The 136,742-nt window shown below is 34.5% G+C and overlaps 22 protein-coding genes and 1 long non-coding RNA gene across 29 annotated transcripts; 14 read left to right on the top strand and 9 right to left on the bottom strand.

Annotated features, from left to right (window-relative positions):
- Positions 1-1,143: 1,143 nt before the first annotated feature.
- On the bottom strand, positions 1,144-4,698 carry LOC118058681 (uncharacterized). Its single transcript, XM_035071405.2, has 8 exons — positions 4,208-4,698; positions 3,826-4,113; positions 3,288-3,571; positions 2,973-3,101; positions 2,492-2,614; positions 2,303-2,410; positions 1,742-1,920; positions 1,144-1,569 (listed from the first exon to the last, which is right to left on the bottom strand). Exons 1-8 carry the CDS (start codon positions 4,458-4,460, stop codon positions 1,446-1,448), a joined length of 1,488 nt encoding a protein of 495 aa, XP_034927296.1. The 5' UTR covers positions 4,461-4,698; the 3' UTR covers positions 1,144-1,445.
- Positions 4,699-6,484: 1,786 nt separating this feature from the next.
- LOC118058680 (uncharacterized) lies at positions 6,485-7,507 on the bottom strand. The gene is made up of 2 exons (XM_035071403.2): positions 7,180-7,507; positions 6,485-6,924 (listed from the first exon to the last, which is right to left on the bottom strand). Exons 1-2 carry the CDS (start codon positions 7,427-7,429, stop codon positions 6,662-6,664), a joined length of 513 nt encoding a protein of 170 aa, XP_034927294.1. The 5' UTR covers positions 7,430-7,507; the 3' UTR covers positions 6,485-6,661.
- Positions 7,508-12,478: 4,971 nt separating this feature from the next.
- LOC118058679 (uncharacterized) lies at positions 12,479-14,921 on the top strand. The gene is made up of 3 exons (XM_035071402.2): positions 12,479-12,737; positions 13,892-14,344; positions 14,554-14,921. Exons 1-3 carry the CDS (start codon positions 12,561-12,563, stop codon positions 14,599-14,601), a joined length of 678 nt encoding a protein of 225 aa, XP_034927293.1. The 5' UTR covers positions 12,479-12,560; the 3' UTR covers positions 14,602-14,921.
- Positions 14,922-15,990: 1,069 nt separating this feature from the next.
- Positions 15,991-22,372, top strand: LOC118058678 (CDPK-related kinase 5). 2 transcript variants are annotated; one of them, XM_035071400.2, is made up of 11 exons: positions 15,991-16,826; positions 18,265-18,395; positions 18,705-18,746; positions 18,850-18,958; positions 19,800-19,878; positions 19,958-20,254; positions 20,335-20,447; positions 20,763-20,870; positions 20,953-21,015; positions 21,114-21,281; positions 21,859-22,372. In XM_035071400.2, exons 1-11 carry the CDS (start codon positions 16,302-16,304, stop codon positions 21,997-21,999), a joined length of 1,776 nt encoding a protein of 591 aa, XP_034927291.1. In that variant the 5' UTR covers positions 15,991-16,301; the 3' UTR covers positions 22,000-22,372. The 2 variants fall into 2 exon arrangements, with proteins under 2 accessions (XP_034927291.1, XP_034927292.1); XM_035071401.2 differs by having other exon boundaries at positions 16,685-16,826; positions 18,275-18,395.
- A 3,107-nt stretch (positions 22,373-25,479) lies between these two features.
- On the top strand, positions 25,480-27,974 carry LOC118058674 (uncharacterized). The gene is made up of 2 exons (XM_035071398.2): positions 25,480-25,934; positions 26,241-27,974. Exons 1-2 carry the CDS (start codon positions 25,595-25,597, stop codon positions 27,848-27,850), a joined length of 1,950 nt encoding a protein of 649 aa, XP_034927289.1. The 5' UTR covers positions 25,480-25,594; the 3' UTR covers positions 27,851-27,974.
- Positions 27,975-28,229: 255 nt separating this feature from the next.
- Positions 28,230-30,467, bottom strand: LOC118058675 (protein ANTAGONIST OF LIKE HETEROCHROMATIN PROTEIN 1). The gene is made up of 2 exons (XM_035071399.2): positions 28,802-30,467; positions 28,230-28,367 (listed from the first exon to the last, which is right to left on the bottom strand). The coding sequence occupies exon 1, from the start codon at positions 30,173-30,175 to the stop codon at positions 28,847-28,849; it is 1,329 nt and encodes a 442-aa protein (XP_034927290.1). The 5' UTR covers positions 30,176-30,467; the 3' UTR covers positions 28,230-28,367; positions 28,802-28,846.
- Positions 30,468-31,220: 753 nt separating this feature from the next.
- On the top strand, positions 31,221-35,637 carry LOC118058673 (zinc finger protein ZOP1). 2 transcript variants are annotated; one of them, XR_012170777.1, is made up of 7 exons: positions 31,221-31,393; positions 31,471-31,671; positions 31,793-31,883; positions 33,954-34,049; positions 34,164-34,564; positions 35,268-35,352; positions 35,540-35,637. XR_012170777.1 is itself a non-coding variant. In XM_035071397.2 (6 exons), exons 1-5 carry the CDS (start codon positions 31,385-31,387, stop codon positions 34,517-34,519), a joined length of 753 nt encoding a protein of 250 aa, XP_034927288.1. In that variant the 5' UTR covers positions 31,221-31,384; the 3' UTR covers positions 34,520-34,564; positions 35,268-35,637. The 2 variants fall into 2 exon arrangements, 1 of the variants encoding a protein (XP_034927288.1); XM_035071397.2 differs by having other exon boundaries at positions 35,268-35,637.
- A 4,110-nt stretch (positions 35,638-39,747) lies between these two features.
- On the bottom strand, positions 39,748-41,172 carry LOC118058672 (uncharacterized). The gene has a single exon (XM_035071396.2). It carries the CDS (start codon positions 41,030-41,032, stop codon positions 39,905-39,907), a length of 1,128 nt encoding a protein of 375 aa, XP_034927287.1. The 5' UTR covers positions 41,033-41,172; the 3' UTR covers positions 39,748-39,904.
- An 8,570-nt stretch (positions 41,173-49,742) lies between these two features.
- On the bottom strand, positions 49,743-54,575 carry LOC118058671 (polyadenylate-binding protein RBP47). The gene is made up of 6 exons (XM_035071395.2): positions 54,021-54,575; positions 52,480-52,957; positions 51,058-51,140; positions 50,854-50,984; positions 50,600-50,696; positions 49,743-50,179 (listed from the first exon to the last, which is right to left on the bottom strand). Exons 1-6 carry the CDS (start codon positions 54,417-54,419, stop codon positions 50,045-50,047), a joined length of 1,323 nt encoding a protein of 440 aa, XP_034927286.1. The 5' UTR covers positions 54,420-54,575; the 3' UTR covers positions 49,743-50,044.
- Positions 54,576-57,679: 3,104 nt separating this feature from the next.
- Positions 57,680-61,749, bottom strand: LOC118058670 (uncharacterized). The gene is made up of 6 exons (XM_035071394.2): positions 61,403-61,749; positions 60,684-60,919; positions 60,347-60,605; positions 58,946-59,125; positions 58,712-58,867; positions 57,680-58,575 (listed from the first exon to the last, which is right to left on the bottom strand). The coding sequence occupies exons 1-6, from the start codon at positions 61,436-61,438 to the stop codon at positions 58,402-58,404; spliced, it is 1,041 nt and encodes a 346-aa protein (XP_034927285.1). The 5' UTR covers positions 61,439-61,749; the 3' UTR covers positions 57,680-58,401.
- A 2,326-nt stretch (positions 61,750-64,075) lies between these two features.
- Positions 64,076-65,708, bottom strand: LOC118058669 (probable carboxylesterase 5). The gene has a single exon (XM_035071392.2). The coding sequence runs from the start codon at positions 65,516-65,518 to the stop codon at positions 64,586-64,588; it is 933 nt and encodes a 310-aa protein (XP_034927283.1). The 5' UTR covers positions 65,519-65,708; the 3' UTR covers positions 64,076-64,585.
- Positions 65,709-68,016: 2,308 nt separating this feature from the next.
- Positions 68,017-69,227, top strand: LOC118058668 (2-hydroxyisoflavanone dehydratase). The gene has a single exon (XM_035071391.2). It carries the CDS (start codon positions 68,133-68,135, stop codon positions 69,042-69,044), a length of 912 nt encoding a protein of 303 aa, XP_034927282.1. The 5' UTR covers positions 68,017-68,132; the 3' UTR covers positions 69,045-69,227.
- A 5,114-nt stretch (positions 69,228-74,341) lies between these two features.
- LOC118058667 (probable carboxylesterase 7) lies at positions 74,342-75,592 on the top strand. Its single transcript, XM_035071390.2, has one exon. The coding sequence runs from the start codon at positions 74,535-74,537 to the stop codon at positions 75,489-75,491; it is 957 nt and encodes a 318-aa protein (XP_034927281.1). The 5' UTR covers positions 74,342-74,534; the 3' UTR covers positions 75,492-75,592.
- Positions 75,593-76,387: 795 nt separating this feature from the next.
- On the top strand, positions 76,388-77,559 carry LOC118058665 (2-hydroxyisoflavanone dehydratase). The gene has a single exon (XM_035071389.2). The coding sequence runs from the start codon at positions 76,535-76,537 to the stop codon at positions 77,444-77,446; it is 912 nt and encodes a 303-aa protein (XP_034927280.1). The 5' UTR covers positions 76,388-76,534; the 3' UTR covers positions 77,447-77,559.
- Positions 77,560-78,532: 973 nt separating this feature from the next.
- Positions 78,533-79,681, top strand: LOC118058664 (2-hydroxyisoflavanone dehydratase). The gene has a single exon (XM_035071388.2). The coding sequence runs from the start codon at positions 78,573-78,575 to the stop codon at positions 79,467-79,469; it is 897 nt and encodes a 298-aa protein (XP_034927279.1). The 5' UTR covers positions 78,533-78,572; the 3' UTR covers positions 79,470-79,681.
- A 9,402-nt stretch (positions 79,682-89,083) lies between these two features.
- LOC118058662 (probable carboxylesterase 12) lies at positions 89,084-90,244 on the top strand. The gene has a single exon (XM_035071386.2). It carries the CDS (start codon positions 89,129-89,131, stop codon positions 90,107-90,109), a length of 981 nt encoding a protein of 326 aa, XP_034927277.1. The 5' UTR covers positions 89,084-89,128; the 3' UTR covers positions 90,110-90,244.
- A 700-nt stretch (positions 90,245-90,944) lies between these two features.
- LOC118058663 (probable carboxylesterase 12) lies at positions 90,945-92,721 on the bottom strand. Its single transcript, XM_035071387.2, has 2 exons — positions 91,649-92,721; positions 90,945-91,185 (listed from the first exon to the last, which is right to left on the bottom strand). Exon 1 carries the CDS (start codon positions 92,611-92,613, stop codon positions 91,672-91,674), a length of 942 nt encoding a protein of 313 aa, XP_034927278.1. The 5' UTR covers positions 92,614-92,721; the 3' UTR covers positions 90,945-91,185; positions 91,649-91,671.
- A 3,141-nt stretch (positions 92,722-95,862) lies between these two features.
- Positions 95,863-97,722, top strand: LOC118058661 (probable carboxylesterase 12). Its single transcript, XM_035071385.2, has one exon. It carries the CDS (start codon positions 96,103-96,105, stop codon positions 97,072-97,074), a length of 972 nt encoding a protein of 323 aa, XP_034927276.1. The 5' UTR covers positions 95,863-96,102; the 3' UTR covers positions 97,075-97,722.
- Positions 97,723-98,485: 763 nt separating this feature from the next.
- On the bottom strand, positions 98,486-100,047 carry LOC118058660 (probable carboxylesterase 7). The gene has a single exon (XM_035071384.2). It carries the CDS (start codon positions 99,863-99,865, stop codon positions 98,951-98,953), a length of 915 nt encoding a protein of 304 aa, XP_034927275.1. The 5' UTR covers positions 99,866-100,047; the 3' UTR covers positions 98,486-98,950.
- A 2,081-nt stretch (positions 100,048-102,128) lies between these two features.
- Positions 102,129-110,807, top strand: LOC118058659 (presequence protease 1, chloroplastic/mitochondrial). Its single transcript, XM_035071383.2, has 19 exons — positions 102,129-102,656; positions 102,738-102,921; positions 103,410-103,584; positions 103,696-103,828; positions 103,935-104,005; positions 104,241-104,324; positions 104,823-104,913; positions 105,509-106,029; positions 106,118-106,282; positions 106,367-106,585; positions 106,677-106,804; positions 107,039-107,228; positions 107,830-107,913; positions 108,008-108,105; positions 108,343-108,607; positions 108,690-108,852; positions 108,985-109,165; positions 109,954-110,025; positions 110,373-110,807. Exons 1-19 carry the CDS (start codon positions 102,359-102,361, stop codon positions 110,512-110,514), a joined length of 3,264 nt encoding a protein of 1,087 aa, XP_034927274.1. The 5' UTR covers positions 102,129-102,358; the 3' UTR covers positions 110,515-110,807.
- Positions 110,808-111,105: 298 nt separating this feature from the next.
- On the top strand, positions 111,106-114,552 carry LOC118058658 (uncharacterized). 2 transcript variants are annotated; one of them, XR_004689208.2, is made up of 3 exons: positions 111,106-112,100; positions 112,589-113,240; positions 113,399-114,552. It is a non-coding gene; the product is annotated as an uncharacterized lncRNA (long non-coding RNA). The 2 variants fall into 2 exon arrangements; XR_004689207.2 differs by having other exon boundaries at positions 112,574-113,240.
- A 6,402-nt stretch (positions 114,553-120,954) lies between these two features.
- On the top strand, positions 120,955-122,752 carry LOC118058657 (cyclin-dependent kinase inhibitor 7). The gene is made up of 4 exons (XM_035071380.2): positions 120,955-121,385; positions 121,991-122,040; positions 122,162-122,335; positions 122,476-122,752. Exons 1-4 carry the CDS (start codon positions 121,074-121,076, stop codon positions 122,561-122,563), a joined length of 624 nt encoding a protein of 207 aa, XP_034927271.1. The 5' UTR covers positions 120,955-121,073; the 3' UTR covers positions 122,564-122,752.
- Positions 122,753-127,526: 4,774 nt separating this feature from the next.
- Positions 127,527-131,707, top strand: LOC118058656 (uncharacterized). Of its 4 annotated transcripts, none has more exons than XM_073411520.1 (8): positions 127,527-127,873; positions 128,348-128,377; positions 128,463-128,520; positions 128,821-128,901; positions 129,005-129,040; positions 129,167-129,406; positions 129,488-129,629; positions 130,663-131,707. In XM_073411520.1, the coding sequence occupies exons 1-8, from the start codon at positions 127,704-127,706 to the stop codon at positions 131,184-131,186; spliced, it is 1,281 nt and encodes a 426-aa protein (XP_073267621.1). In that variant the 5' UTR covers positions 127,527-127,703; the 3' UTR covers positions 131,187-131,707. The 4 variants fall into 4 exon arrangements, with proteins under 4 accessions (XP_073267621.1, XP_073267622.1, XP_034927269.1 ...); XM_073411521.1 differs by having other exon boundaries at positions 127,528-127,873; positions 130,693-131,707; XM_035071378.2 differs by lacking the exon at positions 128,348-128,377 and having other exon boundaries at positions 127,528-127,873.
- The last annotated feature ends 5,035 nt before the right edge of the window (positions 131,708-136,742 follow it).

Below are 136,742 nucleotides of genomic sequence, written 5' to 3'. Positions count from 1 at the left end.
AGGATAAAGATACCGGTGAAAGTAAAATAAAGAAAGATGTTAGCTAGAGGAAAGGAAAGAAATGTGCATTAAATATAAATATTTCTACATCCTAGGTGCGAAATCTCTCCTTTCTTTGATTATTTCTAGTTTGCAGAAATGGATGGGAAAATATTATGGAATCTCAGTCTATATTTATTTTTGTTTGGACCGTTTGAGTAGAAAAAAACCATACATGAAATAGAAAAGAAAAGACTGCTGTCTTCTTTAGAAGCTGCACAACGGCAGAAAACATTGGATATTTTTCAGTGATTTCTCTACATCTTCACTCTCTAATCATTAAAGCCGGGTTGCCACTACAGCCAACTTTTTTTATTTAAAAATATAGTTATAGTTATTTTTCATGTTAAAATAATATTTTTTTATTTTTTAAAAATTATTTTAAATATTAATGCATCAAAACCATTCAAAATATAAAAAATTAATAATAATTTTTAACAAATTTTTTTTTTTTGAATTTTCTAAAAACACGAAACGTTTCCAAAACGCTCTCTAATCCTCCTCCACAACACTCAGCAGCAACTCCCTCAATCATGCTTTCAGCGATGATAATGTTAAAGCTTGCAGCATAATGTGAGCTTATGGTTGCATCCATCGTGACCATTGCACATATCTTGCTCTTGCTGGAGTTTTTTTTTTTTTCCAAGCAGTTCGATTGTTACTTTAAGACTGAACTATAATTTGAACTGTCATTTTCTTGTTCCAACAATTTGAACTGTATCTATTTGATTCCTAGACCTGGTTCTTGTAAGTTTATAGTTGTTTCTTACCTCTGAATTATAGTCCTTGCAACAATAAGAGCTCCTATGAAAACAAAATACAAATGGCCATGTAATAGAATTCCCATTTTGCTTCATTTTCAGATTTCCCCTTTTAATTGAAGCAGGGTTCGGCTCGAGGCAGTAGATGCTGCTACCATGATTAACGATCACCAGTTGCTATTTGTTACAGTCCAAACCAAACCAAGCCAAGTTTATTCTCCATTCCAAGCTGCGCGAGCCGTTAATGATGACATTGCAAGCAGTTTGTCTGTAAGCAAACACCATTTTAATTTTGAATTTATCAAATTACAAGTTCTAGGAGAGCAAAGCCAATAGGCAGCAATTTGTTGGCAAACAAATCATGGAAACTTGATTATCTGTGATGGGTTATACAAACAGCCCCCGGGAAAGTTTGTTGATTTTGGACATAAGGAGAAGAGGGAAAAGAACGACGAGGAATATCGGTATTTTGTCTCACAAAATTCTCCTTGAGCACAACACACAAAATTAAACCTCAAATATGATGGCGCTTCTTCACTCTTAAATCTGAGTATATTTTAGCAATATTCTGACCCACACAATCAAAATGGAGCCTCACGGAGTATAATCCAATATGCATCGAGTCATTAATTTTCTGAGCATGAGCTATGAATTGTAGTTATCAAGGCCCAAATCCCTCAGAGCATCGGTGGCAGCATCCTTGCATGTTTCGTGGTTTACCTTTGCCCTTCTTATAAATTTCTCGATGCCATGACTAAGAAGAGTAGTTCTGTAAAGTGGCAAAATTTAATCTAACATGAGAGAATGTGCCACAATTTAATATAGTAGTCCTACTTTTGGGGGGCTATGTCAGAGCAGCAGTATGAAAGAAGAAAAAGAAAATAAAGCCTGCCTGTTGATGTGCTACAAGACGAAAAGAAAGCGTGGTGAGAAAAACTTGCCTGTTCTCCGGGTTTCTCACAACAAGATTGCGGATCATTAGACAGGAATTCCTCTGTAATTGTTGCACAGTAGAAAACTTCTCCATGACTTGGATGGCAAGGTCTCCAGCTCCGGCTTCCATGGCACGGGCTGCATTGTCTGGAGATCTTAAACAGAGCACCGTAAAGACAGACATAACCTGAAACATGGTGGAAATTTAATTAAGGAATGCGGTAGACAGCTCATAAATGCATATTTCCAATCCTTACAAATGTCCAATCTTGCATAAAACAGTTATTGGACTTGAAGATAAAGAAAAATGACAACAGATGTCAACAGCTCCTATGTATCTAAAATCTAACTAATGATAAAATCAAAGGACAAACAGGATCCGTCAATTTAAACAGTGCCATAATCAAAATGGCAGGTAATTTTTTCCAAGTGCCAATCCTTGAAGTGCAACTTGCAGTGAGCATTTCTTGAAATTTGAACTAACACAAAATTCCATGTGAATAGAAAGATTATTCTGTTTCTAGAATAATGGTTATGCACATTCAATAGTAAACAAAATCACTTTTTACCTCTTGCAGAACAGGGGGGTCATCAGAAAATCTGGCTGAGAGTTGGATTAGCTTGTTCATACCCCCCTTCTCTACAATAGCACTTTTATTTGAATCACATCCTGCCAACTAATCAAACAAAATGTAGTAAGCACTCTGTTCATCCAAACAATTGAAAAACATAAACTCTGAGCCAGATATTCCTTGTACCTTGGATAACAAAGAACAGCAAGTTTTAGCAACAATTTTGTTGCCTTGTTCACCACTGTCATCTATACATTTCAGAATGGCATCGATGCCACCACTTTCAGCGATAGATTTGCATATTTCATCCTGCAGGTCAAAAGAAAAGGAAAAATAGGAAGAGGAAGAGCAACCTCAAAATTGAACAAAGAAACACCATATTTCATATCCAGCATGCAATAGCATAGTATTCTTTGAGTGTAAGACTCTACAAAATATGAAGTTCCTGAAAATCAAACAGAGAATATTGCTAGATAGATGGAATGGAGGAAATAGATTCCTGAAACCCAAACCTGACGTGCATGTGGTGCACAAATAAAGGTGATTTCCCCACAACTTAAGTTCATATAAGTTATAATCATGAGTGCAATGATATATTTAAACCCACAAAAATCTAATAATTAGTGCAACAGGATTTTGACATTTCATCAGATGTGAATGAACTTACATTAACAGCAACAGCCTTTAAAGCGATGCTTGCTGAGACTAAACTGGGTGAGGTAAGCCCTGCCCGTAGTGATTCCCCAAGAGCTCTTGCAATTCCAATTTTGGCAAATCTCCGTGCATAACCATAAACCTTAAGTTTAATGCAAGTCAGTTGCTTTGACGAAAACCTTTTCCATCAACATGAAGAAAATAAATATTTGGATGTGAAAACATACATCACTGACAACACAAGTTATTGCCCAGCCCGCAAGTCACTAAGCATAAAGTTGATCAATCATACTGAAGCGCGTAAATTTGTGTCAAAACATTTACTTATTTGGGATGCCACAACACGATTATCATCAGGTGTCAAGAGAACACGTATAGAATCATATAGACCTCGGATGTTGCCTTTACTCTGTCTATTCAATGCTTCCAAAATAAGCTCATCAATTTTCAATTCCATAAACAACTCTTTCACAACCTCGTTGCTAGTTGCTGCTGCAGCAACAACAGCAAACCCGCTATTCAGGATGTCTAAACTTTCACTCCCGTCCTTTAAAATATCAACCACCATTTTTGGTCCATCACTAGACCGAAAGGTTTCGGTACTATGAACATCTGCAAATTACAAGGACACAAACATTATAGAAACCAACCAATTACAATGAACTATGGCATCAAGCCTTGATCTTTTCTTTGGAAGCAAAGATTGAAACGTATATAAAACAAAGTAAAATCGCTAAAACATAATTAAAACTCCTTATCAGGAAAAAAGAAAAAAAGAAAAAACACCTTATAAATCACACTCCAAATTCTAAATCCACAATCTAAAAAAACAAAACGGCATTATCCTATCCGGATAAAACGCATACCATGAATCAACAATGCCAACGTTTCCAAAGCTGAAACAAGAACTTTCTCAGACCCAATAGGAATGTTAGAACAAATAGAACAAACCAATTCCACCCCACCATTTCTAACCCCAATTGCAACATTCCCAGATCCTTCAACAACACTAAACAATCCAGCCAATTGATCAAACAACCCCGCCATCTCATTCGAACCATTATTATCAAATCCCAACTCCTCCAATCTCTCCAAACACTTAATGACTGGATTCTCCCTCACATTACCCTCTCCCGGTACGCAGGTCACAATCCCTGCAACAAACCCATGATTCTTTTTGTTAAAAATCGTTTTTTGAAAGGATAAAAAGAGAAATGTAAAATATGGAGTTCTTGATCGAGTTGTTACCAGAGAGATCAACGCCTTGAAGAGTGAGAGTCTGGATTGCATCTTCAAGGGCTTCAGTGGGGTCCATACCTAGATCTTCTATGTTCTCTTTTACTAGTTCATCAAAAGCTTCTTGTGATATTGTACGGGCATTCTTGCTTGGTGGGCCCATTATTGTAACTTCAGGGTTTTTGAACTTGTGTGAGTGAAGGAGGGAAAGGAGAGAGAAAGAGGGAGGGAGCAGAAGGCAGTCTTGCAGGCTGGTTTTAAACATTTAACGACGTGTTGTTGTAATTAGGTTACATGTCGTTCATGTTTCTGTGACTTGTAGTCTTATGGATGATATAATTTGTCTACCAGTACGAGTATGCTGCATGTCGTTCAGTTTTTATCTGGTTTGGTACCATTAAGTATCTCCTGGTATTGACGATACAGGTTCATCAGTAGCATCCAATTCCCTAACAAATTATTTGAGTCGTCGTCTGCCATAGAAGCTTGAACAAACAAAGAATCAAGGTAGAAACTGAAGAATGTAGTTTAATTAATTAGATTTTAAATTTATTTTTAATAAGTTATTAATTCAAGTTTTATAAATTTAAAGTTATTAAAGGTTTATATATTTATTAACTTTAAAATAAATAAAAATAAGTAAATTAACATAAATAATAATAATAATAATAATAATAATAATAATAATAATAAAAAAGAAGTCGAGCAATCTGAAAACTTCATCACGTCCTGTAGAACAATCATCGTCAAAACTAAGGCAGGCGTCAAAGTCACACCTACAACGACTATTAATCCATTTGTTTTATAAAACGCAAGACGTTTTTATGCCTGAGGATCCATCATTAGCATATAGTTTTGGATAACATTTCTGCTTGAAAATGTTAGCTGTTGCACATTGCAAAGCATAATGCACTCTACAGAAGAAAAACAGTGCAAATTAAATCATCTTAACATATTAATTTTTATTTTTTTTTGTATTAAAATAGATATTTGGATTAATTTACGTGTATCATGATTAATCTCACCGGTTATAAAATTAACAATTATATAAGTTTTCAGTAACTATGATATTTGTAAAACTCAAATTAATAATTTTTAAAAAATAAATTTAAAAATTTAATTAATTAAACTATACAAGATTTAATATTTTCACGTTATCTATCGGAACATGTGACCCTTAATTCTAGCATCTGTGTATTTTACCGATAAAATTTACTTCAGGAAAATCATATCAGCACTAACAGTAGTGGCACAGGCAATAATGTTTTCGAAACGACTTACCTAGGAGAATGAAGTTGAAGAAAGAGGCGAGAGAGAGAGAGAGAGAAGCTAATATCATCTGCAAACATAAGAACACAATCAGAATCACCAGAAGAAAAGGGATTTTTTTTTAGTACTGCCGATTCGACTCGCTTAAACTTGCAGGGTCCTTAAACTGGAATAGGAAACCAATAAAAATTGTGGTCTTTTTGCAAGGAACATCTAAGGTGCCGGAGCAAATAGGGCAGCCATCATCAAGAGGAGGACCGTCCCGATTCAAATAGCTAGGTTTCTTTAAACAAACGCCACCATTTTCTCTGCTGCTTCTTCTTCTTGTTTGTTCAGAGGCACTGTTGTCGTTTTGGTGAGTTTGTTGTTGATCAGGAGAAATGGCAGGTGTTGCGTTTCGCGCATTCATGCTGATCTTGATACTGCAAACATTTTCACTCTGTTTCCATTCTAATAATCTTCTCTGCTGTTTAAAAAGGGATGATTTGTCCTTGTCACTTTCCTCTCTCTCTCGCATCCTCCGAGGAATTATTACCAGGAAGCTCAACTAAAAGGCGTGTTCCCGGCTTACCGGCTTATAACCAAACCTGCTGGTTTGGTTTGGTAGTTTTTTTAGTCAAAGCTTTGTCCGGGGGCCCGATAAGGTTGGGAGGAGATAATTTGGTGAGTTGCATACATTTTTATTTGACAAGTTAGGTGGAGATTTTGGAGTTAGGCAATGTGATTCGTAAAGTTGTGTTTTCAATTCTTAAGCATTAGGACCAATAACTGGTTAGATTCAGACATTAACGAAATATTACAAATAAAATTAATATTGGATTGTCAGCAATGGAGAACAGATTTAATTGAGTGAAAAAAGAACGTCCTCCCATAAACATGATTGTACGTAAATTTGGCTATGTATAAATTATGATCCCTTCCCTTTAGTATAAAAAGTAGGAACAATTTACTATAAACGAGAGAGAGAGAGAGAGAGAGAGAGAGAGAGAGAGAGAGAGAGAGAGAGGAGCGAGGACAAAGTAAACAAAACTATATCCTTTTCAATTCATCATCATACCAATGTATATCATCGTATTCACCACTGTCCTTATTTTATTTAGGTCTCACAAATCTCATATTAAAAATTAGAAAGGAAAAAAAGAAAAGAAAAAGACAACACGAGTGGTATAATGCATGCGATTAATGGATGATTTCCATTCAATACCGACGACGAAACATTGGCATGACAAAGAACTTCATGGTGCCGTTATTACAGTGGAAGCCAGCGCCTCCGCCGCAAGCAAAGTAATGAGGCTGCCAGCTCTTGAGCACGAACTCGAACCCATCACCACCTCCTTGTGTCTCGCTAGCAACCACCTTGGCTCTGCTCAGGTCACATTTTAAGAAGCTCCATAGGTTTGGTAGCAAGTAGACACTGTGAGGATGGGTGTTTGTGTCACTGGGTGGATCATACTTGAACACTGCACAAATAAATCATGTCAGTAAATACAGCATGCAAACAATACACTCGTATGAAAGAAATACAAATCAATCCCATCCACACAAACATGGGCTTAATCAAAAAATATATATACGACTATGTGCTGCTAATAGGATCTCTGCAAATGACCCGAATCTGAATGGCAGCGCGTCGTAGATGTTGGGTAATTTTTGGAAATCCTGACAAGATTAGGAGATAATATATAGCATTGTTTTATGTTAAGTGATGAACTAACCTAGAGTGTCATTGAAGTAGAATGGACCGTTTTTGAGAGCCCAATCAGCGTAGTTGATACCGAACGTCCAATTTTGAGATCCACCCACGACGATCTTGTTGGGTGTAGCTGTACTGTTTTGGGGACAAGGGCGACGCTTGTAACTCCAATCAGTTTTGTTGAAACCATATTGCCTGCTTGCCATGCTTATTGTCCACATGGAAGCACTAAGCAGAAGGATGAGTACCTGTGCATGTGTTAGACGAGCCATCTTCCCTTTCAAGTGCAACTTGACAAGGATGTGAATCTTTAGATAGAACTGAAACTTAGATGGTGTGGTGTACAATATGAGTTGATAGCATCTATATATAGGTGAGGGGGAGAGGGAAAGAGAAATAGTGCAGAACAGCCAAACTGGCCTTTTTTTTTTCTTCTGTTCGAGTAGGTGTAGATGGAGAAACGTGATGCTCACCGCTTTCAATGGCCGCCTAAATCCTCTACTCTTTTTTATTATTATTTTTTATGAATTAAGTCCTCCACTTATGCTATCAAATAAATTAGGCAAAGACATTAGTTGACATTCTGGGGTGTTTGGCGTTCAAAAGTACTTAATGCTAGCAAGGGGGGAAACCCAGCTTCCTGGATCCAAACGGAGCAGTATGAAAAGCTCGGTGCATTTTCTAGTGATGGTTGGCTGCGGGAGAGAAGGGGTCAACGAAATGGTACTGTCACATCCAATGATTTTCTTTGAGAGTTTGAAGAATTGATCAAAGCTAAGTCCACGCTAAATGGAAGCTGCAAAAGTGATCAATATTGCGGTTTTAACTAAAATTGGTTGACAAAATATGAACTTAAGGTCTTATTGGTCCATAAGTTCTTCAATGTTCCATGTCATTCAAAGATTATATCATGCGCTAGCTTGTATGATGTAAAGATGATGATTTATCTATAATAATATCTCTTGCGTGTGTTATATATTATGAAATGGTATTGGAAATTTGGAATCAAGCTATTTTCTGTACATTAATAAAATTATATACATTTATCTTTCTTTAAGAAATTCATGAATTTCTCCAATTTGATTGGAGTTATATCAGTCGTAAATAATAATTTATGAGAAAATATCTCACAACTATAACTATTTAAAAAAAAAAATAAGATTTAACTCATATTAATTATTTACCCAAGTATACGTAATTCCTGTCTGCTTAGCCAGCTCCTTGAATAATAGAAATGCATCCATGAGAGGAGTATACTTTTTTCTTGGCTTCATTCATCAACTTTTTTTTTTTTTCCAGCCAAGAATCTAACTCATTTATTAACATTAAATTCCGGAAAATTTTATAATTTTATCATGGATTACTCTCGAGCAAAGAAAGTATCAATGAGAACAACCCTACATTTTGTTTCTGCAGTGAAAAATATTTTTAAAAGTTTTTAAAATTTTATTTTTATTTTAAATTAAATTTTTGAATCGTTTTGATGTATACAGATAGAAAAAAAAAATATTTAAAAATATAAAAAATATTATTTTAATATATTTTTAAATAAAAATATTTTTAAAAAATAATTACTACTACAGTAATAAATATACTTACATGAGAGTTTTTTCCAAAATAAACATAAAAATAAAAGTTCAAGTGTTGGTGTGAGAAAATAAAAGACAAGTTCAAAGGTCTTGTTTGCCCTTACAACATGATCCTCGATTTCCTCTCTTAAGCCCCCACCCTCCACACCTTTTTCCAACTTCTTATTCCTTTGTATTTTTTTCTTCAACTATTTTAATCATCATTTGGTGACGACGTGTATTTTTATCATATACAAATTTACCATCTTCATTACATCATGCAAACGTATTAATGGCATAAAACAATTTATTTTCATGTGTTTTTAGCCGGCCATATGTAGAAATATACCGAGTGTTTATCAAATCTTATAATAAAATAAAATGGTTTATTCCTGTTCTTATTTCTCTCTCAATTTTTCAAACGCAAAAACACGCGCTGATACGTTGATTAATTTAGTATTTAACAGCAGAGAAGTGGACGACCTACTACTCCCACCCATATCAAGAAAAACCATTCGCACTTTAGGTCTTGGCCACAGCGGTTGAAGGGAACTTGTTCCATTCTCTGTTTTTTGCATCCTGGGTTCAAACCTTATTGTACACGTCTGTCACCCCCGCGGTGCCTTACATGCTCACTGGGTTTGCAGGATGTTCAGTGAGCCATGAGATTAGTCGTGGTGTGCGCAAACTGGCTCGGACACCCACGTAAATCAAAAAAAAAAAAACCATCTCTTTGGCTGTTCTACACCATTCTCTCCCCCTAACTTTTATACCTTTCTTTCCCTAATCAATTTCCAGCATAAAAATTCACATCTTTCTTGAGTTGGAGCAGGGAAGATGGCTCGTGTACCACATGCACGGGCTTCACTCTATTACATGGTATTTGGTTTTAAAGTATGATGGTTTTTTTTTTAAAATACAATATATTTTAAGCACAAACCACATCTTCAAAAGCTATAAAAACATATGTTTTACTTAAAAAAAAACACAAACTACCTTACATCAAAACATTTCCTTAGCAATTGGCATGGTCACCGATCAGTAGGAATGCGGGTTTTACAGCACCTATTTGGGTTACAAACGTGGCTTTTGTTGTCAAAATAATACAAATACTCCTAATAAGATCTGTTGGAGGGTCTCAAAATTACGTATTTGGTGTCAATTATACTTATTGGGCTCTCAAGAACAATCCATTTTACCTAAATGATACTATAGGCAAGTTTCCTACTCAACATCTAATATAATTTATTTATTTTTGTCACGAAGCCCGTTACGTCCGTTGTTTTATTTTCTTAATTAGTTCTTTCATGCATGCTGGCTTGAGTGGAATTAATTTTATTATCTTTAATTTGATTTCATTGAGGAGCTGGCTTCCATTGTAATAATATCACCATGGGAGATTAGACATTCCATTGAATTACACGCACTGCTACTAGTATTGCATCTTTTTCTTTTTGTTTGTTTTCACACTATTCTAAACGTATCATAATATATGTATTAGACAGAAACTGCAACTCAGGTCTACACTGTGAAGCTTGTGTAGAAAAGGAAATCTGAGGCCTCGATGCACCGGAAACTAGCCTATAATTCCTACTTCAAAGGTCGGTACAAATTCATCGATTCCCCAATCAAATAGGAAATAAATTATAAAATTTAATTTTAAATAAATTCATTGCTTGAAGAATAAAATAAAAAAAAAAATTAATTAAAAAAAAATTCAATTAACTCGAGTTAATCTACTAAATTTATGACTCAATTAAATTATAAAAATTGGGATAATTCAATAAAAAATAAATTAAAAAAAATTCACAAGCATAATTTTTAATCAACTTAGTATTAAATCATAAAATTAAAAAAAAAATCAACTAAAAAATTAATTAAAAAATAATTTGTGTTAACTCATTATAATTATTACTCTTAACCTAAAGTCTGCGGTAACATGCTTGTTTTATGCTAATTCTTTCGTTTCATATCTTTCCTTAATTCTTTCGGTGTAAGCAAAAGAAAATATATAAGCACTTTGGATCAAGAAATCTATAAGAAGAAATAAATTGATTCCAAAACACATAACAACAACAAGTGTAATTAATATATATATGTGCTCGACGTCGTCAAACCCTAATTAATATTGTCGTCGCAACATCAAAACGCATGCATATGCATGATTGAATAATTCTCTAGTAAAAATAAAAAACAAGAATCGATCAAGATCGCTTGCGAGGGATCTCCATTCTCGGATGCACGGAGCAATTGCAAGCCAGCCCTTCTAGTACTTCACGCCGCCGGCAGGCCTCCAAAGAATAACCTCACCCTCAACCTCGTCAACTCCATCATCATGGTGGACAACAGCACCACCATCCTTCTTTAGACGTTTCTCCAGTATTTGTAACTTAAGCTCCTCACATAATCCAGCCACGAACTCATTGAAATGAGTCCAGTCTATCTTTAATGGTTCGTAGACATCATCATAAAAAGAATCATCGTAATTGAAAGCATTACTATTGCTCACTACTGTCTCGCATGCTTCTTCACTGCCATGATGATCAGCAGTGTAGACGTCGTAAAAAGCATCATAGTTGAACACATGAAAGAGGGTGATAGATGGTATGATTTGTTTCCCTTGCGATATTTTATCAGCATATTCTTGATCGTACGAGAAATAGCTAAACCCCATGGCTATGATTACAAGGAAAACCTGCGCACCTCTCGGTAGAATAACGAAGAAATTAAGGTAAGAGAAAACCTGCTTGTCAACAATAAGGATATAATAAATTCTTGTGTAGACAATCCATGTGTGTGGCCGATTATATATATATGTTGGCTAAGGATTGAATCAATATCGTATTAGGATTTGTCTCCTTAACTACCTTCCGGTTTTTTTACCCGGTCTTGTATCAGTCTCCTAACTAAATACTAATTCTCACATTTATTTTTGAAATTGTTGGGCCTTCACCAGATTCAGCTTAGGTTTTAGGGCCAATCAGTCCAGCCCATAAACTAAGGGTATATTTATCTAACACCCCTTAAAATTTTTCTCTTAATTTTTAATTTGTATTTATTTTAATATTTAGCCAGAAAAACCTAATAAAAAAACAAAAACATTTTAAAAATAATGATTATATCTAGCCTTCTAAACATTAGAAACGGAGATTTGTTTTTTTTTTTGTTAGGAAATTATGGAGATGGAGTTAATCTTATTTTTTATTTGAATAAGTTTTTTTTATCTTTCTTTTAATTTTAATAAATTGATATTATTATTTTTTACTTGACTTGATAATGAATAGCCTATATAAGAATGTAAAGTAGATAGTTAACGCTTTTAAAATTAAAAGTATTCAATTTTTAAGTTTTAAAAAATACAAAAACTCAAATAATAAAACTAAAAATAATGTAGGCCCACAAAAACATAAATATATAAATATTTGATTATAAATTAGGTGATTATTTATGGATAATTAACTCGCATGCTAACATGTTAATTTATCAATTTATTATCGTATATTTAATAAAATCTATATTAAAAAATTAATTAAAAATTAAAAATTTAAATAATAAAGATAAAAGTATGAATACTTGAATAGGAAAAAAAAATATAAAAGTCAACATACAAAATCTATAATAATCTCCATTTATTTATTGTCTCAAATTCTTTTCTTTTCCCTCTCCTGTTTGGAGACTTGGGCTCCATAGCATACAGTTAAGGCCCGAGAAAGAAACAAACAAAAGGGAAGACTTGTGGCCGAAAGAGCTACAACAGGCCCAATCTTGTGCTCAAGGAAAAATTGGATTACGTAGAAAGAGTGAGTTTTAACAACAAAAGAAGGAACAAGAAGAGATGAGCGTTTTTGGTGGAGATAGCTGGGCAAGAGAAGCACAGTGCAGGAAAAGAAGAGTTGATGATCTTGTAATAGACGGACTTGATGGGTCTTCTCACAAGAAGCTATCAAGTGGAAAATACGCATGTCTTGTTTGCCCTCACAATCCCGTCCTCGAATCTCCCCTCGCGCTCTCTGTACGCACCAGATGCCCTCTTATCTTTTTCTTCAATTTTCAGATTTCTTGCTCTGTAGCATTCATTACCAGCAATCACTGAATCGAAATAAATTAAAAAGAGAGAAACCCCACTTGTGTTTTTATGTAAAAGAATCAAATGGGATACAAAAACTCACTATTACCAAACTCTAGAAAGACTAAATACAGAACTGAATTCTGATTTGTATCCATTTGAGGTTGTTTGAGAAGGGTTTTCTGTTATTGTAAATATTGATTATCTGATTGTAGTAGAATTAAGTAGGGGAGAAAGTAGGAAGGGAAGTATGGTGAAAACAAATCTGTTTTATACAACACATTACTCTACCAAGAGAGGAAGTCCTAGTGCATTTGAATTTAAATACAATACTTTGAACACGTATGTTTATACTAGAATAATTCAAGAGATTTATAAATAGATCTGTAATAGTTACATGCATATAGCTAGGAGAAGTTTTAAAATTTGGAATGTGTTGAGATGATAAAGTCAAGACTTGCTAATGGCATCTCATTGCTATCCCTTCAACCTTCCTCTCTTTAGCAATTTTATTTGCTTAAACATGGTTCATCTAAGTCATTTTTCTCCCCTTATGGCTGCTGTAATATTTTTTTGTCATGGCTCGTTGGCCATTTTCCATCTATTGTAAGAAGGGTTCTCTCGTCTCTTTGTCGTGTGTGTTAGTACCACATCATCTCTTGTGCAAGAAGTTATCAGCTTGCACTAAACCTCTTTCTTATGCTACGTCTATCTCGTAGTCCCAATTCTCTTGTTGTGTACTATTCTTGCACCTTTATTTTTTCTGCTTTGAATGTCACTTGTCCATCCACTCTCATTAGATCAAACTAGCTTTGATACTATTTTAGAAATAAGTAGGGGAGAAGGTAGGAAGGGAAGCATGGTGAAAAAAAATCTCTTTCATATAATATATTACTCTTCTAAGAGAGGAATTCCTATGTAATACTCTAAACATATATATTTATACTATTATAGGATAATTCAAGAGATTTAAAAGATATATACATTTTTAATTGTTAGATACATATATTCTAGGAGACACTAGTAGAACTAAAAGACACTTTAAATAAAGATTTCAAAATTATTTCCAACAGATTGTTCAAATGTGTTTTATATTGTAGATGCATTGTAAGGGATCCCGACATATTGCTGCGGAGTCCAAGCTGAAGGAAAAAGAATTGATGAGACAAAGTGAGATTAATAAAAGATTAGCGTTATCAGAATCTGATGTTAGGCCTGCTAATCCAAGTGCTTTGAACAAAAATACCAAGTTAGTGAGTAAGCCATTGATTGAAAAGACAAAGAAGGCTGCTACCAAGATACTTGGCAAAGGAACTGCCCAGTTGAGTTCCGAAAATCAAAACTGTGATCTGAAATTGAGCGTGGGATATGTAAATATTATGAATGTGGTGACCAAAATCTGCGAAAACAGCTCATGTCCGGAAGTAATAGCATCTGAGAAGATGCTTGTGCAACAGCACCTGGATTTTAGGGAGCGGCGAGAGAGAGAGCTGAAGTTCACTGAAGCGGGTTGGAAGCGTGATTGCCATGGAAGATGGTTTAGAGATGAAAATGTGAGTATACTTTTTTTGATGAAACACTTTGACATCTTATTGCTACGGTAGTGATTATTGGTTTCTGCTTCTGCATCATGTATGTTGGTGTAGAAATTTTGAGTCTGTTCATAAAAATTGCATCATCAGACAATCCAAATAACAAGGCCTTTTCCTTCCTATGTTGATTCATGTACAGCCAGTGTATTTATGCTTTTGATTTCTTGCAGGTGGAATTTGATTCTGACGAAGAAGATCCGAATGTCTGTCTTGGTTAAAAATTTAAACGAAGATCATCTGCAAAGAATTTTGATAGAATGCTAGTGTGATTATCGACAACATTACTAATGTTGGTTACTCGAGCTGCATGGGCGACAACTTTCTTTGGTTTTCAAGAAATGCAGAAAAATCTTTCTTCTATCTTGATACCTTGAGGAGCTAAAGATGGATGGCTTGATTCAGATTTTCAATCAATTGGCAGCTGGAATGTGCAGTAGATATCCATGTTGTAGTTAAATTCTTTGGGCCGTGGTCGGTGTTTATGCAGGCAGCAGCAACATGGCTTTATATGGATCTTTAGCGACGAGTTTTCTTTGTTTTTTTTTTTTTTTTTTTTTCCAGTAACGATGTATAGTGACTAGTTGAGCATCTTATATAATGCTAGTTTTTGTGGATTGTGCTTTAGAGCTGAATAATCCAATTACATTTTGTACTGTACAAATCATGGCCTTGTAGGGTGGTCAAGAGTGGTGAGATCAGTTCCCCCTTAATAGGTCGAAGAGCAAATCAAACATCTTCATTTGTCCATGTTAGATTTTGAGTAGCGTTCACATGATTCTGTTGTCCAATCAGTGAATACATAAACCAAATCAAAATCTGTCATACAGTAGTAAACAGTTCAGAGCTAGATGTATATGGTGAATTGGTCACTGCATTGCATGCAGAGAAGATAATAAAGTGTAGCCTTGTGCACTTGAGGTACTGGTTCAACGAGGGAAGGGATTTTTTCTTTGTTTTTTGGTACCTGAGTTATCTCTTAATGTTTTTTATTCATTGTTTGTATTTAGTGGGTTCAGAAATTAGTTATAATACGCGTAAGGACATCCTGGATTATATATAAAAAAAATGTAGCCTTGTGGGAAACCCCAGACCGTGCATTTAGCTTCTATGATGCATGAATTGCATTGTGCATCACATTTTTGGCTAACAGGTGTAGGGGTGGTCCAACCGACACATTCCATGGTTGATTATTAAATGGATGTTGATTGTACCTTGCTTGATCACCATGGTGGCCGGACAGATTTTTTAGTGTTTTGCCTCACCTATCTATCTATTTATCCTTTTGGATGGTCTTTTTCTGAAGTCACCTAGATACAAATCTCGCATTGCTTAATAATTGAAGATTTCCAACCACAAAAAAAAAATTATTGACCTGACAAAATTTTAATTAAATTTAGTATTAGTCATTTAATAATTTTAATTGACGGAACTCAACAAATAACTTTATAACTAACAAGTTGAATTCAATTTGAAAATAACATTTGTCAATATTAATTTCATTAATTAGATCATCAAAGCATAAATGTTATCTAAATAATAATTGAAAGGAAGCAAAAGGAGTTAAATAATGATAAATGTTGAGATTTAAAATATAGACTGGATTATAATGCATCTTCTCTATAAATATAACTAAAGTATATTCGATGGCTTTCCCATAGTGTTTCCCAGGTTTTCTGATTCAATCCACCACCATCACAATGCCTTAGCCCCGCCAAGAAGACTTTGCAACTCGCTAGCTCGCTCTACCTTTCCACACCCACCAAGAAGTCCCACCCTCACTTCCACCCAAACCCCAGGAAAAAAATCCATCAATTCTTCTTCTACTCTCTCTCCCTTACCTCCTCCAACCTCCACCACCATCACAATGCCTTAGCCCCCACCATACCACCTCAAACACCGCCGCTGCCACCTCCTCCAAATGGGAACTTGCACTTCAAAACCTCCCAAGCCCAACCTTCATGCCCCAAAAGACATCAATCCTCCACCCCAAACCCCATCACAAAATGAGCACCCTACCACCCAAACTCGAACTGCAAAATCCCCTCTCACACCCTTGCCCAACTCCAAAGCTTCCCCTTTCTTCCCTTTCTACACCCCCAGCCCTTTCAAAAAAACTCCTTTCAACCCCACCACTTCCACTCCTCTTCGCTTTTTTAAGAAATCCCTCGCTCCTCCCTCGCTCGCGAAGTACTTTAAAGCCGTGCTTCGTCGGCAAAACAAGAAGGAAAAAATTGGGGTGGAACCAAATTCCGAAGAGGGTGATAAAAATGAAGAAGCTGTGGAGTTGGATAAAAGGTTTGGTTTTTCAAAAGAGTTTACTAGTAGATTGGAAGTTGGAGAGGAAGTGGGGAGAGGGCATTGTGGCTATACTTGTTCTGCTAAGTTCAAGAAAGGTGCAAGAAAAGGCCAGCAAGTTGCTGTTAAAGTCATACCTAAACCAAAGGTTGTAAATTTAACTTAAATGCCTGAGTTTGTATTCATTTATGTGTATCTTCTCTTTTGCTAGCTAGCTTGTGTTTGTGGATTTGGTTATTTGTTATTATTATTTTTTTAAAAATAATTTTTGTCCAGTGTTGAAGTTGATTTGCAGGTGGCTTTAGATTTTGGGTTCATTTTTAAGTTATTTTGCTAGTTTTGAAATTCGAATCTTGTAACTTTGGGTACTACTGGTGATTGATTTTGTTATTTTGTCTGTTGTTTCTCTTTTTTATTTTCGGTGTGAGTTAAAACCTCGATTTGGACGGATTAAAGGAGGATAATGTGTAAGATACTGCTTGGGATTTTCTGAAGGGGGGATTTTAAATGGATACGAGTAGAGTGGTTGGAGTTTTGAGAGTGATGGGCATAACAAGTAACCAATTTGCTTATTTGTTGTTTTGGTCACTGGTACTGTATTTAGCACTTCTTATTTTGGGTATTTTAGGTTCATAAAATAACTATTCGAGGATTGAACATTTTTGGAGTGTTAATATCTCCTCTCGCAAATGCCTATAGATTATAAAGGAATGGAACAACTATTGAATTTTCTTGGATATGTGTTCAGATTATGCAGTTTTTCCATTTGATATTTGTCTATTGCTGCTATACTTGGGTAAAAAGTAAAAACAGTCAAATATCAAATCATGCAAATAATTCAAAGGTTGTGAGAGGATCTAATTGCTGAGAAGGATCATTATCTCAAATGGGGCCTTCATTTTTTATTTTTACTTTTGTATTGCTTTAGATTTCAGACCCTTTTTTTTTTGTCATGACATTGTGCTTGTTTTGCTTGAATAAATGGCCTCCAATAAAATTGATGACTTGCACAGGCGGTGAACTTCTGCTCACCACCTGCTTATGCTTTAAACATACTGGAATGGAAGAAGATTGTACTGATCATGCTCCACTATCAATGCTAAACACAGTGCTGGGATTACAAAATCTCCATTAAACATCTGACCCATCAATTTACAATAATTCTCTTCTAACAAAGAGAAATATAGTAATTTTCTATTGGACTTATTTTGTGACTTTTCAACTTTTGCCCAATCTACTAGGTTTTCTGCAGTACATTGTTTCCTGCATGTAAAGATGAAATTATGAAATCTGTTTGGCCATTGTAAACATAACTTGGAAAACCATTAGGATTTTATACATAAACCTGTTCGGTTTTTGTGGTTGTTACTATCCTGCTATTGGTTCAAAGTGAAGAAGACTGTATTTATTGATAGGTTCATTTAAACCTCTTAGAAATTAGTTGTATTTTTTAGAGAGAGAAAATAATTACAGTATGAGAGTTTAAAGTTTCTTAATTGACATGATGAAACTTTTTTTTATATTGCTTGTTTATGGTTTATTTCTTAAAGCATATTATCTCTCTTTGATCACTTCAATACTGCCAGATGACAACAGCTATTGCAGTTGAGGATGTCAGGAGGGAGGTCAGGATATTGAGGGGCTTGACAGGACATAACAATGTACTACACTTCTATGATGCATTTGAAGATCTTGACAATGTCTATATAGTGATGGAGTAAGTGCAATATGCAAAGCAACTTAGATATAAAAACTTGTCATTTTCTTCTTCAAACATATTGGTAACCAATTCTGGTTGAGTCTACATCTTCTTGACAATTTATACAAGGACCATTAGCATCATTTTTTGTTTCTCAGCCAAAATGTTCTGTAATCAACTGATGATATGTTTTATTGGTATGTATATATTGTCACAAACATGGATATTTATAAGAACAAATCAAGGAGAGAATTGCTTACTGCTTGCACGGATGCTTTATGAGATCTTTGACCTTCCAAAAGTTGATTATTGGATTTGAATATTCAGGCTATGCAAAGGAGGGGAGCTCCTAGATAGAATACTTTCAAGGTGATTCTCTTAGCAGAGGATATATCAAAATCTGAACTGTGGTTTGAGGTTTTCCTATATTCCTCACTGTAGCCTCTAACTAGGTACCTTGTTACCATTTTAGGGGTGGGAAATACTCAGAAGATGAAGCGAAAGCTGTTATGGTGCAGATACTAAATGTTATTGCTTTTTGTCATCTACAGGGTGTGGTGCACCGAGATCTAAATCTAGAGGTGGGACATATCTATACTCCTTTTTTTCTCTTTTCTTTTAGTGGGAGGATCATATGAACACTGAAAATACATTTACCCCCTCAAACACAATGGTTATAGGAAATTCAGATGCAGACTTCTCTTGATGTTGCTCTGAGTAAAGAATGCGCTGCGGTAATGGTGGGCGTGTAGAAAAACCTTTTGTCAAGTAGGTGAAAAAGCGCTTATCTTTGCTCTCGAAAGAGCAAAATTGACTCTTGGGAAAATATCCCGCCTCCTCTTTCTTTCACCCTTTTTCTTCTTTCTTTGCTAAGCTCTTCCATTTTTGGAGTCTAATAATCATTTTGTTTTTGGAAATGGTCCCTGTCTGCTTGTTTTTCTGTACGGCCATATGACAAGTCATTTGCGAACATTTCGGGAACCTTTGGTTGTCTTTTGGTTCCAAACACTTAACTTTTTGAGATTTTTGTGGAATGCAAAATGGCTTGATGAGGTGATGTTTGAAGAGGGAGAAATGGACTGGGTCTTGTCTCCTTTGAACCATCTAGTTCTGGAAAAGAATGACTTGAGACCGATTGCTCTGTTTTCCATGCATGCAAATGTTGCTTCTTCATGGTCGCCTTCATCACTTCACTCTCGTTGGGTAAATGTAAGGGGTATCTTCACAGGCTAGTTTTCAGGGTTCCCTGTTTGCCCTAATTTACTAAGTAAAAAAAGAAGAAGAGAAAACTAACATAACTGATGCATAGCATTTTTTATGTGAGATCATTTTGCCTGCCATATCATATCTTTTCTAAGAATTTGGGTTGTCTTTATTTATTTTCCTCGTTCTTGATCTAAATTCATCCATTCACTTGGCCAGAACTTTCTATATACTTCTAAGGAGGAGAACTCTCAGCTGAAAGTTATAGACTTTGGCTTATCAGATTTTGCCAGACCAGGTTTTTCTATTTGCCTGAATTTCATCCTACTTGACCTTGAGGGTTTGGGATGGGTGTTTGATGCCCTTGGTGTTTGCAGATGAAAGACTTGATGACATTGTGGGAAGTATATGCTACGTGGCACCTGAAGTTCTACATAGATCTTATAGCATCGAGGCTGATGTATGGAGCATAGGTGTGATAGCATATATTCTTTTGTGTGGTAGTCGTCCATTTTGGGCCCAGACCGAGACTGGATTGTTTCTAGAAATTTTGAAAGCTGATCCCAGTTTTGATGAAGCACCTTGGCTTGCTTTATCTCTAGAAGCAAAAGACTTTGTTAAACGCCTATTAAACAAGGATCCAAGGAAACGAATTACTGCTGCCCAGGCTTTGAGTTAGTGCTTCATTTTCTCTCTTGTAGTTAGGTCTTTAACACGTCAATGTGAATCACCCTTAATGAACTTTTGTTTGCAGGTCATCCTTGGATCCGGGATTTTAATGGTGTAAAAGTACCTCTTGATATTTTGATATTCAAGCATATGAAGGCATACATGCGGTCATCATCTCTGCGTAAGGCTGCTTTAAAGGTGTGTATTCATTTATAACCAAAGAAAGAAAACCTATAACACATACCCATTGTTAGTACTTGTATTCTTTAAGCCATATTATGTTCGTGATCCGTGTCTTAAACTTGCAGATGATCTAAGATCCGCCTTTTCTCAATATATTTTCTTCTGTATTGGTTCAATATTCAAATGGATCGAGGGCTTTTGTTTGAATGAAATTCCAGTAAAACCATAGCAGAATACCTTGATTTAAGTTCTCTAGCAATTATAAGCAGTAAGCTTTGTCACTTACCTGCTAATGAACTTTTAACTGTTTTGTTTTGGTATCCCTTGCAGGCATTATCTAAGACATTGACTGTGGATGAACTATTTTATCTGAAGGAACAATTTTCATCACTAGAACCAAACAAAAGTGGCAGCATCACCTTGAAAAACCTTAGGATGGTTGGTGTCCTCCTTTTCTTCATATTGAGATAGCGTGACTTTATAGTGAAAAGCTTTGCGCCACTCATTTTATTTATCGCAGGTCTTGATGAAAAATGCAACAAATGCAATGAAGGATTCTCACATCCCTGATTTTCTTTCCTCAGTATGTGCCAAAAGTTTATATAGTTGTTGCGTGCCTTTATATGATTATGCACTTGTATTTAGACATGTACCCTCATCTTAATTTCTATTTCATGACAGCTAAATCCATTTCAACACAGAAGAATCGATTTTGAAGAATTTTGTGCAGCTGCTCTGAACGTCCATCAGCTGGAGGCACATGATCAATGGAAACAGCTAGCCCGTTCTGCATATGAGCTTTTTGAGAAGGATGGAAACAGGGCAATTGTAATTGAGGAGCTTGCTTCAGTAAGTTGGAATTGTAACATGTTTGAGAATGCCTAACTATTCATGATTCTTTTTATTGCTACTGCTTGCTTAGGGCACAAAAGTAAAACCTCAACAAACTTGATTTTTCATGAGCTAATATACGGACATCTTAAACTGTACCTCATAAAATGTCTAAAATATGATTGGTAAAAGAGTAGTGATAGTCAGATTTGGATAACATATTTCCTACAGGCCTATCAATGAACAACTACTGTACTTGTGTAAGCAGTCTCTAGTAATTGATTATCAATGAGAAAAAATTATGGGTTAAGCCGGGTAGTTAACCAACACCCCCCCCCCTCTCTCTATGCAGCTCTTTTATAAATGCCCATCCTTTTCAATTTTCCTTATAGCTCCTATCAAAAGCATTTTAGCAGGACTCCATTGAATTTGTTGGTTGTCAAGGCGCTATCTGAACTAGTAAATTTATCCGGCTGGAATTGACAAGCCAACCGAGACAAGTAATCTAAGTTGCTTGTTAACTTTCTGACAAACATTTGCAATTTGCAGTTCGTTTTGGAATAGAAGCTAAGCTTTTCACAAACTGTTGTTTCAGGAACTTGGGCTTGGCCCCTCCATCCCGGTTCATGCTATTCTCAATGACTGGATAAGTCATGCTGATGGGAAGCTAAGCTTCCATGGGTTTGTCAAGTTGTTGCATGGTACATCCAGCCGAACCATTGCAAAGGCACGGTGAAGAGTTACCGTATCTCTTTTCTGTTGGATGTGCTTATTATTCTTTGCTTCCGGGACAAGAAAAAGGTGTGCTACAATAACTAAGGTGCACCTCAACTGCTCACATCAATAGCATATCTGGAGCTTTGTTGAGCATAACTTCTTGAGCACCATTCCCTGCATATTACAAACCTTAGCCCTCATTCCATTTCTGAGGAGTCTGAACCATTCAGAACGTGAATGACCGTGAAGTATCACTGTCATCATGGTGTAAAGATATAGTTTAGGTTTTGCCCGAATAGGCAAAGAATATTCCATGTCCCCGCAGTTGATGCTTTACACATTTCAAATCTTGCTCCTAATTATTGCAGTTAATACATGGTTGTGTTTATTTAGCCTTCGACTTTGCTTCATTCATGGAATATTCAATTATGATTTCATACTAGCACACCAGCGCATTAGTCTTCGTCTAGGGCTATCCAATTTCCATCATTTCTTTACATAGCGTAGTTAGTAGTGAATTAACACATGGATCCTCAGCTTCTTGTGAAGTTTTTTACCTTCTTAACATCCATAGGAGAAATAAAGCTTGGAAAGTGATTGCCTGTTCCAATTTAATTTGTCAACGAGTCGACGACGCAGTTAATCCTAAGCTTCTGGTGATGTTCCTTGCTCTGAATAAAATCTCAAAAGTTTTCTTGGTACACGCCATAAAGATTCTAATAGACCTTCTCTAAGCTTTGTTGATGCAGCAACTTCAAGTCCAAGCCTCATTACCGTTATAATCATGGTTGTTAAAAATGCGTTTTAACTCGTAAAATCGTATGATTTTACGAGTTAAAATCCATAAAACGTGTAGAAACGGAAGCAAAACTCGAAAATCATTAAAATCGTATAAAACCGGGTCAAACTCGCAAAAAAACAGGTCAACTCGCAAAAAACGTTAAAAACGTTATGTTTTTACGAGTTAACCAAAAAGTCACTGTCACCAAATGCAACATTAGAAATCCAAATTTTTTTGACTCAGGGACCCTCCCTCACTAATCTATTTTCTTTCCCAATTCCCACCCGAGTCCCCGACCACCCTCCTGTGACTTCGTCCCTGTCTCACTCTCACACTCTCCCTGGCTCCAGAGTCTAGACTTCGTCCAATCATCCCCTGACTCCCCTCCCTGTCTCACACTCTCCCTGTCCCTGACTCCCTTCCTCTTTTTCCTTTCCCCTTTCCCCAGCAAATTAAGAAATCACTTTCCCCCGATCCGGAGCGTTCTTGGCGAGACGAAGGTAAGAATTGATTTCCAATCCCAAGCTTTGTTTTTCTGTCTAATGGTGGTGATTAGAGACAAAAAATGATCTGGGTATGCTGTGAATCTATGTTTATCTTCTGGGTATTCTACAATTAAGTGGTTTGCTTCTGGCCTCTAGGTATTTTTTTCAGAGGGGGAGTGGTGCACTGGTGCTGCAAGTAATTTATGCTTTGTTTGATCTGGGTATGCTGTGAAGTGTGAATCTATGCTTTGTTTGATGATGATCTTGCTTGCTTTGGTGTTGCAGATTTCAACGAAGCAACAAAGCATTCCAATTTCCAGGATTGCAGATTTGCAGGTATTCCAAGCCTTTTGCATTTAATTTATCTAGGCTTTTTGTGTATTACTGGATAGGCAGTGATAATTGATAATGCAATTTAACTTTTGAGCTTGAATGCCCTGGTAGCTTATAATTGATAATACAATTGAAAAAAATGCTTACTTTCACAACGTTATCAACATTGGCATAGAAGCATGACAGGCTGCTCTCAGTCTCTTTTCCATGTTATGTATAGTGTTTGAAGTTTGAACATCTAAAGTCTGCCTCCATAAATGCATTCCTCTTGTCATCCTGTATCAGAAGCCATATTTAATCCACACGCACATGCAAAAGGATAAAAAGTCCAATAGCTATTTTTCTCTTTGATAAATGTTTGGAGTTCTCAACATGTAGAAAGTATTTCCGTGGTCTTTCTTGAGGAGTTTTGATTTTGAGACTTTGTTGGTTAAAGCACCACAGATTGGCTTTGGATTCCTAGTCACTTTACTGTTATGGTATTACTTCTTAATGCAGGTTTCACAACTTACTTATTGAAGATTCTTTGATGCGTTTCTAGGGAAAGTGAAGGGTAGCATGATTGCAGAAACTCTAGGCACACCATTTGAGAGGCTGAGTACATCAAAATTGGCACATGAGCTATAGTTGGGATGATGCTAAACTATTGAATTAATCCTTATTCTTTCAGGACTAGCTTGTACCATTTCTCAGGAATAGGTTCTACCTGAAAAAAGAACTAGGTTGTCATACAACACACGACTTTGCTTTGTTTCAAGTATGGATTAAGTTAAATGTTGATTCAATATTAAAATATTTTTAGTTATTGAAATATTATAAACATGTATGAATTTTTATTTGAATTATGTATTTTAATATGTTTGGATATTTGTATTGTTTAAAATATTTTACTTCCGATTTTACGATTTTTAGTTAAAAAATTTTACTTCCGATTTTACGATTTTACGATTCGAGTTTACGAGTCGAGTTTAGATTATATGTTCCGTGTCGTGTTAAAAAAGCGTTTTTAACAACCTTGGTTATAATCCTTCACTAACCATATGTTAAGATGTCCATCGTACGAGGACCCTAGATGGCATACAACCAGGCAATCTTGAACAACTCGCAAGGTCGATGGAGCAGTTCTGAAGTTACAAGTTGGGATGGTAGGAAATTTGTCGATTTTGCTGGTTACGGGTTCTAAAAGAACAAATCTGATAAAAAAGAATTTCGGTGTTTGCAACAAACCAATACGTAACTCCATTGAAAGTGACCAAGAATACATAATCATAGGACGAATATGGAACAAACCCTATTCTTCTCCATGATCTTGGCTTTTCCATAATACGTAAAACCTTGTGCTGGTTTGTCTCTGTGCAATATCCATATCCACAAACTTGTTCCTCGGCTTTGGGGAGAACAACAAACCCTCTTCGGATTGGATACCATAGATAAGTATCAGGACGGAGTTTTTCATAGAAACAAGGCAATCTATTGTACGAACCCACTGAAGGTAACAACCATTTGCGGAGGTTACTGTTGTCGTTCCAAATATCCATGTTGGTTTTATAGAGGCTTCAACGACAGGTATGGATAGTTTTGTTGTTCGTTAACTCTACCAGCAAGCTATAGCGATCTGCTGTGCAGGAATATTTACTTGAGAAATTGAGAAAAACAGGCGGAAAAGATATGTACTTGAAAAATATATATATATCTTAGTTAAGCCTCGTGAAAGCAGGGATAATTTTATAAAAAAAAATTATAGGAGTTGTTGGCATATTTTCGCTCAGATTTTATTTTTTGTACCAATTGATTCATATTTTTCGCTCATAATTACTATTAAGACTTAAAAAAAATACTAAAATCTAAACAAATTACAGCTTGAAGTCATTAATCAGACTACTCGTCGTTCGTAAAAAGGGAGAGGGTAACTCCTCTTAAACCCTTCAGTTAAAAATCAGAGCTCCATCAATCAACCTGTTCACTGGTTCTTCACTCCGCTCACTGCAAAACCCTAAATTCTCCAAATTCCCAAAATGTCCCTACCCAGACTCCAAATCTACCGTTCTTTGTCTACTCTCTCTTCACCCACAGATGCCCTTTTAGCAGAAAAAGCCCTAACCCTCCTCAAACGCTATCCATACCACTTAAATTCGATATCTTCCCAAATAACCCCTGAATTAGCTTCATATTTGCTTCTCCAAACCCAAAATGATCGAACCCTAACCCTAAAATTCATTAACTTTGCTAAACCCCACCAATTCTTTAACCCCCGCTGTAAATGCATTGCCCTTCACATTTTAACCAAATTCAAGCTCTATAAAACAGCCCAAAATCTAGCTCAGGACTTGGCTGAAAATTCTGTTGATGAGAAGGGTAATTATTTCTTTCAATGTCTTAAAGATACTTACTTTATGTGTAATTCAAGCTCTGCTGTTTTTGATTTAGTGGTAAAATCTTGTTCTTACTTAAATTTTATTGAAAAGGCTTTGAATATTGTTGATTTAGCCAAGCTTAATGGGTTTATGCCTGGTGTTTTGTCATATAATGCAATTTTGGATTCAATAGTTAGGTGTAGAAAACCAGTTAGATTTGCTGAGAAAGTGTACAGGGAAATGATTGCAAGTGGGGTTTCTTTGAATGTATTCAGTTATAATATTTTGATAAGGGGTTTCTGTGCAGCGGGGAATTTGGAAATGGGGTTGAGGTTTTTTGAAGAAATGGAGAGAAATAGATGTTTGCCGAATGTGGTTACATATAATACTGTAATTGGGGCATATTGTAAGTTGAAGAGGATAGATGAGGCGTTTAAATTGTTGAGGTCGATGGGGTTGGAAGGTTTGGAGCCAAACTTGCTTACGTATAATATGGTGATTAATGGATTGTGCAGAGTAGGGAGGATAGAGGAGACAAGTGGGGTTCTTGCGGAGATGGATCGGAAGGGTTTTGCTCCTGATGGGGTGACTTATAATACACTTGTAAATGGATATTGCAAAGGGGGTAATTTTCACCAAGCGCTTGTGTTGCATTCAGAGATGTCGAGGAATGGATTGTCCCCTGATGTTGTTACATATACTTCGTTGATTAATACTATGTGTAAGGCTGGGAATTTGAACCGGGCAATGGAGTTTTTTTATCAGATGCATGTTAGAGGTCTTCGTCCAAATGGAGTAACGTACACATCATTGATCAATGGGTTTTCACAAAAGGGATTCATGGATGAGGCTTACCGTATTCGGGATGAAATGATTAGAAGTGGTTTCCCGCCCACAATTGTAACTTATAATGCCCTTTTAAATGGACATTGTGTTTCGGGAAGGATGGAGGAGGCCATAAGATTGTTACGAGGTATGGAGGGTAAAGGTTTGTCCCCAGATGTTGTAAGTTACAGTACTATCATAGCTGGATTTTGTCGATACCAAGAGTTGGACAGGGCATTTCAAATGAATGCGGAGATGGTTGAGAAGGGTGTTTCACCTGATGCCATTACCTACTCATCGCTTATCCAAGGTCTCTGTGAGCAGAGAAGACTGAATGAAGCTTCTGATCTGTTCCAAGAGATGTTGAATAAGAGTCTGCTTCCTGATGAATTCACTTATACAAGCTTGATTAATGGTTATTGTAAAGAAGGAGATTTGAATGAGGCTCTTAATTTGCATGATGAAATGATAAAAAAGGGCTTTCTACCGGATACAGTCACCTACAATGTGCTTATAAATGGACTAAACAAGCAAGCTCGAACAAGGGAGGCAAAGAGGCTCCTGCTTAAGTTGTTTTACGACGAGTCTATCCCAAATGGCATAACATATGATACACTGATAGAAAGTTGTAGTGATATTGAATTTAAGAGTGTCGTGGCTCTCATAAAGGGATTCTGTATGAAGGGTTTGATGAACGAAGCAGATCAAGTTTTTGAATCCATGATTAAGAGAAACCAGAAGCCAAATGAAGCGGTTTATAATGTCATTATACATGGACATTGCAGAGATGGAAATGTTCATAAGGCACATAAACTCTACAAGGAAATGGTTGATTTTGGTTTCATTCCTCATACTGTGACCATCATTGCTCTGGTTAAAGCACTTTACAGTGAAGGGATGGACACGCAATTGAATCTAGTTATAAGGGACATATTGAGAAGCTGCAAGCTTTCAGATGCAGAGCTTTCCAAAGCACTTGTTCAAATCAACCATAAAGAAGGGAACATGGATGCAGTTTTTAATTTGCTTACTGAAATGGCCAAGGATGGCTTTCTTCCAAGCGGTGCAGCTCCTGCCAATGCTGGCCAGTAGACTTTATGATGGATAATTCATATTGTGTTGTTAACTACGGAAATGAATTTTTTCTCGAAAAAAAAAGAAAAGAAAAGAAAAAACCACGGAAGGGAATTTACTAGGATTTGGTGGATTTATGTAATTTCACAGTGGTCGCCATGTTAGCTTTATAGTTCCACATTAGCTATCCCGTACTGACAAGAGCATAATCAATATTTCATGGTCCGCGCCGTGAAGAATAAATTAAGAATGAGACTTGATAACTTTTAGGCGTCAAGAGAAACCAAACAATTGCTATGTTACCTGAATCATCATTCATATAATTCAACTTCCGGTTAAACAGTAGTTGCAGATTGGCAACGAAGCAGAAGGGCCACTTCTGCTGCTGCTGCAGACTCGCAGCATCTCCACCTGAAAACAGATGGCTGTTCTTGCTGGCAGAGCATTATTTAGCTTTTGGGCCAAGAACTCTGTTTGCCATTATCGGGTGATGGGATACCTTACCTGAAGGCTTTGGTTCCTTCAGCTAAAGAATCTGCAAAAAGAGATTCCCCAGGACAACATCAAGGATGTATAGCAAGGCAAACATCTAGGGTCAAGATATGGGACTGATGCATGAATAATTACTTCACCAATGCATCAGTACAGCAAGCACCATCTGTTCTAAAGAACCCAGGATATGAAAGGAAGTCACACTCGAGCAAAACAAACATTCATTTAATGAGCAACAATACAAGTAACAATCAAGTACTGATACCTCCAACAATGGTTATCTGACTTTTCTCTGATTATAGAATTCAATTTCCAAGTTAGCTCACCCAATGAAGTACAGAGAATTGATTGCATGTGGAGTTCAATGATGCAGAAATCCTACATCTAAAACTTTCCAAAAGAGGCCAAATAAGCAAGCAAAAGAAAACCCACATGTCATCTAAATTGGGTTAGAATTACTAAAGAATTTATCCTTACAGAGAAAGTAATGGCTGCAAAACAGTTTCTCATAAGAGCATAAATCTATCTTGAAGAAAGTCTCTGGTGCAAATCATCAGCCAGCGCCTGCCTCAGGCTATCTCCAAAATAATGAAAAGACTTCTCGTTCTCAAGCCCTCTTGCTGGAACACCACCCTCATCTGGATCCTTCCAAGTTTCTGGCTCTGGCTCCCTTGCAATTTGGCACAAGTTATGCAGAACACAGCAAGCAACAATGGTCTGTGGTGCATGATCAAGACCCACGTTCAAATCCTGCAAAATCTTCCACCTTCCCTTCAACAATGCAATAGCATCCACCACTACTGACCTCCCTTTCATCAACATCCCATCAAACAAATTCTGTGCAGGAGTCCCAGACCCATTCGGCGAAAAGGGTGTCATAAGAAATGACAGCAAGGGATAACACCAATCCCCAACTATATATGGCCTAACATGATGACCCCTAACATTAATCACCTTATCCCACACAACGTCACCCGAAACAAGCCTGTTATACAACACACTCCCCCTCAAATGACTAGCATCATCACTCCCACCTGGCGCCTTCACACACACATCCCAAAACACCTTCTTATGATCAGCCACAACTTGCAATAAAACCGATGAGTACCCATATCGGCATTTATACATATTACCCTCAATATCCCCACGTTTCACCTTAATTGGACTCCCATCAATAGCTCCACACATATTAGGCAAAGAAGTCAACTCCTCAAATGCCTGTGTAGTCTCAATCAGCCTACGTCTACTAACCGGAATCTTAATAAATTCAGGGTAAAGCTTAGTAGCCAACAATCTTGTAACCATATTAGTAATCTTAGAAACTAAATAAGGCTCTAAAGAATACCGCGAAGCAAGTGTTTTAGCAGAAAACCCGTGTGCTAATCTAGAGAGAACCATACTAACAGCATAATCAGAAGGTAAAGAAAGATTAGAAGCAGTAATATGGGGTTTTAATTTATCAACAACAGTAGTAAAAACAGGATAGGATAACCCGTACATTGACCTCCATTGGGAGTCACGAAGAGGAGCTTCTAATGACCAGATGTGTTCAGTGGAGAGTGCCCGGAAAGCGGAAACGGAGAAGGAGGGGGAAGATTCAGGGTTTGTAGTGGTGATAGAGGTGGAAGAGGGGGGTTTGGTGGAGGTGGGTTTTTTTTGGGAGGCGAGGTAAGAGAGGAGGGAAGCGAGGGTGAAGAAGAGGAGAGGGGTAGGAGGGGAGGAGGGGAGGAGGGAGGAAGGGGAGGAAGCGGAGGAGGATGAGGAAGGGGAGGATAGGAGGGAAGTTGACGAGTCTAGGGAGTTGTGGAGGTGGAGGAGGTTCGAGAGCATTAACATGAAGGACTCGTCCATGGGATTTAGGGTTTTTGCAGGTGGGGAGGGATCTGTTTCAGGTGGAAGAGGTGGAAAAACAGGGTGATAAAGGGTGGAAAGTAGGAGTAGTTTGGTTAAGAAGTGGGGTTTTCAGTTCCGGAATCATCATTTCCGCGAATGATTCCGGTGAAATCACCATTGATCTCATCACTTCCATGGGATGGCATTGGTTCGGACTTCGGTGTAACTGTTTTGTTAATGTGTGTGGGCCCACACACTTCGTTTTTCTTTTTCTTTTTTCGTTAACATTCAAGACATTTTCAGACCAGTTTCTGAATCACAATTTTTGCAATTGCTTCCTCTTCTCGGTTTATTGTTTATTATTTATCTTATCAAGACATTGCCATAAATTTTATCGGAAGTCTTAGCCTACAGTGCTGATTTTTTTATTTCTTGACTTGAAAGTAATTATTATTTTGATTAATTTTATGTTGTTTTGATGAAATTATTTTACTTCCTTTTTCAAAAGAAAGAAATAACCATTATTTTGTGAGTATTATTTAAATGTACAACAATATATCATTAGAGCAAAACTTTGGTTTTCTCAAATTAGATTGGATTTAATGAATAATTGAAAAAAACCAATTGACATGCAAACATGAATTAAGATTGATTTTTTTTATTAATTGATGTTTTCAGGACATCCTATACATGCCTAGGTATATATATATATTTCTTTTTTTTTTCAAAAAAAAACAATTTGAAATTTGAGGAGGAAAACCTAATGATTAATTAGGCTGATATTTTCCCTCTTAAATTATAATACTGTAAATACATTACTTGATCTTAATGTAAGCAAACATGATAAATGATCATTCAACAAGAAAATCAGCAGTATTCTCAGAAACCGAGCCGTTGTTCAAAAAACATGATGACATTTCAATTCCAACAAGATTTAGAATCAAACATTATTCCCAGCTGATACATGGACTAAATTGAACAGGAAAAAGAAAAGAAAAGAAAATGAGTCGGCACCGGTTCAACTCCTGCGGTAATTACAGTTATTTATTAAATCAAGACGAAATCAAACGACCCGTATTCCACAGCCGTGCTCGCTCGCCTCGAACTACAAAGACAAAAGAGATTTAGAACGACCTGGGTCAAAAAACCCCGAGAAAATATTAGGGTTCGAAACAGCAAATTTCTCCGTCTCCCCAATCAAAATCAAAATCAAATTCCCAAATCATCATGACGGAGGTAAGAAAAAAAAAAACCTTTTTTTTTTCAAAATTTAATTTGGATTTTTGAGCTATTTTTAATGGTTAAATTTGCAGTATTGGGTAAGCCAAGGCAACAAATGGTGCGATTTTTGCAAGATATTTATATCAAACAACCCTACGAGTATCCGAAACCATGAACTTGGCCAACGCCACAAAGATAATGTCGCTAAAAAGCTCGATTCTATGCGGAAAGATAACATCGCCAAGGAGAAACAACAGAAAGAAGCTGCCCGTGCTCTCGAGCAGATCGAAGCTGTAAGTGATTTTTTTTTATATATATAAAAAAAGTGATAATTACTATTTCTTGTTTCTTGTGTAACTCATGAATGATTTGATGAGACTGATTAATGTTTGTTTTGTTTTGAATGTTTGATAGAGAGCAAATCGGAGTTATCAAAAGGATGTGGCGAATCTTAAGGAGGCAAGTAGTCTTCGTGCATTGGATATACAAGAAGATGGTCAAGAGAGTGAGTAGCAAGAATCTTCTGAAACTTAAGAGACAATTCAATGATGGTTGTGATAGCATCGGTGTAGGTTTGGGTATTAGACATCATTATATTGTAGTTTAGTGAGTTGCATTAGCAAGTTTAGGGGCATTGGATTATTTTAGGAATGGACTGAGATAACGGAGACTTGAGTCTATCTGGCTTTGTTAGAGTGTTATAGAGCTTTGATTTGATATCACCAGCAGGTCCTTTATACTGCCAGAAAAGTTTGCATGTTGCATGGTAAATTTGTAGTTGTTAGTTGTTACCCCATGATTGAGCCCCGTATAATATTTTCATGTTTTGAAATCTTTCTCTTGGTGCTGATACTTTTCTTTCTAAATGAAGTTGGCCACCGGGTGTACTCATGGACTAGGTTGGCTTTATGCACTTTCATTGCCCATAATTTCACCAATATGAAAAATTGGACCACTCATCTTGCACATACCTGTAGCACAGACAAAATTAGCCATGCTTCCTTTTTATACTTCCATAGTTTGCTTACCAAGTGCCCATTCTTTAACGTTGGTTGCTAGCATGAGCTGGATATGAATAGTAGAAATTCCACTCTCAGTTGATGTTTATGTGGTTGATTGCAACTTTGGCTTCTTAGTTGACTTTGTTTACTATCATGGCTGGCTTATGCAGTATGAAAAATGTTTTCACAACTAGCTACATATAAGTTGAAATTGAATTTTGCATCTTTAGGCTTCGAGACAGTGTTGGCTCCCAATATTTTCCCTAGACGACAACTCTCTTGTTGGCAAACCGAGTTGCAATTGAAACTCTGCAAAATTGTTGTCCATCAAATCCGTTAGTGAATAATCAGTCACTGAGTCCTTCATGCTAATTTGTTGCTGTTCTAACTTTCCACGTGATATTTTCTCTGTCAAAAAGTGATAATGCACTTCCACGTGCATCTCACATGAAATACTGGATTCTTTGCCAAATGGATTGCTGCCCAATTCTGCAGTTTCTTGGATTTGTATAATCAACCAGCTGGTGAAGACCTTTCAACAATTGATTTAACCAGACTTCTTGTGCTGCCATTACTGCTTCTCTATATTCTGCTTTCATTTTTTGTTTGACAATGAAGCTATTGTTTTTTCTCTTACTACACCAATTAACTACTTCTGAACCAAATCCGGAGACATCCTGTAGTTGATTGGTGATGCCGTGATCAGTGACATAGTTAGCATCATTAGAGAACTGTAGTTCTCAACACCCAAGCAAAAACTAATTTGAATTATAATAAAGCTAGTTGTTGAGCCATTTTCTACTGCCAAGCCACCAATGATTGCATAATCAACCAGTTGGTAAAGACCTTGTGCTGCCATTACTGCTGCGCTAGATTCTGCTTTCATTGTTTGTTTGATAATGAAGCTATTGTTTGTCTCTTACTGCACCAAGTAACTACTTCTGAACCAAAGTCAGAGACATCCTGTAGTCGATTGGAGATGTCATGATCAGTGACATGGTTAGCATCAGTAGAGAATCATCATTGAGGGGGAGTGTTGAGAGTCAACACACAAGCAAAAAACTGATTTGAATTATAATAAAGCTAGTTGTTAAGCCATTTTCCACTGCTAAGCCAGCAATTATAGCATTAAAGCCACACCATGAGTCAGTTTCAACCAGAAGCATTAGCAGCCATCCATCTTTTAAACTTTTAATTTTCCACATCCAGCTGTTACTCACAAATGGACCTAAGAAAAGTGACTTCTGTGACCAACTATGCACAAGTATAAAAGGGACGTTGACTCATTTTTCTATACTACTTCAATGTGTGGTTAGAGGAGAGAGCCGTGTGAGCTGGTGAGAATTCTTTGCAACTGACAGTGAGTATTTTTCTTTATTTTATTGAGGATTCTCTCCTCGTTTGTTTGTGTGAGATACCTGTACGTTGTTATAGCATACTAGTTGTGTGCTTATTTTGTTTGTTCTTTACACCATTCTGATACTTCAATCAGCATTGTCCTATTAATGGCTTTTGAAATTTTAATGTCTTGATTGTTTTAGTGTTCAAACTGACACAGCTCTTAATGATGACAGAGTGGGATTATGACAGCACTTCAGGCTATTATTACAATCAAAGCAATGGTTTACACTATGATCCAAACTCAGGCTTTTACTATTCTGATGCTATAGGTACAGGGTCGTACAATGGAATTTTTACAGTCTTCTCTGGTTCTCCCTAATGTTCACAACAAGATTTTAAATTATAGATTAGTTATGCATGTTAACTCAGAATTTATGTGACAGGCAAGTGGGTGACGCAAGAAGAAGCGTATGCTGCGGTTCAGATTTCATCAGGCTCCAGGAATAAAGAATCCAGTTTTAAAAAGCCTTTGCCAGCATCAGCTGTCAGTTCGGTAAAAGAAAATAAAGTCGCTGCTCAAAGTGGCCCTCCACCTGGTCCAGTAGTTTCAGCTTCTTTAAATCCTAGAAGATCTGTTAAAGGCGCTCCTTCAAAATTTGCTGTTAACAAGAGGAAGAGGCCAGATGAAAAGCCAAAGGCTGTATCTGTAGAAGAAAAGGCGGCACTCAAAGCTAGGGAAGCTGCAAGGAAGAGGGTCGAGGAGAGGGAGAAATCATTGCTTGGCCTTTACCAACACTGATTTAGAGCTTCCAAGCAAGCACATTCTGTATCCTGAATATGAAGGGTATGTTTTCAGCATGTTATTTGCTATTGATTTTTTCCTGAGTTTAAATAAGGAAATATAAGTTGATTTAGTTTCAAATTTGAATATCACTCATGTAATTGTTTTTGCTAATCTATTTCTAGCTTTGAGGTATTCCACCTTTATATTTTCATACTTTTTACACCTTTTTCCCACACAATTGTTCTTGTCAATGGATGTTGTCAAGATTAAGATCTGATAATGCATTGTTAGCCTAGATGCATTTCTGCTCTCATGGATGTGGGTGCTGGACAACTCAAACTATAGAATATAACCTGCACTCTTTCTGTTTGTCATGAATCTAAACCAAATACCAGCACACATGTCCATTTCACTGTCCTCAAGTAACCCTTTGCGAGGCCCTGGTCCAAAACTGTACCTCACACTTCCCATTTTGCTACCTGGTTCATTACTATGTTTCTGCCAGGACATTATCGAAATTGTTTTGTTGGGTTTTTTTGTCAAAACAAATGTTCAGATGATATGGTCTTGTTAATGCTTCACCTGTTAAAATTTTATCCTAATTATGCAATCACAGTTGCACACTTCAAAATGTCTGTTTTACAAGTCATTCTTGGCATGGTCATACTAATACAACAGCATGTGAAACGATATGTTGTTGTAATTAGAACACCAAATGGTTCATGGACGTGGATTATTCTGTTTGAATTGGCTTTTTATGCAGATATGGAGTTTTACGCAACAGCAGATGGAACACAATGGAAACTTCTTTTGCAACCTGCATAAAGTGGCTGTCCATAGTGTTTCAGGTTATAAACTGGTCTTTTATTGCCATCTGCTCCTATACGAGGAATGCCAGGTTTCTAAAAATGTGGTGAATGAGGAAACACGGATATTATAATGTCTGTAACCTTGCAATCAAAATGTCAGCTCTGTATTCTTTTTGATAAGCAAATTGACAGCTCAGTTATGTAAGATCATTGTTTCCTTCTGTAAAACGGTGGGAGTGGAGGCATGTGACTCCTGTGCCATTTGGATGATAGCCCTATTGGAACTGGATGTTGCAATGAAGGAGTGAGTATTTTTTTTTCCAATTATGTTGATGAAATTTACTTCGTCTATGTTCCATGATCAATATGAAGCTTTTTAGGGGAAGTGGAATGACTGCTATCTCTCTGAAACCTGTATCATAAAGTTTCTTAGCATGCTCGTGCCTTGGTGATAATCCAAGAAAATGCCGTCTACCATGTATGCTCATGCCTTTGGATTTGGGAATGATACATGAAAATTTAAGCAACGTTCTGTAACCAAGGTAAAAACAGAAGCGGAATGGTAATTTTTCCATAACAAAAGCCATGTCTTTTTTTTGTTTTTCTTCCTTTTTCTAGAGTCGTGAACCAATGTGATACAAACTCTGCAATTGTTTGTGTGTGATTTCCTCAAGCATGATTGCCCCCAGCCGTACATGTTTCACATTTTCCGCCAAATTTCCATGGAATTGTATGCCCAGGCCATGGCAGTTGTCACGAATGAATATGAACGAGAAAGTACGATTCACCGTGTGTATTAAATGGTGCTCTTTAATGCAGAAACACGAATTAATTTTATATTCCGACACTTGTGCATAAAAAAAAAGGCCTAGCACGTGCGTTTTTCTCACACACTCTCTCTGTCGACCGTTGACTTGTCGGCTCTTTGATTTCTTCAAGTCATGGAAATCGGCTGTGCAGCATGAACAGAGAAGAGGAATAATAAATGGCCAGTCTTTATCGTGGGCTTGTGTCGTGGTTGACGATATGGGGCACCACTATAGGGCCTAACATGTTGGGTGTTGGACTTTTGCTGGACAATTCTAGTGAATGGAGATATTGGATGGTTAAAACTTAAGACACCAACCGATGTCGATTTCAAGGTTTATTAAATCTGATCCCTCTCCCTCTCCTTCCTGGGAAATCAGTCGTTGGTATAACCTTTGATTATTGATCACACAGCCTGCATTTGGTATTTTTGTGGACCATGCTTTATAATGTTTCTATTTTTTTAATTTTTTTTTTTGTTACCTGGACGTTATTTAGTGTGCAGTCAGGGTCGCGCAGTGAAGGACGGTCCTCCCTCGACCATAATCAATTCTATCATGAGTGAGACTCGATTTTAAGCTGTTTGGTATAACGTCAAGTGATTTCAGGGCTCGAGTTAAATAGCGTTTATGTAAATTTTCATTAGTTAAGCATCAAAGAAGGAATTTGTTGAACTACCACGATTCACGAATTACCAATTTACAGTTTGGAAAAGAAACAAAATGACATTCTATAATTGTTTTGTTGTTGCTAGTTGGCATCAAAAGGGAGAGATCGGGTGCCAAATCCTCATCAATTTCATTTATTGAAGATATGGTTCGGACTGCGAAAAGGACTGGAGGTTTTTTATATGTAAGTTTAAGGTTTTTACAGAACAACTTTGACTCGTCTTCTCAACTTTCAAAATCATTTGTTGGTTTGGAATGCTTTCAATTGAGCATAAGCTTTGGAATTCAAGTGAATTTCTACGAAGATGGTATCCTCCAAGGAAAGCTAGTCAAAAGTTTGGGATGAATTAGTATTAAAAAATGATTAAGAGAAAGGTAATCAAGTGAACTTACCTGAAACAACTTGAGTGTCCTTTGACAAACAAAGTGGATGCGTGCATGGAATACTAACTATGGTAATTGTATAAAAATATAAGAGGCCAAAAGGTCTGATAACTTTGGTCAAGACAAGTCATATTTTCTTCATTGCTAATTTGATATTGCAAAACCCACTTGAAGTCTCTCTCTCAAGAATAATTTTCATGAATTTGGACAATATTTTCATAGCAAAATGGCTATTCCTTGTATTCTGTTATGGGAATTCTCTCGGGAAAGATTTTTTAAAAAACTAGCAAAATATCAATGATTTCGTGAGAGTTAGACAGTCATCTGCACAAAGAGGAAAAAGTTTGTGTGCAATAAAATTTTCATAAAGCAAGGCAGTACATCAAGTGAAAATAGCAATTCTGTTGGTGATAGTGATGACAATAACTGTGAAAGAAAAATCAGAACAGTTGGGTAGAAATCGCTGCTTGAAACGATACAAATACATGCAAGGCTTGCAAGCTGGTGACAGGTCTTCCTCAGAGGCACGAGTCAGGAAAAAAGGCTGTAGCTTTTTTTTCAACGTGTGTTCTGGCCCTTGGTAGAAAGTCAACAAGGAGCTTTACAAATGTGCAAGAGGACAGTGGCGGAGGAATCAAGCAGCACCTAGGATAACAGGATTACGTCGGGCGTCCAAAAAAAAAAAAGCAGATATAAATCATATTGAATTGGGCATATGAGTTATTATAGAAGCAGTTTAATTGGACTTGACTGAGAGCACCTGGCACTCTGGATTAGTAGATAATACAATTTTTTAAGAGCCCTAGTCGTGTTATGATTCTATATATAATCAAGAGAGGCCATCATTTTCACCAACAACCATGATGAAGCTATTGAGAATAAAAATATATTGCCAAAAACCATTGATATACTCTCATCATTATCATTGCCATCGTTGTTGTTGTAAATGAGACAAGTTTTTTGCATTGGAAATTATTATTCTCTATGGTCGTAGGAGTATTTCATCCACTATTGCATAGATACAATGCGATGGCCATCTTATCCTCCCTCGTATGTTTTCCTCCCTGGCTAACAAATCCCAGAGAAGAGAGTGCAAAAAGGATAGTGCTCATAATTAAAGGGCATATTTCATGTGGGTCTCCTTTATGATAGACATTGAAGACCTTTTAGTAAAGCCAGGTTGCATGCATGCTCTCTTTTCCCTCAGGAGTGCCTTGCAAAAGCAAAACTCTGTATGCTAAAACAATCTCAAGTTCTTCCTTTCCTTTTCTTTTTAAAAAATATGCATCCCATCGATATAGTTAACAGTAAAATTTCTGAGGGAAAAAGAGAGTAATGGACCCTATTGGTGTAACCGAACTGACCAGTTCTAATTTGAAGTTTAGTGTATGTTTGGCCTTGCTGTAATAAAAAACAAAGCATTGATTTTAAAAATCATTATGAATGTTTAATTTAGAAATCAAACATGTCAGAATCACTGGGTATTGCAGCCAATATATGCTTCATAGTTAAGGGATTTTTTTAGCTGAATGCTTTAGTAATTAGCAACCTTGTTTCTTTTGTTTCAAACTCTTCAAAGACAACAGTACACACTAAGTTGCAGCACTTTAATTTTGCATTTTTTAAGACTATATTATATGCATGTTGAGAGCCTAAAACATTTTAAACAAAAGCTGCTTCCTCGACTGTTCATCATTACAGGTTGTAGTGATGAGCAAATCATGGTCGAAAAATGCAGGAAAGGACAAGTTTTGTTAGTTTTATTTTGTTTTTTGAGTGATTGATTCCTCCACCTTTCGTTTGACTATTGGTGCTAATATACCAATCACAGACCTTTACACTGTTTAACGTCATGAGCGTAATTATTCCACTAACATAATGATTATGTTAGGGAAATCCCTTTCCCACCCATGTGTAGTGCACTGCTGCCCTTTAGTTTTTCGGCTATTGCCATGTTGTGTTATCATTCTCCAACATTTCAACTTTCTAGCTGGTGATGCGTATTTTTAGATGGGAAACTTTTTAATCGATGAAAATGTTTAAATGGTTGGTGCAGTGAATCTCATTGTTACTGTTGAGTGCCCTTATAAATCTCTATGATATGATTCAATTGGTCCACATGTACTCAGCTCATGTAATGAAATTTATTATCAAATGGACCTCTTGATCCTTTCTAGAAATGGCTTGAAGATCTCATTCAGAAAACTATTCACTTTAATGCTACTTGTGTTTTCTTGTTTAGTTCATTGATCTGTGTTGCTTAAAACCCATTTCAGCTCATTTTAGTTCAGCGGGCTCTGTTTTCTTATGACTGGTAGAGATGAACTTTCCCTACAAGGCAAGTATCACCAAGGAATACAATGTGGTCCAAAATTGCAATGCCAGAATGTTTCTTACTGCAGAGAAAAGCGATGAAATAATTATTATGTTCAGTCAAATTTGTCCATATCGAACCTTTTACCAGAAGACATTACAAAACGTTGATGCCAAATTTAGAGATAAGCACAACAACCGCATTCTATTTTGAATCTTTTACTTGGTAAACCACATCTCAGACACGGCCAACCACAAGCAGTGTTCTGTTCACATTTATAATCTTGTAGATGTCTTCATTAATTATGTCGTATTTCCATACAAAGCACCATTATAATCATGTATAACAAATATATCAAGCTAACCATTAAAATTCAAATCACAAAAGAAGAAGAAAACCCAGATTGAGTTGATCTGAATCATCCACGTGTCAAAGACCTAACACCTCTAGAGATCTCATGCACACTTGCAGCCCGATTGAATCCCAAGCACCCCAATAAACCTTGCTTGTAAGGTAGGAACGTTTTCCTTTTCATTTCCTCTGAAACCGCCCTGTTCACTGTGTAATGCACCTCATGAGCTGATATAGGCCCTGATCTCCTCCTGGAACTTCCTATGCTATCTGTAGACCGAAAGCTAGAATTCTTGACATCCTCTGCCACTTCTTTTTTGGACAAGACTGAATATTTTGTTAACGGGTCATTGCAGCTTGTCGGCCTGCTTCCTTCTGATGCACTTCTGAACAGCAACAGGTCCTTCAGCTTCCATTTCTTGTACCTTTTCGATGTGAATGATATTGCGGATAAGATAGAAGACGTGTAAGATGATTTAGGGGTGCTTGCTGTAGAAGAAATATTATTTGAATTCTGGGAATTCTCTTCTTGATGAAACGTGATGTCTGAGACTCTTAAAGGAGATAAAGATCTGCTTCCTTTACGTATAGAACCTGAAAATGAGGAACCACTACCACAGCTTCTGCCTCTTCCACGTTGATGGGGAGCTTGGCCTTGTTGATTAACTTGTAGCTTAACTTCTCTTCTACATGTCTCTTCAATGGCAGCTTGAAAGGGGTCAAATTCCTTCTTTTTTGTGGCTCTTGATCTAGGTGATCTTGGAGACCTTGGAGAAGAAACTGAAGAGTCATAGCCAGGTGGTGGCTTCAAAGGCTTGATCTTTCCACCGTCAAATAGTTCTTCAGCTGATAAAGAAGTTCTTTCTAATTGACCACTAAAATCGAACTCAAAATCCTCATTATAATCATCAAGATCACCATCATTCTTGTTGTTGTCTTCACTTTGGTTCTTGGATTTGGGAGTTCCAGGCTTCTTTTCCCAGTCAAAAGGGATTGTAGATGATGAATTTGTAGAAAGAGTTATATCATTAAGCTCCCTATAGAAAGAGGACATACGAGTGGGGCTTGTTGGGGCACTAAAGAATAAGTTGCCAAATCTTTGAGGACTTGAAGGGGCAGTCATGTAAGGAGAAGAACAGGTGCTATCAAAGTTGAAGTCCACAGGTGGCACTGGCATCGCAATTTCCATTTCCATTGAAGAGGTTACTGGTTGTGAGCTTCAAGGTTGGGATTAGTTGAATTGCGTGGATTTATAGAGAGGGTGGGAAAGAGTAGAGAGAAAGGAAGGAGAAGGGAAGGAGAGGGAGATTGACTGGAGAGAAATTTGTCATAGTTCAGAGAGAGGCGGCTTTATAAAATCTATTAGCTCGCTTATGACGTGTAACAATTAGCCCAGGTTTTGATGGATTTGATTCGTTTAACGAGTTATCCAGGTAGATATAACTTTTGAATAAATTATTGATTCGGGCTTGAGTTTTTTTATATAAATTTCTAATAAAAAACCTAAATTTAGATTGAGGGATTCTCCAAATTTCACTCTAAAAACACTCAAAATTGCACTTGAATTTTAACCAGTATTTTAAGTTTTTTCCTTATCAGTTTTGGATTTAGTTGTTTTTTAGTTATTACAAATGTTTAGGGTATTTAAATTTATCATTTTAGATTTTATGAGATTTTTGCTGAGTAAAAAAAAATATAAACTTTAAAATTTATGTTAAACTCAAATTCATGATTTTTTTTAGCGTCAGCTTACATGTGTATTTAAGAGCGTGACGGGTCGTGGAGTAATTATTTTTCATCATTGATGTTGTGTTGGTTTTACTCTTCAGTTATCTACCTTTTTACTTCATTTTTCAATTAATGTAACTGATTTTTCTACAGCCTTGATAGCCATTCGTACAAGCTAAATCTTCTAATTAGGCAATAAAGAAAGAAATTAAGAAAAGTAGGGAGTTTGATGACATGGACAGAAATAACATAAAGTAGCCAGGAAGGCAAGGGTGGGCTTTGAATTATCATAATCTTTGCTTATCATAATTGTTTGAATACTGTTTTGAAATAAAAAGATAAAAATATTAAAAACAAAAAAAATTGATTAAGAAATATAAGAAAAACATGTCTTCATTCTTTTTTCAATCTTTTCATTTTGAGATACTAAAAGTCTGTTTGTTTAGATTTTTATTTTATGTTTATTGTGCGTTGCAATCCTTCATAGCACAAAACACAAAAACCAAAATAAAAGCATAAAAATCATTCTTTTAATAGTATGTTTTTTTGTTTTTAGTGATGAACCCATCATTAAAAGCTTAAACAAACATACTCTATCAAAATATTACATATAGAGAGCTCTTAATCTTCAAAGCTAATCTTTTTATACAAGGAATCCTAAAATATGAGATTATTTAAACTCGATTTATAGTAGGGATGACAAGCTAATCTATTATTAATTGGGTGAGAAATTTAAATATTTATAAATTATTTATTAGGTTTTGGGTATCTAACAAATATTTATTATCTATTATTATTTATTAATCAGTAAAAAATAAAATAGTTAATATATATATTTGAAGTATATGCATGTATATTAAATAATAAAATGATAACTATTATTTATTTATGTGTTTTATATCAATATTAAGGTGTGTGTGTCATATTGTAAAAAAAAAATATAAATATTCTATAAACATATTTATATAATTTAAATGTATGATTTCAGGTTAGGTTAAAATAAGTTTCAAATTAAATTTAATAATATTTATTTTCTATCTATTATTTATTAAATCCAAAAAAAATATTCCCGGATAAATATATCCGGATTAAATTGTAACCCTGAAATATGAAAGTGCACTGATGGCTGGTCTTGAAATCATGCCCGTTGCAGCTTGAGCCAGTTTCATGCGGACTCGATAAATAATTTGCTGTAGTGTCTTTTTCTGGCAAGAACTGTGGTTTGAAGTTTAAAAATGTGAGCCAACGACATTATCCTTCAAAAAAAGTAAAATTTGAATTTGAGTAAATTTGAACTGTAGATTCTTGTTAATTATTAAAAAAATCATTTGATTAGTAAATATTTTTTTTTTTATAGTGGACCTTGTATATAATTATGTTTCAAAAACTTGATTTTATAAAAATTAAAATAACTTATTTTTATTTATAAAAAATTATCTTGTATTTATTTTACATGAAAAAATTTATATCACAGCTATGTTAACCTAGCACATATCTTTTAAAAATATATTTTAGTATTGTGGTAATATTTAATTTTAAAAAAAAATTATCTAAAAATATATTAATTATTTTTTAGGAGTTTTTTCACTGTTTTAATATATTCGTGTTGAAAATAAATAAATATAATTTTACTATATCTTTAATTAATTTAAAAAAAAATTAACATGCATCACGACAAGATTGCTAAACACATTTAAAATAAACCAGAAATATATTTTAAATTTTTTCTCTTTACTAAACCATAAAAGCTGTCAGGATATCAAACACACGGCAGAGTGAAAGGTAAAACGAAGTTAAAGATGGTGGCATAACTGTCTTTACACCAAAAACTGATATCCCTTGCTGTCATCGGATGACAAAGGGCCACACCACACCTAGAATTCGTGTCCTCGTTGGCATTTCCAGGGCACTCCCTCACGAGTCACGATCTAGTGACTAGTCTGATATGATGTTAAGAAATTTTTGGTGCTGTATTTTAAAAATATTTTTTTGAAAAATGAAAATTATTTTATTATTTTTTTAATTAATATTTTTAAAATTTTCAAATTATTTTAATGTCAAAAAATATTTTTTAAAAAAATTATTTTAATATATTTCTAAATAAAAAATACTTTAAAAAATAATCACCTTTACATTACTTAAACATTAAATTAATTAGCTGGTAGGTCCACTCGTTATTATTCTGCGTACACTGCACTAAAATGTACCTCTCTCTTTTTACAACTAAATAATTTTGCGCGCGCGCACTCATAGCATTTTATTTGATTTGATTTCCAATTTCCTTTTTCAGATTTGTAACATGAGAAATGATTAATAGTTTGTTGACTGTGATGTTTGAAGTTAGAAAGTGGTCAAATTTATATGGCCCTGGCATCGAAATGCTGGCTGGCAAACAAAGTCTTGATTTTATTTTATTTTTACTGTTTGGATCATTATGCAGTGTATGTGTAGCACGAGAAACAACAAAACAGCATGTACTTTATCACTGTTACTGTCTTCTTCTTTTAGATTAATGTTTGCGTAAGCTAGACGGCTCATTTCATTTTTCATGTCTCTTCTGCCTTGTTCTAACATGTTTGGCTACTTACCCCTTCTATCCTCTCTTTTTTCTCAATCGCGACAACTTATTAATTTGACATAAGATTTAAGCTAGTTGTTCGATGTATCTCTATCAACTCTAGATAATTTGGGGCTGCAGTTTATTTATATTAAATTAAGTGTAGATCGTGACAGTAAGAGAGAGTTGTAATTGCAATTTACCCTGCTTCTTTGGAATATAACATTGCTTTATATTTCGTCAGATGATGTAAGATCCCCCCCCCTGAATACCATGCTTGTTCTAGCGGTTTATATGTGGTTTTTTTTTTTAAATTAATTTGATTTTTGCTATTTTTAGATTTTTTAATGTGCTGATATAAAAAATAAAATTTTTTTTTTAAAAATAAAAAGATATATATTATTTTGATCTATTTCTAAGTAAAAAAACTTTAATAAACAACCGATGTTGTCAAAGAACCATCTCAACCCAATAGCTTAAGCTGTTATGTAAGGTTCTAGGATATGATTTATATTATTCTATAAAACACCCTTTCAAGTGAAAGCCCTTTGGACTTGAAACTTGCACAGACCCACATTATCTTGTGCTTAATTTTTATCAAATAAATAAAGATGGTGAGATTCGAACTCGTGACCGTTTGGTCATTAAGACTCTAATATCATGTCAAAGAACCATCTCAACCCAATAATTTAAGCTGTTAGGTAAGGTTGCAGGATATAATTTATATTATTCTCTGCAAACTTTCATAATTTTAAAATACTATTGAATTGATAAATGATATTAAAAATAAAATTTTTGAAAAAAAAATTATTATTTTAATAAAAGAATTTTGGATTTTTATAATATTTACAAGGCACAATCATTCCTGTCCTTGATCAAGTGGCTGACATCTATCCCAGCTTCTTTCGTGGTAAGAGCTGTGAGAATGTAAGCACCAATGGATCATCATGTCATGTCGTAGCATGAAACTTTGAAAGCCAACAAACAAAAGCAATGTTGGAATCAAAATGAAGGAAAAGAGCTTTTAGCTTAAAAGACAAGTACATTTGTAAGCATAATTAATTACCATTACAACAGTTGTCGTGCTATGATGTGATATCCACTTTATTTTATTTTAATTAATTAATAGTTATTTAACTGGTGTTCCGTACCTGGTCATTTATTAAAAAAAATAAATAAATATACAAGTTTTTCTAATATATTTTTTTATATAAAAAAATAAAAGTAAAAATTAAAAAACTTATGTAAAAATAAAATAAATAATATATATGGATAAATAAATAAAAAATCATTAATAACAAATAAAAATAAAAAATTATAAATCAATTATATACTTAAATATTCAGCCTCGCAACTTGGATCCTTGACATGGCTGTGTTATAAAGAATTTTTTTCATAAAAATTAATTTTTTATTTAATTAAATGATAATAAAAATAGACATACATATAAAATTAATTAAATAAAATAAAAGGTACAAAAATTATACAATATTACACATATTATCTAAAAATAAATATTTTTATTTTTTAAAATAAAAATATTTATATAACACATAAAAAAATATAGATGAATTAGAACAATTTTTTTAAAAAAATTAAATGCATGTAAAATAACTAAAAAAACAATTATTATTTAAAATAGTTTAGAAAAAAAAAAACAGAGAAAGAAGAGTCATTAATCTACATATAAAATTCCTAGTTATTTTTTAAAATATATGTCAAAAAGTATTAATTAAAGAATAAATTTTTAAAAGAAAAGAAAAGATCAGGTTAGGTCAACATAACTAACCTGTCTTGTAAAGACTTGTGTACAAGCCTGTAAGAGCAGACCCTCGTGCGTGGAGCCTTTCAATTGTTTTTATTTTTGAGTTGTTTACCCCTTAATTTTTTTTTTAAAATAAATAAATCAAACACTTTGTTGATATTTGTCCAATTTCTGCCCACCATAATGGTTGGAAAAATAGGATAAAAGTTTTTTTGATCTAAAAATGATTTTTTAACCCATTCATTAGTGACAAAAAAAATATACCTAGAACCAGAGGTCAAAAATTTAAAAAAAAATTGAAATCAAAATTACTTTGCCTTTAAATTTTGGAAACTAAAAGAACCTAATAGTTATAATTTGAGAAGAATGAGAACAACAAGAAAAATTTTGTCTAAATTTTGTTAAAGCCACATGTTCCCTTTATGTTTTTCATTTTAATCCCTTATTTTTCAATTACATCATTTCTCAATAAATCAACTTATAATTCGGTTCAAAGTTGGCAAAATTAATAATAATAAAATAACATTAAAAAAAAAATATTGTGAAAAATCCATTGTTAAGTGAAAGGATTCACCATATATTTGACACAACAAATTCCCCCACGCATTTTAAATTTATTGTTAATAGCAACTCCTAGCTAGCATACCGTATGATATCATTAGTCGTATATCGCATAATCATTTCATATTTTTCTCATGAATGATTATTGCACTATTTAAATTTTAACGTATTTAAACAAATTAAACTGGCTGTCTATTTTTTTATGCATTAATTAGCAGCATGCATTCGAAGTATTAAAGGCGAGAAGAAAAACATCATATTTGTTGGATAAATTAATCTCTTGTTGAATGAAACATAGATTTGTCTAGAGACAAGAGCACTGATGATTCGGTTCGTTAAAAAACATTGAGCGATAGTGACATAGTTTTGCCAAGGAAGAACATACATGCAATTAGCATAATCAATCAAGCTGCCATTTGCCGGTTTATTTGATTTTATTGTGATTTATAGACACGTGGACTGCCCAATTTGGAGCTAAAAGTCTTAAATTGTGTCCTTTCAACTATTTTTTTATATATATACTCTTCTTTCCTTTTTTGCCTACTAATTAACGTCAAAATCTTAGCTTTTAAAAATATTTTTGGTCTAATTATCATAATTATTCTACACCACGACTATTTCCCTTTTCTTTCCTCCTCTAGAATGTATGATGTTGAGGTCATCTGAACGCCAATCAATAAAAGAAGTAGGTAATCATTTAATAAATAATCTAGTTGTAATACTTTAAAATTAAACGGATTTACTTTTTTTACGATTTTAAGTTTTAATCATGTAATTACTAATATAATAATTATTTTAAATTTAAATAATAGTTAATTTTAAAACTTGTAAAATTAGTTAAGATATGTGCAAACTAATTCATATTAATATAAATAAAAAAAATAAAAAATTTACTTAATTAAACCACCACCACCCACCCAGGGCCGCGGGGGCAGTGCATGCGCAGCCCCATTACATGACTTTTTAGCAAAGATAAACTTGCAAAGGCTTAATTTTTTGGCCTGTCAATCTTGTTCTCTCCACGCTATGCATTTGGCATTCAAGATTGTTGAAGAGGAATTTTTTTGTGGGACATTATATTTTAGGAATGGAAACTATACCTTCCCAAAATGGAAAAAAATCGAGGGGCCAATTAATGCATAATTATCCCAATATATAATTATGCGTGGCAGATTATTCTAAAGTAATGTTTTTCACGCAAACGTTATTCTATGCTTTTCTTTTTAATACAGTGTGTGGGTGTGTAGTAATTGATTTTGTAATAAAATAGTATATGCCATAGGCGGGCTGGGAGACGGGGGAAGGTGGGCTGCAAGTAAGGTGGGTGATATCTTATAGTTGTTGACATAAGATGACGTGACTAAAATTTGACCCACAAAAACTAAAAACAAATCAATACAATTTGCAACACGTGATGAAACTAGTTTTCGTTGTGTTTTTCCTTGAAATTTGCAATGTCAAAGTTGCTAGGCATGTTGCTTGTTCATGTATCTTCGATTTATAGTGTAAAATAAGGTGGTGATATCTTAAAGTAGTTGACAATTGATCGTTCCAATTTTTAAAATGCTAAACGCCAACCAAACCTTCTCTTAAAATATTTATGCCACTTGCTTATCTCTTAATTTTGTGTAGCTTGACGAGAATTGTCCCGTTCGGACTTAAATTTAATATACACTGAGATACTATATGTTAAACAGCTCTTCACACTTCAATAAAAAATACACATTTTAAGTTTATTTTTTAAAAATTATTAAGTTTAAGTCTCATAAATTTTATAGTTATTAAAATTTATATATTTATTAATTTTAAAGTCTATAAAATTAATTGAGATGTGCATAAACTGACTCAAATATTTATATTAATTAAAAATAAAAAAATATGTACGCATTTTTATACTTTTCTAGATGCTAGACTACATTTTTACTACAGGTCACTTTATTTCTTGAAAACAACAGAAGAGTTCTCCTAATAAAAGCTCTTTTATTCCCTACTTTTCATTTGCAAGGTAAAAAAAAAAAGCCATATTTACGTGCCGGTCTGGTGGAGTAATCGAGGCCTTAATATTTTAGATGAGATTATGGGGTTTTTAAGAGTATGTTAGTGGTTTTTGAAAAAAAAAATTTAATATCAATATATTAAAATAATTTTAAAATAAAAAAAAATAAATATTAATTTAAATAAAAAAAATAAAATTTAATTAATTCTGTTTGAGACACGGTACCAAACGAGATGTTAATCTAATATAAAAGAAGAAACTCATTACTCCTGCGTGAATGAACACAATAAGATTGAGAGGCCTGATCATATTTTGTTCCTCAATCGGCATTCCTTGATATATATCCATGTTAGCTTAGACAATCTTTCTTGATAGAGCAAATGAAAATAATGTCAATTTGGGTGTGCCATTTGATCAGTTTCGGTTATAACACTATCCAAGATATTTGAACCTGGAGAGCAAAGTCTAGGGAAGTCGAAGTTGTGGATCAGATTGATAATTCAAGCTCTATAATTCAAGTCAATATACATATATATATATGAATTAGACATCAAACAAGCTTCCTAACAAAAGCAATTATATTTCTTTATATAATTGTTGAATCAGATTGGAATTTTGCTCAGCGTCGTACAAACCATGTTTTTTCCTAGTTAATCTTGATTTAGTTTTATATACACATGCATATATATGGACAATTTGGTTGCTATGTAAGTTTAGTTTTTTATATATAAGAAATTAATGTGTTCTTTTTAAAATCAGTTCTATAGATTATTGAGTTTTAAGATACATTAGATTATACAAGCAATCTCACGCACGTGCCCCCAGGATTTCTTGCTACAGAACTTGGAAGCTCAACGGCAATCTTGCAACGTGAGTTACGATCTCGGATTTATCAATCCATTGCTAATCTTAGAAAGGAGAAAGAAAAGGAAAGATTGCAGACCCTTTTTAAGAATAAATGAAGGATTCTGAAGTCAACCTTAAGAGCGTGTTTTCCCCCCTTGATTTCGATCTTATGACTAACATTTGAGTATATATTTTAGCAGGAAATTTGATAAACATAATTTCGGAATCATTGTAATAGATTTTGTACATACAACTTCGTAGTCAAAAGAGAAACTACTTTGATTACAGGGGCAAATAAAAACTACGAACTACCTGATTACAGAGGCAAGAAAAATGACAAAGCTAGAGTGCTCCTCTAAATCTAAACGAATTTTCCAGGTAAGAAATTGGACACATGTGATAATGACTCCATGGTTTTAAGCTTTTAGCTTATTTATGGCAGGACTAACAAATATTCAAAAGCTTGATTTTGTCCTTGTCATCATTGTTTGTCTAGACTTGAAAGTCTAAACAAATAAATAACATCCCCGCCCATTAACTAGTCTTTTCAAGCAGATTTCAAAATTCTAGTAAATATTGTTACAAACCCTAATACATGTCCATGAAATGAAGATTCAATCACGCTACAAAACTCTCACGAAGTACAAATATATGGCCAGAGCCATCCTACTTTAATCATGGTTTTTTGATGACTATATTTAAAGCCTGTCCTGCTAATTCAGATTGCAAGCCGTTCATCATCGTCGTGCCCAGGTTAAGAAGCCCCAGAAGCTGCAGCTGCAACGTACATGCCTGGGTCCTGATTTGGTGGCATAGCATATCCATACCCGGCATAGCCTTGCCCTCCAAAATATGCCCCTTGCCATTGATTACCATGATCCCCTCTCCACTGTCAAACCCACAAATGAGATTCAGAAAATCAGATTGTAAAGGAAAAAACGGTTGGTGAATAACTCGGTAAATAATAAATAATATAACCGTCAAAAGCTATACTTGATTCACAACTCAAAGAACTAAAAGTAACAAAATGAAAAAATGAGAAGCTGGAGGTAGTTCAAATAAGAAATTGGTACGAGTCAGAGCATGCAGGTGTTTGGACGTGTGCATATGCCATGCAGGTGAAGGATGCTTATCTTATCAACAACCTCAACCATTTATTATGCAGCTCATTGCTTCATGCACAGCATATAGGTTAAGTCAGATAACCTTGACAAGAAGAAATGGAGGGGAAAGGGCCTGGCTACGACTAATAGTAAGAGCAGACAACCAGGTGTGGAATTCTATTGTGTAGCAAATCAAGTCTATTTACCTGCTTGTTTGCTGGAGTGCGACCCCAGGAAAGGCGAACTGTTTGCTTGCCAATTGTTGTTCCATTCAAACTCTGCAGTGCATCCTCCGCATTCTTTCTGTGATCAGAGAAAAGAAAGTGGATCATCGTAGCCAAAAAAATCACGATAATCTGATATTGTTTTCTACCATCACAAAGACTTGAAACATCATTCCGGTTGATGACAGCATGTAAAAAGACCCAGTCCAACATGGAAACTTGGAAAGCAAGGATACCTATTAGCAAATTGTACAAATGCACATCCTTTTCCAGTTGGCATTTTCACAGAAACAACTTCACCGAATTGGGAAAACGGCTGCCTGAGATCCTCATCAGTGACATCAGAGTCAATTCCTCCCACAAATATCTGCCACATTGCATGAATAAGGAAATTCACAGGATCGAATACAATGAATGCAGCACAGGAGAACTAAACTTACAGTTGTATTGTTAGAGTCCCCATCAGATTGCGATCCTTGTGCCATTGTACCATTTGATGCATGTCCACCAGCTAACACTAGAGCTAAAAAACAAAAATCTAGGTAAGTTCAGGTTAAAAAAAACCAATTTCAGAGTATAAAACATAGGCAAGCCATTGCATTCATCAATATTGTCAGCAAGTTATACTCAATAGCATGGTCCAACACTAAACAGCAAGGTCCAACTTAGAAGCTCGTATCTATGGAAAAGAGATGCATAAAGCTTCAAGGGGGAACAAAATTAAAAGGAAGGCCACACACATCAAAACATCCAATCTTTGCAATGGCCATCTTTCTTAAGACTTAAAACACTTCCATGCATGGTTCCGCCAATTTTTCAATAAAAGGAGAAAAGATTGACAACATTACAATTCAAAACATTCTGATATTTAGCAGATCACTAAAATGACAGCATCATGAAACCCAACAATTGTTCAAAAACCATAATGTCTAGTCATGTCCAAGAGATCAAATTTCAAGGCTATTATGAAGGGCCTCAAAAAAAAAACTATAAATAAAATAACAAACACAAATGGTATAAGATGGATTCTCAGGGTGCATTATGAGCATGGGTCATATACAAGGAACAGCTGTTGATTGATTGATTCAATAGTAAACATTGAACTCTAGACACAATAAATTAGTATAATGAGCAGGGCAAGGAAGAGATAAATCTTAAGATGCAATATATGTAGGGCCAAAAACCATACAAAACAAAAGGAAGGAAAGAAAGAAAGAAATGTCAGAATGAATATGGCATGTAAAAGTACTAGCAGAAGAAACACATCAGAAGTATCTAGCCATTTGACAAGAATGGAAATAAGAAAAGAGCAAGGAATACAGCCATCAAACTACCAGTGAAAGGAAAGGTTATGATAACGCATGGTGAATCTATTCAAATCTCCTTTTAACTCCAAACATTAATTGAATCAACCAGCCACAAATCTCACTTAACAAACAAATAAACGACCAAAGAGAAGGGTATGGGAGTCAAATTGTATAAAATAAGCGAACAGCGCATAAAAGGATTCTATTTCTAACCACAACAAGTATATGGCCCTTGAAGACTAATGATTCTACTAATAAACATTTAACACAAGCATGCACTCGTGCGTTTGGAATGGAGCATCTTTTAAGGGACAAAATTGCACTTATGAAAACAATTGAAACACAAGTTACACCATAATAATTAATTAAATAAAATTAGATGAACACCAAAATGAATTTAAAAAATCAAGTTAAAAACTAAATTAGAAAATTGCATAAGCACATGCATGAGCACATACAGTAATTTCTGACCAAGAATTTAGAAGAAATAAAAGCTGTCAGATTTGAGGTCCTCAAACTCTACTGCACTGCAAAGCCAGTGGCATCATTTCATACCTTGTGAAGAATACTGCTGTTGATATGCAGATGGCTTTTTAGGGGTGGCAACACCTATCCGCATAGGCCTACTTGAGCAGTAAGCACCATTCATCTCTGTTATGGCCCTTGTCTTCTCATTTTCATCCCCAAATCTAACAAAACCATAACCTTTTGAACGGCCAGTATTAGAATCAGCGACAACCTTTGCTCCCTTAACAGATGCATATTTGGTAGCAAAGGTTTCCTGTAACATTGCATCAGTCACGTCCGCAGCCAAATCTCCGACAAATATAGACAGATCAGAACCAGCATCAGCTCGCCTTTCACCTGCAAAACTTGCCCAGTTGAGACGAAAAGGTTGATCTGTATTTGGCATCATAGAGCCACTATAGCTCTGCAAGACTTTCTCAGCTGCTGCATGTGAATAAAACTCAACGAATCCATACCCTTCCAGCTGACCAGTTTGCTTATTGCGAATAATCTTTACTGAAGAAACCTGCCAATTTATTGACATCAGCATCAGAAAGTATGAGTATAATTATGGGTTATCAAAACAATTCACTCGGTAGGAAAACTTGAACAAAAAAAATAAAAGGCTCAATAATAGTCTTCCTGCACAAAACAACAGCTTATTAGATGAAAGCATCTCCAGTGATTGACATTGAGTTTTCATCTTGCAGTTAAAAAGACACATCAAAACACAAAAGAATATGCTGAGTGCTAGAGATTTTTTATTCAATGGCAATGGAAGTACTCAAACTGAGTTCTACCCCAACCCTTGCTTTGCGTGAGAGAACATAGGGTAAGACATTAAAATTGAGATTTTGGTCACTCGAGTGTTAAAGCAATGCCATTCTGAAGAAATGCTTGAGGCATATTGATAATAGCAAGAGATCCAGTGGTTGAATGCAAACTGGCATTGACAATATATCTCTAAAACTCAATTTTCTTTCACAAAAGAATACTCTTTCCACTGTAATAGCTTGGGAAATTTTAATCCCCCCCTCGAAAGTTCCTCGTCAAATCAGCATTGTGATAATTGGTGCAGCACAAATTTACAACTAGCATCTCCGATTCGAGTTTAAGCAATTTGAAGTGGGTTCCCTCCATTTCTAAATGTAGAAATTAGACATACTTTATGGCAACAAAGATCACAAGGCATTTTAATCATTTCAGCCACACCAACTAAAATAAAAGGCGTTTAATTTAATGTCAGGTCACAAAACTAAATCAGATCAAGAATCTGCAAACATACTTTAACAGCTTTTAATGAAGCTGGTCTTTAAGCTATGCTTATCAAGCCCACATCATTAATGACTTGATAATTTCAAAACAAAACAGGTTAGTCTTCAACCTAATTCACAAAAAACAAAAGAAGCCAGTCTTTTTATCCGCGTAATCCAGGGAAGTAACCAGCTTTAAACCCATAAAAGATCAAAAACCCAATATTTATTCAAAAACAAAAACAAAGCATAAATCCCACATAAACCCAATAGGCAAATATAAATAAAACCCAAAAAAAAAAAGACTCAAACAACCAAAAGTTTAAATCTTTATACCTCTCCAGTATGAGAGAAGCAATTATGCAAGTAGGTCTCGTCCATCCAATGAAGCAAGTCACCAACCCATATAGTTTTAGCCTCCTCATTAGATCCCTGTTGTTGTAGTTGTTTCTGCTGCTTTTGATGATACTGCTGCTGTTGTTTTTGATACTGTTGTTGTTGTTGATGATAGAAAGCCATGTAATGGTGATGTTGTTGTTGAGGATACATCATCATCTGCTGCTGCATCATCACCATAGCAGCAGCTGGATACTGCATAGCTGCCATCCACTGTTGCTGTTGCTGTTGCTGCTGCTGCTGTTGTTGCTGCATGTGTGGGACCCACTGTTGTTGATGGGGATGATGGGGTTGGTGTTGTGGAGATGGGTTTTGATCAGGACCGTTGCTTTGCTGCATCTTGATCTGAATAAATTAGACAATCTCCTCCTCTCCTTCCACTACTCTCCGAGTAAGTAACTTGTTTTTGGTTATTTTTAGAGAGAGAGCGAGAAAGAGAGAGAGGAGATTAGAGGAGTGGGAGGCTAAAAGAGGAGGTAAGAGGGTCGGTGAGTTTATATTTAAAGGGAAGCGCTCTGTCTGCGGATCTATATGTTGTGTAACAGTGCGCATTTGCATGCTGTTTTTTTTTTTTTTTTGCGATTTTTTGGGCAAACCTAATGGTACAGGTGTTGGCCCTTCAATTATATAGTGAATCTTGATTGAGTCATAAGAGATAATAATAATAATAATAAAAAGCTAACTACAAATCAACTTCTAAATAATATGTTTAAGAAAGGTAATTGCCATGATGAATAATAGTACTTATTTATTCAAACTTGTAAAAATATAATTTTAATAATTAACATTAATGGATGGTTGAATTGGTAAAATGGATATGAGCTGAGAAATATAGTATTTAATTAAACTTTTTTTATCCATTAATATTGATGGTCATGAATTGTAGGGTAGGGTGTAAGTCTTGTTTTGTAGGTTTTGTTTGGAGTATAGGGATTTAATTTGGTATGTACAAACTAGCTTGAGATACTTTATATAAATAAACAAATATTTTTTATTTTTTATTTTTCATGATTGTTTAAAAATATGAAAATACAATTCTCTAACTTTTATGGCTTCTAAGTTACTAATGTATGAGTAGGTGTGATGATATTTTGGAATTAAGTGCCGGAAAAAAAACACGAATTACCATATTTATTTATAATAGATAGTAAAAATCAAATTAACACGATATTACCATCATTTGCACACTCTCGTAAAGGATACATTTCCCATCATGATCAAGCTAATCCTATATCAGACACGGCATTGATAATAACAAACACAGAGGACAACAGGTTAATTAAATGTTCTGAAAAGAAAAGGATAAATACAAAATAATTCTGCAAGGATCCAAAAAATTCAATTAAATCTTTTCGCTTTGTACTACCACAAAACTATATAAATAATTAACATTCTTCAAACGACATGGGTTCGTTGAAGATGCACTTGATTTGAGTATATGGGAGTCAATCGAGAATAAAAACTATCGAGGGGCTCGATTGAGATTATGAGTTAGTTTAGGGATTAGTAAAGTGTGGTCTGCCCTTGTGTTCGGCGGGTCAGCGACTCAGCGGGATTATTATCGGGTGGAACGATTGATTGCCGTCCATGATGCGTGGGACCCATGTACTGGTGGGGTTTTTTTGCCAACGTGGATGGTTCAGATGCAAGTGGCTGGGTGGCTGGCTGATGGTCTGATGGTTGACGCGGCAAAACCCTTAGGATCAGAGTCCAGTCCATGCTCGGTGGTGTCAATATGGTCAAATGCCATGTGGTGTTATTACTGCTAGTTCAAGATGCGACGAGACATTGATTTAGTGTAATTAGAGATTTATTTATCCGTGGAAATGCACCCATTCCACGGTGGAAAACGAAAAGGATCTCACTAACAAGTTTAATTGGTAGGACATTAACAGGTGCTCTTTAATTACTCATCAGCAGCCTTTCTTAAATCTTGAGCGTTTAGGATGAGCCAATAATTTCATGTAATCCTGACCGTTGATCTACTTGAAGACGGTTGCTGGAGTTGGAGCTGGACACAGCAAGTTTACTGAAACAAGCAGACGAGTGAATTAATGCGCGCGCTTTCCCTTCCTGGATTGGAAACCTTTGACCTTCAGAGTTCAGACAAGACAGTCCGGTCAAAACCGGGCCGTGTGGGCTCTATGGATCTGTCTAGCTTAGTTTTTAGTATTTACTGATTTTTTAATATATTTTTTTTTAATTTATTTTTATATTAACAAAACATTAAAAAAAAATATATAAAACAACAAAAATTAAATTTCTAGAAAAACACAACCAGCAGCTAAAACAAATCAAATGGACTCTTTGTGAGTGAATAACATTTTAAACTTAAAAACAAGGTTATGGCAGTTCATTAAATAATTGATATATTTATACTAATTTAAAAATCAGAATAAACTAGAAAAAATAAATCTCAACCCATTTCAACCAAATAGTTTTTTTTTCTTTTTCTTATATATATATATATATATATATATATATATTCTTTAACACTTGATTTATTAAAAATTAAATTTTATAATTTATCGTGATTATTTCAATTTTTTGATCCATGTCACAATGGATTTGGAGGGTCATTGACTTGAGTAGTTTTATCTATTTTTTAATTTTTTTTAAAAAATTAAATGAACTCTAAAGGTTGTCAGTGAGTAACATTTTGAACTTAAAAACAAGGTTGTCGAGTTTACTAAATAGTTGATATATCCTGTACTAATTTAAAAATTAGAATAAACTAAAAAAAATCTCAACCCATTTCAACCAAATATTTTTTTTTCCTTTTCTTTTATATATATTAATCCTTAACACTTGATTTATTAAAAATTAAATTTTATAATATATCATGATTATTTCAATTTCATGATCCATGTCATAATGGATTTGGAGGGTCATTGACTCGAGTAGTTTTATTATTCAATAACTATATCTAGTTGAACATGAATCAAGTTTTGTTATTTGTTGCAATTTATTTTTTATAAAATTATCGTATCCTCATAACTCGGGTTACAAATTTTATGAATTAATTTGAATAGACTTAAATTGTTTTATGATCTCATAACCTGAATCGATCCAATATATTATTGCCCATTATTTTTAATCAAACTATATTTTTATTAATAATCTAAATTATATTTGAACTTGTTAAATCAATCGAATCATATTAAGCTAACTTATATATTTACTTATATTTAAAATTTAAATATTTAAATTGGATAATTTTAAGTTAATTTATCTCACTCAAAACAACACGATCAAATACTCTGAAATCAAAACAAACCATTCTAATAGAACAAAAAAAAAAAAAAAAACAGCCACCTGAACAGATTTTAAAACCTTGCTTTGAAGACTTCCCTGTTCATTCTTTGAACAAGAGAAATAAACAGAAACAAAGCACAGCCAATGCACCATGCAAATTTCATTTTCTTTGTCACCAATGTCACATCAATTGCCATGATCCAAGCAGGACAATTCGTGATGGCTTGGCATAAGTTATCATATCATGTGCATGCATGAACAAAAAGCAATTTTTGCTATCATATCCTACCCAAGGAGAGGTCTGGCCATGTCATGTCCCTCCTAATCTCGTCACATCCGACCTCTTTAACAGTCTAACTCACCAAACTCATTAGCAAATATCAGTCATCACATGAGGTTAACAAGAATAACTCGAAACAAAGTCATACTAAATTCCTCTCATCTGCTTTGAAATTAAGCACGAGGTGAAACATATAAATGAAACAAGTTATATAATCACCTTCAATGTCTCTACAGAAGTTCCCCGTGCTCCTCTGAATGAACTCAAAACAAACCACTCCACTGTACTAATCATACAAGCCATTAAAACAAAGGCAACAACAGATGAGGGTCTTGTGAGAATCTTCAACTCTTACCCATTTGGCGTTTGCCTTCAGAACTGGCATATATCATACCAACTTCTCAAACGAGAATAACGGTAGCCTTCCGTTTACTTCTGCTAAGAGATTCTACAAGACGACCTTCATGCAGGCCCATCTGCTATTCCAATGGTTATGTTATCTTTTTAGTTTGCATAAATACGTAGTACACACAGACAAGAAAGCAAGGTGAAACTGCAATTTCTTCTATTGCTAGACTTCAATGCAACGATTCTCTCAAAGAAGCCAAAAGAGAGAAGAATAAATGGAATATTAATTTCGTGGGAAAAATGATGAAACTAGTGATGCACATATTGCAGCAAAAATTTTAACAGGGTGAAATTCCGACAGGCCCTGGGGCCCCTGTGAGAAGTAAAGGGATAAGATGTTAGATGACAGAGCGTGCTATGTACACCATTACAGTGGCTTTACTTTCGGTAGTCTCCAGTTAGGAAGTTTTCATAGTGCGTTCCTTTCAGAGACTTTTGGACTTCATCCCAGTTCTCAACATAGTTAGATAGGGATCCTTTGTGTATCTTTACTTGACGACTCTTAAGTTCTCTTTGTGGAACCTTCAGAAAATCTTGAACATCTAATAATTTCTGAAAAATAAAAAAGAAACTGTTATTATTTCTGTTTTGAACCTTTTCTGGTCACAGTGTAGAGCTGAACCTGCATATATGGGCGTTGACCAATAGTAGGGAGTTCTAAACAAAAGGTTCAAAAACTTCAGTTTACCGTGTGGTTCTTGACTACATCCTCATAGTAAAGAATTATGTGCCTCGTACTCTTGAAGTACTCTAAGGCTTTGGCAGTTGTGTCTTCTACTTGCTTCAGATTGGATATCAGCAATGTTGTATTGATCAAAGGCTTGTATTTAGCTAGTATCTCCGCCTGAAACCATCACTTGCTATAAGATATCACAGACAGAAATCTGAAAGAGGGAGAGGTGGGGGGAAGAGTTGAAGTAACCTCACGAGGAGAATGAACATGAGACTTATGGGTGCCATTTAATGGCTTCACCTCTCGATCATAAGAATTTGCAAGTATCGAAATCATCCTGCGTAACAGATTTCTCCTGAAGAGAAATATAGCTGAAACGCCCCTGGTTTTGAAGTACTCCACTATTTCTTCATGATGTTGCATCACACCCTGCATTAATTGTTATGGAAAGGAATGTGAGACGTGAAAATGAGATAAACTAAATCTAAAAGTAGATACCATATGGGGTATGGAAAATACTAATATTTGTAAGATTGTACTGTCAAATGCCCATCTAGAAAAACTTGAATTTAGGTGTAAACGTTTGGTAATATTACAACAGCTAATAAATTTGCAAGACCCCAGTCTTCAAGAGGGAAAGAAACCTACGAACATTAATAAGAAATACCCATCGCCTCGAAAGAGCCTAGACTAAGAGAAATGCAACCTGAATTTGAATTTAGAAAGCATCATAACAACGGATTAATGTTGTTGTATCAGAGCTGCTTCAAAATGTGCTATAAATAGTATTGTTCATCCAGTGCTTTGATATTGAATTAGTAAACAGAACAACAAGAACTTGAATTTGGAATACAGCATGATAACAGATAACTCTTGTTCTGGCTGAACTGCCTCACAATGTGTTATAAATCATATTTTGATCCTGTGTTTTGATGTTGAATCAGTTGACAGATCAATAGAAACTTTCATTTCCCACATTGAGAAGTCTTTAAAGTTTTACAACGTAATACAAGCTTTCAACAAATCATCCCATGCTGCTCTTGGAAAAAGGCATTTCACCTCATAAAATTATAGTCAACAATGCTTAAAACAGCCTTCATACAGTAGAATCATATTTGCAAACGTCCAGCAGCATTTTCCAGCATTCAACAACATGGAGAGGAGAAGGGAAACTTGGAGGTGCCTCGTAAGTAGAAGTGGAAGGAAATTGTTGCATGTTCTCTATCAGCCCCACAAAAATTTTCCTTCCAAAATAGGTGATAATTTAAGGTAAAATCTTAAAACATGTTAAATGCAAAAATCCAAGCAAAGGGTGCAATGCCTAAACAACAATTTTATCAATAAGCTTTAGATTGAAACCAGGAAGACACTAGATTGCTATCAAAATGCCTTTTTTTAGGTTTAAATGTACAAGGAAGATAATTGATGAGTAATAGGAGAAAGTCACTGTCAATTTGCAAACCCATATATAAGCCTGAAGTTTGTGGTCGAGTGCTATCATAAGTTGATGCATGATATTACTAGTATACATAAGCGTCTGCTCAACCTATACATGTAATTACTGTTCTCCTCATTCGTGTGATAAAACAAATGCATATCTATAATGAAAGAACAGAAAAACAACAAACAATTTAAGGATGGCACTTTCACCTGATTAAGCATCCACTTCAATCCAACTGCAGCAGCACACTCGTTCTTAGAAGCACTACTTAACCAATCCAGATTATAAATTTTATCCAAAGTCTCTGTAATCGTCGAAACATTACTCCGCCTAACTTTGACAGAGAAAATCTCCCCATTTGAGCTTATGTTAGTATGATTATTTAACAGTGTCTCAAACCATCCACTCCCAGATCTCTGCATTGACAGAATAGCAAAATACCGCACAGGATTGCACTTGCATTCAACCCTATAATGCACCCAAAAAATCCCATCACTGACACAGCCCACGCGAATAAATTCAGTGGCAGCATATTTAATGTCTTACCTGCTATAAGTTATCGGTTTCGGGTAGTGCACATAAGGGATTTCCCAAGGTTCAATATTAGGTTCCGGACACGGCCTTGTAATCACTTCAACACTCAAAAATCCAGGATTCGTACGAATACCAATTTGCTTAAGACAAATTGAGCATATATACACGCCACACACCATTGCAAACACTAAAACAACCATCCTTAACGCCAACGGTGATTTCTTCGGAGCCTTTATAAGAAAAGAATCCTGTCATTCACAAATCACCCACACATTAAAGATTCACTAAGAAACCACAATTACATTACATCAAAAAATTAATAACCAACTGCAATTTAGTTCCATAACTAAGGCCAACATGGGTAAAACTGTAAATAGAGAAAAAACAAGAAATGAGTATTAATGGATACATCAAAGTAAAAGCTTGAGAGAGAGAATTTTATTTTATTTTTTGATCTAGTTGAGCTAAGAAAGCTATTATTACTGTTAAAAGACAATAACCCTTTTTTCCCATTCAACAAATTGATTAAAAAATTAAAGAAAGGCTGGGCCTTGCTTTGCTTCCATGTGAATGCAAATAAAAAAAGAAGCAAAACCCACAAAGATTGGAAGATTATAAAGATTATAATGTTATATAAATAAAACCCAGATTAAAAAAAATCACAAAGCACATGGTAAACTCATTACTTAAATAACATCAAGCGATGCAGAAGAAAATAACAAAGAACAAACCTTGGAGCAGAAGAAGAAGAAGGGATCGTCAGCCATGAGGGTTTTTCGGAGAGATCAAGAAGGAAAAACAGAGAGTAAGGGCATTTAGCAGCTGCTTAAAGCTTCACTCTTTCTTCATTATGTTTTCACAGTCCAGCTAAAGAAATAAATGGAAAAGAAAGGATTATGGGCTTTTTCTCGTGAAGAAAACAAATGATTATTATATGTTACCGTTGCACATTTCTTCTTCTTTTTTTCTCCAATTTTTGCTTTGGATTTAATTTAACAGAGATTTCCAGGTAATCTGATTTGTGTGTTTTCTTATTTTATTGTCAAAAAGGAAAAAATGGCAGTCTCGCAGAGGGAGAGTCTAAACGACTCGTTTTAAAGAATGACACGTCATTTTATGAACAATTTTTTAATAACGATGTTTTTTGGATGGTTAATTTAGGAAGACAGATATGGCCGTTCGTTCGGGGTTGAGGCTTTTTGACTGGTGTCGTGTAGGGCCGTGCGTGCACGACCTCCACCTTGACCTCGACCTCGCCTCTGCTTTGAAAATAATCTATTGTTTACAGGCTCGTTTGAGAACGCAGTGCAAACCGCGATTCAATAAATTAAAATTTAATATAATTTATATTTTTAAGATTATTTTGATGTATTAATGTTAAAAATAATTTTTTAAAAATAAAAAAATATTATTGACATATAAATTTCAACACAAAAATTATTTAAAAAACAACCACTATCACACTATAAAACACACGTTCTAAGCAACTCTCCTCCAAACGGTTGTTTTTAGGATATTTCTTTAATCATTCTTATTCTTCAGATTCCTGAGGAATAAAGGAAGAAAGGAGAAATTCACTCGGGGCAGACCCTGAGCTTATCCGAGCAATGCCTCGTATAGAACAGCTGGTCCAGGTTAGCAGCACCAGCCATGGTGGCTTGAACCTAAGGTATATCACGGAGCCTCCAAAATCCCAAATAATAAATTAATGTGTTCCGTGGCTGGAAAAACTTTTATGATTTTTTTCATTAAATGATATCAGCTAGTGTATATATAAAAACCATTCATGGATTTCTTCAATTTAGTAATTGTGAGTTATTTGGTATCTAGAAGGAGTTCATCATTTCAAACTCTGCTTTTAAAAGTGTGAGTTTAAAAATTATCTAAAAAAGAGGTTAAAAGGGTATTTCGTTTTATAAATTTGCAACCCGGCTATTACTATGATAACTTTTATATTCAATTAATGGTTAGATATTATTGGTAATCATTTGACTATTAATGATAGCCTGAAAATGAAAATTATGAGATTATTTTAAAATCTGAATCTTGAATTATAATTAGAAGTATAGTTGTAAATTTTAATCAAAAAATGAACATGGAACACGGTCAAGGTCACAGATCAACCAAGATTAATCTCTAAAAAAAAAACAACATCATTTTGACGAAAAACTTAAAAATAAATCAATGAGTTAAGGGATGGGTTTTGATCAACTCAAACCTAGATCGATCCATAAGCTAACTGGTATCGATGCAGATTAATTCTAAACCATTAATTCTAAATCTTAAATCTATAAAACGAGTCTTTATTTTACAACTACAATTTAAAAGTAAGTTTACTTATTAATAATGTCCTAAAAATTCGAAGTAGACCTAGTATAGACTCCTAGGTTGGATATTTAGTTAATCAATTGATTATAATAATCTTATCTATTCTCCTTAATCACGATGATTGGTAGCTTATACTCGATGTTTAGCAAGCCAAGGTGGTTTGTAGCCAGCACCCATAAAAGTTTTTTCTTTATAGAATTAAGGACTTTCTAATACATAAATAAAAATCTTTTTAGAAATAGAAAATATAATAATATTATACAAAAGATGTTTTGAAAATACATAAACAATAAAGAATGAAGATTGTAAACTTTTATTTTGAAAATCTCATGATATATTTATAGTTCATAAATCTTGTTTGATAAAAGCTGGAGTATGAATTTATCATTGTGGTATTTTGAATAATATTCAACTCAAAATAAAACATATTATATTGAAATAAAATACTAAGAGATACACGTGAGATCCAGAAAAAATTCAACTGTGAATGTTGGCCCGAGCCCATAAAAGTTGTCATCACCATGTTCCTACTGGCACAGACCCATAAACCTAGGTCACATCCAAGAGAACCGTGATCCCACCCGAGACTGGCATCAAAGCTCGTGTTTTTATCCCAGATATTGATGGCCCAGATCAAAAGTTGCCCCTTCTGATCCACTATCATGGTGGAGGCTTCTGTACCGGATCTCTATTTTGACACTGCAAGCCAAAAAATTCTCACTTCTCCGGTCAATCTTGCCAATACCATTGCCATTTCTCTTGATCATAGATTATCCCCAGAACATCCTTACCAGTTGCTTACATGATTCACGGCCTGGACTACAATGTGTTGTCGGTCATTCTAATGGGCAAGGATCCGAACCCTGACTCAACGACCGTGCGAGTCCTGGGCTGGTTTTCTTAAAGATCCTCAGTGGCACCCATTCTTTGGAGGTATAGAGGAAGAGGCGTGATGATGCCCAAAATTCTCTAGGACCGATCGAGGGCACCCATTCAAAGTTAAACCGAAGACAATTTCATACTAAAAAGCTTTTTTTTTTTTTTTTTTTGTTAGACAACGACACTTTTCTTAAAGTTAATTTAGGGATGATAATGTATGTGTGATAATCATGATAGATTTCAAGAGTGATCAACAAACAAGAGGAATTCAGTGGTGAATACCTTTACTCCATCCTCAAGAGACCACGGATTTAAATTTAAAACCCTCCATTCCCAGCGGGCCTCATAAACGAACGCTCTTTTATTACAGGGAAGTGATCGAAAGCCTACTTTTTCATGCAATGAATTATCACAATTATAATGGTATGTTATACATTATAATTTTGAAAATTATACAGCCAAACATAAAGGTGAATTATTACATCCCATATAATCCATTACATCCAACAAGAATTGCATCTAATGATCTCATGGACATGGCTTGGCTAAAGCTTTGCGGGAACCATGGATCTACAAACATGCGGATCTAACAGTCGGACGTGCTGTGAAAGTAAGAGGAACAGACTTATAAAACGAGTGAGCTATTTATTTCCAAAAGGCATGCATCTCTTGAAAATAAAATGATGTAAACATAAGAGTGAATGGACCTAAGGGACTGGATTTATGAAGGAAACAACCTGCTTCATCATGAACGCAGCCTTGTCACAATCGGGGTTAAACAAGTGAAAAACGTGATCTTCTCCTTCAGTCTCCTCAATCTCCACCACTCCACTCCACCCACTCTTCTTCAATGCGTCGTAATAACTGTATCCCCTTTCTCTCAAGCCATCATTCCCAGCAACAAAAATTAGCACCCTGCTGCACCCCAAGCTTGCCAGCTCCACCCCACCTGCACCGGCGGGATTAATCCTAGGATCATCGTAGATTTTAACGTCTGGAAAGATGTACTCTATCACCGGACTAAAAAAATCAGGCTCTTTGCCACCAAAAAATGGGTGCGCCAAAACCATACCAACGGTTTTGACTCCGAATAGCCCACTAACCCCAGCTCTAACAGTCATGTTGTGTGCAATGTTAGCACCAGCACTATCACCAGCCAAAAACGTTCTCTCAAAATCTGCATGCTTATTGAGCCAGGACTCAACCCCGTTACCATTTACATGTGAAGCAACCCACTGGATCGCAGACCATGAATCATCATATGCTACAGGGAGAGGGTGCTCTGGGGCTCTTCTGTATTGAACGGACACAGCAATAACATTAGCTTGGTGGGCTAAATTAGTGAGGTAGTTATGGTACAAGGAAGAGAAAGGAGACTCAATGCAAAAGGCACCACCATGGATGTATATCAGGAGAGGGAGTTTTTGTCTTGGATCTTTGATTTTGGGGATGAAGAGACGGACAGACAGGCTGTTTTCCGGTGAGACCACAGTGTCTTTGGATTGGACTCCTGTATGAGGGTCATTGGATGGTGGTACAGTCTCTGCGTCAGCCGTGATCCTCTCTACCTTGCCATTTCTGTAAACGCGAAAGAAGGGGGGGAAATCATGAAGTATTCCTGTGGAGTTTGATGAATCCATAGTTTCAGAGGAGAAACAAAAAGCGAGAATCTTTGAAGTGAGCAACGTGTTATTCCTTGTTTCACAGTTTAAGTGATGCGGGGTTGAGTGTGGAATGCTGATTTCACGGGGTCTTAATTCTTCACCTGCTTCTCTATGCCGACATTAATTCCTCTTTTTTATCGGTTCTTAACAAGATTTTTATTTAATTATTTGCTAGGCCAGGATAATTCATTATATACTTTGGCAGGCTGTAAGAAAGACAGAGTACAGAAGGAAAGGAAGGAAAGTCAAGAAATAATAACCAATCGGTTCATGTATCAGTGCATTTTTAGTTCCTAAGTTCATCCACCGACACAAACAAAAAGAGAGAAAAGGTAAATTGAGAGAATTGTTTATTTCTCCATGTCCAAATTGAAAAAGCTTGTATTTGCGTAATTTTTGTCATTCAACCTCGTTATTCCCTCCCGTATCAAATAGAGAACAACTAGATAGATTTGCCGCCTATGCCGTGGGCGCTGGTTGATTTTTTTACAGTATATAAAAAAATGGTTATGTATAGCAACGTTTTAAAATGATTAAAAAAATCTTAAGAATTTGATAAATAAATAAAATTGTACTTGTCATAAAAGTAATGGCATGTAGAGTAAACAAAACAAAATATTATAAGTGAGTATTTTACATTTATATTTATATAATTAATTTAATTTAATTTAATTAAAAAATAATTTTTGTTTTAAAAGGTTAGATTCAACAAAGGTTAAAAATAAAAAATTCGAGTTGATCCTTTTACTTTTAAAATGAAATAAAAATCTCATAGAAAACAGATAAAAAAAACAAAAGATTGGTGAATGAAATTAAAAAAAAATGAGAAAAAAAAATATCCAAAGTCAAATGAATCTCGTAAACCCAAGCTAATCTTTTAAATTTATAATCAGTTAAATTATATATATAAGCTAAACTAAAAAACTCAACATCATCCAATTAAATGCTTCTAAAAAATGTAAATATAACAAAGATTGAAAAAAAATTAAAGCAATTCTTATTATTTTAAAAAGACATGTAAATCTTATAGAAAGCAAAGATTATTTATTTATTTATATTGTTTTAAAAAAAATTTATTTATCAAATAACCTTATCGGTCCCAAATAATACTCAATAACTATTGACAATCAAATGTTAAGAGAGAAAATAGCACCTAAATCAAAGGTAATTTTTTTAAAAAAAATTGAAGGACAATGAATTAATTTAACTGTATAAAAATTAGATCAAAAACTAAAATGAACATTGACCAAGGTTTTTTTTGGTTTTTCAATGGTAATTAAATAATCAAACTATGCAATGAGGATGTAAAAACCTTATCTAAACCTGTTATTTCTCCTAATGATCAATGTATCTCATCATGTTTTTTTCTACCCGTAAAACCTAGATTGATGAAATTGACTTCGAAGAGAAAATCAGTAGTTTCACCGTGCAAAATGCACAATGAAAGACTAATCTCTTTTAATTATATATATAATAAATCATAATTCAGTTACTATATGTCTAATAAATAAACAATTTAGCTCATTACATTTTATCTTGACCCAGTCATATTTCTCATATAATTTTTTCTAAATCAATTCGGGGGGGAAAAAACCACCACACACGTTACAACACCTCTACAAGCAAACTTAGAAAAACTGAAATCTAATCGATCCAAACGAAATTCATTGTACTTTATACATTCTCATTGAGCCAACTCGGTTAAGCAGATAAAAAACTTTGATTATAGTCAGACCTCAATCTCCAATTTCAAATGTTCCAACTTTCTAGCCACCAAAAAACAAACAAGGCAGAATTCTTCATAAAAAGAGAAAAAAAGCGTTTGGTTATCAATCAAGCATGGTCGGTAAAGTTTTTGAAAGCCAGAACCATTTCATTGTCATGACTTAATTATGATTCATCCAATGAGCCTGATGCGCTGAGAAATAGAGAAATGAAGATAATTTAAGAATTTTTAAGAAAAAATGAGTCAAGGGATTGATTAATAATTTACAAAACAAGGACTATATTATTTGTTACTTAAAACTATAAAGACATGTGTGTTTATATTAAAGATGGAGGTTGAGGTTTGGTTGTGGAACTCACTAAAACATATATAAAAAACAAAAAAAATTAACTTTTTATGGTTGAGTTTTATACATAAATAGATTTTATCTAACCACAACCTCAACCATAAAAACTAAAACAAACACATAAAGTGGTATAAATTGCTCTTAACTTAATTTTAACATTTTTTTATTTCTATTTTTGGCGTAAGAAAAGGTCAAACTCATCACTACAGTGATTCATCATCACAAATTTTTTCTGCTATTTTTTTTATTTTTAAAATTAATTTAATATATTAATATTAAAAATAATAAATATTATTTTAATATATTTTAAATAAAAAATATTATAAAAAATAACGACAACGACCACCAGACAAATATATAAACAAATATATACGTTAGCTTCAGAGACTTCCACAAGATACAGTGACATTACACCTAAGCCTCGTGTTTCGTTGAGTTACCCTTTGATTTTCATCTTCGCTCTCATTATCTTTTAGATAGCCAAAACTCCTTCCGCACAAGGACCACTCAAACTTGCAATGGCTACTGACAACACGGAAATATCCCATGATTTTCCAAGCTTTTTCAAGGTATACAAAGACGGCCGCGTAGAGAGGTATTGGAATACTGACTTTGTTGAAGCAGGTGTTGATACACAAACCGGGGTCCAATCCAAAGATGTTGTGATCTCGCCGGAGGCCAACGCGAAGGCTCGTATTTTCCTCCCAAAAATCGACGGCCCAGCTAAAAAGCTCCCTCTTCTCGTCCACTATCACGGCGGTGGCTTTTGCTTAGGCTCACCATTTGCTTCTGCCTTCAAAACGTTTCTTTCAACTCTAGCCACGCAAGCCAATGTCATTGCTGTGTCTATTGACTACAGGTTAGCGCCAGAGCATAAATTGCCAGCTGCATATGATGATTCACTTGCCGGGCTTCGATGGATCGCTGAGCACTCTGATGGGAAAGGGCCTGAACCATGGATCAATGAACATGCAGATCTCGGGCGGGTTATCTTAGCCGGTGAGAGTGCTGGTGGCACCCTAGCGCATTACGTGGCAGTCCAAGCCGGCGCTGCCGGATTGGCTGGTGTGGCTATAAAAAGGCTACTAATAGTGCACCCGTATTTCGGGGCCAAGGAGCCAGATAAGTTCTATCAATATATGTGTCCAACAAGTTCCGGGACAGATGATGATCCAAAACTGAACCCGGCAGTAGATCCGGATCTGTTGAAATTGAAGTGCGATGCGGTGTTGGTTTGCGTGGCAGAGAAAGATGGGCTTAAAGGCAGAGGGCTGGCTTATTACGGAGCAATGAAGAAAAGTGGGTGGGGTGGCACTGTGGATCTTCATGAAACTAAAGGGGAGGACCACTGCTTTCATTTTTTCAACCCTAAGAGTGAGAATATCGGGCCCCTTATGAAGAAAATGGTTGATTTCATACAGCTGAATTGATTTTTTTCTTCTTCTGATTTTATTATGGAGGGTCAACTTGGTGAGTTTTCAATCTTCGCGTGAGAAGAGAATTAATGGTTGAATAAATGCCGTTTAGCTGTTTGGATTCTTTTACTCTTTTTCCTTTTCTTTTTTTAATAGTTGTACTTTTATAATAATAAATCGATGTGTCATTGAATTTAATGCATTTCTTTCTCTCTAAACTTTCATAATAATATATCTAAACTTTCATAATAATATTATTAGTATGGTTGAAAAGATGTTCGATGATAAGAATTTAATGACACCAAGTAAGCTCATGAACAAAAGTCAAAGTGGAGGTGTCCAAATATTTCAGGTTCATTTGCCTGGCTTGTAAAACATACTTTAATTATTATTTATAATTTTTTAAATATTATTAAATTGGTTTCGTTAATATTTTTTAAATAATATTAACAGTTTCGTCATTACGATTTTGATATGCTTTGATGGTTGTTTTTATGTTTTTTTATTTTTTTTTCTTTTTCTAAATTATAGGGAGAGGAGGGGAAAGAGGAAAAAAAAACAAAAACAAAAGAATTAATAATGGATTAATTACAGAAAAAATGTTATTTCTTGACCGTAAAAAGAAACCTCCGAGTACATTTTCTTTGAACTTTTCTTTCAAGTGTAATTAATAACGGGTTAATTATATTTTATTCCCTTGGAGTAACTATCCATTTTTTACCCGTAAAATTGTTTCTCTATCAATAAGAATTCTTCGTTTTCTCTGCTTGGTTGGTTAGCAACGAAAGGAAAAATTCTTCGTTTTCCTTAATTGTTATTTCAGGTAGATTAGTTGAGAATTAACACAACAAAATAAGACATTCACGTGTGTTTGAAATGATTTTTGCAAGATGCTTTAAATTATTTTTTATTTTTTAAATTAAATCAAAAGGTTGAAATTTTTAACTCTTAAATTATGATTATAACTTATAATACATTCTTCTTTAAAAAGGTTATTCTAATTCATTTTTAGTATCGTATTTTCACAGGTCGGGTCAGGTTAAAAATGTCTTTGGAGTGTCATCTTTTCAGAGCTGATAATTGGACTGAAGGGTTCAAATCTTTTTTACTCACGCGCATCACACTGGTGTTGATGAACACCTACAAAACAAGCACTGTCTTGATTTTAGAGTAAAAAAATATTTTTGCACACGTAAAAATAGTATCACGCTAAGCCCCAAAAATTAAAAAAAGAAAGGATAAATATCATTTTAATGTAATCCAAGATATGTTTTATTGTGGATTGAGCTATAAATGACCCCCGGGTTATGAAGTATTAGTTAATTATTTGAATAAAGGTGGGTGGGTGGTCCCGCGTTGGGTAAGAAAAGAGGGTGTCGGGTGGGTCCTGTACCTGGCATGAGCATGCCTTTAACATTGTTATGTGGGCCTATTTACAGTAAGAAAATCACGTAAGCACGTGTACCAAGGGGTGGTGGATCTTAATGTTTCGGGCTTGTAGCACAGTGATTTATTTTTATTTTTGATAAAAGTAGCATTAAAAAATATTTAGAAAAATAATATATTTTGAATGAAGATTCTGAGGCGTTGAGAGTGAGCAGAGTAGGTTTATAAATATGAAAATTAGGATCACAATAATCTTGATAAATTCATTAAAAATTCATCATGAGGATATTCTAATAATAAGAATGTGTTTTTTATCAGGTCCAGTAACTAGTATTGTTGCTAATATTTAGTTGAAAAAATCGAGTCAAATCAATTTGAAATAGTTTTTATTTTAAAAACTTAACCGAATCAAAATTGATCGGTTAAATCAGTTTTATTTTTTTTAAAAATATAATTTATATATATATATAAAAAAAAAACCAGACTGAAATAAAAATAATCATTCATATATTTAGCACCTTGAGAGGTCATCACACAGTCCTCACTCCTCACAGCTGAATGATATGTGTGGTATTACTTGTATATGCTAACGGCGACTTTCCCAGTTACAGATGGTATCTCGACTTGTTTCTCGGACAATTTTAATTAATTTTTTCACTTAAAAGTGTGGCAGACGACTTTTTTAATTATTTATTTTTTAAATACATTTTTTATTATGTTTTTTTAATTAATATTTTGTATATGCTACCTTAATGTAATGTGATGTAATATATAGTAAAAAAAAATATAACACAATGGGATGAGACGATGCGTTAGATTTCTTTGTTTGGACACGAATATTCTTGCTAATATAATGGATACTTTTTACATTGTCTTATTTCATTCCTTAGATTTTTTTTAAACATTCTTTTTATAAAAAATATTTGTATGCTTGTTTAATTTTTTTTATTATAAAAAAAATAGCTTTATCTTTTTAGTTGTTTACAAGTTAGATGACCCATACAATGCCGAGGGTCAATTTTTTTTGCATAAAAAATATCAAAAAAAGCTAAGATTTAAAAGTATTATGTCTTTCTGCAAAGTTATACCAAAAAATCTTGGGTATAGCTTTATCTTTTTAGTTGTTTACAAGTTAGATGACCCATACAATGCCGAGGGTCAATTTTTTTTGCATAAAAAATATCAAAAAAAGCTAAGATTTAAAAGTATTATGTCTTTCTGCAAAGTTATACCAAAAAAATCTTGGGTTTTGCTACAACACCTGACCCAGGAGTAATATTTATAATAATAATATAAATTAAAGTGAGTTTGGCTGCAATACCAGATCCAATAGCCTTGGATGTGGGTCTGACTGCAAGATCGTATCATAAAAGTATGATGATTAAATAGATTAAGAAAAAAAAAACATAGAAAAAAAAACAGCATGAAGAAAAAAAACTAATGAAGAAAAAGAAAAAGAAAAAGAAAATCTGAATTAACTGAGTTAACCCTTCAAAACAGGTTAACCTTCCAAACATTGAATTCATGTCGTGAAAGTTTAATAACTAAATTAAAAAAATTAACATTAACAAACTAAAATAAAATAAACAAAATAATAAAAAACAAACAAAAGGCATTGGCCTTTTCACGATGAACTACACTGTGTAAACCACAGTCAAAAGCATAAAAAAGGAAGAAAAAAAAAACTAACTAGGTTAAAAGAAAAAAAAAAACCTATAAGAAGAAAAAAACTAATGAAGAAAAATAAAACAAAATCTAAATTAATTGGGTAACCCGTCAAACCTGAGATCCGTGTTATGAATGTATGGTAACTAAATAGAAGGAATTTTAATATCAACAAACTAAATTATAAAAAAATAATTAAAAAAGGAAAAACAAAGAAGAAAAAACCTATACAAAGAAAAAAACTAATAAAAAAAAATCTGAATTAACCTAGCTAACCCGTTAAATACGAGATTCATGTCATGAAAGTCTTATAACTAAATAGAAAAAAATTTAACATAAACAAACCAAAATTAAAAAAAATAATGATTAAAAAGTAAAAAAAATAAAAATAAAAATAAAAATAAAAGGCATTAGTCTTTTCATTGTGGACTGCACTATGCAGTCCATAGTCAAAGGTATAAAAACAACAAAAAAACAAAAAGAAAAAAAAAACCAAAGGCATCAGTCAATAACTAAATAGAAAAAAAAATTAATATTAATGAACTAAATTAAACAAAAAAATATTAATTAAAAAGAAAAAGGAAAAAAAAACCTATAAGAAGAAAAAAAACTAATGAAGAAAAAGGAAAAGAAATTTAAATTAACTGATTTAATCCGTCAAACCTGAGATCCGTGTCATGAAAGTTTGATAACTAAACAGAAAAAAAATAATTAATACCAACAAAATAAATAAATAAAATAATTGAAAAAAAAAACACATCAGCCTTTTCACCGTGGACTCCATTGTAACTAAAGGTATCAACCTTTTCATTGTGGACTACGTACAATATTAAAAGATGAAATTGGAAGAAAAATATTAATTAAAAAAAATATAAATCAACGGAAAAAAAGAAAAAAAAACAAAATAAATAAATAAAATAATTTAAAAAATTTAAAATATAAATATAAAAAAAAATTCCAAAAAATAAATAAATAAAATAATTAAAAAAAAAGAACATCAGCCTTTTCGCCATGGACTCCATTGTACAGTCCACAGTAAAAGACATAAAAAAAAAGAAAAAACTAAAGGTATCAGCCTTTTCATTGTGGACTGCATACAATATTAAAAGATGAAATTGAAAGAAAAATACTAATTAAAAAAAAAAAATCAACTGGGTTAACCCGTCAAATTATGTTAGCTCATTCAACCTGAGATCCGTTTTATGAAAACGTGATAACTAAATTAAAAAAAAAGATTTAATATCAATGAACTAAATTAAAAAATAATAATTAAAAGGGATAAAGCAAAGAGAAAAAAACCCACAGGAAGAAAAAAACTAACGAAGAAAAAGAAAAAAAAATCTAAATCAACTGGGTAAACCATCAAACCAGGTTAACCCGTCAAATCTGGGATCTGTGTCATAAAAATCTGACAATTAAATAGAAAAAAATTAATGTTAAGAAGGTAAATTAAAAAAAATAATGAAAAAACAAAAAAACAAAGCAAAAGGCCAAAAGCCAAACAAAAAAAACAAAAGGTATTAACTTTTTCACTATGGACTGTACTGTGCAGTCCACAGTAAAAAACTTAAAAAGGAAAAGAAAAGGAAAAAAAACGAAAGCATACCCTCAGGTAATTTTTTTTTCTTGCATAAAAAATATAAAAAAGCTAAGATCTCAGAGCGTTAGGTATTTCTGTAAAGATATACCCAAGAGTCCAGAGGTCTAACTGCAACGCTTGACCCAAAAATAATAACCCGGAATTAACTGGGTTAACCCGTGAAACCTAGGATATGTGTTATAGAAGTCTAATAATTAAATAAAAATAAATTTAACATTAACAAACTAAAGTAAACGAAAAAAAATTAATTAAAAAGAAAGAAAGCAAAAAAAAAAAAAGAATCCGTGTTATCTTGTGAAATTAAGTTAACCTGTTAAACCCGAGATTAATGTCATGAAAGTTTGATAACTAAATACAAAAATTTAACATTAACAAACTAAATTAAAAAAAAATTATTAAAAGAAAAAAAAAACAAAGAAAAAAGAAAAAAATGAATGGCATAAAAAACAAAAAAAAATACCTAAAGAAACAAAAAAAGAAGAAGAAAGAAAAGTCAGCGTTTTATTGTGGATTGATACTCTAGATTGACAAAGTGAAAAGATGAGCAATTTTAGTTTATTAGATAACAATAATAATAACTAGAGCTTCATGTAACTTTCAATTTATTTTATTAAATAAAAAAACCATATAAGAAAAGAAATCCGCAACACCTGCAACGTCTATCCTTATTTATAAAAGCGCAATAATTGAGGACTCCATCTCTCAAACAATTCCTCACCAATCATGTGCATCTCCTTATCACTTTGCCCTTCTCTAACAAGTGGTTCTCAGCCGTTTGCTTCTTACCATCCTCTCCTCTCGTCCAGATCACAACAAGCAAGAACTACCCATTTTTGATTCGTTCCCGTCTTTCCATGGATTCAACCATACCTGAAGTTGCCTACGATTGCTCTCCCTTCATTCGCTTTTACAAAGATGGCCACGTAGAGAGACTCAGGGGCACCGACATCGTCCCTTCTGGATTAGACCCCAAAACAAACGTCCTGTCTAAAGACGCAGTCTATTCACCGGAGTTAAATCTCTCTTCGAGACTTTACCGGCCACATAACACCAACCCTGATAAAAAACTCCCAGTCCTAGTTTACTATCATGGCGGTGGCTTTTGCATGGAAAACCCCTTCAATTTTCAATACCATGATCACCTTAACAATCTAGTTGCGGTGTCCAACGTTATAGCAATCTCTGTTGATTATAGACTGGCCCCGGAGCACCCTCTTCCTATTGCATATGACGATTCATGGACAGCACTTAAATGGGTTGCCTCTCATGTTAATGGAGATGGCCCTGAGGAGTGGCTAAACTCCCATGCTGATTTCGGTCAGGTTTTTCTTGCTGGAGACAGTGCTGGTGCTAACCTAGCACACCAACTTGCCATGAGGTATGGTCAAGAAAAACTGTCTGGTATTGACCTCACAGGTGTTATCTTAGTACATCCATATTTCTGGGGCAAAGAACCTATCGGTACAGAGGGTGAGAATTTGGAATCAAAATCAAGGATCGATGTTTTATGGAATATTGCGTGCCCTACATCGAGTGGGTTGGATGACCCTTTGATCAATCCACTTGTTGATCCAGGATTGGATAGCCTGGGGTGCGACAGGCTGCTTGTTATTATTGGCGGGAAGGATTTCTTGAGGGAAAGAGGACGGCACTATTATGAGAGGTTAAGCAAGGGTGGGTGGGAAGGTGTGGTGGAGATTATGGAGGGCAAAGATGATGAACACGTGTTTCATTTGCACGATCCTACCTGCGAGAATGCTGTGGCTTTGCTTAAGAGAATCGCTTCTTTCATCAACGAAGACAAGGCCTGATTCTATCATGTTGCCTGGTTTCTGCAGGCTCAGTGTTTTTCCTTGATTTGTATATATAGTTTAAAGTAAAATTATAAATTGATTTATATATTTCTTTTAAAGATTTTGTATGTTATTTCTGAATGCATTAGTTCATCAATTGTTATCCCTTACCCATAGAAAAAAAAAATACATGTATTCTTGTCGAAAATGTAAATACCTCATCAATGATAGAAATATAGAATTGGGATATAAAGATTCTAGCCATTTTTAATAATTATACTTTAAACTAAAAAAAAATAGATGCCGCATCATCTTTTTTTAACGTTGAAAGGTACCTTTTGTCTGTCTCTTTTTTCAATTTCATTTTAGATTTTTAATAATGCTCAAACTCTTGAGACTCGCATGTTGATTCCAAATTTATACTTCGAGTTTGGAAAAAAAAAAGATGTCACGTCTTCTCTTTTTTCAAAACAGGTGATGTGGCTTGTTTGTATTGGTTATCGCGTTTTGTTGGTGAGTCAAGTTTCCCTTCGACACGGAAAGTTTTTAATTTCGATCGGGAAATGACATAAAAAAAAAAGAGAGTTTATTTTATTAATGAGAGCTCTTGCTGTTAGGTAGAACATGGGTTTCCAAAACCCAATAAACTTCTTATTTGTGGAGTTATAATACAAAGCTACTAAATAAATATAATTTTAACATATTTATTAGAATAATTTAATATTTATAATTTAAGTTGTTTTTTTAAAATATTTTTTAATTTAAAAATATATTAAAATAATATTTTTTATTTTAATTTTTTTTTAATATTATCAATCAAAATAATTTAATTTTTTTAAAAAAATTAATTTTACATCCCTCAATAGCATAAAAAAAACAATATTTGTTGAGTCATGAGGATCCAACTTAACTAGTCAGGCCGTTGTTTGCTCGTGGGTTGGTGTTCAATGCCTCTCTTTATTGGCTCAGTCTCCTTTTAAGGATGAGGAACCCTTTATTAAGGATCAGGCACCCTCCCAAGTAAAATCCATTTTCTTTCCTTCTTTCTTTCTTTCTTGTCAATGGCATCAGCACCAAATAATGAAATCGCCCTCAAATTCAGGTTCTTTCAGGTCTACAAAGACGGCCGTGTTGAGTTATTCAACCCACACAACCAAAAGATCCCACCGTCCGATGATCCGGTCACTGGAGTCCAGTCCAAAGATGTAATTATCTCATCTGAACCTCAAGTCTCTGCCCGTATTTTCTTGCCAAAACTCAAGAGCCCTAGCCAAAAACTCCCCCTCTTACTATACATCCACGGAGGTGGATTCTTAATGAAATCTGCCTCTTCTCCTGCCTACCACAAGTTGTGCAACCAAGTTGCTGGTGAGGCTGACTTTATAGTTGTCTCTGTGGAGTATGGTCTCTTTCCTACCCGACCCATACCGGCATGCTATGAGGACTCGTGGGCTGTGCTCCAGTGGGTGGCATCACATGTTAATGGGAATGGACACGACCCATGGCTGAATGATCATGCTGATCTTGGGAAAGTTTTTATTGGGGGAGATAGTGCTGGAGGCAACATATCACATACTCTGGCTTTTCGGGTCGGGTCAATCGGGTTGCCCCGAGGGGTGAAGGTTGTGGGGGTGGTTATGGTGCATCCCTTCTTTGGGGGCACCAAGGATGATGAGATGTGGTTGTACATGTGCCCCACTAACAGTGGGCTGAACGATCCTAGGATGAATCCGGGTGTAGAGGATCTTGCTAGGCTTGGGTGCGAGAGGATGTTGATCTTTGTAGCTGAGGAAGACTATTTGACTGTTGCAGCTAAGAGTTATTATGAGAAATTGAGAAGGAGTGGATGGAAGGGAACTGTTGAACTTGTCGAGAATGAAAAGGAAAACCACTGCTTCCATTTGCTTGATCTCGATGGTGACAAGGCTCTGGAAATGAGACATAAGTTTGTTTCGTTTCTCAAACAAGACTAATTCAGTCTTTTGTAAGACCTTGTTGTATATTATCCTGTAATGGAAGTTTGTATCCTCTTTTCATTTAATAATTTCATGCATGACGGTCACAAATGCAATCATTTTCCCCTTAATTACAGTTTATACGATTGATTTAATCCATGTAAAACTAAGGTTATATTTGCTGTCCAACCCTACTCAAAAAACATAAAAACAAAAAAAATGATGTTTTTCACAATCCCAGAAGACATTGGAAGTGTTGGGAAATAGTTGTATTTATTTTTTAAAAAATATATTAAAATAATATTTTTATTTTTTAATATTAACAATGATCTAAAAAGATTTAAAAAAAAATTAATTTATATCTGGTAACAGGGTTTTAAGAATTGATTTTTTAAGCGCAGCGCTTTCAAGAGATGGTAACAAACATCAACAAAAATCAAATTCTTGAAATAAAAAGTACAGCAACATCTTGATGTGCGGAGAGCCTTCCAAGTGGTTGGTTATTTTATGGTTCAAGGAGGCCGCGTGAAGTGGCTGTGGAGGGTTGGAAGTGCACAGCTCAGAACAGCACAAATACAGGGCATGAGAGCCCTGGTTTACTAAGGGTCTGGATGACCCAATCCACCAGAAAAAAAACGACCCGAAACAACGAGTCGGCCCATGGTAAAAAACGAAACAGTAAAGCCCATCACCACAAATCTTATTTATACAAGCTGGGTATGCGGCCCGGCCCACATATATGGAAACGGATCCGGATTGGCTTAATAATGTTTGTTTCCATCGCTCAACAATCAAAGATTTGTCTCATCCTTAACGGATCGCTATTCGCTACTGGACAAATGGAGGTTCGGTGATATCTTAAAAGTCTCTGCAATTACTTAACTACCACTCTTTTGTGTGTATTTTGAAGTGTTTTTAGTTGTTGATTAAGAAATATATTAAATTAATGTTTTTTTATGATTTTAATGTATTTATATTGAAAGTTAAAAGAATATTTTAATTAAATGATTGAATGGAAAAAAGAAGGATAATCTTTTTTTATTTTTCATTTGAAACTTCTGGTCTGTTATGTTCTCTATATATTGACGTTCCAATTCCCAAAGCAATGTATCTTTTATTGCTGCTTTAAGCCTTCTCTCCTCAAATGGGCAGCAATGAAATAGAACGTAAATTCCGATTCTTGACAGCATACAAAGACGGGCGGGTCGAAATACACTACCCGACCCAAAAAATCCCTCCATCTAACGACCCAAATACCGGGGTCCAATCCAAAGATGTTACAATTTCAACCGAACCACCTGTATCCGCCCGAATTTACTTGCCTAAAATCCTTGACCCGACCAAAAAAGTCCCGGTCCTCTACTATATTCATGGTGGTGGCTTTTGCTTTGAGTCTGCCTTTTCACCACTTTTTCACAGCCATTTAATGGCACTGGTTGCTGAAGCCAATGTCATTGCCGTGTCGCTTGAGTACGGGCTATGGCCGGAGCGGCCCTTGCCCGGAAGTTATGTGGATGCTTGGGTGGGGCTCAAATGGATAGCATCACATGTCAAGGGAAATGGGCCTGAGCCATGGTTGAATGACAGAGCGGACTTTAGTAGGTTTTTTATGGGCGGGGATAGTGGTGGAGCTAATATGTCCAATTTCCTGGCAGTTCAGATCGGGTCGTATGGGTTGCCTGGGGTGAGGTTTATTGGAATGATTATGGTGCACCCGTTTTTTGGTGGGATGGAGGACGACGAAATGTGGATGTTTATGTATCCAACAAACTGTGGGAAGCAAGACCCTAAGCTAAAGCCGCCGCCAGAGGATTTGGCGAAGTTGGGGTGCGAGAAGGTGTTGGTGTTTCTTGCCGAGAAGGATCATCTGAGAGAAGTAGGTGGAATCTTTTACGACGACTTGAAAAGAAGTGGGTATAAAGGGGCTTTGGAGGTTGTGGAGCATGAAGGTGTGGCGCATGAGTTCCATCTCTTTGATCCTGCTCATGACAAGTCTATAAGTTTGGTCAAAAAGTTTGCTTCCTTTCTCAATGAAGTCTAGGTCTACCTTCTTCTTTTTTCTCTCTCGGGTGTGACCACAAATATCCTCCTTTCGTTTCCAAGATTTTTTTTTTTTTTTTTTGCCCTTCATTTTCATGGTCAAGACCTGAGGTCGGGATGGGTCTTCAAAGTTGTATGGTATTCGATTATAGCGAGCACGACAAGTTTTGTTCTAGAATTAATTTGCAACCTCGATAATGTCTTTTTTGCTTCTGTTTGAAGGTAAAATTTCAATAAAATGCACCGTCAATTTATGTAAGCAAAATTAAGTTTATTACAAGAGCACCCCCCCTTAACCAATTAATTATAATAATGGACTTTGTGGCACCAATCAGTTACAATATTTTGTTCCGTGCGAACCTTCAAATGAAATAATATCTCTATGATGATGCCTGAGAGAAATAATGTTCGACTCTGACCACAACCAAGCGGAAACTCCGTTCGGGAGTTCTGGCAAAGCATTGGAGGGAGGGAGGGAGGGAGTCTACGAGCTTTTTAGGCGGTTGAAAGTTCTTACGAGGAAAGTTCAGTTATTTCTTAGAATGTTCAGAATTTTATTTTATTTTTATCTTTTCTTGGAAAACAAACGAATTTCATTGCTTAGTCGGCCATCAATGCTAACAGTGGTTCGAATTACATGGCGGTTGTTTATATGTAAAATGTTTTTTCTTATTTTTTCTTATTATTTAAATAATTAATGATATAAAAAATAAAATAATCATAGATTAATAATAATATGTTGTTGTTGATAGTGAGATGGTGGTAAAATTCGAGGATGACAATAATAAAAATTATGGTATGATGATGATAAGATAATAATAGATTAATTTTTATAATAAATAAATTAACTAATAAAATGTTTTATATTAACTAAACTGCTAATAAAATATTTCATGAGAAGCAAACAAAATTATTTTATGCGAATCAAAACGCTCCTTAACAAACACATTTGGGCTACTTGATAATAGCTGAAAACATCAACGGAAAACACTTTCCAGTCAATTTTAGTCTTTCCCACTTTCCAAATGCCAGTAGGAAAGTTGGTCAATGAAAAACATTTTCCCTTAAAAAATTTACAGTAAATGAACGGGTTTCATTGTAGCTCCAAAGACAAAAGCATTGTTCACGTCTCTGTAGCGCTACAGTTGCGTGGAAGATCTACCCATAAACACTAGCCCTTTCCTCTTCTGAGGTTAGGTGCATGGGCCTGAGCTCTTAGACCCAGGGAACTTTTTTTTATTTGAATTAATTATTATTATAATATTTTTTAAAAAAAATATTTTATTATTTCATGTTTTTTAAATGAGATTATACCTTGTAAGCTTATATTTGTGATAAATTTTTTACTAAATTATTTACGTGACTAATATTCAATAAATTATAGAAAAACGTTATCATTAATATTCAATGGAAATTAAATGGTTTTTTTAATTATGATTTTTATATAATTTTCATTAGTTGATTATTCTTTGATTTTTTTATATAGCCACGTAAGAAGTGTAATAAGGATTTTTTTTAAGTTGCTTTTTACCTTATTATGAGTTTTTTGCTTAAAAAAACAAATGCTATTGATAGGGAAAAAAAATTACCATTTCATTTTAAAAAAAATAATAAATAGGGAAATTAGAGTTTTGCCCCTATAAATAAATTTTCTCAATCCTTGATTAAATTTATTGATATTTTTGTGAATATTTATTCTAATCATATTATATTTTTATTAAAAAACAATGTTGTTAATAAAGAAAAAGGCATAAATAAAGAATGAGGGATTTGATTTGGAAAAAGGCAATTTCTTTTCTTAAAAAAAATTTAAATCTTTCAAACCTTTAATCGAGCTTTGAAAATTGTCTCGCAACATGGCGCGGACGTAATCTCTAATTAATCACCCCTGTTGATCCTCACTCCTCTGCAAGGAGAGGCGCTGCCCTTTGTAATTACTTTATGCCACCATCCGTTTGATCTGAAAATTGGAAGCCTCGGACCACGAGGGTGTAATCGCTGTTTGAGGCCTCGATGAAGAATAGGCCCGAGGGGATGCCTTTCATCGTATTCAGAAAATGATAAATTTTGCTTCTTCTCCAAATCTATATAACTGATCTCGAATTCAAGATTCAAGCCAATTTGTTGTTTCATGATTTTTCTTCTTCACATCAATTAAATGTATGACAATTGACAAATGGAGGACTCATGTTAAAGGCATTCCCAATATAAAAATTATATTGCCTTTTAACAGTGGAATAACAAGAGGCCGTAGCGAGAAGCATGAAAAGCTTCAACAAAACAGTGTTTCAGATAATAGTAGGGCCCACATATAAAAAATCGCGGCTGTTATAACCAAAATACTTCAATGCAACTTACACAATAAAACAGGTATAAAAAAACGGACTCGAAGAAATAAATGCCTTCATCTTTTGAAAATATAAATGGGGGGCCGAAAAGAGAATCTTCTCCAAAATCCATACTTCCATTTGCTCAAATCCCAATTGTGAATATTTATAAAAAGTAAAAAAAAAAACAAACAAAAAAAATGGCAACTACAGTACCGTGGCTAACTTGCGAGCGCCTATACTCAAAAATTATTTCTCTTGGATTTCAAGATTGAGACACGAACATATAGTCTGTTTCTTTCTCTGTACTCTGTAACTTGTATTTAGGATACTACAAGAACCACTGAACCAGGCAAACTCGTTCGTTGTTATGGTAAGGGAAATACAGTGACAAGATGCATACGCCAGCAATAATTTGGCGGGGCTGCTGCAACGAAATCATCTAGTGCTTCGAAACGAAAATTTGATTGTTGTAGATTAGTTGAAGACCGTTCTACTTACCACCTCTCCCCGCCTTCTCCCCGCCACACACACACAAACCTTCAAATACATACAGGACCATACGCAGAAGATCATACACGTAATTTCAAAGCTACATAGCAAGCACAAGGTGAATGATGGCTTCTGCTATGATCGGAGACGCCACACAAGTTGGAGAAGCCAGCAAATTAGGTCTAATGGCACTGGCAGAGATTGAAGAGGAAGGAGAAGAGGAGCTCTTTGAAATAGACATTGAGGTTGTTAATAGCATCCCTCCATCCCAGCATAGCTGGGAAAATTACCTGACCGCAACTGGCAGTGCCCTTCTTGCCAGTTGCTTGTTGCCAGTTGCTGATCTTTCCACCGCAGTTCCGATACTATCAAAGTATCAACATCGTGAGATTATAAGCATGTATTATTTACTCCATTGTACTGGTTAGATTTATTGTTTACGACAACATTGTTTCTGGTAAATACTATTAATAGCAACCAAGAATGATTTTTTTTCAATTACAGAAACAAAAGAAAAAAACTGAGAACATCTGTGAGCAGGCATAGCACCATAAATGGCATGCCCGTGAGTGGACGGTTCAAGTTCAAGAGAATATCCATTTAATTTAAAAATTCGAAGGGCACAATAGTTACTTCCTGTGTGATGCACCTTCGCCTCGTACTCTCACTAGCCCAACTTGTATACTTGTCATCTAAGCTTTATAATCTGAAAATAAAGTCATTATAGCCCCAGTCCTCGGTTGATTACGGGAAAGCCCCGGAACACCCAATCCCCGCTCCGTATGATGATTCATGACCTGCCCTCAAGCGGGAAAAGTCTCATTCAAAATAGCAAGCTGATTTCCGCAGGGTGTTCTTGGCGGAGAGATATTGTTGGTGCTAACACAGCACACCCTAGGAAAACTGTTAGAATATCAGATCATCTAAAACAAAAATTTCAGCATAAAACAAGTGTTAGCTGTAAAAGTTCGAATTCTGAGTTTTTGCGTTTTTTAATTTTACTTTTTATGTATTTTTTTAATTGTTTTGATATATTAATGTCAAAATTAAATTTTAAAAAAATAAAAAAATATTATTTTAATATATTTATAAATAAAAAAATAATTTATAAAATAATTTATACCACAGTTTCGAGGAAATGTGCTAAGTTTTAAATTTATTTTTTTAATTTTAGTTAATATTCTAAGTTTTTATTATTATTAGTAGTATTATGAGAATAGGAAGCCTATTGGCAATGAGCTAATCGATTATTGAATCGGGAGAGAAGTACTCAAAAAATCGTAGGTCCTCCAGCGAGTGGGTGTGATCAGTGATGAGTCTTTAAATAATTCCATTACTGGTCCCGGGGGGGCCCAGCGATCTTATCACTGTCGAGGAGAAAGATTTGGTGCAGAACAGGATCTGCTTACACGAAGAGGTTTTGATGACGAATGGGTGAGGTAAGTGATGCAAGTTATTTACACTAAACGGATGTGTGGTAGCTATTGCTTTTTAAATAGTTTTTTACAGAAAAGCATGTCTAATAATGTTTTTTCATTTTTTAAAAATTATTTTTGATATCAGCACATCAAAACGATCCAAAAAGTACAAATCGCACTCAATTTTAGCAAAATACAAAAAAAAAAAAAATTTATCAAAAAACAGGTTGAAACTAGCCCCAAACGGGCTCTAAGGCCATGTTTTTTTCGAAAAGTAGTTTCTGAAAAATTATTTTTAAAATTTTTTTGTGTTTATTTGTCATTAAAAAAGTTGATCAATGGAAAACACTTTTCAGTCAGAGAAAAATTTAACTTAGTTTTCAGGAAAGTATTTTCCTTTTAGCTGTGTTTGTTTTTTGGAAAGTGCTTTCCGGAAAATTACTTTCCAAACTTTCTTGTGTTTGTTTATCAGTAGAAAAATTGGTCAATGAAAAACACTTTCCAATAAAAGAAAATTTGGCTTGGTTTTCAGGAAAGTGTTTTCCTGAAAAATTTGGAGGGAAAACACTTTCCAGAAGTTGTGAAAAATTTAGAAATGTCATTATTTGCTGATTATATCAAATTTGATTCTCAAACTTTTGATTGCTATATATATTTTGTTCTGAATATTTATTTTTCAGTTTCATCTCTTAAAATTTTATTTCTATATTAACTTTGGTCCTTGTTTTTATAATTGATATTTGCTTTTTTCTTATCATATTTTTATTAAAAAATTTTATCTATCAAATTTAATCCTCATTCTTTTGATTGTTACTTATTTTATTTTAAATAATTTATGAAATGTTGATTATTATTATTTTAATTTCTTCATCTTTTATTTTTTTTAATTTTTTTTAGATTTGATCTTATTATTTTGATTATTATTTATTTTATTTGAGATAATCTATGAAATTATATTTTTTTTTCAATTTTATTCTCATCTAACTTTTTAATTTGTAAGATTTGTTCCTTATTATCTTAATAAACTTGAGAAAAATAAAATATTAATAAGTTATTTTTCAGATCATTTTCCATGACATGACCAAACACTGGAAAATATTTTCCAACTCATTTTTTATTACATTACCAAACATCAAAAAATACTTTCTCGAAATTCACTTTTCCCGGAATTCATTTTCTAAAAAGAAACTACTTTCCAACAAACAAACGGAACCTAACATTAACCCTATCCCCACGACAAAAATAATAAATAAGGACTGGTTTGTTCATCCTTTTAGAAAAACATTATCTTTACCGTTGTTCATTGTGTACATTCCTTTATCAGTCCCTCGATTTTATTTTTGTTTTGATTTAGTCATCAAACATCTGTTTCTTTTAATTTGATTCTCTAATGGTTTTTTTCATTATCCTGGATTTTTTCATTCTTTTAGTTTGTTTTCATTTCCAATGGCGTTGGAAAAGGTAGATAGAAACTTTTTTTTAAAAAATATATTTAATTATATTTTTAGTTTCTAAACCAATTAAAATGTGTTTAATGGTTAAAAACAGGTTTATAAGGATTTATGGGATATTTTTTTATTTTTTGGATAAAACAACTTGGATCCTCATTTTCTAATCACCAAAGTCATCTTTGATGATCGAAAAAGAAGACAAACAAACAATGGATCATCCATCAAAAAATTCAAGGTGAATAATATATTTTTCACCATAAAAAAAACCAGCACTCTTGACTCTTGAGCTTCCTTGTATACCATTCACGCATATCTTGTATGCCATGCACGCATATCCAAATTATGCATGTTTGACTCTTCAATTTTTTTATCTTATTATTTTTATTTTCTTTATGCATTTTATATTTACTTATTTAGATCTGTCTTAAGTATATTTATTTAAATGATGTTGAAATAATTGTCTAATATCATTATTTATAGCAATATTAATAATTATTTTATAAATAATTATATATAAACCTAACATGCATAATTTTCTAATATGTTAATTGGTTTCTGGTCTTTGGGTTGGACACGTGTTATAACTGGAGGAGAGATTTATGGGGCAATTGCCATACATAGCTCACAAAAATTCTTCTTCATCTTCCTTGACTAGCAACGAGTTTGACCGTTGAGTTTAATATTTAAATGCAGTGATAAAGTATCATCTAGTTCTGTTTCTCTTCACTCCATATAAAACACGAGTTAGGCGCAAGTGTAGATCAGTGCATTTTATTTTATTTTTACTCTACTTAACTGTACTGTTTTTTATTTATTTATTAATATGAATGTTCGGATTAATTTATATATATCTTAATTAATTTTATAAATTATAAAATTAATGGATATATATACCTATAATAATAAATATATTATCAATTAGTGAACTCAATCTGAAATAAAGGAAAAACAAATACATTCAAACTTCTTTTAATTTCAGACTCTTACCACTTGTTGCAAACGGAGACACCTCTTGATATATGATTGCCTCCTGATGTAACTGACAAAATGGCACCAAAAGCTGTCCTATTATGTTGTTTTCTTTTTTCTTTTTCTTTTTTGTTTAATAATTGGAAGTGTTAAAGGCGAATTAACTGCTGGAACGTTTTTATATATAAAATATATATCATACCATCCCGCTACCAGCCAATTTTGGGGTGGGTGAAGTTTACAAGAACCCTGTGGCCAGGAGCGTGCTCGTGAAAAACAGATCAACTTTTTTCAGACACGGAATTGACAAGGACACACCGACACGGTACCATGTCGGCCAGTACTCGTATCGGAAGCTAGTACTGTTACGTTTGTTGTCACATTAATATCTCCTTGAACCGTTTAAAATTATAGTTTGAAAGTAACGATTTTTTCTAATCAGATTTCCGAATGTTTTTTTTTTTAAAAAAAAAGAAATGACAATTGGTAAGATTATTAGGAAGTTGAAAAGCTATCTAGGAAATAAAATAGCTTTAACATGTGTTTTTTAATATTAATTTTGCTTACAATTGTTATTTTTAATAACAGTTACTCAATCAGTACCACAATACAAGTATTATAAATAATAAGTTACTTGAAATATATTAGAGATCTGATTTTTACATATTTAATACTATTAAAAAAATCTTAATAAGATGATTTTGACTATACACTAAAAACTATGAAATAAAATTATAATTGATCCTAAATTAATTTTAAATAAAATTAATAATCAATTACCATCTCATTTAGTGGTTTTATAATGTGAGAATAAAATTTTATTGTTAGTATCTTTTTTAAACGGTATCAATTATGTTAAAAACAAAACCTCATTGATTATTTTTTCTTCTCTTATTTTTTTATCACACTAAGTTATCTCTTCTCTCTTTTCTAGTCACTGAATTATAAAATTATTTAATTGTAAATTTGTATAATTTTTATAAGTTTAAAGAATTAAATTTACATGTGTTAATTAATTTGAATAAAGCATTAATTTTAAAATAACTATTATTTTCAAATAGAAATTATATACAAACTATTTTATTATCCATATACTTTTAGAACTTGTGTTGGTTTTTTTTTACCAAACTGAGTTACAATTTTAAAAGACACCAAATTTCCCAATACTCGTCACCCATGCATCGAGCACCTTACCTCGAACCATTTTATTATCCATATATTTTTTTTTCAAAAATTTCCCAATGCAAACTATTTTATTATCCATATATTTTTTTTCAAAAATTGTTGTTTTATGTTTTTTACAATACTAGTAATTGTAATATAATTGGTTTTAACAGGCAAAGGTGAAAAGGACAGAATCACGTCCTCGAATAAAGTTTGTTACAGAACTGAAACAATCACATGCGATCATAATGGAAAAGGACACTAAAACTCAGGCCCAGCAGGCAGCTATAAAACGTATCTCACGTTTTAACTTTTAAGGCCTGTTCTTATTTTATTTTAAAAATATTTAAAAAAATTATAATTTTTTATTTTTTATTAATTTCAAATTAATATATTTTTAGTATTTTAAATTATATTAAATATGCTAGTATCAAAAATAAAATTTTAAAAATAAAAAAATCATCATTAACTATTTTATCACGAAAAGTTATTTGAAAAAGCATCTGCAATCATTAGCAAACACACTTTTAAAATCGAGGACCAACGTTCACGTGCTTTTAAAAAGTATTTTTTAAAAAAATTAAATGTTTTTTATTTTATTTTTTTTATTTAAAAATTTTTTTATTAATATTTGTAGATTAATTTGACGTTATAATGTCAAAAATACCTTTCTAAAAATAAAATAAATATTATTTTAATATATTTACAAGTAAAAAATAATCACAATTACAATTTCAAATAAAAAAAATTGATTTTATAAAAAATCTTTATATAACAATTTCCTCTTTAAATAATTACATGACAAACATAAAAAATAAAATTGTATTTTGAAATTCTCACGACTAATATCTACAGTTAATATCGTATCATATTTTTTTAACAGTAACATTATTTATTATACAACAATATTGATATAAGTATAAAATAAAAGAAATACTACAGCTTGGGTTTGTCCGAAGCAAGGTGGATATCCTCATAATACAATAAAAGTATTAAGAAAAATATCATAAAAAGTTTCCTCGTGTCTGGGTTAGAAATTTATGTAACGATTTTTTTTTTTTCTGTTGAAAAAATAATTTTAAAATTTAGCCTGCCATGGCGGATTGACTCGGGAGTCAGCTAATCCTGAACTAAATCGGGCTGGGTTTAAAAAAAATAAAAGAAGTAAAAAACTCAGGTGACTTGGTTGATCTGGTCAAAAACTCGATTACAACTTGTTAACTATTTATTTTTTAACCAAAATGATATTATTTTGATTTATAAAAAAATTAGGGTTGACCAGGATGATTTGATAAACCGATCAAAACCTATAACTCAGTTCTTGGATCGGGTTTAAAAATTCTGTTTGAAACCGTGTAATCAAGTGTGATTAATTTAAACAAAAATTAAATTAATATTTATTTTTAATGATATTGAAATACTTTTAAAAAATAACATAAATCAAAAAATTATGTAAATTATATTATGAGTTCTTATTTAATAATTTAAATTTTTAAATTAAAATAATTATTTTATAAAATATCATTTTTTTTAAAGTGATTCTAGATTCAAATCTTAATATTATTTTTTAATTAATAAAAATTAAACATAGAATAATATACACATGTAAGTTTAAATTTAAAAAAGATTATTTAAAAAATTATATAAATTATAAGATCTCACCTGGTAATTTCGTACGTGTCCTTGATATTATGCTGTCATATGTTAGAGGCTGACAAAAAAAAATTTGCTGCTGAATTAAATATTAATTAATTATTACGAGTTATTTCGATCTATATAAGGGTAGCCAGCCATCGGATTTTTTTGTCAACTATCTCCCTCAATTTCTTGAAGATAACCATGTTCGATATCCTCGATATCATCTCTACTGGCTCAACCGAGCCTGACGTTGCCCATGACTTTTCCCCCGTTATGATCATCTACAAAGATGGCACGGCAAAGAGACTCGTGGGCACTGAAATCGTTCCCCCTTCTCTAGATCCCAAATCAAATGTTCTGTCCAAAGATGTTGTCTATTCACAAGAAGAAAATTTATCTTCTAGACTTTTCCTCCCAAACAACATCAATCCCAACAAAAAGCTCCCTCTTTTACTTTACTTTCACGGCGGAGGCTTTGGCCTCGAGACTCCCTTCTCGCCTACGTACCATGGCTATCTTAACACGGTAGTTGCAGAGTCTCAAATAATCGCCGTCTCGGTTGATTATAGAAGAATCCCAGAACATCCCATCCCCATTCTATATGGCGATTCATGGGCTGCTGTGAAATGGGCTGCATCTCATGTAGATGGGGATGGTCCTGAAGAGTGGCTAAATAGCCATGCTGATTTCAACAAGGTGTTTTTCGCCGGAGATAGTGCTGGTGCTAACATAGCGCATCACATGGCCATGAGGTACGGTGAGGAGAGATTATCCGGTGTTAATCTCACCGGGATTATTCTGGTACATCCTTTCTTCTGGGGCAAAGACCCTATTGCCAACGAGGTTGGTTTAGGCGAGACAATACGACAATTGATGGAGACTATCTGGCGTTGTGCGTGTCCTACAACAAGTGGATGCGATGATCCTTTAATTAATCCGATGAAGGATCCAAGATTGCCTAGCCTGGGGGGCAAGAAGGTGCTTGTTGCTGCTGCCGGGAAAGATGTGCTGAGGGACAGGGGGAGGTTGTATTGTGAGACCTTGAAGAACAATGGATGGGGTGGAAGGGTTGAGTTTATGGAGGCCAAAGAAGAGGCTCATGTTTTCCATTTGCCCAACCCTACCTGCGAAAATGCTGTGGCTATGCTTAGAAAAATTGTTTCTTTCATTCATGAAGAATGACTGGATGCGATTTGTTGCCTCTTATTATTGTTAGATAGCGCCACTCTTCACATCTTTAATTTGAAGAAACCACGGCTAGAATAAAATACCTACCAGTATTTTATTTAATCCAAAATAATATTTACAAATTTAAAAGCGTTTGAATATTAGAAGGTTGGGAACAGTCATGAGCATTTAAAATCATTAACGTTGCCCTTTAAAAATGCCATCTTCAACGACATCCTCGAGGAACCAGATCTTTATGAAATATGAAAGACATTCTGGTCAGCGGAAAAACTCTGGAGATGGCCCTAGATTGCTAGCTAGATAGCAGCGGTGGGGGATATTCCGACCGATGTCATCGGAATGGAGCGGAAGTGACGGTCCTCGTTGAGAATCTGATTCCCACTATCAAAAGAAATGATTGCAGACGAGTACCTCCACGATGCACATCCAATAATTAAGGACGGCACTTTAATATATTCTTCCGCTAATGAAGGTATTCCAAGACGTCGTTTTTCTGTTGGGGTACCTGCTGTGTTTTTATTCAAACTCAATCCACTTTTTTTTTATGTTTATTATATTCTGTAGATACAAAAAATTAACGTGTTTTGAGCATTTAATTAGAAATTTAAAGTAACAAATTTTAAAATGATTCTTTTATTCTTAAAAATATACATATGTAAGAAAGATTTACAAGAAAAGGAGTAGAATATGCCTAAATATCCATGACTTTATTTTTCAAAATACAGGTGACTTAAAATATTTTTATTTTTTTTCTTTATTTTTTATTTTTTAAGATAATTTTAATATATTAATATTAAAAATAATTTTTTAAACAAATATTTTCAATATATTTTTAAATAAAAAATACTTAAGAACATTATAATACAACAGCGCGTAACAATGTACAATGTGGGAATTAAACCCATGGTTACAGAGATAGCAGTACGATACTGACCCGGATCAAGGGATAATTAAACTCAAGTTATATAATACAAAGATGGTCCCCCACCCCAAGCACCCACTCAACACGGCATCTAGCATCCACCTCACAGATAACCGTCCACGTCGCCATCAATGAGAGCTGAATATATCTGCATATAATTGGAAAAGTAAAAAAAATCACATGGATGACCGTCATGGCACCCTATCATGATATTAAATTAGCGACGTACTGGTCAGCAAATATTAAATTAGCTGTGCCTCAAGATTCAATTTTCTCTAATGTGAAGAAGAATGAAAACTTACGACGTCGTACTTATTGTCATTCACACGGGGAAAAAACACGTAGCCATTCATTAACGACTAATAAATATATATAAAAACAATCAAATAAAATCTCTGAAAGCGTAACCAGGTTAGAAATAGATGTATTCTCCAAACTACCATCAAGAATTTAAATAATGAAGATGACACGAGAAATGATTTCATGCGAGCATTTCAGTCCAGTATATGAAGGGTCCACTCAAGATGCAATTGTAGAGAGACTGAGTCTCAATATGCAAAAACAACAAATAGATGATAAAATATGATAGCGTTCGATTAAAAAACAAAAACCTGAGAGAAACTCTCCCCAGATCCTAGGCCCTGTCCTGATTCAGGAAAGAAGAGATTTTTTCAAGCATAAGCCTAGCGTTCTCTCCAGTAGGAGATTGAAGATGGAACACGTGATTCTCTCCTTTGGCCTCCATGATCTCCACTTCTCCGCTCCATCCATTCTCCCTCAGCTTTTCATAGTAGTGCCACCCCCTGTCTCTCAGCAGATCCTTTTCAGCGACAGCAACAAGCACCTTGGAGCACTCCAGCCGAGCCAGGTTTGGATCGACAAGTGGATTAATTAAAAGGTCATCGCACCCACTTGATGTAGGGCATGCCAGACGCCACAGACCTTCAGCAACTGCTCTTTGTGATGATTCCCTGGGCTCATTACCAATAGGATCCTTACCCCAGAAGTATGGATGTGCCAAAACAATCCCAGCAACCTTAACACCAACTAGCTTCTCTTGACCGTGTCTTGTGGCCATCTGGTGTGATATATTAGCACCGGCACTGTCCCCATAAAAAAACACCTTGCTAAAATCAGCATGTGAGTTTAGCCACTCCTCGGGCCCCTCTCCATTAACATGAGATGCAACCCATTTAAGGGCTGTCCATGAATCATCGTATGCTGCAGGAAGAGGATGCTCAGGTGCTCTTCGGTAGTCTACGGAGACTCCTATGACCTTAGCCTCGGCTACTAGGGTATTAAGGTAGTTATGGTAAGTAGAAGAGAAGGCAGTTTCTATCACAAAGGCTCCACCGTGAAAGTAAACTAGGAGGGGCAGTTTTTGGTTCGGATTTGTGTTTTTTGGAAGGTAAAGTCTACAAGATAGATCTAGCGCAGGTGAATAGACGACATCTCTGGACATGACATTGGAATTGGGATCAACAGGAGGGACGATGTCTACTCCCATAAGTCTCTCTATGTGGCCATCTTTGTATAGTCGAACAAAAGGAGAGAAATCTTGAGAAACTTCCGACATGGTTGAGCACTTGAAATTGCGGACAGAGGACTCTGTTATTTCAAAACATATTTGGAAAAGGCTTGAATAAATATGGGGTTTACAATTTGCATATTGGAGGTTCCTTGTAACATTGCGACAAAACGGAAGAAAAATTAATGTTTGAAAATATATTAAAATAAAGAACAGTCACTACAACTTCTTTATCAGTTTATTGTTTATGTGGACCATGAATTTTATTAAGAAAAATATTGTTCTAGTGATAGAATAATTTGCCTCGCTATCCGTGAGATAACCGCAACGGCAATGATATTTATTATTTTTATCGCAATTATAATGAAGATAACAAATAATATTTATTTATTTATTAGATTCAAAATAGAGTTTTTTAAAAAAATTAATAAAATTGCATCTGCACATTATTCTTCAAAGAAATCACATATGCTATCTTTGATTTTGAGTCACATTTATCATATATAATTTTATAAACTACACTATTTTTCTTTTAAATTTTCAACTATGTTATTTCCTCGTCATTTTATTACTACCGTGATACTTTGAAAAAGCTCCCTGTTATTTAACCCCATGCTGTTAGATGCTGCCGACTCGCGATGGTAGGGACATCATAGTCATCTCCACTGGATGGCAATATATAATATAATGAAAATATTTTTATTTTAGGTGAAAGTAGCTGGACGCCAGTTACAGGATGGTGGTGAGTGAAAGTTCTCGATGAGAAACAAAACTGAAGATAATCACTTTATGACGTGGTCATTTGTAATTGCATTAAGAAACGTCGACGGAAGGGGACACACAGGCGGTAAAAAGACAAATGAGTTCTGTAATCAAAACCAAAGTTGTTAGGTATTAAAATTTATGTTCGTTAGTTTGTCCGTTTCAAAACTATTTTTTAAAAAAATTAATTATTTTTTTAATTTTTTATTAACTTTAAATTAATATTTTTTTAATGTTTTTAAATTATTTTTGTGTTAATGTAAAAAATAATTTTTTAAAATAAAAAAATATCATTAACATATATTTTAACACAAAAAATTATTTAAAAAACAACCAACATAGTTAGTTATTCAAGAGTCTTCTCACTCTTTTAACTTTTTTAGTGATCTTTTGCTGGTCAAATTTCAGGGATGGAAATGCTATGAAAATAAAGTTTAGGGGTAATAGCCTAAAAAGCAATAAGGGAAAAGGAAAAAAAATAAAATTTGAGGGGTCAAATAAAAATTTTGTGTGCTTTTTATGGAGAGATGCTCTATTTCTTCCTCTATATTGATATTGATTCTCAGCATCTCAATTTGATTATTACAAGGAAGACAAAATTGTATTCCGTAAAATCAATTGCTAGTTAATGATGATTCATTCAACGAGACATCGACAGAGTGAGAAGAAAGAGCAAAAATATTCGAGCTTGGAAAAACATAAAAACACAAGTTAAAAATATGCAAAATGGTCAACTCAACAAACTCGAAACTTAAAGGACTAAAATGTAAAATAAAAACTTAAAAACACGTGAACAGTGGAATCAAAACCGCGAAACCATTTTTTTTTTGTGTCCAAGGGTGTGTACATCATCATTAACACGATTACATCACATTAATATTAAATGGTATAGTTTAATTGGTCAGATTTTAGGTTTGCTTTCTAGAAGTCACCAGTTCGAGTCTTATAAACCTTGAGGTCACCGGAAACTTACATAATCGTTAACTCGTGAGATTAATCAATGTACACCCAAACTAATTCGGACACCTACATTACTAATAATAATATAAAAAAATTACATCACATCACTTAATTAATTTTGAGGAAGAAACAATTAATTGAAATTTGTGGGAGCGAAAAAAGAAGAAGAAGAAGAAGAAGAAGACCTGGTTCATTTAAAAATAACGTTACTTGTTAAATTATGTAACCTGCACGTCCAATTAAAAAGAAAAAAGAAAAAAGACTTGATCCAATAGACTCTACTATCAAGGAAGGAAGATTAAAGGTACATGACATTGCCTAGCAATTATAGGCAGTATAATTGTGGTCTAAAAACATAAACTAATCAATTTGTCTATATTCTGTTTCACTATCACAAGAAAAAAAAATCCATCACTATTGATTAAAAAATTACTTCATTTTGTTTGTTTTTACATTTAAAAATTAATTTTTAATTTTTTTTTGAGATTTTTTTACTCCAAATTAATTTTTTTATTAATTCTAATCATATTTAATATATTAATATCAGAAATAATAGTTAGATGCCAGGGCCCAAAGCTCCTTCGATATTTTATCACAGAAGTGTCTGAAACATAGATTAGTCTGAGATGTGTCGTGGCATAAAAAAATACAAGTCCATTTTTTTTTTTTCTGGGAGTAAAAGGGGCGAAGCCCAAACTAAGAACTCAGATAGATTTACCATGAAATATGTTAAGCCGCAACCATAACAGCTATATTCTAAAATATTTTTTTATTTCAAAAAACATATTAAAATAAAATTTTTTTTATTTTTTTAAAAAATTATTTCTACAACGTTAAAATAATTTAAAAATATATTACAAATAACTTTTAAACAAAAAAAAATATTCAAAACTCACTCAATCTCCACGACTAGTGGAAGTACACGAGGAATTTCCGTCAATCCTTCTAGAAGGAAATTATTGCATACCAAATGGTTACGAAATCTTAGTCATGTTATAGAATCCAAACGATCCCAAATTAGGCTTTTTTTGAAACATGAAACCCGGAAATTCTAAAGCCACCTCGGGGAAAACAAAGAGGGATTTTTCAAAGGCAATGCTTACATGCGTTATTTCAACGTGCTTGTAGAATTCCTTTCCACAAATCATATATTTTACGTTTAGTCCATCATGCACCATGGATGCTTTTAGGTCCAGATTATACTAAATGTCGGTGCATTGTTTGGCTTGCCTTATACGTCGGCATTAGAAATCGTTGTTAGGACGGCCCTTTCTGAGATGGTAGTCGGCCGTGACTAGTTACAAAAGAAAAGGATTACAATTAAGACAGCTTCATGATAATTCTCAAGATGGAGGGCCCTTCTTTTTTTTCTTTTTTTTTTAATATAAAAAAAAGAATTAATCACATGATAAATCCATGCGATTCTACAATTTAGCATGACCTTAAGTCTCTGTTGGCCACTAAAATTAATTAGTAAAGTAATTACGCGCCAGTCAACTCCCGACGTCGTTCTCCTGGAGTTTTCTTATTTGACAAACGTGGACGTAGAATTATAGCGTTTGATCAGGTTTGGAACTTGGACACTCTCGCTTTAGAATTTCAACCCATCTAGAAGACTTTTATTATGTCATTGCTGTGCTAGCCAAGAATTAATAGCTTGAGGATTTAAAATCAGCAACTTCATTCTTCGATCTTTGTCTCTGACGTCTTTCACGTATCTATATATAAATTAAAGACCCGCCTCCATTCTTTTCTCAGGCTACCACAACTTCATCATTTCTTGTAAAACAGAGGGTAGAGAAAAGAAAAGCCACCATGTTTTCATACAATATGGACGCAGCCAAGGAGGATGTTGCCAAGGATCTGTCTCCCTTTATCATTTTATATAAAGATGGCAGGATAGAGAGGCTCTTTGGCAACGAAATCGTCCCCCCTTCCCAGGATCCCAAATCCAATGTCCTGTCAAAAGATGTCATCTATTCAGAAGAAGCAAGACTATCTTGTAGACTTTACCTCCCAAAAGGAGTGGATCCCAACAAAAAGCTTCCTCTCCTAATTTACGTTCATGGGGGAGGCTTCTACGTTGAAAATGCCTTCTCGCCTACTTACCATAATTACGTTAACCTCTTAGTCGCCGAGGCTAAAGTTATTGCTATCTCTGTTGATTACAGGAGAGTACCAGAACATCCCATCCCTATTCCATATGATGATTCATGGGCTGCCCTAAAATGGGCTGCATCTCATGTCAACGGAGACGGACCTGAAGAGTGGCTAAATAAACATGCTGATTTAAGCAAGGTGTTCTTGGCTGGTGACAGTGCTGGTGGTAACATAGCACACCACGTGGCTATGAGGTTTGGTCAAGAGAAAATAACTGGTGTAAATGTTGCAGGTATTGTTTTAATAAATCCTTTTTTTTGGGGAGAGGAACGGATTGGAAATGAAGTTAATGAATTAGAAAGAGTTTTGAAAGGGATGAGTGCAACATGGCACGTTGCGTGTCCTAAAACAAGTGGATGTGATGACCCTTTAATCAATCCAACTTATGATCCAAACCTGTCTAGTCTGGGGTGCTCCAAGGTGTTTGTTGCTGTTGCCGAGAAAGATTTGCTAAGGGATAGGGGCCTGCTATACTGCGAGACTTTGAAGAAAAGTGGATGGGGTGGAGGGATTGAGATTATGGAGGTCCAAGGAGAGGGGCACGTCTTTCATCTGTTCAAGCCAGCCAGCGACAATGCTGTGGCCATGCTTAAAAAGATTGTCTCTTTCATACATGGCCAAAACTGATCAGTATGCTTGTCTCTTCTCTTGTTTTCTTTCAGTGTTGTATTTGATGTGATATATTGGCCTTTATAGAAAGTAGAAACCTTTTTCCTTTACGTGCACTAATAGAACACGACCCCCAATTCTTAGACTAAATCTTTGTGATATTCTGGGAAGACAATTTTAGATTGTAACCTTCTTCCTTTTTCCTTTTTGATCTGGAATTTTCTTTCTATTTAAACAAGGCACGAGCCCATTATAATTGTTGGATGCAGTCCAGAGTTACAAATCAAGCTCTTAATTCCAAATCCCATATCAGAGGAGTATAAATTATAAAACATGCATAGGAAATCCACTGGGTGTTTTCACACAACTTTTTTGTACCATATAATTAGAATTATTGCTGGTTCCTGTGATACATCGATCTGGGTGTTTTTAATGAGATGCTTAGTCCTGCAGACAAAAAAGGTGGAGCCCCTTTTGATTTCTCTCTTTGTTTGAGGTATAAACAATGGATTGATGAGTGTAAACTTATTGATTTGTGTTTCATGGGTTCTTGTTTTACTTGAAGGGGCCAGGAAGCTAGAGGTTATGGTTTGAAAGAATCGATTGTGCTTTTCGCAATCAATTTTGGCTAATGATGAATTTCGAGTGGCGGTTCCTCTTCCTCAATTCATTCTACGTTTTTTTTATGAAATCTTTAAGTTTCCCAGCTTTGATTAGGATGTTATTTGGATAGCTACTAGTTCTAGTACCTCAGTACTGTGGGTTACATAAAAAATATATAATTGTATTAAAAAATATAAATGTTATTTTTACCATCAAGTTAAAAATACTAAAATAATCTCATTTACCATCAATCATTCACCAATTAGTTTTTTTTTTTTAAAGCAAGAAAGTGAAAACACCGTCCCCGATCCACAGTGCGCAGCCAGCTTTATTGACTTTTTTTTTAAATAGCTAAAATGCCCTTTTTTGCAATACAGTAATTTTATTACAATCACAGTTAACCAAAAACCCATTCACCCAGGCCTCGTCAGTAAAAAACTCACGACCACATCAATTCCACAACCACCCGCCACAGGCTTTCCTCTCTCATTCTCAAAGACAAAATCCAGACCAAACACCGCCAGGAACAATCAGACCCGCCATTCGCCACCCATCACAGCCACCACTCCCCTCACACCTGCAACCACGCAAAAGTCACCGAGTCAATTCACTAAACATAAAACAAAAGGAAATCCATCCTCAAAGTCAAACAAGATCTTAAACCACCCGCATCAAATCTATTATTCAAATTTAAGAATAATTATTTCTTCTCTTTTTATCATTCAACGTTCGTCGTAATGAGCAGACAATCCCCTTGACGCGGCAGGGAATAAGAATTTGATTTAAAGACAACAACCCTTGAAGTGTAATTGATAACAATGAATAATAAAATCTGTAAATAGAGAACTGCTGTATTTATTACTTTCAAGAAAGTAAGAATTACATCAGAACAGGCAGAAACTCACTGCCAAAACATGGGAGTCTCTACCATAAACTGGAATCTCTCCAATAATAATCTCAGAAAAAACCTCTCTACCATAATAGCAATTATTATTAAACATTAATAATAATTGCTATTAAGAAACTAACTGCTGATATGGAATTCTATAACTAATAATTGATATAATCTGATAATTCCACCGTTAACTAGAGGCTTCCTTCTCTGATAGACTTTCACAGTAGTTTGATTGCTGGGATTATCCTTCCCGGACATGCTACGACCTTCATCGGATTCAATTGCAGTGTCACCGTTATTCTTGGATTGATCATGCTGTTCTTGAACAGAAACTCCATCAAACTCCTCTCCATTTGCATCACCCCTACAACCACGGTCAATAGAGTGGAAGGAAGCCTAGCCATGGTTAATAAACGAGGCCAGCTTCTTTAATAAGGCTTCAGCGGTGTCACAATTTGGGTTAAACAAATGAAACACATGGCCCTCTCCTTCTGTCTCCACAATCTCCACCTCTCCACCCCACCCGCTCTTCCTCAATGTCTCATAATAAAACAACCCTCTCTGTCTCAGCACATCCTTCTCAGCCAGACAAATTAGCACCCTGGTGCACCCCAGGCTAGCCATCCTCGAGTCAGCAGCTGGATTATATCTAAAATCATCTAACCCACTTGTAGTTGGGCTCACAAAAATCCACGACTCATCCACGCTATCTTTACTCCCAAAATATGGATGGACTAAACAGAGTCCCGTTAACTTCACTCCATTTAGGTTCTCTATCCCAGCTCGAGCAGCCAAGTCATGCGCAATATTGGCACCTCCACTATCGCCAGCAAGAAAAACTTGGCCAAAATGAGCACAGTCCCTTATCCATTCTTCAGGACCTTCACCATTAGAATGTGACGCCACCCATTTTAGGGCAACCCATGAGTCCTCGTGACATGTTGGGACCAGATACTCAGGGGCCAATCTGTAATCAATAGAAACAGCGACGACACTAGCTGCAGTGACAAGAGAGGTCACGTAATTATGATATGTTGCACAGAATGGCGATCCAACCCTGAACCCTCCACCATGAAAATAGATCAGGAGAGGGAGTTTGTGGCCTGAATTTATGGTGCTCGCAGGGATAAAAATACGTGCTGATACGTCGATTTCGGGAGCGATGAGCACGTCTTTGGTTGATACCCCATCTGTAGAATTGATGGATGACGGAACTTTATCGGTGCCGAAGAACCTTTCTACACGTCCATCTTTGTATACACGAATGTAGGAGCCCCACTGGTGAATTATTTCATTTGAACTTGAATCCATGATTGAGGGAGTGTGTGGAATATATGGAGGAAGAAGTGGTGGATGATCGATAAACGTTGTTGATCTATAAGGAGATTGACGAACTCAGGAGCCAGATATCTTTTTAAACAATCATGACTACCTACCACCATTTTGGCTTCATGTGTTTTTAACAGATATCCACTGTCCTTTTTTTTTTTTTTTTTTTTTGAGGGAGGGGGGGGGGGGGGGGGAGCTAGTTATTTTACAAAAACAAAAAACTAGAAGAACATCCTCTTTTCGTGGTTCATAAACCAGTATTCACATTCACACACAAAAAATATTGTTCATTGTAATTTATTTTTATTATTTTGGGCCTTGTATTTTGTAGCATCTAGAATTTTACCACTAATTGTTTTTTTTTTAAATTATCATTTGAAATTATATTTCCAAGTTTTAATGCGCTGAATATGTTCTGATGCGTTTCATCTCCCTTACCTTGTATGTCATTAAATGTTTCCATATTAAATTAACAATTAATTTTACAAAACAGAGTTTCAACTTGTTTTGTAAAATAAATTAAGAGATTGATAATCAAAATTAATATATATAAAAAAAGATAAGCCTTTTTCCTCGATTCCTCTTATTCAATGATCGATTATCTCTTTGCCATTATCCTTCTATTTCCCAAAAAAAAAAAAAAACAATCCACAAGATTAAATTACTTGATTAAGTTTTAAAAATAATCTTATAATTACTAAAATAACTATATTAAACATGTTATTTAATTCTTTATAATTTTTTTTTTTATTAATATGATATCCCGATTAGTTTGTACATACTTTGACTAATTTTATTGATTTAAAAATTAACAATTATATAAATATTCAGTGGCCCTAAAAGGACTCGAACTTATAATTATCAAAAATAAACTCAAAATTTAACTAATTAACTGCCTCTCGTAATTATAATTATAATTTTTATACTTTAAGTGTGTTTATTGAATAATATATTTTGAAGGGTCTGAAAATTTGCACCTGTAATTATAAGTAAAAGAGGGAGCTTTATGTTAGGATCGATCTGGATTTATTTTTAAGAAATTTTTTTTTTGGGTTAAAATTAGCATTACTGGATTGCTCCTCGCAATCTAATTGCGAAAAAAAACTTTTCATTGTCACTGTGCATCGAGCTTTACTTTGAGCCGTGTATAGTATGTTGTTGATTTTTGACATCGCTATAAAAACGTCGATTTTATGGTCTAAACAGCTCAGATCCACGACAAAGAAGTATCGTGAAAAAGCCCAAAACTTAGTTGTGTAGGGATGGAGAAAGCCCATTCTTAGTGCAACCTCTTTTCTAAAACCTCGGTTCTTCTCGTAGGCCTTTGCTCTCATCAATCAAACTCGGCCCACTAACCAAGTGAGGGTTTTTATTTTTTATTTTTTCCATGTAGTTAAAAAACAGCGATAGATGGATTAAAGAATCACATAAATTTTTTTTTTAGTATTGCTGATTATAATTTAAAATATTTTTTATTTAAAAATATATTAAAATAATATATATATTTTTTATTTTTTTTAAATTAATTTTAAAATCAATATATTAAAACGATTTAAAAATATTAAAAAAATAATTTTTAACAATTTTTTTAAAATAATTTGAGAAAATACATGTTGGATCACGTTCCAAATATGTTTATAATTTCACTGATTTTAAAACAAAAAGGAAGTGAGGTTAATGAATCAGACCTTCAGCCCTTACCTAAATGATTTAAGTATTGAACATGAACTGTAGCTTTAAAAATTCGAAGTAGAGTTACTAGGTGTAGTTGAGTTTATATTTAATGTAGATAAATGATTTAAATCAAGACTCGTGTTTTAGATTAAGTTCCATTTTTATGTAAAAATAATGTTATACGATAAGGATATGTTTCCATCCATAGCGTGTAATGAAGTGGAAGAATACATAAAACGACAACTTTATCAAACGTTTTCATTTTCATCTTGTTGTATGTTGATTTGCCCATGTTATTCTGGATTTCATATCAAAAGGAAGCGTATGGAGTTAGTTTTTTAAAATTTATTTTTGATATTAATATATTAAAATGATTTTAAAATATAAAATAATAACTAATTTAAATAATTTTTTAAAAAACATAACATGACCACATAAACAAACACACCCAAACTCTAAAAAAAAGCTTAACTTCTAGCTCTAATATAGATGCACTGGATATATTTATTTTTCATGAAAAATATAAATTTCGAAGAAGAAGATTATACTGTAACCTGGCTCTCTTCATTTCCGACTCTCCAAGCAAACTATACACCTTACCATTAAGGAAGTGAACCACAGAAATCTTTTACTGCCATTCCGATGCTTTTCTGATAAAGGAAAATAAAAAAAGCCCAAAACGACACTCCAAGTAGCGTCCATCCCGTTCTTTCCCCTTTGATGTTCTCCCTCTTCTCCACGTTGTTAAACCCCAAACAAAACCAAAAACCTTAACCCCCCCCCCCCCCCCCCCCTACGAAAATGGAGACAGCAATTCTCCTTCGCTCTTCCAACAAATTACTCCTTTTCCCTCGCTACCACTCTCCCCGCAACTTCTTTCGCCTTTTCTCTTCCTCATCGAAATCGCGACGCTCCTCGCTCTTCACCCCTCGCAATCTTCACCGGCCGATTAACCCCCTCACCTCTCGCTCCCTCCTTCTCCGCCGCCGCTTTAGTTTACTCCCTCTCTCTGCCACGCCATACTCATCCTCTTTCCACCTCATCAAACACCCCTTCTCTTCCTCCTCTCTTCAAGCCATCGCCACCCAATGCTCTCCAGGTCACGTGTTCTTCATTTTAAAAAAAATTAATTTAATCAGAAAAATGAAAATTTGAGCTTTGATTGTGTGTGTGGTTGCAGATGCTAGTACCTTGACTGACGAGGTTGCGGCGAAATATGGATTTGAGAAAGTATCAGAGGAGTTCATCGGAGAGTGTAAATCAAGAGCTGTGTTATTCAAGCATAAAAAAACTGGAGCTGAAGTCATGTCTGTTTCCAATGATGATGAGAATAAAGTTTTCGGCATTGTTTTTCGCACTCCGCCGTAAGTTCTTAGCATTATTATTAGTATTATCACCGTGTTTTAAGCTTAATTTGATTTTAAGTGGATGCAATTCTAGTGGTTTTGATTAAGAAAATGGATATTATTGAAATCTTTATTTTTTGTGATTGTTATCTTTATAGGATTTGACTTTCCTTTTTTTGTTGCTTTAAGATTAACTTAGTGTTTAAATGGTGAGGTTTATTTGTACTTTAGTAGAAGAGCGTGGATATCATTGAAAAGTTTGAATTTATTATGATTGTAGGTGTTGAATTTGTGAAAGGAATTGGCTACGGAGTGTTTTGTATTTGAAAATTAAAATTGTTGTGTTTTATGCTCTTTGCAGTTTGGTTTTTAGCGAAAAGTTTGGCTAAGTTTTTTATTTTTATAGATTCTTGAGAGATGACCTGATAAAATCTTACGCCAGTCAAATTTTGTAGCCAAATTAGTTGACGTGCAAGCTACTGATCATGATTAATGGTGTAATGCAGGAAGGATTCAACTGGGATACCACACATATTGGAACACAGTGTGTTATGTGGGTCAAGGAAGTACCCATTGAAAGAACCATTTGTTGAGTTATTGAAAGGAAGTCTGCATACTTTTCTGAATGCATTCACTTATCCTGATAGGACCTGCTACCCAGTTGCTTCCACGAACACAAAGGTAACAGTGAATTAGTAAATGTATGATATTGCAACTTTGGGCAATAGCGATTTTTTATTTCATTTGGATTTTGTTTAGATGTTAATACTTGGATCTTGTTTTTCAAAACAGGATTTCTATAACTTGGTTGATGTATACCTGGATGCTGTATTCTTTCCTAAATGTGTGGAGGATCACCATACTTTTCAACAGGAGGGTTGGCATCTTGAGCTCAACAACCCTTCAGAAGAAATCTCTTATAAAGGTTGCATATTTTAAGAAATATACCCAGCTACTTGTTTGGCAGTATTATTCCTTGTTTTGCATGTAGTATCTTCACCTTTAATGAGTTTATTTCTCCTAAATCCCAGGAGTTGTTTTTAATGAGATGAAGGGTGTCTATTCCCAACCTGATAATATTCTAGGACGGACTGCTCAGCTGGCAAGTTCCCTTTTCTCTAATTGTTTGATCTTACTTATTTCAGTATGAAACACGTTGACTGCTTAGATGTTTAGTCATGCCTGCATGCAATCATTCACGAGTGCAATTTTGAGAAAGCAATTATTTGGATGCTATTAGTTTGATAATTAGCTCATTATAGATTATTTGTTTTATGGACATGCCTCCACTACAATTATGTTATCTTTAGTAACTGTCACTCGTAACTTCTGTGTAGGCTCTTTTCCCAGACAATACCTATGGTGTTGATAGTGGAGGGGATCCAAAAGTTATTCCCAAATTGACGTTTGAGCAATTTAAGGTCAGTCTCAACATCCCTGTTCTAGTTTGTTAGTGTAAAAGTGTTCTACTACGTGATTCATAAACTTCTGGATCTTTGATGTTACTCATCCATCTCTGTTTTAGAAAACATGAGTGTTTTCATAATGGTTTTTAGCTTTTAGAAGCTTATAAAACAATACATGTTTTTTTTTTTCAAAATAAATTAGGACAGTGAATACTTCATTTTCCATTCACTGGTATGTATTACCAGGCACAAGAACTTTGACTTCCTGGTGTGATTTTTCTGTAAAGTACATCTGCTGTCAAATATTTTCAATAATGTGCAAATATTTATGCGTGAATTTATTAATTTATTTTTTGCATGTGTGTGATCTCTGTTACTGTAGTGAGTGTGCTATATATGTTATTTCCTTCGCTTGTACATGTGCTTATGCATGGTTTCATGTAGGATCAGTGTATTCTTGATTATGAATAGGTACATACAGGACTCTCTTCTTTACTGATTAAAATAATACAGGAGTTTCACGGTAAATATTACCACCCCAGCAATGCCAGGATATGGTTTTATGGAGATGACGATCCAACTGAGCGCTTACGCATCCTGAGTGGTACTGCTTCCAAGTTCCATCCCTGTTGATAAGTTATGAAAGCATTGCATTTAAACGCTTCTTTTTCACTTAAATGCAAGGCATGCTGAATATCTTAGAAAATGCTCAGGTGATTTTTTCCTAAAGGGAAGCATTTGCAGAGCTAGAGGTGTGAAGGTGAAAGGATGTGGACCATAATTGTCAAACTTTATTATCAGAAAACTAGATTGAAACCAAACTTTATATTCATTTAGTGGGTTTTGCCTGATGGAATTTGGCAACTGTTTCTTTGATTTTAATCTGTCTAAATATTCATATCATCATGCTTCATCATGCTATCATACAGTTTAAATAGAATGTGTTAAGTGTGTGTGTATTTACAAAGCCTGTAGGCTGGCCTAGTGATTGTTCATGTCCCATTTCAATTTCTATGATCAATTTGCTTTTGAAATCTTAAGTTGTTTATATAAGGAATAGTGTTCGTTGTGTACCTTAAGACCATTATACCATCCACATTCATCTTGTATACTATCACCTGTAATATTCCAGCTCAGTAATTAGCAATTTCAGGATTCTGAGAAACTTGTACTTGAATTGTTCTCTCTTTCTCTCTCAGAGTATCTAGATATGTTCGATGCAAGTTCAGCTTCAAATGAGTCAAGGATTGAGCAACAGAAATTCTTTTCAGAGCCTGTCAGGATTGTTGAGAAATATCCAGCTGGTGATGGCAGTGATTTGAAAAAGAAGCATATGGTATGCCTTAATTGGTTGCTAGCAGATAAGCCCTTAGACTTGGAAACTGAGCTTACTCTTGGCTTTTTGGATCATCTTATGTTGGGAACCCCTGCTTCACCCTTGAGGAAAATCTTACTGGAAAGTGGTCTTGGAGATGCCATTGTTGGTGGTGGAGTTGAAGATGAGCTGCTTCAACCACAATTTAGTATTGGGTTGAAGGGTGTCTCCGAAGAACACATTGAAAAGGTAGAAGAATTAGTCATGAGTACACTTAAGAAGTTAGCAGAGGAAGGATTTGAGACAGATGCCGTGGAGGCTTCCATGAATACAATCGAGTTTTCTCTCAGGGAAAACAACACTGGGTCATTTCCTCGTGGCTTATCACTGATGCTTCAATCCATTGTAAGTTTTGCATGTTTTTCCCCTCATTTCTGCAAACCAGTCATCATTTATTTATTTCAGATATCATTGATGTGGTTTTGGTTTGCAGAGCAAATGGATATATGATATGGATCCCTTTGAGCCTTTAAAGTATGAGAAACCCTTGATGGCCCTAAAAGCAAGAATAGATGAGGAAGGTTCCAAAGCTGTTTTTTCTCCTTTAATTGAGAAATTTATCTTGAACAATCTTCATCGTGTTACCATTGAAATGCAGGTAATCATTTTAGTCTGAAATTTCATTTTCTATATATGACTGTACAGTAATTGCATCAGTGACACTGGGTGTTTTCTGTTTCAGCCTGATCCTGAGAAAGCTTCTCGTGATGAAGCTGCTGAAAGAGAAATTTTGGAGAAAGTAAAAGCAAGCATGACTGAAGAAGATCTTGCTGAGCTAGCACGTGCTACACAGGAGCTGAGATTAAAGCAGGAAACTCCTGACCCACCTGAAGCTTTAAGAAGTGTTCCAAGCCTCTCTTTGCTTGACATTCCCAAAGAACCCATACATGTTCCCACTGAGGTTATTGTTAAGCTTTTAGTGTTTTGTGCTTGAATGTCCTGCATATGACCATTTTGGGGACTTGTGCTTAGCATTTATATACTAACTGTAGGCTGGGGATATCAATGGAGTGAAAGTATTGAAGCATGACCTCTTCACAAATGATGTCCTTTATGCTGAAATTGTCTTTAATATGAGATCACTGAAGCAAGAACTTCTTCCTCTAGTGCCACTTTTCTGGTGAGATGTTGCCTTGAAGAATATTTCCACGGTCATTTCTTGTTGTGAATGTTTTTTTTTCTCCTGTCTCCACTATGAACATATGTTAAAATTTAACTTAGGTCAGGCTAACCGAACAGAAATCTTAAAACTTAACATGTGCCCTTCTTTATCAATTTCAATTGCTGCGCGCTGCGCCCTGTGTATTTCTTTGCAGACTATATAATCACATTCTATTTCTCAATGCTCTCACAGTCAGTCATTGCTTGAAATGGGCACAAAGGATTTGACCTTTGTGCAACTTAACCAGTTGATTGGAAGAAAAACTGGAGGTATATCAGTTTATCCATTCACATCATCCGTTCAAGGCAGGGAGGATCCATGCAGTCATATAATTGCTCAGGGTAAAGCCATGGCAGGTCGTGTTGAGGACTTATTCAACCTGGTAAGTACAGCTGAATTGTTTTCACTATATCCAGTTGAAGTGGCTTTCAAGCACTTCTGTCATTGTAGATATTGCAGTTGCCTTGTTTTTCCTAAAGGCATCAGCACACTGGGAGAAACTTGATTAGTTTTGCTCTAGTTCCTTTTGATGTTTTTCACTTGCTTGTTCCTGTTTGCTGAAATACTGGTATCTTGCATTTGAATGTACTGATTGGCAATGCATTCTAGAATCTGGATATGCTTTCCTTTTTCCCCTTTTTTTATTGTATGTCCTAGTAAATTCTTCTTTAATACCTGAACCAGCGGAAGAAACCGGGCAAATTAACAACATTTTTTAATTATTGGTATTGCGTAAGCATGTACACTATATAGCTATAAGTTTACTTTCATGAAGATTGTTTTTTATTAAGGGTTTATATGGTTTTATTTTATTTTATTTTTTTCAAGCCCACTTTTGTCACTTGCTGCAAACATCTGTACCATAGTTAGAGACCTATTTTCTAATACTCGAGCTGACGCTTTATGTTTCAAAGTCTATAGCGACATTTACAGAATCAGTTGCCTTGGGATGCAATGAATTGATGAAATGCTATTTGTTGTAGGTTAATTGCGTTCTTCAAGAAGTCCAATTTACGGACCAGCAACGCTTTAAGCAGTTCGTTTCCCAAAGCAAAGCAGGAATGGAGGTACTTATTCATTTTTTTTTGTCTGTTGAATCAGAAATGCAATTGGGTCTTACCTTTAAGAACATAATCTCGATGTTCTGAAAAATATCTTCAGAACCGTTTAAGAGGCAGTGGCCACAGAATTGCAACTACAAGAATGGATGCAAAGTTAAATGTTACAGGATGGATTTCCGAACAAATGGGTGGTGTAAGGTTGGAATGTTCATCTTTTGGTTAATCTGTAATTCTTTGATTTCATCCAACAACCTCATATGATACAAGTGTTTCAGTTCTAGGATTTTAATACATGTGCAATAAATGATATACAATTTTGACATAATGCTAATTGCTTCACATGTATAAATAAATTATGAAAGATTCAAGTTTTGTGGAGAGCTTTCTTACTGCAAATGAAATGATACTGACACAACTCAATTGTTGGGGTCATAGTTACTTGGAATTCCTGCAAGCTCTTGAGGAGAGAGTTGATCAAGATTGGGCTGGAGTATCATCATCTCTAGAGGAAATTCGTACATCCTTGTTATCAAAGAATGGCTGCTTGATAAACATGACCGCTGATGGGAAAAATCTCACCAACTCAGAAAAGTATGTTAGCAAGTTTCTTGATTTGCTTCCTAGCAAGTCTTCTGTTGAAGCTGCTTCTTGGAATGCTCGACTTTCTCCAGGAAATGAAGCTATTGTGATTCCTACACAGGTGAAAAAATTATTTCCCTGTCTGCTGTTTCGTCTTCTTTTCTGGTTGCCAGGGGAAATTTCTAAACTTTCACCTTCTACAGGTTAATTATGTTGGCAAAGCTGCTAATATCTATGACACTGGTTATCAGCTTAATGGGAGTGCTTATGTTATCTCCAAATACATTAGCAACACATGGTTGTGGGATCGTGTGCGTGTTAGTGGTGGGGCATATGGAGGGTTTTGTGATCTTGATACTCACTCAGGTAAAACAATGAGACACAGTGCTTGGCATGGAGTTCCGATTACGCACTGTTTGGAACAGAAAAGGATTTGTAATTGCTATAATATAAATCTAACCATTGGAATTCAATTTATGATTTTTGTTATTTTTGTAGGAGTGTTCTCCTTTTTATCCTATCGTGATCCCAACTTGTTGAAGACACTTGATGTATATGATGGAACTGGTGCTTTTCTACGTCAATTAGAAATGGACGACGATACTCTCTCCAAAGCAATAATTGGGACTATTGGAGACGTGGATTCATACCAGCTGCCAGATGCCAAAGGTTATAGTAGGTATGTGGAGAATATGTTTCAGAACCTTTGTTTCATCATTAACCTTCCATCGTCCTACCCGGTTCTTATCAACCAAAACTCCAATCTTTTCATTCACTGTTTTATTACCACTAGTATTTGCCCTTGAAATCAGTGGAGTCTTGGCATCTTTTAGCATTGGACCATCCTGTTCAAACAAACCCAAAAACTAAAACCAACATAACATAATCGAATAACACAAAGTGTCAAAGTCTATCTCAAACATAAACACACATTCTTCCGGTAAATACAACCATTATCAAAACTAAAAAGCTTAAAACCGTAAGCTATCATCTATCAAAGATTTCATTGAAAATTTGAATCAGTGTGACATACTGCTAATACTTTTCGGATTGGAATATTTTAGTGAGGTAGAGATGCAACCACAACATTGGCCCTGTCAGAGGCACTTAGAACATCTACAATAGCTTCTTCTATTGTACGTGGGGGTGTTTGTGTGTTAGTAGGTTTGGCTGCTAGCTTCTCTGTCTGCCTTTTTAGGGTGTTGCTGTTATGACTTTAGCTTTTTATCAACTTGTGTTCTCGAAACAAGGAAAATTGAACTCATTTCTATTTACCCCCACCCCACCAAACCCGTATCCAAAAAAAATACAAAAACCAACATCTATGAGGAATCAAATTCTACGAGCCTGAAATTGGAAGTCGGTGGTTAAGTAAAAAAGACTTTAGGGAAATGCGGTTCTAATTGGCTTTTATATTTTATATTATAATCAAGCACACTAAAAAAAATGTATTACATTGCTTTTCAGTTTATTGCGGCATTTAATGGGAATCACAGAAGAAGAAAGGCAAAAGAGACGTGAAGAAATATTGTCAACCAGGTAAAGATTGATGTTTATTTGCTTATTGTTTGCCTTGACCAAAAACTCCTCCTGTATAAATACAAAAACATTGATTGGTTATCACCCAGAATGGTAGACAGAGCTAGTTTCTTTTAAAGAAATGGAAAAAGGAAATAATGGGAAAACTGATCAGGCTCATATCATTTACATTACGGAATCCATTGATTTGAATGACTTTAATGATATATCATGAATGCCATTTTGAATATAGATTAACACCAACATTTGTGTCATTAAATCTGTTCGAGTCTTTCATGCCAGGTTAAAAATCAAGACCATTTTTCAAGATTTGAACATTTCTTTCTTCTCTTTCCTTTTGTCCACAGTTTGAAGGACTTCAAGGAATTTGGGGAGGTAATCGAGGCTGTTAAAGATAGATGGGTTTCAGTTGCCGTGGCGTCTCCAGATGATGTTGATGCTGCAAACAAGGAGCGTTCCAACTATTTTGATGTGAAGAAAGCCCTTTAATGCCTCGCATATTGTATCTTTCAGGACAGATACTCTTCCCCACCCCCACCACAGCATATCAGATCAACTGATTTCTCAATTTTTTCTTACAGTGATTGACAACTTATTAACGAGTAGGGAATTAGAGGGGGGATTTTTTTGTTATTTAAAACCCAATACTGTACCAGTGGTTCCGTAGAGGTTACCTGTACAGTGTTGTCATTTATCTCCTTCAAGATGAACTTAAGAACTGCTACCATCCTTTTCTCCCTCATTTTAACAGATTGAAAAACCATTTCGAGAGGGTTGCTGCACTTTGATCTCACCATGGATTCAATTTTTTCCTGCACTTGAATAACACACTTTAATGGAAAAAGAGATTTCATATTTTACGTTACACTTCAATACATTGAAGTTTATCTAAGAACAACTACTGTATGTTACAGCTTGTAAACGTTAGAACCTTGACGAGTTATTATAAAGATGGTGGCAGTAATTTGTGAATTACTATTTTGTAATTTTGTGGTCGGAGGTGAAGCTGTTCTCAGTTCTTTTATTGTTGTTCTCATTCCATGATTTTATAGAATGATAAACCAACTTTTTTTATATTTTTGTTTAAATTAAATTTTTACGATATTAAATAAAAATATTTAAACTTGACATAAAATAAAGAAGAAGTTAATTAATAATTTAAAAATATTAATACTAAATTTAATTCTATCAATCATTTCCTTGTATTTTATAATATTTTATTTTGTGGGCAAACGAAAACATTTTTCTTCCAGTGAAATAAATAAATAAAGATAGAAGGCTTCGGCCCATTTAAAATTTAAACGAAAGGTGTGGGGTTTCGGAGAGAACAGAGAGAAAGGGTTTTGGTTTTTCAACAGTGTAAACTTGGTAGAAACAGGGAGGAGAAAAAACTTTAGATAATACCCACAAGAACCGTTGATATAAATTCTTTCAAGATTACCAGTGAAATCCCTACTGAGATTCAGGTGCGTTTCAAAAACACGATGCTCTTGAATTTCTTTTCCTACTTTCATCACCCGCCTTCTTAGCAAAACCACCATAAGAAACAACGACCTACTTCTAATTAATAAAATGTTTCTCGAAAGAAGCGAAAGAGTTTTACCTTCTATACCCAGTTGGGGGTTTTCCTGATTACTATGCTGAAAAACTTTTTTGTTCGTTTAAAAGTATAGGTTCTAATGACTATTGACGATGCTCAAGATTTTGGACATCTAGATTTAGTATACATGATATTTAGTCTCTTTGAAAGATTAGAAAATGGCGGTCGAGGTCTTGTAGAATGATTTCTAATGATCTGAGGTGCTTTATTTAGTAGCTGGCGAGGTCTGCTTTTGTAAATGGTGCTTGTCATTGGCTTGCATATGATCCGTTGAAGAGGGATGATGCATCCCTTGTAATTTATACCATTTACTCTGAGGAATGGAGTGTTCGGGGATATGGCAATTCCAGATTGTTAAGGTGTTTAATAGAATGCTTTCGTCGGTACCTTCCAGGACCTGGTCAAGGGAAGAGCATTATTCAGCGTGGATGAAGAAAGAGCACAGTGCTTCGGAATCTTGGACCATTTGAAAGGGGTAAGTAATAAGATTAATTGCATTTAGGAAAAATGACAAATGACGAGGTTATACTTTTGGGGAGAGGTGGACAAAGGACAATCGGGGTTGTGGAATATTTTTGTCGGACACATTTTATTTGGATACTTTTGTGGAGAGCCTCGTCTTTCTGAGTGAAGCAAGTGGAGTCTCGGTTGAGAATGATTCTGGTAATAGATCCAAGAGTTGGAAGAGTCAAAGAATCATTCTTCTTTCGTAAGGGAAGAACTAAAAAGTGTAATGTCAGTAGAATCTGTTTCACTTCGCTCTTGTTGAATATTATGCAGTGACTCAGGTTTCAGATGAGAATCACTTTTGTCCTTGCATTAAACTTGTCTTTTGGATTGTAATTTTATTTACCTTGACGACAACTGATATCGTATTATCTGTTCAGTTTGATATAGAAAATTCAGCTCTGGGCTTTCGTTGATAAATAACCTTTTCTTTATATCAAGTGATTTCATTTCTAGGTCGAGTTAAGAGAGACGGGTCATGATGTGATGACGAAGAGAGATTCGTAAGCGAAAGGCATGATCTGAGAAAGAGATGATGTAGGTTAAGAAAAGCTTAGGTCCCTTGAACGTTGCATTTAATCTAGTGGATCTATTTAGTGCATTCAGCTTTAGAGATCTGTGAGATCAGATGCTGCAGTCGTCAAAACTCTTACTTAACGTTGGAACAGAACGGCGAGCTCGCTTCCAATCCCCTTGCAGGATGTGATTTCAAAACTTCACTGGGTGGAATAAACAACTTCACTGGGTGCCATCATTGCTAAATGCTATTTCTCTATCCTATAGGTCTGTATAATATCTATAAAGTTCACATAATTACTTGTGGACCATATCAGCTGGTTCCCTGGAGTTGGGTTGTCAAAATCAAAGACTAATCTGAAACCCATATAATCTATAAACCTGCCCTGTGCTGCTGGATGTCTGAGTTCCATGTTGGCAGGGGAAAGTTGGGGGATTTCGTTATATTTATCACTTCTGTAGGTTTTTTATATGATTTTATTTGTTTTTATTAGACAACAAATGGCAGATCAACAGTACATGACATGTTGTTTCCCTTGATTTCTGCGCCCAGTATCCTGTAAGTTCTGCATGTTCTCCAGTCTTCAAGCAGGTGTGGATATTAGAACTTTTGACATTATTTAATTTCCTGCATTGTTCTCAGAATCCCTGAGAAGGTTGTAACATCTGATTCCATAAGAAGTTAGGTTTAGTCGTGTCATTCCTTTAACACCAGAAAGCAACGTCTCCGTGTCCCTCGTCTGTTTTCAGGTCTAACTATTACTAGTCTTGATAGGGTGAATGGGTTTTTGTTGCATCAAAACCTCTTGCCGTGAACAAGGGTTAACTTTCTGCGGCAGGATCCGACTGGTTTTGGGTGTTAAAATATCTTCCACGTTCAAGTTCGTTGTTTTCCATGGACAATTCGCATGCCACTGGCTTGATTTATTATCCAGAGGCACATGGGTTGACCTCTTTTTAGTCAATGGCCCAGACGAAGAGAGAGAGAGAGAGAGAGAGAGAGAGAGAGAGAGAGAGGTCTGGCATGATCCTTGATTATGCATTTTTCAGGAATCACGAGTCAACTTGTGCAGTGTATCTTCCCCTTGCTTTCTTTTAACCAACAGACGCATCCAATCATGTGCACATCACATGCAACAAATAACTTGGAGGATTCGTGTAGATTTCCATTGATTTTGGCAGCTATGGTATCTCTCTCTCTGACATAGAGGGAGCCGGGTTTCGGACGGTGCCTTGCAAGCAGGGGTTATTCTACAACTCATTCCTCATAAGCCTTTACTTTGACTGCCGGAAAGAACAGTCTCCCTCTTGAATTTTCCTCGCTAAGGGATCATCAATGGGTATATATATCCTATATATTTCGTACATAATGCATTTATTTCAGGTTAGGTCACCCGGCAGTGCCCCCATTAAATGACCATACCATCTTGCTTTCTCTAATTGCCCGTCTGAGCTGAAACTTGACTTGTATGTAGTACAAAGCTGCCAAAATTTCTGAATGCCCTAGACTGGTTTCTTTTGCTCTATGTTCTATCATGGAATTCTGATTTGAGGGGTCTAGTAGTCAGCCAGCCTGCCTGCCAGCTTCGATATTATATGAAATTAATAGAATTCACAGAGAATGCAGGCTTCCGAGCTACCATGGATGATGTTCCCTCCCCACAAAATGATTTGGAAGTACAAAAATATGGGGCATATGACCTGCATGTGATACATCTACATCGATATTTAAACCCACATTTCAAGCAGGAAACTAATAAATACAAATCTGCCGGCAACTCAGTACAATCAATCAATCACCATTATTCAACCACCAGTATGTTCCAGTCAAATCTGGCAACGTTATTGCTACTTAAGTTATGTACGTACCTTTTGCCCCTATAATTTCTTTAGTTCGCTGGAGTTGATATATATATATATATATATATAATATTTTTTTTTAAAAAAAATAAAAAAGTAGCACAGTTCCGAGAAATTGAAAAATAACACTTTGTTATGGTTAGGTATCATTGAGCTCAAATAATATTAAAAATAGATATTTAATTTTGAGATATGTAGTTTAATCAGATAAAACCTAGATTTTCTCTTTATAAATCACCAGTTTGAGTTTTATAAATCTCAGTGTTATTAGAAATTTACATGATCGTTAACTTCAAAACTCATAAAATTAGTCGATGTATGAGCAAATTGACCTATACACCCATATTAATAATAACAAATGATCTTATAACCCGAGATTTGATCTAAATTAGATTTAAAATTAAACTTGCTAAACATAAATTTATAAAAATTGAAGATAAGAAAAAATATATTGTACAAACTTTGCAATGCTTGTTTATAAAAATAAGCGACACTAAGAATGGGGAGAAGTACATCATGCGATGGCCTATTGCTATGGTTTGAAACTTGAACTCTAATGGTATTGTTTGTGCAAGAATCAGAAGAAGAGAGTTATAAAGAAAAGAAATTAGACATAGGAGCTTTCTTTAAGATTTTGACTAGAGAGGAGGAAGATAAAGATAGCAGCAAGTTGGGCACACACACGCACGAAGAGAGATAACGCCTTAGTAATAATAATAAAAAAGTTCGTTGCACAGTTGTGGATTAGGAGGTAGAAGAATAAAGAGGGAAGAAAAGGTAGGACTGAACACTTTTGAATTAAAGCCAAGAAAAGTAATTAAAATTCAAAATTAATTAAAAATATAATTAAAATAAGAAGAACAATACCATGAATGACATGGGTTGAATCAACACAACTTAGCTATCAACAACACAAATACAGATTATATATATATTACATGAGAGGTCATTTCACTTTTGCCTGCAAAAAAAAGGGGGGGCTCTATGCATTATAGTGGTATCACTTTCGAAGCTTTTCGACACTCTTTTTTTCTTGCTTCACTTGGTGCCATGATCTTCTACGCCTCCAATTTTTATTTTTTATTTTTAAAAAAGGGGGCTATCTGGTTAGAAAAGAAACTAAAGGTGGGTGATACACTTTTAGCCAATGAATAAATTCGAGGATAGTTTCAAGGTGTCAGCAACTTTGAGAACTCATCAATATCAATTATTTACCAATCAGCATCAAGGCGTGCAGTGAATCTGTTACCAAACTTGAGAGCCAAATGCATACCATTTGGCGTTTGCCCATGAAACAGCGCCTTGAATCCAAGGCTGCGAGAGTTTACTCTCCAGGAAATTCTATTTTTGACAGTGACCTTGCTCAGAAGCTGAAGGCCTGTGACGCTCATCAGACCAGCTAGTTTTATACTTTTATGTCTCGATCGAGGCTGATACCTGCAGCTCTACGAGGGTGTTCTTGGCTCATCCACCATTGCCCACCTACCTTCTATCCAAAAACTTTTGGGGGGCACGTGTGGTGTTCAAGTCCAAAATAATTTAATGAACAGAAGAGTCCAGGACGATTCATCAACAGAATTTTTGGAAATGCGCACCGGATTATCACTGCATCCGGGGCTAGAAGAATCAAGCAACCATTTGCTCTAGTATGACTTAATAATTATGAGTCGAATCAGAAATTATAATTATAGTTTGTTTTTGAACTTTTAACTGTGTTTCGGTGTGTTTAGCTTTAAAAATATATTATTTTTGTGTTTTATTTTTTTAAAAATTTTATTGATAATTTTAATATATTTGATATCAATAATAATAAAAATCTGAAAAAATATTTTAATATATTTTTAAACAAAAAAAACTTTGATAAAAATATCTTGTATTACAAAACCAAACATTATATACTAGATTATATTTGACATGATTTTATTTAATATATTATCAACATGTTAGAAATAATAAACTCTTAACTTTATAATTTATACTACATTCAATATTCTTCAAAAACAAGTTGTTTTAAGTTATTTTTATTAAACATGTTTCTAACTTAAAGTTATTTTAATTCATATCTATCATAATTTATTTATGAAAAAATAATGTTAAAGTTTTAATTGAAAATCAAGAGTTATAATTCAAGAACCATGTCAAATAAATCTCAAATGCTAAAGAAGAAGGAAGTAAAGATAGTAAAGAATTTATTTTTTTCAAAGGGAATGGAAATAATTAAATAAATGATTATTTATTTATCCTCGTACTCTGCGGGGACAAAAACATGTGTGTGATTTTGTTATGTATGTTCGGAATTTGAGGTGATAGTATAGTTCCATCCTTGACAATCAATCAAAGGATGGATGACATTGTAAATAAAAGTAAATTTATAACGGATTTAACAGTGATATCGAATAAAGTATAGTTTTATACTTCATTCTTCTCACTCACATGTCCTTATCGACATCCTCTTATGAATAAATAGCTACCATATACTCTGTACGTAAATTTTCTCGTACAATTATATATAGTTAAGACATTAATTTAAGAATGTTAAGTAGTGTAAATAAAAACTAACGTATAGCATGTGAAAGGCTATGCGATTATAACATAAACAAGGGAGGCTTTTGAGGTGGAAAGTGGAAGCAATATCAATTCATCCATCCAAATCAAAGTTTCTTTTATTTAGGGATAAAAGAAGATAAAGTACTTGTGCTTCTTCTATATCTCGGAGTTCAAATTAATCAATCTTCACGAATCATACGATATATAAATTACAAAAAATGATATGAATTTAAGTAGTGCTTCTTTTTTATTATTTTATTGCACTGATATAAAAAAATTATTTTAAAAAAATTATTTTGATATATTTCTAAATAAAAAATACTTTTAAAAAATAATCACAATCACACTTCTAAACAAAATATAATAAAAAAAAATGATAAACGTTTTCAATTTAGCCATACCTACTTGTTATTTTCTTTCCTTTTCACTTATCATTTCTTGAAAATTTGCTTAATTTATTTAGCTTACTCATTAATTTCAAGGCTTTGATCCTGGATGGAATATTTTTTATCGATTAGTTTTTGCACGAGCCTCTTTTCTCACATGCTATACGTTATTCTTAAAAATCGTGATAGAATTGTAGAATAATTTTGCAAGATTTGAACTTGATTTAATTGTCTACAAGTATGGGTTTTTGTTTTGAACTACCGTTTTGACGAGTTGGGGTTTTCCCACACCTTTTCAATCTGATCCATAAAGACATCTACGATACTTTACACGTTATTGTCGAGTACCTCTGATTGGTTGCTGACTAGATCCACCAATGGAAAGCCAGAGGGCCAATCAAAATTTGGAGTTGAAAAAATTACACATTAATTGGTTTTGTCTGCAATCACAAAGTAATCAAGCAGGGGACAGTCTAAATGGGGCCAAAGCCAATAAGCCCCCGTAGGTGTTTTAGCTAGGATTCAAAATTGTAAAAACAAATTTGAATTTCAAAAAAAATTATATTTAATTTTTATTAAATAAATAAAATAATAAAATTTAAATTCATAATTATTTGATTATGAAGATTTTGATATCATGTTAAAAACTATTTTAACTTAATAACTTAAATTATTAAATAAAATTCTAATATATAATTTATATTATTTTCTAATAAAAATATATACCGCCTGAAATTATTTATCATGATTTTAGAGTCATTTTTGTTTGAAGTTATTTGTGAGCCCTCCAAGCTAGATAGTAAAAAAACATGAAAAGGACCATACAAAAATTCTTAAGGATGTATATGCTACATTTCAAAATTTTTCATAGTAATTTAGGTACCATTTTGGAAGCTACCCACCGACTCGGTACTTTCTTCCACAAAGTTTTTCTGCTTGAAAACAAAGTGATTTGTGGATTATTCGGCTACTTTTCTTGAAAAGAAACATGTTAGACAGCAAAGTTTCACCTCAAAACAATTCTTCAAAGCAGTTGTAGTTTTACTTTAGACAAAGTAGAGATGCTTTTGAAAATGATATGACCTTTTCGGCTCTCTTTCTAGCTCTCCAGATTCTGAAACGTGCATGGCTTCGACAAGAAAAGCATTTCATCCAATGAACCGTGGCTTGGACTGCTTGATAAATGTCTTTTCAAAAAGCAGGGGTTAGTTGAGTCGACGCAGGTCCATATTTTATTTTATCTCTTCTCCAAAAGAGCTAACAAACGAAGACAGCGATCAAATTCCCTGAAGACGCCTATGATCTATGCTGCAAGTGCCTCAAAACACACGATCGAGGAATTACAAGAACGAAGCTTCAGAGCTGCAAGATAATTAATTACTCGTGGTTTTATTTCACTGTGATCTAGTTGATAATGAGACCACAGAAATAAATGGTAGCAGCTAAATGCTTAAGATAATATTGGTAATGTCATTCAAGGTAGATAACCATAATCACGGACTCACCCTCCTATTTTAACCCTTCCATTTAATGGAAAGCAGAAAACTTCAGCTCTATATATAAATTAATGGAATTAAAGTAATTTATCTGCTTGTTTCAGAATAGTAATGCACTGTCAGAATTAAATCCCCCATCTAATCTTTCATCGTGCAAGACTTAATGCCATATCAAGACTACTAATTGTGTCTCTTTAACTCTTTCGGGCCAGTATATATAACACCTACGATCACTTCCCTTATTTTACATCTTTCTGATACAATATTTGATTTAGCGATAATGGGTTTAAATATATAATAATTCATCGCTCATTTTTAACAAATTATAATAATTTAATACTTTTTTTTAATAATCTTACTAATTAAATATATACGAATTACAACACACTGATCCAGTAATTAATTAAAAGCCATAAAAGCTATGATCAAGATTCTGAAAAAAAATCAAGAAAACATAAATTTGAGATTTAAGAATTATACGGGATTAATAATTTAGAAAGTGATCGCGTGTTAATGATACAGTAATTATTTTAAACATAACAAGCGTGCGTTACTGTTGCGTGCTAGGATTACAGCCGTTATTTTTACGAGTCATCCGATTCCAGTAAATAACGAAAATAACTATTGATTGTTGTTTAGAAATCATGATATGAATTACACGGCTACCAAGACAAAGAGCCACTCAACTATCGAAGGGGGTCGGATTACTAGAGTCCATGGTCCATCCCTGTTAATATATTAATATGTGGTGTTCAGATACTGACATGGTCCATCCCTGTTATCCTGTCGTCTCTCCACCGCATGGTATGGCATTCAGCCATTCATGGCTTTTCACCATGCCGATAAGCTTTTGCGAAGCCAACCACCAGGTGAACCGACACTCCGTTCATTTGTACGTATGATCGGCTATATATAACCTCTCCGCACATCATTCTTACGTATTTAGACGGGAATTATATATTCGTTGTTTATTAATTTTCATTTTACTGATAGTTCTGTAAATATATAACATGGCGTTAGCATGTATTAATTCCTTCTATATATATATATGTATATATATCTTGTGGTCTTGGTGCTTCGAAATATATAATAATTGGATTAAAAATAGCAGACGTACCTGCAGGGTAATATTGATCAACCGAGTCGCTTGAGGAGATTAATTTTAAGTGTTCGTGGGGGAGCTGGTTAGCTAGCTATTCTATAACTGGACAGATGGCATTCACTTGCCACCAAATTCCTTTAAGAAAATGCAGTTGCAGTACTAATTATAGTTACTCGATTATCAGTTGATCATATATTAGCTGCGCGAGATTAAGGCTTCTCACTCGGTATTTAATAATTAGGTGACCGGCCGATCGAGCCCGCATGCACCTATATATAGAGGGGACAAGTGGCATCATCACCACCCTCATTTAAGAGACTTAATCTTTTTATTGATCCTCTAAAATTATCAAGATTAGTAAATGAAAAATAAAGAGCATGCCTGCCTATATATGAGACTTTGTAGTATAAGCTTTTTTCATCACTTGCGCATGCAGTGACTGTCCATGAACTGCCGGTGACACAATAATGCCTTTTTTAACCATAGAAATTAGCTCAACACATTAATAATTACTGAGTGTTAATCTCAGTATCATGGGAAATAAAAAGAGTAGTGTAGATTTCCCTAAATATCATGGGAAATATACTCTACTCTTTTTATTTATTTATTTATTCTACTATTCTAAAATTAAAAGACCACGGGTATAGGACTATGCAAGGGACATGATTAAAATATACAGCATGATGATTAAAAAAAAATGCAAAAACCAGCACTAAAGGCACGCATTTTGACGTGTTGGTGATCCATTGGTCAACAAAAGAATCTCTCAACCGCCGGATCTCCCTAACGGGAACCCGATCTTGTTTCCTGATCACCGTCTATATTATCAGGACCACGTAAAAACGAAAACTTGAAAAAGGCAGATCTTATCCGTCTATTAAATCAGCGGCTCTCCTTCCTTCGGAACCTTTCTTTTTTAACCCTGATCTCTACCCCCCATTCTCTCTCTCCCTTCTTCAAAAACCAGAACCAACCCTCACAAAAACACAAGATTATTGTAAAACAGAAAAAAAAGCACTCGAGAAATTGAAAGAATGGGAGAGAGCGCGAGAAATAGTAAGCGAATAGCTGAAACTGGAATTCTAGAATCTTCAATCACAAGTTTCTCTAAGAAAATGAAATTTGATTTTGACGAGTTTAGCTTACCTTCGTTTAATTTCAAGCTCCAAGCTCATCTTCGCACCACCATGTCACCGGAAAATTTGATTTCTTCGGCGGCTTCATCGAATTCTGATCGCTTTATAAACGGCAAATATTCCAGCTGTGGCGACTCTCCGGTTTCCTGCTGCTCCAGCAATGAATCGATCAAGGTTGCGAAGGACAGCTTGAGGTTTATAGATCTGGAGGTGAATTTGCAATTCAAAAACTTAGAACATGAGCTAAATTTTGGTTATATTTTTGTTTATGTTTGTTCGCAGAGAAAGTAGAGGAAACTAAACAAGGTTTTGAGATGTTTTTCAAGTCTCCATGCTAGTTTAGATTTTTCTCAGCTCTAATAAATCTTCCTTCGTTTTCTCAGAAAACAAACTGAACCATTCGTTCAAAACTTTATCGTGGAATTTAAGTGTCTTGCAGTTTGTTTAGTGAGAAAGCAAATGAAAATAAGCTAGAAACTCTAGGTTTTGGAGAAGCCTTATAAATCAAGCGATTGGAGTTTTTCTCAGTCCAAGCAGATTTTTCTAGCCAGACACAAACAAAGATTTCAAAACCGGTGATGTGATTTGATTTTGCAGTTTGTTACTGTTTGTTTACCGAGAAAACGAAGGAAAATGAAGAGATCAAGATTTAATTTCAGACTCTCTCTCTTTCAAAATTAGCGAAGTGTTCTTTGTTAGTGGTCGTTACATCGTGTTTCTTTATTCTTTAAATTGATGTTTCTCGTGTCTAGAGATTAAAAATATATAAGCATTAATTAGTAGTAATAATTAAGGAATTTTATTTATATTTGCAGGCGAAGAGTTCCGAAACGGAAAGCTCGACGTGCAATGACAGGAAATTCAGGTTCAAATTTTTTATTCCTCACTCTCGCTTCATTTATTAATATTCCTTTATGGTCTCAGAGAACGAAACCGTTTTTAAACTGTTCATCTCTCCAATATTTAAATCACGCTTGCTTTTGCAGTAGAGAAACCACTCCTTCAAGCGAGTTTCACGGAATGTTCTCGTCGGCAGCCGTGGAGAAGAAAGAGAATTCTCACAGGAGAAAGTCACCGGCTGTGAAAATGCCGAGTCAGGCTGAGATCGATGCGTTTTTCGCGGGGGCAGAGAGAGAGGAGCAGAAAAGATTTACAGAGAAGTAAGTAGTAGTACTGTACAGTGTGGCAGTTACCTTTTTATTTGCCGTGCATAGGATAAGAAGTGTGGATACCCGGCGTATTTTAGCACGGAGAGGATGGAAGTGTAACTAACTAACAAACTTATATTCGAAATTTCCAGGTACAACTACGATATTGTGAAGGATTTGCCAGTGGAGGGTCGCTACCAGTGGATTTGTTTGAAGCCACAGAGGAAAATAGAGAATTGATAGAGTTCAAGGGGTAGCATTAGCATGCATCTAGCATGCCACATTGCCACTATTTAATTTGCCATTTCTAGGAAGGTTATTTAGTTTGTTAATGTACAGTTCCTTTTTTCTTTTTCCTTTTTTTGGAGACCTCTCTTTATTTTTATAATATAAATATATATAAGAAGGCAGCTCTATTAATTAATGCTATTTTCTGGCGGTACTGTTGCTATACAGTTATCTAAAGGAGGTGTTCTGGAATAAAATTTCAAAAGATTTGAGCTAGTTAAATGGTGTGTGGGTACGGTAGCAACTCTGTCAGTTATTTTTTGGACTGGTTGTTGTTAATTTAATGGGAAGGAGATGGCAGGGATTTGCAGGCATTAGAAATTTCTCCATTGATGGTCTTTATTTTGTTTCTGTATTAGAAAAAAAGTGTTTTTTGTTTGAGCTTTTGGCTTGGCTGTTTATGGGTGTGTGTTTTTTTTCTTCTTCTAGGTTGCTTTTTTGCAGAGAACGCTTTTTCATCGTTACTTTTCCTCTCTCCATTCATGCTTAATCTTGGAATATTCTCTTGAATATCAGGTCATGATGGTTTCTTCTGGCAATCATGTATCATTCGAATATTATGGATGGGCCGCGCGCGCCTGTCTTTGTGTTATGTGTGTGTATTTGACTCTGTGGTGCAGGGACAATTTGATAAAAGGTAACGAAAACAAGTAGAAAAGAGCTGATCAAATGGGTTTCTTTCCGAGTCTTGTGATTCTGTTTTGTATTCAAATAATCTCATTTGGAATTTCTCGGAAAGATATACCCTAAATACTATATTGTATTGTGTTGAGAGACGCATATATATAGTGATTATTTGAGAGACTTTTTTTTTTTATTATTATTATTTAAAACCACACCTAATTCACATCTTGGTGCCTATATCTCACCAGCATATCGCGTATAATCTAGACTCTACTGGTAAAGTTAGTTGCATGTAATTTGTCAGAGGGTGTATTAGTATTATAATAAAATCGGCGTGAAGTCGGTGAATTTGGGTGGTTAATTTACCGTCGTATTATAATCAATTATTTTTGTTTCGGGGTGAAAACATGCGCCTGGGGATCTGATACGCTGTGATATATTGTGTCCCTCGGAGAGCTGACATTGTTGGCTGTATTGTACTGGTGAGAGCATAGCAGATATTTCTCGCTCATGAAGCCAGCACGACTGAGCAAAGAGCGGAGGACAACAAGGAGGGAGGCCGGCCGGCCGAGAGAGGAAACAAGAGAGAGAGAGGACTGGTACGCTGCACATTTGGCTGACTGGCCTTGACAATGACGTATACGTGGCAAAATTACAAGGAACCGTTCTCACTGATTGGTGTTTTCAAGTACAAGAAGCTTGAGTGTACATACAACGTGTTTATAAAATTGGAGAAGAAGGATGATTGGAGGAGAGAGGCTTGCACGTGCAGTGGTGTCATGGCTGCCTTGTATAGCTAGATGGCTGGCCTTGGATCTGATGATGAACCCATTAATTTTATTGCAAATTGTAATCAGCAACGGTTATGGCCCTTAATTATGGAGGGTGGTGGTGGGGCGTACGTAGAATGTTGCTTATTAATGAGAAAGAGGTCTCTTTCGATTTTGATGTCTCTTGCAGTTTCTCTGTTTACGAAACTGATTGTGATGCTTACAAGGGAGAATTGCTTGTGCTTAATTTGCTTTGTTCTAGGTTGTTTATTTTATAAAGTTCAAACATTTTAGTATTATTATACTCTCCGGTGAAAGAAAGGCAAGGAAGTGAACACTTCTTTAGTGGAGTCTTCTTCAGGATGGGTTCAAACTTCAAACCTGTTTTTTTTTTTTTTTTTATATGAAAAATCAAAGAAGAAAGAATTTGCTTTAAATTGATTTTTTAATATTTTTAACGCTATTATGTATTACTGGTAAAAATAAATTTTAAAAATTAAAAAATATATATTATTTTAATATATAAAATATTTTAGAAAACAAACATAATCCAACTTTAAGATAATATCCTTACCGATCCCTCGTCCTTTTATCTATATCACTTTGGCATTATCTTGGTCAACAATAAGAATGCATCCCCTTCCTATCTTTTTTGTCAACTTGGAGAAAGATTCCTTACTATCGCTCTTTCCCCCCTTGTTTTTATCTTCTTTTTTTTTTTTCAATAATTCAGGTTGCGAAGCGAAGTGCTAGCATCAATCAGCCTGATCAGATCTATCTTCATTATTATTGTATGCTAATTACAGATTATATATAATCTCAAACTATATCCCCGTCCTCACCAATATTTTGTTTTTCTTTTCGGGGGGTGTCCACCTATTAATATTGATTAGAGCCCCAAGTCACAAATTGTCCTGGCTGAAGCAAGAAGCTGACAATAGCTGGATTTATATATTTATTTGATTAGACATACATGTCCAAAATATCATAACAAGTTTATTTGAGAATTCATTCATACACTGACAGTATAGGGGAAACCAACAAAGATAAGATTCGCTTAAATTTATCTCGAGCCATGCATTTCCACTGTTTTGAGCTTCAAGTTCCATCCTGCACTAGAGGCACGCGTCTACTTCAAAACCCTAATTCTGAATAATTTCTCGAAAATTAGTTGTACTGGATTCAGATACCTTACATCAGAAGACTAAAATTACTGATCATCGATCGCCCTCCATATACATGGCGTCCTCTCCCTTTCCTTTCCTTTTTGTTTGGCAATTTGCGTTCTGCTTCTTTTCCCTCTTCAATCTTCTTCATTAATGTAGGCTTTCAGAGCTAGCCCCCCTGCAAATGGACTGATATGTACTGCAGCCATGTTGAAGCGGTCTTGCTACTCCATCATGGGTTGGCTTCCCGAGCTCGTGGGCTTGAGTCTCCCATGTAAACCGCAAAGGGAATCGATCACTAGCTAATTGACCCTCGAAAAACTGCGAGCGAATAAGAATGTCCCGCGACTAGCTCCATGCATTTCCTGGTGAGGCTTGAACGCACCTGTTGATTTTGACATGTATATGATGACCTAATAAGACCAAATATAAAATTTATTTTTACCAAATCCATGTGGACAGCACCTTATTTTACTCAAAGTGGATGTTTGCCAACTTTGATGTTGCCAGGAAATATAAGAAACGAAATGCTTTGGAAATAACTTGTAAGCATGCATTAAACTGGGTTAGATCGATGACCAGACCAGACCACTCTTTTACCATGCACACCCCCCATTCCAACCAGTAATTTCATTACAGCTGTCAATTGTTGATTTTCAGTTGCTCCACCAAACTACTTCATTGATGATTGAGAGGGTTCTCGTGATGGGCAGCGGACTGTGCTCGAAACTTCAATTATGAGGGTTCCAACATCAGCTTTTAAAAACATTTTAAAAATGCTCAATTTATCATCAGAAGATAGAAATTAGTTCCAAGTATTAATTTATTGTGAAATATATGGGGAAAAAAAAAGAGAATAACTTCTCCCACCAATTGACACGACGCCAGTTTGGTCAATGCATGCGTCCCGGGATGGTAATAATTAAATAGAGATGGCAATTTAATCACGAGATGGTAACAAATAAAAATAATAATCTAACTTGAATTTGATGGATACTTAATTACATGAATTGATTTGAATGAATGTATTTTATTGAATAACTATCTTATTTGTAATGTGTGTGTAGACTATTCTTTTATTTTATTTTGAAAAAATATTCATATAATAAATAATTGAATACATAATACAAAACATAATAAATAAAGTATGGATATTAAGTTTTTTTATCTATGTAAATAATAAGGTATAAATGAGATAGGTGACCTGCCCTATGCTATGAGTTAAATAAAAATTTTCCTAGTATAAAAAAAAGATGTCAAGACGATGAAAATCCATATCATTTATTTTAGGGTTAAAGTTGATAGAAATACAAATAAAAGATGCAAATGATAAGGTCTTTAGCGTAACCAATTAATTTTTTGAGGGGTTGACATAATTTTTTAAGTTAAGAGAGAAAAAAGAAAGAGAAAAAAAAACTCATTAAAGCCTAACTGCATTTCCATCATGAGCACACAAAACATTGCCAAAAAGAGAATGACACATTGTTTTTAACACCACCATGGATGACAGAATTTGATAACCGGATAGCCCTGCTCATGTCAATATCTTTTTTAATAATATTTATTTATTCAAAATTATCAAACAACTCCTAAGTAAACATAAAAATAACAAAAAGAAATCCAGAATAAAAATACTAATACACCCTTAAAACCAATCTTAAATTTTTAACAGGGTAATATGTCGAGTTTATTTTGTTTTTTTAAGGGTATATATCAAAGTAATTTTACCGTGTAAATAATTTTGAAAAAAATAAAAAAATTCCTAAACAAAAATCATATTTTTTTTGCTTTTAGAAAATATTAAAATTATCTCATTGTGCTAAAAAAATTATACTGACAAATTTATCCTCAATTAATTTTTTAATGCTCAATAAATCTCATTAAAAAGATGATTTTACTCCCATTGCAAGCTTGTTTGGTTTTTTCAAGAATGATAAAAAATCATTTTAATATTCTAATAAATAGTGAAATGCATCTTATATCATAGTGTTTTATTGATGCTAATCAACAATGAAATGCATTTTATATAATCGTGTTTTACTTATTCCTTTTAGGGTTTTTTATTTAATTTTTTTTTATTATTATTATTATTATAACAATGAACCCGGATGCAACCAGCGTATCATTGCCGTTGCTGTTAGCAAAAACTTATCCGCGGAAGGCTTGGACCCGTTAAGTCTGATGTGGAAAAAACATAACAAAAAAAGAATAAAAAAAATTGAAAATCTTCCAAGTGTCTGTTTAGGACAGCTTGAATTTTTTAAAATTTAGATTTTTTAAAAAATTATTTTAATGTATTAATATTTTTAAAAAAATAATTGAAAAGCAAGTAATATAACTGTAACAAACACCCCTGAAAATTTCTATCAACACTCACCACTTAAAAGCCAATAAATAATAGTACGAATTCCACTAAAAAAATCACAACCCACACACAATCCTTTTGTTTTTACTCTCTCTCCTAGAATTCAATTCTTCAATACAGAGAAGAAAACAAGTCTTGAAGAAGAAGAAGAAGAATCAGCGGTAGTAATGTTTGGTGGTGGTAGTGTTTATTGGGGAAGGAAAGAAAGTGAATCGAAAGGAATTGTGGTTATATTCGCATGGATTTCGATTCATGAGAAACATTTGAACAGTCACTTGGATTTGTATTCCTCTCTTGGTTGGAATTCCCTTGTTTCTCATGCCGATTTCCTCTCCGCGTAAGTCTTTTTTTTTTTCCTTTCCTTGCCACTCGCTGTTTGGTTCCTGAGAATTTTCTTTTAATTATTTTTTTGTTAGTGTCTTGCCGATTATCCAGTGAAAAAATTAGCTCAATTTTGTTGATTTTTATTGAAATAAATACTTAAATAATGTCATTTTTCTTGTTGTTGTAATACCTGAAAGTTTTAAGTAGCCAAAAAGAGCATTCAGGGTCTCCTAATCAAATTAATGATGTACAATTATGTGCGGATTCTAGCTTTTATTAGTGAAACTTGATTCAATCTTCGAAATAAGAAAAGAAATGTGTACGGATTTCTGGTTAGTTTTTGAAAGAAGGTTTGGTACAAGAGAGAAATGAGAATTGATTGGCTATATGCTGTTAAATGGGAATGAGTATAGGCAATTTTATTATATTGATATCTGTTCGTGTAAAATGATTGAAGGGATAAACCTAATCAACTTTTTTTATATAGTCAGTTGCTCCAAACCCAGATGCAAATAGAGTGAGGATGGTTGAGTTAATTGTTTTCTTCATAATGTTAAACTTGATGAGTGTTTGTTGCTGGCTAATGATGAAAATTGATACAGATTTTATCCTGAAAGGGCTTTGTCACTGGCATATATTCTCCTCAATGAGCTTGTTGAGGTCAGTTACATAAACCTTAACTAATTGTCTGTTATTCAGTTAGATTTCAATCTTTATCTAAAAGTATTTTATCTTGGAGTTCCAATGAGTTGGAGGGGTTAAGTTTCTGTGGGTGCCCATGTTAGTCAAAATTATGCCAATAAAATCATGTTTCCACTTTGCTTTTATGTGGGTTCCCATAAAAACAACTTCCTGCATCTACTGTGACGGAAATGAGATAAAATGAGCATTTATTAGCTTGAAACTTTTTTATGTTTTCATGATGCATAGAGTAATTTCCTACTGGTTTTTGGTATGCAGGATCTAAGGGTTAGGCCATGTCCAGTTATATTTGTTGCTTTCTCTGGTGGTTCGAAAGCTTGCATGTACAAGGTTCTTCAGGTAATTTTAGTTAAATCTTTGAATGGTAATTTGTGCTATTTTTCTCTGCCCTTTCGCCAACTCTGGCAGGACTAATTTTATCAAACTTAATGCATCGACACAGATTATTCAAGGAACATGTGAAGGTCATCTTAATATGGTAAGTGATGTAGTTCTTCTATTTCAGAAAACTCGGTAACTCATACTAGGATTTACTTTTTCACTTTCTTAGTTCTATTTAATTGAAAGTTTTTAACTTTCTATCTGTTTGTTTTATTTTGTGAAGGATGAATGTAGATTGGTTAAGAACTGCATTTCTGGGCATATCTATGACTCTAGCCCGATAGATTTTACAAGTGATCTGGCTGCCCAATTTTCTCTACACCCTGCAATTCAAAGAATGTCTGGTCCATCAAAATTCATGTCTTGGGTTGCAAAAGGCCTTGCTTCTGGACTAGATGGTTTATACCTCACAAGGTTTGAACTCCAACGTGCTGAGTATTGGCAGACTCTGTACTCTTCAATTGTAAGTTCTAACTGGCCAGCAGCTTCCCTAAAGTTTTCTGTCTTTCTCAATTAGTAGATTTAACTTTTCCCCCTTCTGTAGGACATGGGTGCTCCATATCTAATTTTATGCTCAGAGAATGATGACCTTGCACCTTATGTTGTTATCTCCAAATTTGTTCATCGTCTAAAAGATCTTGGTGGAGATGTTAAGCTTGTAAAGTTGAATCATTCACCTCACATAGGTTTGTTCTGACCCACCCCTTCTTTTGTGTTTTGTTAATACAGTGTGCTCTGGTTTTGAATACTATTTATGGTTAAATTGCCTTTCTGATACTTAAGTCTCTTGTATGCATTTTATTTTGATTATGTGCCACTGGTAATTAAGCAGTTACACCAAAAGCTATATCAAAATGTGAAGTCTCTTGTATGCATTTTATTTTGATTATGAGCCACTGGTAATTAAGTAGTTACACCAAAAGCTATATCAAAATGTGCTTGTAAGCGGATGAGTTGAATACCTTCCCTTTTGTTGCTGTTGACAGGATGGATACTTAAACGTTGAGTGTTGACCCTTTTCTTCTTCCCCCCACTATTGAACCTTATTACTTTGATGAGTGGTAGTCATCTTACCTATTTGGTGGTTGCTGCTAACATCAAGCCATGAAATTTTTGTTTTGTTCTGCTGTAAATTAGCATTGTATCAGGGGCACAGATCCAATTAATATGGGCACTTACACTTATTGGTCCACGGGTCTCTGTTAGTGGCTTCCTGTATAAAGCAGGAGCTAACAGGTTTAACTCTCAATGAGAGTTGAGCTTGTAAAAAATAATCATTTTTGTTGCATCTTGTTTCTTTTTGTATGCGCTTGTACAAGGAGATTTAATCTCAGGAAAACTGTAAATGGCACCTTAAAATGCTTCCAAGAGAAAGTTGGATGAATAAGGAAATTCAGATGTTTTGTTTTTGCGATTGCTTTGAACAGGGTAAACACAGTAGTGATCTCTTCAAATCTGAAAGTTGGTGCTTATAGATTTACAGTTTACAGTTGGGTTAATGATCACAGTTATCATTTCCCCTCTACACGTTCAGCCAACAATGCGTGTATGTCTTTCTGTTAACTGGCCATGAAAATGAGAAATAACACAAATGACAAAAGTTATACAACACAAATCCCATTAGGTTGACAAGTTATTGGACTACTTTTGTTGCTTGGAATTGAGTTTCTGTCTCACTTCTAGCTGTTCCATTTGCTGCGTGTCTTTTGCATGTCAAAGCCAAAATGATTCCATCCAGTGACGTTTCAGGTCATTACCAGCACAATCCAATCCAGTACAGGGCTGCAGTGACCAATTTGCTTGACAAGGCTCCTTCTGTTTATTATCGTAGGATCCAACAACTCAGAGAGGGAATAGGCTTGGACAGTATGCACGATGAGATGTCTGAATTAATATGTGACCTACAGAAAGCTGCTGTTAACTCAAACCAAAGCTTCAGAAGAGTTGCTGTTGGGCCAGGTGACCACTTTTTTGTGCCCAGTTCAGCAGAATATTGCAACAGCAGAAAGCCAGAATCCCTCCAAGATGAAAGGAAAGAAAGATCAATTTATCCGTCCAGCCCTCCAAGTATTAGTGCTCACAGTGTACTTGGCCAAGTCCTCTTTGATGCATGTGTCCCGAAGAACATTGAAGGTTGGGATGTTAGATTTTCTGGTTCTCTGAATGGGCAGCCAATTGCTTCTGCCCAGAGGAGACGCTCACCTTTTCATGGTATCAAATTCACTCGTCGCTCAAGATTATAATGCTGAATGTATTGGACTTTGTTTAACCTGTCATTGGCTTTACATGCATCCTTCAAAAGTTTGTTGGAGATTTTGAGCAAGCAATCCTCGTGCTTGAAAATTAACTTGGCAACTAAGCAATGAAGTTGGGGTTTTTATGAAATTTTGTGTGACCACTGGGTTAGATATGTTTGCTCGAGCTTCTGAGCCATCCATCTGGCATGATAGTGTACAGGGAGAACTAGTATAATATCGTGTACAGCGGAATGCTTGTTTCTCAGAGCTGCTTTGATATATATTGCTATGAGATTTTAATGGATGATCAGATAGTCTACGATACTGGTGAGAAGAAAGCCAAGGAAGTGCATGGTTGTGTTTATAGCTGAGAGTTGGGGCTTCCGTTCATTCAACTCTCTGGTATAGTGATTTGACGAGGAGATAGCAGCATAATATGTAAATAGTAGTTTATGTATAAACTCTATGGGACTCTGGTTCTAGATCTAATTGTTATTATATATTGAAAATGTATGTGCATTAAATTATCAAGATTCAGGCAGGAGTTTGTTATCTGAACAGCGTGTTTTGTACTCGGGCCTTTTGTTTTTAATCTAAGAAAACTATCTTAAAAAATATATAATAAGATTGTCGAGGTGCTTTTATTATAAATTTTTTACATGGTTTTCTTAGATCAATTGTTATTTTTTTCTTTCTTCAATTGAGGCATGATTTTTTATGTTCTTTTTTTTTTTTTAAATTGAAATATTTTTTTTCATGATAAGTTTTTGTTTATTTTAAAAAATAATATCTCTGATAAAAAAATGTTTTCATTAAAATATTGCATTGATAAGAAAATATAATTTATATTGAAGAGATGCATATGTTGCTACTTATTTTAAATTATTGAATTTTTTAAAAATATTTTAATTGTCTTTGATTTTATTTTATTTTTAAAATGCTACAAATAAAAAATCCGGTAAGAAAATGCATGTATAACGAAAAGGAATAATTTATTTAATAAAATATATTTTTAAGAATTTAAACTATAAGTTAGAGGTAATTAGTTTCGGTTCGGTTCGGTTTTTATAAAAAAAATAACTAAACCGAAAAAAAAATTTATTTTAAAAAATTGAAACCGAACCGATACCAGTTCGAACTAGGCGGTTTTGGTTTGGTTTTTTAGGAAAAAAACCGGTTCAAACTGATTTGACTTAGTTTTTTCCGGTTTAGTTTTTTCAGTTTTAGACTTATAAAACCAAAACCGAACCGAACCGGTTTGTTTTTTTTTTAAATTTTAATCAGTTTAATCTGTTTGAACTGGCCAGTTTCGGTTCGGTTTTTTAGAAAAAAAAAACTGGTTTGGCTCAGTTTTTTTTTTTATTTTTAGGCTTATAAAACCGAAACTGAACCGAATCAGTTGATTTTTTTCAAAATTTTAGTTGGTTTTTTTTTTTACGATTAAGTTTTTTCAGTTATTCTTTTTTTTAATTTTCTTAGTTTAATCGGTTTTTTAGTTTTTTTCTCACTCCTACTTTAAGTCTTAAGTATTACACAAGTCTTAAGTATTACATATAGCAACTATGGAAGGGAAATTTAATTGGTAAAAACACAAGAACAATCTTGCATTCAGGTCAAACTTAACAAAACCAAACCAGTTGGGAATAATTAGCAGAGTGGTCTACCAAGTTTCTAATTTTGATCATTTTGATTTCTCTATTAAAATTCGGACACCCAAGTCCCTAACTTTTATACTTCAATAATTCGTGGTTGCTAGGCCCCCCTCCAGACAAATTATGCTCATTTTACGACCTACGATTCTTGCCACATGTACACATATGAATGGATGAATGGGCTGGAACAACCACAAATTGAGAGCGCAGAGGCTGGTGTCCAAATGTTCAGAAAGGGATAAAAATCACTAATGTTAAAGTTCACGGAGTTATTTGTTGAAATTTCTTTTATTTAAAAATATATTAAAATAATATTTTTTATTTTTAAAATTTATTTTTAATATCATAATATTAAAACGATCTAAAAATAAAAATATTAATAAAAAAATAATAACTTTTTTTAAAATACACTTAAAACACAGAAATAACAAAGATGGTAATTTACCGAACCAGACAGGAGTAGGGGCCAGAAATTTCATTTCCACCCATATTGTCGGAAGTTCCAAGGATTCCAAGTTATTGGATTTATATAGTACTCGCAACGCACTTGTGCTTCAAATTGTCCGGCCCGGTTCAGGAGGTGAGCTGGACATGAAGCATAAGCTTAACTCTTGGGTGGTTTTTAATAATTACGGTAAGAAATAGAAATTAAGGTATTTGGATTTATAAAATTTATAAAACTGTAGAAATTAAGGTATTAGAACACTTTTATACTAGATTATTATCTTTATGTAAGTATGAAGACAATGAATTCAACCCTAAATCTTTAGGTCTTCCTGTTCTTCGTTGACCTGTGTTCAAATAGCTTTTACACAGTTGTACCGGGAAAGAAAGGGGTATAAGCATGTTAATAATGGTGCATGTAAGGATGTTGAGCGTGGAAATATTTCTCTCGAAAATGAGCCTGCAAATAACTCAATAGCTACAGTACCTGTTTCCGATTTCAAGTAGATGTTTACGGGGATGGCTTTGATTGATTGTAATTTCCAAGAATCAATCATGCTTAGCAGACCCAGAATAGTTTATTTCCTGAAGAGCATTATTGAAGCATTTTGCTTCCATCTCACGTGGAAGCTTCCTACTTACTTGTGTCAAGTTCATGCTTCCATCTCTTGCGGGTTTTGGCTGGTAGATTCTCATTTCCCCATTGATGCATTATGGATCTTAACAAATATTCTTTTAAGCAACTTGTGGAGTCCGCAAAAACTAAAGTAAAAATGTCGGGTTTCTCTGCTCTCACTACCACGATGAAGGATCATAGCCATTTTGGTTATAGATAGCTAACTGTTGTCATTGATTATTTGTTTTCCTCGTTGTGAAACGATAGAGATTTGGTATCTCACTGCCTCTCATCTCTTACCTTTACAGGTCTACATTGTCAGAGCAAATTAGTCATCTGAAACAGATGGCGCCCTAGGCCTTGTGCGTTTATCACATGCAAAACAAACAGATTTTGGTAAGCAGTATGCGGCTCCGTCAGCCAAGCTGCTCCTTTTATCATTCAGACATGCTTGCAAAAATAGATGTTTGTTTGAAACTTTGTCTTTAGGCTGTCTTGAGTTTTGTTCTCTGAATAATTCAAACAGTTTAAAAGACAAAAATAGATAGAACTTCCATAGTTGTTTTCTCTAATCTCATCTATCAGTGCTGTTTCTCTTCAACTTTTCAAATCGTCATGCAGGAAAAATAGTTTCTGAAGCCTCTCTACTGGCAATCCATCAGTAGATTAACGAGGAATTCCTGATGTTAACAGATACTAATCTCTGTCCCTCGTTAAATCAACATGCTTGTGACAGTAACACTGTTAGCTCGGATATTTTAGAAGATTAACATAGTTTTTTCAAGTTAGCTCAGGATTCAGGACCATAAATGCTGTTGGTAATCAGCTATCCATCTTGTTGTACCAAAGAGTAAAGACTATTGACAAATACCCAAAAAAAAGAAAAGATCCCCCCCTTATTCTCTTGCTCTCTTCTCTCTGACTCTGCTTCAACGAGTCATAACAGAGTAAAGAGGGGAAGAAACCCATTTGCACAGACAATTATTTACCCAGTAAACTTGGCAATATCAACTAGAAGATCAGATAAAATAAAAGGAGAGGTACAAGAAAGACCCTCCTCTACATAAGCAATGAATCAGTTGGAAAATAACTTGCAAACAATTGATATTGTATCATATGTGAAATATCAGATTATGACCTCTTCGTCCATAAGCTGCGTGTATGGACTGTGAAGCGTGACCCCTGTTCATCAAGTCAAGGGATCCGGGCAAGAGTTATATTATGAAGGGATCGCCACCTTTGTGAGGGAACGTGGGCTCATGATCTGGTCAGAATTTCTAACTCATAATCCATGGTCAAACGAAGATCAGCCACATATACGTTTTCAAGATATTTAATCCTAATATTTCATTCTAACTCATTAATCAGCACATTTATTTCCTTTTGAAACCATCTTATCATTCCTTCATTGTGTTTATTGTCAGATCATCTTAGGCATTTATCTATCAAACTACGTACGTACCCCATCAATTAAAATAGTTCGATATACCAAGCTTGTTACTCCATGTTTTTTTTACTTCTATCCAATTTTATTTTTTTAATTCTATGAACATATCATAAACACTCTCCTGTCATGAAGCGCGCTCGATATCTATGAAAATTATTGAAGAAACTAAAGCTTTATCCGTATTTCAAAATATAAGAATTTATGGTGATAGCTACGTATAACCGATGTTGCTCGAGTACTATAATTGTGTGAAAGAGCATTCTCTTGCTGTACGGTGCCTTTTTCGATGGTGTCGAAGCATCCACGGCCATCAATTATCCTGCTCCATACTATATAAATGTACATTTGAAACCTTCACAAGCCATTGTCATAATGGCAGAGTTAATTTCATTTTCCCAGCAGGCTCATCATGGAGATGAAGGCAGCATTCAGACTTGCCACGCGTCGGCCTCCTGGGTCTCTATGCACCAAATGTATGAATACAGACATGCATCCGATAATCTTGTCATCAGACAGCTCAGCAGAAGTATAGATCAGCCGTTATATATATGTATCCACCCACCACTTCAGCTCTGCGGCACCTGCCCAGATCCTGACGTCAAAAATGTCATGCGTTGAGATCAAACTTGAGAAGGCCAGGTTGGAGCGTTAAGGATTGCATTTCCTCCGCTCGTTGTTTTAAAATCCCAAGTTTCCAAAATTAGAGCAGTCCTTATTTTGAACTTTTCACAGTATTCTTCTTCATTAATCGGTAAAGTAGTCCTTATTTTGAACCGCAGTTTATAAATAAATAGTAAAAATCATGTTACCGCAACTTTAGTTAAAGAATTGAGATGTTTTAATTAGAATGATATTGTTATTTTAAATGAGAGAAAATATTCATAAAAAAACACAATAAAGTCTTAAACTCGGATTCAAAACACAAATCAGGTGTTAAATATTCAATAATAAAATATAAAAACTCAATAACTAAAAGAAATTAAATTGATACCAATCATCAACTTAATTACATTAATAAATTAAATTGGAAAAACTAAAATTAGATCATTATGGTTGTGTTATTTCTCTCTCTTTTATATATATATATATATAATTTAATTATATATTTACATGTAGATTAAAAAATATAAAAAGTAGAATTTGAACCAAGAATATTCTTTTTAGTTAATTTCTTATGACTTGATTATTAGCAGCTGAGCTACTAGCTCTCTTCGTGTTAGTGTTTTCTTTGTAAAATAACATAAAAATTATTATTTTACCATATAATACAAATAATGATAATATCTACTCTCTTTTTTTCTAGTTTAATATTATTAAATTGTAAAACCACATGGAGATATGTAATCACATTTTGCAGAGTTCCAAGATCCTAAGATCAAAATTACTTTTGTGGGATGGAAAAT

Source organism: Populus alba, chromosome 9 (assembly GCF_005239225.2).
Source record: "Populus alba chromosome 9, ASM523922v2, whole genome shotgun sequence".
NCBI lineage: Eukaryota > Viridiplantae > Streptophyta > Magnoliopsida > Malpighiales > Salicaceae > Populus > Populus alba.
This window is presented reverse-complemented; position numbering and strand designations above follow the sequence as displayed.

Bases quoted from the DNA above. Each gene is read 5' to 3' on its own strand.
- LOC118058681 (XM_035071405.2), bottom strand. From the start codon at position 4,460: ATGTTTAAAACCAGCCTGCAAGACTGCCTTCTGCTCCCTCCCTCTTTC. The intron at 3,572-3,825 runs GTATGCGTTTTA...TGTAATTTGCAG, and splicing joins GTTGGCATTGTTGATTCATG to ATGTTCATAGTACCGAAACC. The intron at 3,102-3,287 runs ATAAGTAAATGT...ATTAAACTTAAG, and splicing joins ATCGTGTTGTGGCATCCCAA to GTTTATGGTTATGCACGGAG.
- LOC118058680 (XM_035071403.2), bottom strand. From the start codon at position 7,429: ATGGCTCGTCTAACACATGCACAGGTACTCATCCTTCTGCTTAGTGCT. The intron at 6,925-7,179 runs GTTAGTTCATCA...TTATTTGTGCAG, and splicing joins CTACTTCAATGACACTCTAG to TGTTCAAGTATGATCCACCC.
- LOC118058679 (XM_035071402.2), top strand. From the start codon at position 12,561: ATGAGCGTTTTTGGTGGAGATAGCTGGGCAAGAGAAGCACAGTGCAGG. The intron at 12,738-13,891 runs GTACGCACCAGA...TTTATATTGTAG, and splicing joins AATCTCCCCTCGCGCTCTCT to ATGCATTGTAAGGGATCCCG. The intron at 14,345-14,553 runs GTGAGTATACTT...GATTTCTTGCAG, and splicing joins GATGGTTTAGAGATGAAAAT to GTGGAATTTGATTCTGACGA.
- LOC118058678 (XM_035071400.2), top strand. From the start codon at position 16,302: ATGGGAACTTGCACTTCAAAACCTCCCAAGCCCAACCTTCATGCCCCA. The intron at 19,879-19,957 runs GTTTTTCTATTT...TGGTGTTTGCAG, and splicing joins ATCAGATTTTGCCAGACCAG to ATGAAAGACTTGATGACATT. The intron at 21,016-21,113 runs GTATGTGCCAAA...ATTTCATGACAG, and splicing joins TCCCTGATTTTCTTTCCTCA to CTAAATCCATTTCAACACAG.
- LOC118058674 (XM_035071398.2), top strand. From the start codon at position 25,595: ATGTCCCTACCCAGACTCCAAATCTACCGTTCTTTGTCTACTCTCTCT. The intron at 25,935-26,240 runs GTAATTATTTCT...GTTTCTGTGCAG, and splicing joins AAATTCTGTTGATGAGAAGG to CGGGGAATTTGGAAATGGGG.
- LOC118058675 (XM_035071399.2), bottom strand. From the start codon at position 30,175: ATGGACGAGTCCTTCATGTTAATGCTCTCGAACCTCCTCCACCTCCAC.
- LOC118058673 (XM_035071397.2), top strand. The intron at 31,884-33,953 runs GTGAGTAGCAAG...TAATGATGACAG, and splicing joins ACAAGAAGATGGTCAAGAGA to AGTGGGATTATGACAGCACT. The intron at 34,050-34,163 runs GTACAGGGTCGT...TTTATGTGACAG, and splicing joins TTACTATTCTGATGCTATAG to GCAAGTGGGTGACGCAAGAA.
- LOC118058672 (XM_035071396.2), bottom strand. From the start codon at position 41,032: ATGGAAATGGAAATTGCGATGCCAGTGCCACCTGTGGACTTCAACTTT.
- LOC118058671 (XM_035071395.2), bottom strand. From the start codon at position 54,419: ATGCAGCAAAGCAACGGTCCTGATCAAAACCCATCTCCACAACACCAA. The intron at 50,985-51,057 runs GTAAGTTTAGTT...GCAATGTGGCAG, and splicing joins GGGACTCTAACAATACAACT to ATATTTGTGGGAGGAATTGA. The intron at 50,180-50,599 runs GTAAATAGACTT...TGGGTTTGACAG, and splicing joins GCACTCCAGCAAACAAGCAG to TGGAGAGGGGATCATGGTAA.
- LOC118058670 (XM_035071394.2), bottom strand. From the start codon at position 61,438: ATGGCTGACGATCCCTTCTTCTTCTTCTGCTCCAAG. The intron at 60,606-60,683 runs GTAAGACATTAA...GGTGCATTATAG, and splicing joins AAACCGATAACTTATAGCAG to GGTTGAATGCAAGTGCAATC. The intron at 59,126-60,346 runs GTGAAAGTGCCA...CAATTAATGCAG, and splicing joins TGAAGTGGATGCTTAATCAG to GGTGTGATGCAACATCATGA.
- LOC118058669 (XM_035071392.2), bottom strand. From the start codon at position 65,518: ATGGATTCATCAAACTCCACAGGAATACTTCATGATTTCCCCCCCTTC.
- LOC118058668 (XM_035071391.2), top strand. From the start codon at position 68,133: ATGGCTACTGACAACACGGAAATATCCCATGATTTTCCAAGCTTTTTC.
- LOC118058667 (XM_035071390.2), top strand. From the start codon at position 74,535: ATGGATTCAACCATACCTGAAGTTGCCTACGATTGCTCTCCCTTCATT.
- LOC118058665 (XM_035071389.2), top strand. From the start codon at position 76,535: ATGGCATCAGCACCAAATAATGAAATCGCCCTCAAATTCAGGTTCTTT.
- LOC118058664 (XM_035071388.2), top strand. From the start codon at position 78,573: ATGGGCAGCAATGAAATAGAACGTAAATTCCGATTCTTGACAGCATAC.
- LOC118058662 (XM_035071386.2), top strand. From the start codon at position 89,129: ATGTTCGATATCCTCGATATCATCTCTACTGGCTCAACCGAGCCTGAC.
- LOC118058663 (XM_035071387.2), bottom strand. From the start codon at position 92,613: ATGTCGGAAGTTTCTCAAGATTTCTCTCCTTTTGTTCGACTATACAAA.
- LOC118058661 (XM_035071385.2), top strand. From the start codon at position 96,103: ATGTTTTCATACAATATGGACGCAGCCAAGGAGGATGTTGCCAAGGAT.
- LOC118058660 (XM_035071384.2), bottom strand. From the start codon at position 99,865: ATGGATTCAAGTTCAAATGAAATAATTCACCAGTGGGGCTCCTACATT.
- LOC118058659 (XM_035071383.2), top strand. From the start codon at position 102,359: ATGGAGACAGCAATTCTCCTTCGCTCTTCCAACAAATTACTCCTTTTC. The intron at 109,166-109,953 runs GTATGTGGAGAA...ATTGCTTTTCAG, and splicing joins GATGCCAAAGGTTATAGTAG to TTTATTGCGGCATTTAATGG. The intron at 110,026-110,372 runs GTAAAGATTGAT...TTTTGTCCACAG, and splicing joins GAAGAAATATTGTCAACCAG to TTTGAAGGACTTCAAGGAAT.
- LOC118058657 (XM_035071380.2), top strand. From the start codon at position 121,074: ATGGGAGAGAGCGCGAGAAATAGTAAGCGAATAGCTGAAACTGGAATT. The intron at 122,041-122,161 runs GTTCAAATTTTT...TTGCTTTTGCAG, and splicing joins TGCAATGACAGGAAATTCAG to TAGAGAAACCACTCCTTCAA. The intron at 122,336-122,475 runs GTAAGTAGTAGT...CGAAATTTCCAG, and splicing joins CAGAAAAGATTTACAGAGAA to GTACAACTACGATATTGTGA.
- LOC118058656 (XM_073411520.1), top strand. From the start codon at position 127,704: ATGTTTGGTGGTGGTAGTGTTTATTGGGGAAGGAAAGAAAGTGAATCG. The intron at 128,378-128,462 runs GTGAGGATGGTT...AAATTGATACAG, and splicing joins CAAACCCAGATGCAAATAGA to ATTTTATCCTGAAAGGGCTT. The intron at 128,521-128,820 runs GTCAGTTACATA...TTTGGTATGCAG, and splicing joins TCCTCAATGAGCTTGTTGAG to GATCTAAGGGTTAGGCCATG.